This window comes from Notamacropus eugenii, chromosome 1 (assembly GCF_028372415.1).
Source record: "Notamacropus eugenii isolate mMacEug1 chromosome 1, mMacEug1.pri_v2, whole genome shotgun sequence".
In the NCBI taxonomy this organism is placed as follows: domain Eukaryota; kingdom Metazoa; phylum Chordata; class Mammalia; order Diprotodontia; family Macropodidae; genus Notamacropus; species Notamacropus eugenii.
Window position 1 is genome coordinate 552,080,816 of NC_092872.1, and position 144,179 is coordinate 552,224,994.

The 144,179-nt window shown below is 36.4% G+C and overlaps 1 long non-coding RNA gene, 1 other non-coding gene and 1 pseudogene across 2 annotated transcripts; 1 reads left to right on the forward strand and 2 right to left on the reverse strand.

Moving 5' to 3' along the window:
- Positions 1 to 14,155: 14,155 nt before the first annotated feature.
- On the reverse strand, positions 14,156 to 15,199 carry LOC140520378 (triosephosphate isomerase pseudogene; annotated as a pseudogene).
- An 11,544-nt stretch (positions 15,200 to 26,743) lies between these two features.
- LOC140521762 (U6 spliceosomal RNA) lies at positions 26,744 to 26,848 on the forward strand. The gene has a single exon (XR_011973062.1). It is a non-coding gene; the product is annotated as a U6 spliceosomal RNA (small nuclear RNA).
- A 4,029-nt stretch (positions 26,849 to 30,877) lies between these two features.
- On the reverse strand, positions 30,878 to 90,157 carry LOC140520380 (uncharacterized). The gene is made up of 4 exons (XR_011972483.1): positions 90,020 to 90,157; positions 36,991 to 37,032; positions 35,028 to 35,219; positions 30,878 to 33,036 (listed from the first exon to the last, which is right to left on the reverse strand). It is a non-coding gene; the product is annotated as an uncharacterized lncRNA (long non-coding RNA).
- Between the last annotated feature and the right edge of the window lie 54,022 nt (positions 90,158 to 144,179).

A 144,179-nucleotide genomic window follows, 5' to 3' on the forward strand; every position in this document is an offset into this window, starting at 1 on the left:
AATGTACTCTTCCTGGGGAATCAAGTCCATATCAGCTAACACGGACAGTCTTGGCCCAAGGGATTCGAGATAACCCTCATTTATTTGGCCAGGCTTTGCAAAGGGATTTAAGGCACCTGAAACTAGCAGGCAGTAGCTTAATTCAGTATGTGCATGATATTCTTATTTGTAGCCCTGATGAGGTTCAGCCTCTAGGAACTTCCTTGAGCTCCCCTGGAATTTCCTCACTTAACCTGGCTTTTCATACTCAAATTGTGCTCTCTGTTTCTCCTCACAGAATCTGGCCTTTCATACGCAAATTTTATCCCTTGATTGACCTACCTGCTTCCCACCCAAACCCTCCATTGTCTATCTCCTGATAGCCTCCAGGTGTTTCCAGTCTTTGACCCTCCTTGGACTTCTTAAGACCCTTCCTAAACCCCTCCTCCAAGGCCCCTCCCCCCCCATCCCTCCTATACTCTTTTCTGTATTTAAGTCCCACCTTGCCTCCATGAAGGTGCTCAGATGCAATCCAGCTCAGACTCTGTCTAGCTGGATTCTATCTGGCCCCTTGTGAATACAAGCATTACAAATGCTTAGGCTCCTTAAGAGGCAACCCAATTAGGGGAATCCTTAATAAACTTTGTTTTCTTTGGCTTTAAGAAGGCTTGAGTCGAATTCATTCGAGCACGACCCAGACCGTCAGTATTTTGGGGTTCCCCTCACCATTAACCTCATCAGCCCCACCCAGGAGGCTTCTTTGGCTTCTGCCACAGAAGCCCTTAATTTCTTTGGCATTCGAGGATATAGGGTCTCTTGGAACAAAGTCCAGATAGCATGCCAGTCCATAAGGTATCTGGGCCATGAACTCACACCCACCTCTCTCTCTTTAACCTCTGAGAGAAAAAGGACAATCCTGTTTATCCCTGTTCCAGCCACTAAGAAACAAGTTCAAGTGTTTTTAGAAATGACTGGATTTTGTAGACTCTGGATTCCTAATTTTGGTTTTACTGCTAAACCCCTTTATGACCCTACTCAGGGCATTGACTCAGACCAGGCTAAAGTTTTTGAGACTCCGAAAACTAATTTGACCACCACCCCATCACTAGACCTACCCAATCTGGGAAAACCTTTCACTCTGTACATTGACGAAAGGAGAGGACAGGCTCTGGAAGTCTTAACCCATTCCTTAGGACCTGACCCCAGGCCAGTTGGTGTTTTTATTTACTCAAAATATGCTTTCCTTGCTCTACATGCCCATGGAGCAATCTGGAAAGAAAGAGGATATCTGACAGAAAAAAACTCCCCTGTCAGACATGCCCTTCTATGTTTTGGCCTTGCCACAGTCATCTTTAATTCTCTCCAGAGAAATTATCTTTTATGCCAGGGAAATGTTTTTATACTCCTTTTGTATCTGTTTGGTGTGTTTGCCTAACCTCCTTGCCAGGTTTGTCTTTTCCAGAGTGCAAGCCATCAACTTCCAGATGACAGCCTATGCTGTATACCAACTTCCGTCTGAATCCAAGGTCTCCACTCCAGCCCACTGGACCTGGCACCGCCCAGGTTCTAAACCCTTGAACAGGACCCATCAAGGCAGGGACAGCTCTACACCCCTTGCCAGCAGGAAGAAGTTTCAGAAGCTGAGACCTTCGCTCTTTACCCCAAAAGAATTTGGGTTCAATCTGTTTGAGGGGGGAATGAGGGGGTTCAGACTCTGGGAACTTCCTTGAGCTCCCCTGGAATCTCCTCACTTAATCTGACTTTTCATGCTCAAATTGAACTCTCCTTGTATCTCCCCTCAGAACCTGGCTTTTCATACTCAAATCTGTGACCATTGTCTGTTATCTCTTGATTGCCCCACCTGCTTCCCACCTAGGCGTCCCCTAGTCTGATATCTCCTGATAGCCTCCAGCTGTTTCCAGCCTTTGACCCTCCTTGGATTCCCTCATTGGACTTCTCCTCAGGACCCTTTCTAAACCCCTCCTCCCATCACCCTGGACTACCAGACCTCCCCCCCCCCCCAATCCCTCCTATATACTCTTTAATATATTTAAGTTCCATCTTGCCTCCATGAAGGCGCTCAGATTCAATCCAGCTCAGACTGTCTAGCTGAGATTCTATCTGGCCCACTTGTGAAAACAAGTGTCACAAATGCTTAAGCTCCTTAAGAGGCAACCCAAGATGATGAATCTTTAATAAACTTTGTTTTCTTTGGCTTTAAAAAATAAATAAATAAATATAGGTCTGCAACTGCTTTGCAATTTATGTCATAGGTGCTTGGTCATTCATTGCATCCTGGACCATTGTCAGTTGTCTTGACCTTTTTGTCTTGTCACTGAATTTCAATCACTCTGGAAGAGATGGTGAGGCTGATAGCTTTGTGCAACTACTTAAATCCAATTTACATGCAAGTCATCACACTGTGATATCATTTGTCCTCTTTTAAACTGGAGGTCCAACAACGTAGGTATCAGAGGACTCATATTAAGTCAGTCTATCTATCAATTATTCAACAAACAATTATTAAGAACTTACTTTGCCCGGCACTTATTTAAGGTCACAGAACCAATATGTATTAGAGACAGGATTTGAATACAGATCTCCCTAACTCAGAGATAAGCTCTATCTAATATGGAATATTGTCAATATAGGTTCATAAATTAAAAAAAAAAAAGTAAAGAGATGACCTATTCTTTAAGCAATGGAAAATAATCTCAATTTCATTTCTGCTTAAGGAACTCTCAAGTAATTTGAAGAAGAAAGGATAGGCGGGAGAGCTAACTTTTTTTTGAAGATTTGTCACATGATGAAGGTATTAGATTTATGTTGTGTTAGTACCTAAGGAGAGAACTAGGACCAATGGGGTAGAAATTTCAGGGAAGATAAGAATTAGGTTCACTACGAGGAAAGGTTTCTCTAATAACCAGAGCATTTCAAAAGTATAGTGAGCTGCCTCAGGAGATAATGAATTACTTGTAACAAGGAATATTCAAGCAGAGGCTTGACGAAACCCCTGCCAGGAAGATGGTAGATGGGATTGCTACCAAGGCTGGAAAATTTGGCTAGTTGTTCTCTGAGGTCCTGCTTAACTGCAAAATTCAGTTATTAAAACATCTATTGAAGATAGTGTTTTCCCATCCTTTACTGAAGTTTTCCTCTGAAGCTTTTGACTAGAATCATTGGCTTTCAAATCTGGAGGGGACCTTAGACGTCATCTAGGCCAATTCCTTCATTTTAAAGATCTCAAAACTAAAGCACCACAGAGAGTTTAAATGAATTCCCCCAAATAATACAACCATTTATTGGTAGAAAACAACAGAACTAGTTGTGTTTGCATGCCCTTTCTCCCCAACTACATTGCAATCTCTTGGAGGATAGAGAACACATCTCAGTTATTTGTCTGCTTGGAAATATCTTGAAATAGTTTAGCTGTGAAAGTATCTGGATGGTCTACAGCATATGTAGCTTTTAAATAGCTCATAGTGCTTGTGGAATTTTCTTGGCAAAGATACTTAGGTGGTTTGCCATTTCCTTCTTCAGTGGGTTAAAGCAAACAGAGGTTAAGTGACTTGCCCAGGGTCATACAGCTAGTAAGTATCTGAGGCAGAATTTTAACTAGTGTCTTCTGATCCATCTCAAGGCCACATATGGTCCTCTAGGTCTTCAAGTGTGGCCTTTTGACTGAGTCCAAGTTTTACAGAACAAATCCTTTTATTAAGGGGATTTATTCTGTGAAGTTTGGATTCAATCAAAGAGCTACACTTGGGAACTTAGAAGGCTACATGTGGCCTGGAAGATGCAGGTTCCCCGTCCCTGTCCTAGCCATTATGCCACCTACCTGTCTTCATCTTTCAAAAGAGATCTATGCGGATGAAGTTTGCATGAGCAGTCTGTCTTTCGGAAATTCAATTAGCATGTGGATTTAAATTCATTCATTTAAACCAAATTTTCCTTTGTTCATTTGTGCCTGCTTTCCTTCTGATTTTGAAGTTCTGCCTAGATGAATACATAAAGGATTCCAAGTTAAAAAAAAAAATTGTCAGTCCTTTCCATTCCCTCCGAATTATGTTGCATGCCATGGAAAAAGAATGGCCACAGCCCTGCTGATAACAACTCAAACCATTTCAAGGAGATGAAGAAAACATGGTAAGTGACCAATGAGCTATTGAAAAGCCATATGTGCCATAGACCATCTAGACACTGTCATAGCTAAACCATTTCAAGGTTTATTCCAAACAAATGAGATTGATTAAATGACCAGCATTACATAATTGCTGTTGTCATATGCAGCACCATGTCAGACTTGGCAGGGAATCCCTTCAATTCCACAATCTTCAGCTTTTCCAATCTTTGATGAACTTACTGCTGAGGTCACCATTAAGTTGACAATTTAAATAATCAGTTGAGGATGTTCTGAAGAGGCTAGATTCATGACCTTTAAATCTGGAAGGGATCTTATTGATGCTCTGTTTCAATTCCTTCATTTCAGGAAACTGACACCCAGAGAGTGATTTGGCCTAACTCATACAGCCTGTATTGGTAAAAGCAAAGCAAAAAACAAAAATGAACGAGAAAACAAAATGAAAAAATACTGCTCACATTTTTATGGCCATCTCTCCAAACAGGCTGTAACTTCTTGGAGAATAAGAGATATAGCTCACAGTTTTTTGTCCACTGCCTCATTATCTTTTCTCCAGGGTCAATATACATCTAAAGAAAGAGGGGCAGAGCAAAATAAACCAGACTAAATTCAGTTCCATAACAATCACAGAAAGTTCCATCGAAGCGTCACCTTCAAAAATGTAGCAATATTGAGGAAGCATCGGTCCGATTATGAAGGAGAAGCAGGTGTTGGGTTCATAGCTGTTTGCTTTGTTAATCTGAATTTTTTTTCTGAACTGAGTGAACCTCTGATCCACTTCTTGGGGCTGTCACTGCCTGACACTCCCTTGTAGAAGCTTTTCTGTTCCTGTCTGAGCCACTAGCTCCTTCCTCCTGCACACTCCACCCCCTTCCAGGGGTTAGTGTAGTAACTACTTAATTTATAGTTATTGATTGACTGATTCTGTTGTCTGACCCTCAGAATTCATGAATTTCAAGTTCCCTGAGCCTCCCAAGGAACCTGAACTTGACTATCCTTGCTAACTAATAGTAATTGTATCATGATTTCTGAAGTGCTGAAATAAGGTAATAACAGAGAGTGATCACTACCCATTTCAGGGGGAGAGGGCTTTTGAGACAGAGATTTTGGACTTAATAATGACTACATGGATATTGATTCACTTTTTAAAGACCTTGCCCAAGCATTAAAAATCTCAAATATCATTCATAGGATTTATAGCTATTATTATTTTTTATGGATTGAGAAATTTGAGGCATCTATTTTTAAAATAATATTCCAAATATTCTATCACAAATTAAAAAGTGATCAGAGTACATTCCCACTTGCCCACACCTAAATCCTTCCCACCAGCTTTCTCATAATACCAATGGCTTACTACCACATTCATTAGTGACAACATACCTGATGTTTCTGAGGAAAGCTCTCCTTAGAATGTGGTAAACTGAGGCAATTATTGCAAGACTCTTGTTGCTAAGGAAATTAAATGACTTTGGACTCAGAAGAAGGAAGAGGGAGGTGATTCTGGGGACAAGTGTTTAAACGAATCCTGCCAGGCCTAGAGGCCTGAGGGCTACCCGAGTCTTCTTACCTCTATCCCGAGGTCTTCGGTTGGCCAAACCGGATGCTCGTATGAGAGAAAGGACATTCCAGAGTCGAACAAGGGTTGAGCTTTATTTCAGGGTCTAGTTACAAGTGCAGGGGAATTCTTCCTTAGGAGGGAGCGAAGAATCTCCCAAGGAGGCAAAGATCTTACAATAAGAGATTGGAAGTAGAAGTATAAGTGGGGAGAGAGAGAGAGGGGAGAGAAGAAAGAGGGAAAGCGGAGCCTTGTTGTCCTCACCGCTCCGCGCCCCTCTGCCCAAGAGAACTTTCAGGCTTTCCTGATCCTACTTAAACCCTCCAGCAGCATAGTTTGCATCTGAATACCATGCTGTTAGATAACAATAGTGTGCCCAGATCTGGGACAATCTCGAGGGCGGGGAGAGCTCTCTCCCATCAGGTTTCTCACGGGAAGAGGCGGAAATACACGAGATAGCTCGGTTCACCTCGATTCCCAGTTGTTTCCTGGGGGGTCTCGTGAGAACTCTAAGATTTAGAAGTTCCCACCTTTACCCGCCCGAGACTGTCCACCTGGAATTGAGCTTCCATCCCCAACAGAATCCAAGGTGTATAGATAAGCTGTGGCCTTAGAATAATGAGAATAAACTCAGCAACTTGCTTCACAGTAACACATGCACAGCACTATTTCAACCCTGTAATTTACTAGTTGTGTGACTTTGAGCAAGACATTTAACCTCTCTGGATCTCCTTTTTCTCCACCAGTAAAGGAAGAGATCAATGATCCATATGCTGCCTTGTCTGCCTCAAAGCATTTCTGTGATTTCCAATTACGCAATATGAATGAGAACTGTGTAAATTTTAAAAGTGTTATAAAAATGCATTATCAGTCAGGGGTGTGCTAGAACAAGACTCATATTGGCTTGGGTAAGATTCCGTTGGTAAACTTTCAGTGCAAGCCTTTATATCTCAGAAATTGGCAAATAGTAGAAACCATAATACAAATCAATTTATTGTTTAATGGACAGTCTAGATTCTAGACTTAAAAAAATAATGGAGAAAATGCAAATAAAGCAGATTAAATTTAAAGGTATGTATTACATACTTCCCACCCTCCTCCCCCAACTCCTTACCTAAATATTTACTAATAGACTCCTGGTTATCTTTCTCTTTATCTGTCTTTTAGGCAGCACCAACTTGGACTAGATCAGAGGCAGGGAACCTGTGAACTTGAGGCCACATAATGGCCTTCTAAGTCCTTGGGTGAGGCCTTCTGACTGAGTCCAAGTTTTACAGAACATATCCTTTTGTTAAGGAGATTTGTTCTGTGAAGTTTGGGTTCGGTCAAAAAGCCACACTTGAGGGCCTAGAAGGCCATATGTAGCCTTGATGCTGCAGGTTCTCCACCCCTGGACTAGATCTTAAGCTACTTTATTATGGTATTACTTATTTTTAGAGAAGGGAGAAGCAGGAGAGTACATGTGCTACTGACGATGAATATTCAATGAATACTGAGAAAAAACCCAAGGATGCACACACACACACACACACACACACACACACACACACATACACACACACACATACATACACACATACACACACACATACAGACTTTCTTCATCTTGAGCCTTTTTATGTGTGTAAATGTGCATACGGACGTGTGCTTACATATATACATGCATAAATACACATGCATGCAGATACGTATACTCATACATATACATAGTTCTATACACACACTTCTATGCACACAGATGTACATATACATATGTACACACACATATATACATATGCCTTCAAATAGCATCATCCAAATCAGCAACATTTCTGTAACGTTTTACAATTTCACAGGACTTTCCTCAAAGATGCTGTTTGAGGTCCAGAGCAAAGGTGTTGTCATTCTCGCTGTCTGAGGTCTAGAGAAATTCACTGACTTTTCTACAGGCAGATATCTAGAGATAGTAAAGATGTCAAGACCAGCCTCTCAAAGCCTGCTGATCTTAAATCCAGCAGACTTTTCACTAGTGTGAACCTTCTCCCAAATCCATCAATAAAGTACTCAATGGCCTTCTACTTTGTGTTTCATGCAGGGAAAAATATAAAGAAAAGGAAAAATATGAAATAGTTCTTGTTTTCACAAAAGCTTATTGAGGAGATAGCATATGTATGTTCATTCAAAATATGTCCACAATGAATTGAATGTAATTTGGGAGGAGAGAACTAACAATTGTTGGCATCCTTAAGGCCTCATGCAGAAAATGGCCCTGGAGCTTAGCTCTGAAGGAAATTATGGATTCTAAGAGTTGAAGGTGAGCAGGAATGAGCTATGCAAAGGCATGGAGATGGGAAATGCCATGCCATGGGTGAGAACTCCCAAGAAGACCCATTTGGCTGGACAGGAGAGTGTATGAAGTAGAGTAATAATCTTGGAAATATAGATTCTAGACAGGTTGTAACTATTTTTATATGTCAAACAGGAATTTGTGTAATGACTAAGAAAAAAGTGATAATATACTACAGCATCTTTTTCTTTTATGAGGGGGAGGGGGAAGTGGGTTGCAAAATATTTTCATTTGCTTTTAAAACATTTCATTTAAACACACACTGTTCTCACTTGTTTGTCTAATCTCCCTTTTCATGGTTTCCCAAAAACAACTCATTATTTTCAATGTAATTTGTATCATTTTAAAAACTTTATCAGAGCAGTTGCTATGCAAAAAAAATACATAATAAAAATTACCTAGAAGCCTCTAATTACTGCATTAGCCTATAATTATTACATGCAAAAAATACAATGCTATCCAGAACAACAAACCAGGAATAGGGATTTAGCTCAACTTACCAAAAAACTCTGTTAAAATAATGGTATGTGTCTGACTTCCTGCCAAAGGCAGAGCACTGGGAGCAGATGATGGCTGCTCCTTCTTACACCGGTGCCGCTCTGACTAAGGGACTTAATGCAGACCACATGGTGGCCTCAGGATTTTGCCAATACCCACTCAGATTTCTCATTCCTGCTTTCGTGCCGTCACCTTAGAATTTCCCTGTGCACAGAGCTCCCTCTGAAGTCCAGGCCCTAGACCTCCCGAGACGATGGAACCAGGTGGGCTTTCAACAAATCACAGGGACAGAAGGAGCCTTCCAGTTCAAGGAAAGCCCTCTGATCATATTCTCTGTCATTGTGGGCGAGTCACTTAACCATTCAGAGTCCCAAGTGGCTGGATAAGACTATAAGTTATGGATGAGTTTTTTATCTCAGTAGTGGTGGGAATTTTTATATTAGGAGTATCCTACTCTGATAAAAATACCAGTACATGTATTGTTTATATATGGAATGTATGTGTATACACACACACACATATATCAGAGAGATGTGCACACATATACACATATGTGCATGTGCACACATCAAATCACATGGATACATGGTATTGTAATGTTAATTAGACGGACTTGCCCATTAAGGGAAACTTGATTAGGAGAAGCCCACATCTTTTGTTAATTTCTAATGGAGCACTGGTTTTCAAGGGTTGTGATGCCCTCCGTCTCTGATAAGTGTATAAATACTCTGAGGTGAGGTTTTACTTTGGAACTTAGTTTTTGGAAGAAGGTTTGTGTGCCATATGAGACTCTGGGAAGTCGTTGAGGAGCCCCTGGCTTTGAAAGCCCATATGAAAGCCTGGTAGCTATGCATGTATTGCTCATGGATAGACAGCTGGAAGCCCTGTCTGTTGATATTTATTTCTCTGTATTTTCTCTGGAATTCAGGGTGCTGAATTTTCACCTGAACTAAATGAATGAGATATGTGTTTGATTAAAGTGACTGTTGACCTCTCAAAAGTTGCTTTCCTTTTAGAAAAGCAGATCTAAGAACCTGTATATCAGGCCCTCCTATGTAGGTCGGGATCCTTACTGATACAGGTATGTATGTGTGATGACATATAGGAGGTACATCTCTATCTATCTATCTATCTATCTATCTATCTATCTATCTATCTATCTATCTACCTATGTCAATACAAACTTGTTAAGCACATAATATGTACCAAACACTTTAATAGGCTCTCAGAACAAAAAAAGACAAAAGAGAGACTACGTTCCAGATGCATTGGTCAGAGGAGATTTCATCAGTGAGGGATTCCCTATATAGAAATATCTACTCGCAATGTGATTGACAACTCACCTATAAATTGTAATCTTAGTTGCTTGGGGGCAGAGAGATCAGAGGAGTAATTTAGTCATATCGATAATCTATAATGTATGCCAGAAGCAGAATTAAAGCTTAAGTCCAAGACTCCAAGACTAACCCTCCAAATGTTATACCACACTGCCACTAAAATATATTTATCCACAACAAACTCTGTACCTCTTTGCCTCTCTGTTTCTGTCATATGTATCTACATCTAATACATAGATACACACACACACACACACACACATATATATATGTATATATATATGAATGAAATGGAATGTCAGTGACATTAAAAATTATTGAGAAATCTAAAAAAGACTTTTATGGATCAATATAACAGGAGGAAAACAATCAACAACAATAATGATATTAATAACCCAAGTATTTGTTAATTGTTTATTACATGCAGGAACTTAGTGGCTAGAGATGCAAGGAAAAAATGTAAAACAACCACTGCCTTCAAGAAGTTTGCATTGTTGTATCAGAAGAGAATACATCTACATATGGAGGTGGATATATAAACCTCTTTGTCTCTGTCTGTCTCTCTCCATCTTAATCTTTCTGATTCTGTTCCTGTCTCTCAGTGTCCTTGGTTTTATCTCTGTCTCTGTTTCCTACTTTGCCACCAATATTCTGAACTGATGACATAGCCTGTGCCTACTTGCCCCCTAGAATAGGGAAGGTAGAGGGAGATGACATGAAATGTAAGACTGCAGGAATTTTTTTATTATAAAACACGCAGTTAAATTGAGGCAGAATGGTACTTAAAGTTCATCTGCACCTCATCCCTGACATCAGTATTGTTTTGGTAACAGTTTGCTGTCTCCCTATGGCAGTTTGTCTCTAATGCTAGTCTTAATAAGAACAGAGCCTCAGTAATATTCCAGTTTCATGACAAACGAGTTCCTGGTATCTTGAAGTGTGAGCTTGTGTACCTGTTTGACCATCCAAATGAGATCATGGGAATAAGGAAAGTTTTGACAGGGCTCTCTAACCCAGTGATAGTGACTTAACTGCCAACATTTAATTTCTATTTCACATGGAGATGGTAGGTCTTTTGAAAGTCATTAAATTTCTGATTACTATTTTTTAGTCCTTGTTACTGTGTCTAGGATAATGAAGAGAAGGATGAAAGACTCCAGCTTCAAAGTAATCTTTGTAAGGCTTAGATCTTGCACTGGATGTACTATGTTATATGTGATAAATCATTTTACTTTTCCTATGACTTTACCAATCTTATTAAATTGTGTTTAAATCATGACCTCTTGTGTAGGCATAGAAGAGAAGCCTCGCAAAAGAAAGGTGGAGGAAGGGATCTAGTGAGAGAATGATTGAATGTTATTTTTCTGAGGTATGAGTCTACTGGTAGCAATCAAGGAGGAGTGGGGATGGAACTGGGTGACTGACAATTATATTTTCCCTGGACCTCAAATGTTATCAAGATCTTGTTTTATATATGTACATATAAGCAATGCATATATACCTATATATGTAGGTTCAATACATACATGTTAAGAGAGAGGCAACATGCTGTAATAAAAACATTCAAATATTCAGATTCCAAAGACCTTTGTTCATGCTTTGGCTTTATCCCTTACTTAAGTGTATGACCTTGAGAAAGTCACATAAAATTGCTGATGCTCAGTTTCCTTATATTCTCAAAAAATTTTAAGATGGAAGGAAATTTAAGAGATTAACCAGCTCAATTTCCACATTGCATTGCAGACCTTGCAATCCAAAGTAATTTCTCCAAGATGATATAGGAATCAAGCAGTAAGATGGGGATTCAAACCTAGGTACCCTGATTCCAAATCTAGGTCTTTTATCAATATCTGGATTTCTTTTTCCTACTACACACCTATCTTTCTAAATAGAGATGATAATAGATCTTTTGGGAAGAAAGCATTTTGTAAGATATAAAATGATATGGAATGCCAAACTATTAAAATAAATAAAAAGAGGAGATTCTTAAGTTTATGCCAGAGTTCAACAAATTCTGGGAAAGTAAAAAAGAAGTTTTTCACTATATGTCTAACTGTAGGCTGGAGTTTACTCTTAACAACAGAACATCCTCTGCCCTTTTATTTTCTAGGCTGGGTTTCTAGTTCCTTTAAAATTTTCCTCCTGGGTATGATCTAATCTTCAAATTCTCTTTCTGGCTTCTGGTGAGCCCTTTTCTGACAATGGATGTTTGAGTTCTTTAGTCATTTAGTTCAGAAATTGGCATGGTAAAGTGGACAGGAGGTTAGAAATGGTGTAATCAATAGACAAGGGTTTTTGCATTGTTAGTAGATTTCTGTTTCTTGTACCATGCATCCTGATAGTATACCTGATTTTAGTGCTGTACTAAGGGATTGAATGTATGACTCCTAGTTGGTTAGCTTTTTATTCACCAAGTTGTTGTCTTCTGTGTTATATTTGAATTTTACAGTGGCAAGAGGCCTCCCTGCCCATTTGGAAGTTGAATCTTTAAATTAATTTCCTTTATCAGAACATATACAATATCATTAATACATGTTAATTCAGATAGTTTTGTAGGGGGAAAATCACCTTTAGAGTCAGGGAACTTGGTTTGCGGTCTTAGTTCTTGAATAAGGGCAGAATTAATACAGAATTAGTGGCAAATTGTGGACTTTAGTTTCAGATAGGTAGATTGAAAATCTTTTTAACATGTGTCCTGGAAAAAATAAATTTGAGGGATCTCAGTTGGTTTTTTAAAATTTATTTGTTTATTTTTGGTTTTTAACATTCATTTGCACACGATTTTGAGTTACAAATTTTCTCCCTATCTATCCCCTCCCCCACACCAAAACACTGTGCATTCTGATTACCTCTTCCCCCAATGTGCCCATCCTTCTATCACACCCCTCTATTCCCTTATCCCCATCTTCTCTCTTTTCTTGTAGGGCAAGACAGATTTCTATACCCCATTACTTGTATTTCTTATTTTCCATTTGCATGCAAAAATAATTCTCAATATGCATTCCTCAGACTTTGAGTTCCAACTCCTCTCCCTTCCTTTCTCCCCACCCATTTCCACTGAGAAGGCAAAAAATTCAATATAGGCTATACATGTGTAGCTTTGCTAAAGACTTCATAATAGTCATGTTGTGAAAGACTAACTATATTTCACTCCATCCTATCCTACCCCCCGTTTATTCTATTCTCTTTTGACCTTGTCCCTCCCTTCTATTATCCTCCCCATAGCCCACTTATCCCCTTCTCCTCTAATTTCCTATAGTATAAGATAGATTTTATACCAAATTGAATGTGTATGTTATTCCCCCCGTAAGCCAGATGGGATGAGAGTAAGCTTCACTTTTTCCCTCTCACATCCACCCTTTTCCCCTCCATTGATAAAGCTTTTTCTTGCCTCTTTTATGAGAGATAATTTGCCCCATTCCATTTCTCCCTGTCTTCTCCCAATATATTTCTCTCTCACCCCTTAATTTCATTTTTTTAAGATATGATCCCATCCTATTCAATTCACCCTGTGCTCTCTGTCTCTGTGTGTGTGTGTGTAATCCCTCCAACTACTCAGATACTGACAAAAGTTTCAAGAGTTACAAATATTACCTTCTATGTAGGAATGTAAACAGTTCAGCTGTAGTAAGTCCCTTATGATTTCTCTTTCTTGTTTACCTTTTCACGCTTCTCTTGATTCCTGTGTTTGAAAGTCAAATTTTCTATTCAGGTCTGGTCTTTTCATCAAGAATGCTTGAAAGTCCTCTATTTCATTGAACATCCATTTTTTCCCCTGAAGTATGATACTTAGTTTTTCTGGGTAGGAGATACTTGGATTAAATCCTAGTTACTGTGACTTCTGGAGTATCATATTCCAAGCCTTTCTATCCCTTAATGTAGAAGCTGCTAGATCTTGTGTTATCCTGATTGTGTTTCCACAATACTCGAATTGTATCTTTCTGGCTGCTTACAATAATTTCTCCTTGACCTAGGAGCTCTGAAATTTGGCTACAATATTCCTAGGAGTTTTTCTTTTCAGATCTCTTTCAGGAGGTGATTGGTAGATTCTTTCAATATTTATTTTATTTTCTGGTTCTAGAATATCAGGGCAGTTTTTCTTGTTAATTTCAGGATGTCTAGCTTTTTTCATCATGACTTTCAGGTATTCCCATAATTTTTAAATTGTCTCTCCTGGACCTGTTTTCCAGGTCAGCTGTTTTTCCAATGAGATATTTCACATTGTCTTCAATTTTTTCATTCTTCTGGTTTTGTTTTGTAATTTCTTGGTTTCTCATAAATTCATTAGCTTCCATCTGCTCCATTCTAACTTTTTTTTTTTGCTTCCCTCAAATTTACAGTAAATAGGGAAAAGCCTGGTCCACTGGAGGAAGGGCTGAGGAGCTGAGAACTGGGGCACACAATCTACATGGTGGAGGAAGATGTAGCTTGAATTGGAGCATGGGGGGAGGGGAATCAGCATCACAATCACGTGGGAGGGGGAGGGGTAAGCCATTCTTGTTCAGTCTTGTCCCAGCTCTGCATGTAAGGGAGTTGCAGGGCCACACGAAGGGCTCAGTTTTTGGCTTGGATGATGTCCAGGAATTCAGGCTTAAGGGAAGCTCCACCCACCAGGAAGCCATCCACATCAGGCTGGGCTGCCAGATCCTTACAGTTGGCCCCTGTTACAGAGCCTCCATAAATGATCCTAGTAGATTGTGATACAGGTTCTGAGACATGGGTCTTAAGCCAGCATTGAAGCTTGTCATGTACCTCTTGGGCCTGCTGGGGAGTAGCTGTCTTGCCAGTACCAATAGCCCAGACTGGTTCATAGGCTAGGATGACTTTGCACCAGTCCTTCACGTTATCTGCAATGACCTTGGTCTGGTCAAACACAACCTTCTCAGTGATTCCAGCTTCCCTCTCATCCAACTTCTCACCAATACAGGCAAACACTCCTAGGCCTTCTGACAGAGCATGGGCTACCTTCTGCCCAATGAGCTCATCTGACTCCCCAAAGACATGTCTCCTTTCAGAGTGTCCCAGGATCACCCAGCTGGCCCCACAGTCCTTAATCATGGCAGGGCTTATCTCCCCAGTAAATACACCCTTGGCCACTTTGTAGCAGTTCTGAGCAGCTACACCAATTTTTGCATCCAATTTCTGACGAGCAAAGTCAAGGTAGATAGCAGGGACTCCACATACCACTTCGGTGTTGGCGGGCACCTTGGCCCCATTGATGGAGGTGATGAGCTCCCCCAGACACTTCTTGTCCCCATTCATCTTCCAGTTGCCCCCGATGAAGAATTTCCGCGTCGTCATGGCTCATCGGTAATGGGCAGTGACTCCGGAGGAGATTGAAGGTCAGCAGTAGAGCACAAACACCTCCATTCTAACTTTTAAAGAACTATTTTGTTCAGTGAGATTTTCAACCTCCTTTTCCATTTGACTAATTCTCCTTTTTAAAACATTCTTCTCCTCATTGGGTTTTTGGGCCTCTTTTCACATTTGAGTTAGTTTATTTTTAAAGGTTATTTTCTTTAGCAATTTTTTTGGGTCTTCTTTAATAAACTGTTGACTTGTTTTTCAAGATTTTCTTCCTTCACTCTCATTTCTCTTTCCAATTTTTCCTTCACCTCTCTTACTTGATTTTTAAAATCCTTTTTGAGCTCTCCCATGGCTTGAGACCATTGCATATTTATTTTGGAGGTTTTGGATGCAGAAGTGTTGACTTTTATGTCTTTCCCTCATGGTATGCATTGTTCTTCCTCATATGAAAGGATGGAAGAAAATACCTGTTCTCCAAGAATGTAACCTTCTGTTGCCTTACTTTTCCCCCCTTTTTTGGCATTATCCCAGTCAGTTATTTCACTTTTGAGTCTTTTGTCAAAAGGAGGGTATACTCTGGGAACCTGTAAGTTCTCAGTTCCTCCAAGGTAGAACAATCAAGGGAGAGGAATTTACTCCTCTCAAGGCCTTTTCTCTGGTCTGATAGCTACTGCATGCTTTTCTGCCCAGGATATGCAAGTAGAATTCCCTCTCCAGAGCCTCCACCAGCTCCACCAGCCAGTGCTCCTCCTTATCCCAGGACTGCCACTCAGAACTGAGACCCAGATCAGAGGCTCAATTCCCCCAGGATCTTTAGGCCAAGGGCTCCAAAAATGGATGCTGCTGCTGCTGCTGACACTTCCTGCAGCCGGGGCTGGAGAGGACCCTACTCCTTTCTCACCCAGGTGAAAGAGCTTTCTCACTGATCTTTGAAGCTATCTTTGGTGTTTATGGATTGAGTAATCTGGGTACTGCAGCTGCTCTCTGTGATTCAGCCCCCTGAGGCCTGCTCTGTGCCTGTCCCTGCTGTGCTGTGCAGCCAACTCTGTTTGCTCTGAGTCCGGTGTGATAGACCTTTCCTTTCAGCCTTCCAGAGTGCTTTCAGCTGGAAATCTCTTTTACTTTCTCATCTTGTGACTTCTACTGATCTAGAATTTGTTTAGAGTCATTTGTACAGGTATCTTATGGACTGCGGGGGGAGAGCTCCTACAGGTTGTCCTTCTACTTCATTATCTTGGCTCTGCCCCTCCTCAGTTGTTTTTTACTAGAGGTTTTCTAACAGGTTAGATACCACTTATCAGAGATTCTGTATAGTACATTCTTGCTCATGTAGCAGTCAGACTAGGTGACCTCAGAAATCCTTTTCCAAATTTATAATTCAATTTTAAGATACTGTGAGTCATCAACTGAAAACTGAACAGGACTTTGGCTACTATATACTTCAAACTACCTCTTAAATTGGGAGAAAGGGTGCACAGAAAGTCAATGACTTGATCATGGTTACACAGTTGTCACAGAATAACTAAATCACAGGATCTCAAAGTTGGAAGGGATCCCAAAGGACATCCAATGAAAACCACTCCTAAGAAAGAATCCCTTTGACAGCATCCCAGTAAGTGGGCACCCAGATTGTGCTTGAAGATGTCTAATCAACCAGTTATCTCTGATAGTAGATGGCAGAGCTAGGATTTGAAACCAAATTATCAAATATCAGATTAAATCCTCTTTCTGTCCCATCTTTTATAACTAGAACCACCTGAGCCAAGGTCCATTATGTCTCTGAGCCTCCATTTCCTTATTTATAAAATGGGGATATTATTAATAATACCTTTTTCAGTCGTAATTCTAATGGGCATCAAATGAAATTATGTAGGTAAAACACTTTGTAAGCCTGAAAAGAACTTAAACTTGTCCGTTGGTATTATTGTTGATAAGAAAATAAATTAACTACTAATATAAATATTTATGTTTTCAAAAAAATTCTCTTAGTACAAGAATAACCATTGGTATAAGAAGTAATTTAAGCAGGGTCAGCAATTCCTATGTGATGTGATTGTTAGGGCTATCTTCTTCTGTTCCAAATCTCATCCCACCAACCTACTAAGGCATGGTCCTATCCTTTTGGTGTCCATTTACTCCTACCATTTTGAATCACACTGTCTGCTAGGCTGGTATTATTATCATCTTCAATTAACTGTTAGAAATGATATCCCCCATCTATACCTTGTTCTCTTCATTTTGACTCTGTTTTCTTGACTGGTCATTATCAGTTTCTTACTTTTGTTTTAAATTAACTGTGAAGGGAGTAAATTTAAGCTGGTATTGACCTTCAGTTGCTCAGTCTATTAGAAATATTTATTACAGATTATGGAACATTTAGATCCTAACTCTATCACTTATAAATTAATAAGTGACCAAGTAATTGAGAATCATTGATCCTCAGCTTCCTCATCTGTAAAATGAGAGGACTGGAGAAGGTGAATTCTTAAGTCTCTTCTAGCTCTACATCTATGACATGATAAAATAATAAAGTGCCCCACCATTATTAATTGAGGAAACTGAAGATGCTTAGCATGGAAAAGAGAAGATTTTGAGGGAATATTGTAGCTCAAATATTTGACCGGATATTTGCGAAAGAAGGATTGGATTTGCTCTGTTTGACCCCAGAGGACAGAACTAGGAACAGTGAGTTCCTATTTCAATAATGATTAGAATGTGAATAGAAATAGAATTAATGAATAAAAATTATGATTCAACTTGATTGAGGAAAAACATAAACAAAACTTTTGAACAATTAGAGTTATCCAAGGATGAAATGGGTTGCCTTGGGTTATAATGAATTTCTTATCACTGAAGGCTTTTAAAGGTATATGTACATATGTGTGTGTACACACTCACAAACATATATATATATATGTATAATGTGTGTGGTATACATATGTGTATAAAATAGATATACATATGCAACATACATATGTGTCTTTGTGTGTATGTATGTATATGCATGTTTCATATATACATATATGTATATGTATATATGTGCATAAATGTATACATTTGCAGCCAAGTCGATTGAGCACCAAGCCTGAAGTCCTGAGTTCAGATCTGGCTTCTGACACTTCATAGCTGTGTGTTCTGGACAAGTAACTTAACCCTGTTTGCCTCAGTTTCCTCATCTGAAAATGAGCTGGAGAAAGAAATGGCAAACCACTCCAATACCTTTGCCAAAAAAACCCCACAGTCATGAAGAGTCAAACATGACTGAAATGACTGAACAATAAAATACATGTATATAGATAGATATTCATTTACATATTCATGTCTGTCTTTATTATCTGAACCTGTTATTTCATTTGTTTAGAAAACTTCCAGGGAAGAGAGTCTTTCTAACAGTACAGATTAGTACCTGCTCTGCAATTTAGTCTCAGAGACTATTTGAGTCACTGAGAGCTTAAGACTTGCCAAGGGCAGCCAGGCAATGTGTGTCAGAGAAAGTCTTGAATTTAAGTCTTACTGACTCACAGGCTAGTTCTCCATCTACTATAATATTCCATAGAAGGTGACTGATGCTTTCCCAGGGGTTTCTAGTCATGAACTAGTTAGACTAGTTTGTTTCTAAAATTCCTTCCAGTTTAGATTCTGCGGTATGTAAGATCTAGTTTTTCTTTGAAAGCTACGGATGTTGCTCTTTTAAAAAGATATAAATGTATACTCTCAGAAATATTTTAGACAGAAGTAGAGAATGTTAAACCATTTGATTACTCATGCAAAACATTTAAAGTCCTCTCATTTAAAATAATATATTTTTGAATGACTCAGTATGCTCTTTGGTTGAACAAAAACACACCACACATGTTGTTTTCCTAACTTTTCTGGATGTGATAACAAATTGTGGGAGCAGGAGAATGGTACTGAGTAGGTGCCTGGGATGTGGAAGAAGGACAATGGCAATTCTAGAGTCATTTTGTGTTTAGCTGACAATTAGGTGAAAGTGTCCTGATGGGGCAGATTTTCATTTGAAAGGAAGTGAAGCATCAATCTTCAAAACGGGGAAGCTCCTGTTCGTGAAGCCCCTCCAAAAGAGGAGAACTCAAATTAGGAGATGAATTCATTTATTGATTCATATTTGAATCCCCAGAAAAGTCTTCCTCTGCTTCTCTATCATGGTATGATGATTTCCTTTGGAAGAATGAAAACTTCTTGAGGCCAGCAACTATTTATGATTTGTCATTAGGATTCCTAAGCATCTATGCCTGGCACAGGTAAAAATTTAGCAAATGATTGTTGAATTTAGTCAAATTTCAAAGACTCCCCAGGACTAGTAAGCTGGAAAAACTTTGCATATCGTCCTAGTGACAGATTGCATTCCCATCTTCTGATGATCACCCTAGTTAAGTGAGAATAGGTTCCTTATCTGGAGGATGTCCACCAGGGAACCATTCCTGCTCTCTGCCCCGCCCCCCAGGCACAGCAGCTTATACACGCATACACATACAACATGCACACATATATACATATACGTACGTATGTGTACACACATACGTACATATAGAGAGGGCTATAGTTATATAGAGATATAGCTATAGATGTATATCTATATTTTATATATAATAATATATAATATTATCTAGAAAGATATAGGTACACATATATTAAGTATATTATAAAATACTATCAAATATTTTATATATGAACATGTGTATATGTATATATACATGTATATATATACATACACACATATACATATATACATATACTAGTCAGAGGGAGGGAGCCTGCACTTTGAGTGATGAAACTTCTAACCTTTTAAAATATGGAAACATTGAACAGTGATTATAAGTTTTTTTTTACAGAGTCTTCTGTCTCTGGGTATTGATCTTCCCAAGAATCTGAGCTTTTTCTTCATCTTAAATCCATCATTTTGTACAGGATTTCTTTACCTATGCCTTGTGATTCTTATTAAAAATGGCTTTCTGGAAAGGCCTGTCTTCTCTTTCTTCTCAATGGTTCAAGACCTGAGGTTTCTACCAATTTTGAAAACAAAGAGGCTCAGGAGGAGATTAGAAATTAAGGAGAAATCACAGGAATATGTCAAAGTATCTGACAGAGGTCTCCAAAGAGCTGTGGAGAACTTGGCATAGAGCAGATGCTTTAAAAATGCCTGTTGTGCAAACATGACTTGACTGAGAACCAGGTCAGAGAACAGAATTCACAACCCTTGACTAGGCAATCATCGCAAAAGTATCACTGAAGTTTCCAATCAAGAGTTAGTTGTCAGTAAGAATACATCAAGGACTTGTTTTCTTCTGCAAAGTTTCCTCATAATTAGAAGAGTCCAGTCATAGAATAGGCTGCCTTGGTTGATAGATGTCTCCCTCCACTGCAGGAATGTAGAGAGGCTTGGGAAATATCTTTAAGGGATGTTGTAGAGGGCAGTTATATATAAGTTGGTGTGAGGGGGAAGGAGGAAAGTCATTGAATTAGATGACTTCTAGGCTTCCTTCTCTTTTTGACATTTTGTTTCCATATAATACCATGGTAGTCAATCTCAGTAAGAGCTCATTGTTAGACTCAAAATGTGTTTCATAGGTTTCAGATATCATCTAGTTTGTTGTACATCAATTTCATGATGGCATGTTTGCCTGGGTTCTGGATGGTAGACAATGCTCTTGTGCCTTCCCAGTCACCAATGGAGTGAAACAGGACTGTGTGCTTGCTCCCATGCTTTTTAGCAAATGCTTTCAATAAGGATGAACACAGCATCAAGGTCAACTACTGTACTGATGGTAAGTTCTTCAATTTGAAAAGGCTACAAGCCAAGACCAAAGTGGAGGGAGTGTTGGTGCATGATTTTCTGTTTGCAGATGATTGTGCACTCAATGCAGCCTCTGAAGCTGAGATGCAACAAAGTATGGATCAATTCTCTGTGACCTGTGCTAATTTTGGCATAATAATTAATACCAAGAAAACACAGGTGCTCCATCAGCCACCACCACACCATGCATACATGGAACCATTGGTTACAACAAATAGAGAAGTTTTGAATGCTGTGAATAAGTTCACTTACCTTGGTAATGTACTTTCCAGGGATGCACACATTGACAATGAGGTTGATACACACATTGCCAGAGGTAGCTCAGTGTTTGGGAGGCTCAAAGAAAAGTTTGGGAGAGAAGAGGTATTAGACTGATTATTAAACTGAAGGTCTGCAGTGCCATTGTGCTGATCTCATTGTTGTATGCCTGTGAAGCATGGACAGGCTACCAGTGTCATGCCAGGAAGCTGAATCACTTCCATTTGAATTGTCTTAGGAAGATTCTGAGGATCACCTGGCAGGATAAGGGACCAGACGCTGAAGTCCTTGCTTGAGCTGACCTGCCAAGCATTCAAAGTATGATTCAGAAAGCGCAACGCTTAAGCACTGGCCACATTGTTGAAAGGCAAAAAGTACACTTGCCAAAAAGACTATTTTATGGAGAACTGACATGAGGCACGTGATCACAAGGTGGTCAGAGAAAGCAACACAAGGACACTCTCAAGGTCTCTCTTAAGAACTTTAGATTTGACTGTGCAAAATGGGAGACACTGGCACAGGATGACTCAGCATGGTGTACCCACATCAGAATGGGTGCTGTGCTCTATGAGAAAAGCAGAATTGAGACAGCACAAAATAAACGTAGGATGCACAAATTTGGAGTAGCTCACCACAAATATTCACACGGACTATCTGTGTCCAACCTGTGATAGAGCATTCCAAGCTTGTATTGGTCTGATCAGCCACAGTCAGACAGAAATTTCACTTTATCATGGTGATGTCATTTTGGTCCTCTTCAAGAATGAAGGACAACAATCAATTCAATCCTTCCATTTTACAGTCAGAAAAAAGGAAGCCCTTAATGACAGCATATAATGACAGTGTATTAGATTTGGGTATGGAGGAACAGGGTTTCCACAGAACTTCACAATCATAGTACTTCAAAAACCACAAAATTTAAGAGTTAGGAAGGGATCTTAGGGGCTATCTTGTCCAACCTCTGGTTCTTTGAGCATCTAGGTAGAGTAGTGGAAAGAGTGGTAAGTCTGGAGTTAGGATGAACTAAGTTCACATTCAGCTGCAAATCCTTACTAGCTGTGTAACCCTTGGTGAGTCACTTTTCCTTTCTTTTAGCAGTTTCCTTTACCATAAAATGGGAGTAATAAGGGCACCTACCTTGCAGAAATGTTTTGAAGATCAAATGATAAGATATTTGTATAAAAGCCCAGTGCCTGGCATATAGTAGGTACCATTTAAATGTTTATTCTTTTCCTCTTCCCTTTTCTGCTTCCCTTCCTCCAATCCAGGCCTGCTACTTAACACCTGTATGATTTTTCTGGAAGTGACAAGTTCACCCCTGCCTCATATGGTAAGGTAGCCTTACATTTTAGAAAGACTAACCTTGAAAACTACAGGCGTGATCCCATTCCATCATGTCACCTCTAACCTTTTCACCCATTTCACCTTTGGAAATCTGATTCTCTTTTAAAACAGTTGATTATCCATTATTAGTATAAAGTTCAAGCATATGATGACTATTTTTTTATGGCAGACTTACTTTTCTGATCGTATTTCGTCCAGACTACAGCTTGAGGAATTTGCTGGGGACTTACCAGCCTAGTTTCCAGCCATCAAGAGAAAAGTCTAGGGCGGAAGATGAAAGGCCATGACTAATCTACATCCTCCAAGGCAATGTGGCTCCCAGACTCTTGCTTCACTGATCGTGATCCCATTCAAAGATACATAAGTCATGAAGGGACTATGAGTAGCTGACATGGACCAACCCATTCTTTTTATAGATAACTCATATAAAACATTCTTTTTATAGATAAATCACATGAGGCCCACATAAGGGAAGTGACTTGCCCAATCACATGGGCAGTCAAAAACCAATGTAGGATTTGAGCTCAGACTTCCTGATTCCTGGACCAGTGCTTTTTACTCTTTCCCAATGTCACCTCATATAGAAGCCTGCAGGACTACTACAGAACTCACCAATCCATATTTTTTCCTGTCCTTAAATTGTCTACACTCTCCTTTTTAAATCTGAACTTGATCTTTCATTTCATTTAGGATTATTAGGACCTTCAGGATTTTAACCAGAAGGGTACTGATGATTAAGTAATTATATTTATTTGAGACATTACATTTCAATGAGTTTGGCTTGAAACTTCTTTCCTCCAAATATAAATTATGGTCACTGGATCATATAGAATTAGATCTGGAACAAATCTTGGATGTCATTGTTAACCTTCCTTCTCAGATAAAGTATTGACATCCAGAGAAGTTAATGACTTACTTGCTCAAGATCAATAATGTGCTTTGTAACAGAGTTACCTGCACCCAGGGCCTCTGACTCCAAATCTAGTGCTCTTTCCAGTGTCTATCTTCATCAGTTCAAACATGATGGAGCCTTCAGGTGGAGCCTTTTAGCCAAGAAAGGGTTAGACAACCTTTGTATTTGCTTTAGGCACAGCTTACCACACAGCTAAGACATACATGTATATTGGATGGAAAGCTGAGCGGGTACTGCTATAAACACTTTCTGGGGATTATCTACAAGACAGAAAATTAAAAGCACATACTTTGTTATTTAAATGAACTGTGGTTTTATTAACGTCAATAATCCTTGTATTAAGACAGAAAACAATCATCACCTTTGACTCCAAAATGGTGGTGAGCTTCTTCTTTGAGTTTAAATTTGTTGGTTCTTGGAATGACAGATGTATGTTCTATTGACAGGTCCAACTTGGGAGAACATGACTGAGTTTGTACTCTACTGTCCAGGCCCCAAGAACTTGGGGTACTTTATACTGAGGTCATGACTGAAAATCAGGGGATTTTAGGCCTCCATAGAAATTATAGGCCTGTATTTCGATTCTCTCTACACACATGCACACATACATATACACATGTAGATGTCATACATATGCACATACATACAAACACAAAATGATAGAATCATGGGTGTATATGTACATTACACACATCCATATAGATTTATATGCACATATTTGTGTATATACACTTATATAGATGATTCTTTTTTCAGGAGTAATTAAAGAATGTTGCAATTTCTCAAAGCAACATAGCTTTAGTATGCACATATACATACAATGCATTTACATATGTATTTATATATTTATCATGTATTAGATTCTGTTCTATAGTTTGTCTTTGTAATATAGTTTGTCTGTGTGCACATGCACACACATTTCTCAGCACGTATTCTTTTCCATACCCATGTATCTCCCATAAGTTTGTTATGAGATGAAAGGAAGTTCACCCAACACGCAAGAGCCTATCTTAACTACTCTTGACCTTATGAGGACACTACTGGAGTATACAGTCGGTCCCTTGATATTCTCTCACCCTTTTCTTGTAACTAACACAGACATTTTCAATCATTCCTTTGATGATATCCTAATTTGTTGCGTATTGACATCACCAGCACTCTTCTTGACACCACCTTATACTTCTCCATGGTATTCTAGGAAATATTACATTTAGATTATTCAGAGCTTCTAGAGTTTCACTATTTACTGCCAATGTCCTAATATGTGGTACTATAGGATTCTGTGATTAAACGTTTTCCCACTAAAAGTCATAACCGTTCTAAATAAAAGAGAGAAACTTTGAAGACGAATAACAGACTGGATGAATCAAATCATGCAAAAAGTGAGTAATTTACTCTTCTGATCACAGAATATTTGTCTATTCCAAATTTTATATGTAATCAACATTATTGCTTTTTTCCAAGAAGAATTTGTCATCAAAACTAAAATAATTTTCTGAACAAGACAAATAAACAGTGCTGAGAACATCTTGTCACTTCGATATTTATTTTGGTTCCACATAGTCCTGTGGTCAATGGCAGCCTTCAGTGTAGGCTGAATAGGCAATCACCTATGTGAGTAATTTCAAGAGGCCTCTACTTAGCTGCCCATGTAAATATGTATCTATTTTACGCCTGACATTCTATTGTGTTTATTTTGTCCTTTGAGTTTATTGCTTTAGTTACTATGAATATACATCTTCCTGGGAAGAGATTCCTTCAAATCAGCTCATTCATTTATACTTTGCTGTGAATAAGCTTCATATCCTTTCCTCTTAGTTCTTTTGGTACTAATAACAGCTCAGATTAATTGTACACTTGTAGATTTACAAAATATCTTCCTCACAATAGCTTTATGAAATTTAGGTCATGCAAATATTGTCATAATCATATTATAGGTGATGAAACTGAAGCTCACAGAAGTTATTAAGTGACTTCTCCATTTTCACACCATCAGAGGCAGGACTCAAATTCCCATGGATTGTGAATCCTGATCTAGGGAAGTCTCTACTGCAATATACTAGACGAAAGAGAATAGGAGTCCAACAGTCTCCTGAATAAATGGGTTGGGTGCCACTGAAGGAGGAAAAGGGTGATGATTGGATCATAGGATTTTTATTTAGCAGGAATCCTTTATTCCAGTCTCATTTTACAGATTAAGTCACTGAGCCCCAGAAAAGGGAATTTTTACTATTCCCTCCCTGCTTCCCATGATTACCTACTAGCTATTAGCAACTAATTGGTATAGTAGATACAGTGCTCGTCCTGGAGTCAGGAAGACCAGAGTTCAGATTGGCCATATACTAATTGGTAATTAGTCATTAAATCCCTTAAGCCTTGACTGACTCAGTGTCCTTACCTATGAATTGGTGGTGATAATATCACTTACCATGTATTGTTGATATGCTAAAATGAGACATTTATAAATAATTTTGCAAAAGCACTCAATCAATTCTAGCAAATTTTATTTTTGTTATTGTTATTTTTATAGTGGCATAAATAGTGCTAGATGTCTATTCTTCTCTGCTTCCTACTAAAGGATACTTAAAAAAAACCTATAAAAGTTGACTACATGAATGAAAAATTTAAACATAAATATGTATTTATATGTGCTTAAATCTTCTAACATATCTGTGATTTCATTGAATCAGGCAGTCTCTCCAGCAATGTAGATGACAACCCATATGTAACTAGTAAGTATCTTATCCATATACTTATATTCCATAAATTTGTCATAGGGCAATGTACTCTACCAATGTCACCTAGTAGGAGCTTCTCAATAAATACTAAGTGCTTGATTTTGTTTTTCCTGGTGCCATGATGGAGTCATACGATGGATACAATATAATACATACAGTACAGTACAATACAATGCAAAAAAACCACACTTAACTGTTCTACTTTGTAATCAAAATATTTTCAAGGTGACTGATCAGAGTAATGGGTACATTCTGTGTCCATAAAGATAGGTAGTTATGATCTGGGTTATCTGGGTTATGGAGGAGAGAAGGGGTTTGTATGTGGAAGGGGGATGGTGGTGGCAGAGTCACACATCATTTTGTCACTTGGGTTCTATTTTTCTCTTTTAGATTTGAAAGGCCTAAATGACTTTGCATGACTGAGAAATTCCTGGATGTTTTTCATGCATGAAGAATCAAGCATAGTTTAGAAAGCTCTGTTTCTATTTGTTCTCTTAAAATATTCTGAATTTAGTAACCATCAACAAAAGTGCTCTCAGCGGTAGTATATATACTAAAATTGGAATGGTACAGAGAAGATCAGCATGGCCCTTGTGTATGGATGACACACAAATGCATGGCGTTCCATATTTTTGAAGACAGATCTTCATGAAAATAAAATAAAATGTAATTTTAAAAAGCATCAACAAAAGCACATAACCAAATACAGAGATAAGGAAAAAGCATGCATATATGAAACCGCAAATTCCTTCTATTTATGCTTTTGAAAACATATATTTTAGTTGAATAGAATCATTACAAAAAGTCATTTGTTTTCATATCCTCTTTGGAACTCTTCTTATTTTGTGCATTTTTCTGTTATTTAATACTATTTTCATTATTATTTTATCTAATTCTCAGCAATTGCCTTGGAGATTTTAGTCCTCACACCTCTACAATGTCTACCTTAGGGCTCTACCATACTGATTAGAGAGTGTTCCATCTATACCATTATTGAGGGTTTATCCTAGACGTGGTTTATGAATTCACTGCATTCTCCTTGACCATCTTCTTACTAACTGCCTTCCAGCATTTATGTCTCCTTTCCTTCTCTCCTTCTTCCTTTATTCTTTAAAAAAAAAAGGTTTTATTTTTACATCACTGTAGTTATCTCCAGTACCCCTTTCTCTCTCCCTCCCAGAGAGCTATCCTACATAACAATTAGTAATTTTGAAGGAAAAAAAAAACCAGCACAACTGATGGATATATTGGAAAAAATTAGAAAATATGTACTTTGTGTAACAATTGTGTGTGTGTTCGTCCTTTATTGCTGAAGAAGACGATGCTATCAGAGAAATAATGACATGACTTGCACTTGACTTTGTTTTGAGGGAGGAAGGGCTGTGCAGGTCACCAGCCTCACTTCTCCTCCAGAGCCATCTGGATCCAGTGACCAGATATTCATCAGGATGACTGGAGATGGCCCAGGATGAGGTAATTGGGGTTAAGTGACTTGCCCAAGGTCACACAGCTAGTGAGTGTCAAGTGTTTGAGGTGAGATTTGAACTCAGATCTTCCTGACTCCTTCATTGGTGCTCTATCCACTGCATCACCTAGCTGCCCCTTTGTAACAATTGTGGAATTTGTAAGAAGAAGGATATTCTGTGACATTTCTTCAGTAGAGTCATGGTTTATCTTTTTTGGTTTTCTTACAAAAACTTTTAATTTTCTCTTTGGTTATTCTTTCCATTTACATTGTAGCAGTTATTGTTTATATTTTTCTGAATCTGATTTTTTTAATGCTTTCTACTTTACCAACATTGGGTTATTGAGTTCTCTTGTTTCTGATTCTCTCCTGCCTCATGTATTGCATTGATCTATCTCACTATTCTTTAACCAATACCAGATGGTTTTGATGACTCCAAATAGTTTGGTATTTGATATAACATATAGTTTGAGTTCTGGAAGTGCTATTTCCTCTTTATCACTGTATTTTTTCATCATTTACTTTGATCTTTGTCCAAAATGAATTTTGTTATAATTTTATGAAGTTTTATAAAGTATACCCATGATAGTTTGATTGTTTTGGTATTAAATGTGTTAATGTTAGTAGCACTGTCATTTTTTATTGTATGAGTACTGAATATTCTTCTATTTAACTTGTTCTTTATTTCCTTAAGGAGCACTTTGTACCTGAATCTATACATTTCTTTTATGTACTTTCCTATGTCAATCTTCTGATATTTACACATTTTTTTTTTTACTAATTTTGCATTAGTTTTACTTTTCTATTATTACTTCTTGGATTTTGTTATTATTATATTGAAATGTTGTTGATTTTTTAAGGATTATTTCATAACCTGAAATTCTTAGTTGTCTCAGTTTCATTTCTGATTCCTTAGGATTTTCTAAATACACTATCACATTATCAACAAATAACAATAGCTTATCTCTTCTTTGTTTATTTTATGCTTTTGATTTCCTTCTTTCATCTTATTATACTTGCTAATATTTCCAGAACTAGTGAGGAGAGTAGGAACTTTTGTTTCATTCCATATTTATTAGAAAAAATCTAATATATTCCCATTGCATGCGATAACTTGCTTTTATTTTTAGATAGGTTTTAAAAATGATATTAAGTAGAAAAAAGATCTTAGGGTTTTTAGCATAAAAAAGAGTAGTATGATTTGTCAAAGGTTTTGATGGACCTATTGAGATGTTGTCCATCCTTTGTATTTGAGGAGAATCAATGATATCATGATGTTATGGTCAAGATGCAGTGTGTTCATCTGTGGCTGATCAGTCAAGATGTCACCCATCTATTGAGATAATAATTTTTTTGATGTTTGAACTTTTTATATGATTAATTATGTTTATGGTTCCTTTCACCATATTGTAGTTTCCCTGATTATCCATTTTTATTTTTTGGATGTTTATTTTTGCTTTGACAGATAGCATGACTGCAACTTCTCCTTTTTTGGATTCACTTGATAAAATTTTTTTTTTCCATCCCCTCAGCTTTCTTTTGGTTGTATCTTTTTTTTCCCACTGTGTTTCTTCTAAGTCACAGATTGTAGTGTTTTGTTTTCTTATAGTCTGTCACTCTTTTATTTAAAAAAAAAAAAAAGATTGGATTATTCAACCTATTCTCATTTAAAGTTATGAGATATGTTTATATTTTCTCCATTTGTGTCTAATATTATTTTCAGTTTATGATTTTGCCTTCATCTACTATAAATGCAGTACTAACTCCTTCAGTTCCTTTAGCTAATTCTTTTTAAAGTGGTCTTGTTTCTAATGGTTTCCTTGCATTCACCTTCAACCCCCTCCTCCCATTAGTTACCCCTTTCCTTTTGGGGTTTTACTTATTAGTTCATTTTTATTTCCTGTTTTTGTCTGGTTATTTAATTCTTCCTCTCTTTTTTTTCTTAGTCAAGTAGATTATTCCTTTCCTTTCCTCCCCTTCAACCTATCCACTTCATTAGTCCATTTTCCAAAGAGGATATTTCTCATTCTCTTAATTATTCATGCTCCCTGTCTCTCTGCTTGAGTCTCATTCTGTGGTTCATGGTCCCTATACTTACCTAGGCTCAATCTGTTAAATGGAATAAAATATTAGCAAGTATCCATTCTGGGAAATTTCTATGATTCCTGGACTGAACTTGCCCTGGAGATTCCCCTTTTCTATTGGGTCTCATTTTTCAAACTGCGTATTCCTGCAAATGACATCAAGGACACTTTCCTATGGTGGAACTCCTCTCCCTAATGTCTCTGATCATGTAGCCCACCACTGATTTATATCTTCTTCCTAATTAACCTCTTTCCCTATTTGCCATAACATGTACCTCCCAGGGACCATGCTCTTCCACTCTCCAATGTTCCAGCTGTCTTCAGGAGTTCTCACTTCCCCACTCCCACGGTAGTACAAATGATTTTTTCAAGACCACATCATATTCTTTAGCAGAACATCATTCTTCACCTACAGTGGAGCTCTTTCCTACAACTAAACCAAGACCCCTCCTTTTTGTTCTCCCTTTTCAATACTCCCTCCTCCCCACTCATTCTCTTGTAGGTATTTTTTCTTCCTAAGAATCTATAGGAGTCACCTTCCACTCACTGACAATCCTTGATTTGACCGAGGAACACCACAAACTTTCCTCTATGGCTGAGGATATTGTTTTTCATATATACTCTCATTTTGTTATGTAGTCCCTAACCTCTCCACACTTCCCTGAGAAAAGATTGATTTAGCTGTATTTGCCGTGAGGTTCATAATGCCCAGGCCTCTTCATTGTTACCTTTATCCATCTTCTTGTTTGTGTTTAGAAAGAATTGCCTTACTGGTTTCTCTACTGCAACTCTGTTATTGCTGTACTTGGCTGCTATATTCATTCATTCCTCTTTCATTTCTATTGTCTAGGATGTTTGAAAAGCAAATGATCTCTTTAGGCTTGAATTTTTTTTTTTAAAGAATATTTTAAATGGCCCTTTTCCTCTCCTCCCACCTCTTCTCCCCTCCCTCTTCTCCCTTCCCTTCTCCCCTTATTGCCCTTCCCTTCTCCCCTTACTGCCCTTCCCTTTCCTCCCCTCTCTCACTCCTCTCCTATACCCCATCCTTTCCTTTATTCCTTATCCTTCCTCCTTTCCGTGGCCTAGACGATGCAGCGGTGGAAATAGCCAAGGAAGCCACAGAACCACCGAGGTGGACATCATGGGGCTATGCCAGGACAGGTGAGCGGACACACCAGTGAAGACTATAAACTTCTGGAAAACATGAACTGACTAGCTTGAATATCTAGAAATAAATGATATTGCAGTAAACATAAGTAGAAACTGAAAGAACTTAAACCAGAAATATGTAGCACTTCAGTCTTATCTAGACCAGATCACTTTAATTAAAGAGAAAGTAGCAGCTCTTGAGCAGGCAGCCTACAAGTTGGATGCAAATTCAAAGAAACTAGAAGCAAAATATGAGAAGTTAGAGAGACAATGAAAGAATTCTTTAGCACAAAGACTTTAACTACAAGACTTTCATAAGAGCTGAAATGTGTGGGAAGGAGCTTATCTGCTCTGTGCTTCAGTTTCAGGACAGGAAGCTGTGCTGCTGATCAAGGAGAATCTCAGACCCATCTTTGATTGGATGTGTAACTTTGGCCACCCCTTGATGCCTTCCCAAATATGTACCTCTAGAACTTCATCTTACCATGTGCTTCATTATGTGCCCTGGGCCAAGGCTCAGAAATCAGGATCAACCCTGTCCAGAGCAGATACAGATCTCATCTCCCTGTCTCCTTCCTCCCCCCGCCCCCTTCTTTAGGGCTCCATTTTTGACTCTTTGCTCTGAATATGCTTCTCATAGAATGTTTTCAATGCCTCTTTATTATTAAACATCATCTTTTTTCATTTAAGTTCATGTTTGCTGGTTAGGTCACCCTGGACTGCACCCTTAACTTCATGGCTCTTTAGAGCATATTATTCCATTCTTTTGTGTATTTTGGTGCATGAAGAATGGTCTTGTACTATTTGAATTCCCTTTCCTTTGTATTTGAAGATCTTTCTCCTGATCTTGGAATATTTTTTTTCTGAATTTATTTGCTGCAACTAACTAAAATATTAGTTATTGTCCTTCATTCTTGAAGCAAACCAAAATTACATCAGATTTCAATGTGTCTAACTGATTCATCAGACCATTATGAACTCGGAATCCTATACCACAGGTTGAGCACAAATAGTCTGTGTGAACATTTGGGGTGAATACTCTAAATTTGTGCACCCTACATTTCCATTGAGCTGTTTGAATCCTGTTTGCTCATGGAGCACCACACCTTCTCTGATGTGGACACACCATGCTGAGTGGTCCTGGGCCAGTGTCTCCTATGTCACACAATCAATTCCAAAATTCTTAAGAGAGACCTTGAGAGTGTCCTTGTATTGGTTCTTCTGGCCATCACGTGATGTGTAAGTTCTCCATAAAATAGTTGGTTTTTTTCTGTTTTGACAAGCATACTTTTTGCATCAGAGTTGCCTTCTCTGAAACAGCATTTGAATGCTTGGCAGTTTACTTCAAGTAAGGACCTCAGTGTCTGGTACCTTACCCTGCCAGATGATCTTCAGAATCTTCCTAACAGTTCAAATGGAATCTTGGAGTTTACAGCATTGTTTTTGTTTTTTAAGTGATCTATTAATTCTTCCTATTTGTATTTCTTTTCCTGTATTCATAAGTTCTGAGTATTTTTCTTGTATTATTTCTTGTTTTATGGTATCCAGTGTTTGATGTCACACGTTCTTCTGGGAAACCCTATGATCTTTACATTGTCTCTATGCATCCTGTCTTTGATATCAGAATGTTTTGCTTGAATAAAGAGCACATTTTTCTTTTAATTTTCTAGGTTTTTCGTTTCTTCTCGTTTTTCCTTGATTGTCCTTAACTTCTGTGTATTTGCATTCCTAATCAACTGTTCTCTCTTTGGTTTCTTTGATAAGTCTTTCCAGTCATAGATTCAGATTTCCTTTTCATTTTTGCAGTACATGCCATAAATTCTGTCATAATTCTCATTTCTCTTTTAAAATACACATGAAGAGCATGTTGTGGTTCTATATTCTCAAACTCCTCAGTACCCTGTGTCTTATCGAGTATTAGATCACTTTTCTTTTCTTGAAATTTTAAATTCATAAATGCCTGAAGATATTTATTAAATCTGGAGGCCATATTTATTTCTGCTTTTTATATTTTCCCTGTTGATTTATCTGCTTATATTCATTTCAGGTCTCTGAGCTTTCTTCTATCTGAGATGTTCTTTGACCAAGCACCAGAAATCTTCCTTCCATTCTTGCTCTCCAGTTCTGGAGCCAAGAAAAATTAGGAAAAACAGAACAAAACAAACAATTACATAAAGCGTACCCAGAGCATTAGAAAAGTCTAATCTTTTATACAATGTTCCGCATCCATATTCCTCCATTTTTATAACAAAACTGGGTCAAAGGGAGAACTGCCTTTTTTATCTCTTCTTTTTAATCAAGTTTTGTTATTATATTTTCACAGAAATCAATTTTATTTTGTTATTGTTTATTCCATATGTCATGGCTCTGCTTATTTTGCTTTATATCAGTTCACATACATCTTCCTGTATATTTCTATAGCCACTCTATTGATCATTTTAACAGTGATATAACATGCTACTACATTCACGTACCACAACTTGGTTAGCCAATTTCAATTTGCTGATTGTCTATTTTGTTCCCAGGTCTTTGCTACCACACAAAGTAATGTCATGAATACTTCAGTGGGCTTTCTTTTTTTTATTGGTCCTCTTTAGATATATACTCAGTGCTGGTACCCTGGGATCAAAGGATATAGAAGTTTTCATTACTTCCTTATCACAATTCCAAGTGGCTTTCCAGAATGACTAAACCAACTCACAATTCCACTAACAGTACATTTGCATGTTTATGTTTCTAAAAATCTTCAAATATTGACTTTTCCAGGCTTTTGTCATCTTTTCCAATTTGCTGGGGATAACGTGAAATCTTGGAGTTGATTTCATTTACACTTACTTGCTTATCATTTGTGATTGTGAGCAAAATTTTATATGAATGCTGATATTTTACTTTTAAGAATTGCTTTTGATAATTTTATGTCATATATTTATTGTGATTGCTTTTCACCTTTCTGATTTTAATAAATTTTATTCTTTAATAATTTTAATAATAAATTGGTATTTACTAATACCTATTCTTTAATAATAAAGTAATTGTGATTCTTTAATATTTCCTTCTGATTTTAATAATTCAATTTTACTATCTCTAATCTTTAATTATTGTGTATAGGTTTTCCAGGACTATTTGGTTAAACATATTCAATTGTTCTTTTTCCTTCATTTTTATCATTTTAAACTTTGATTTTGATTATTTCATGATATTTTTTCCTTTTTGAATATTAGTATATTCATATCTTAGCTTCTCTACCATCAAATTCAATTAATTAATTTTCCTTTATTTCCTTCCTTCTTAACATAAGCCATCAGAGATATAAAATTGCTTTTCAGAAATGTTTATTCTGCTTCCCTATCACTTACTGTCAAGGACATTACCATCCTCCCAGTCACCAAAGCTCACAACTTAGGTGTCATCTGTGTCTCCTTGCTTTCTCTTACCTTCCCCCACCTAATCAATTACCAGGTGCTGTTGATTCTACCTTAATAAGTCTCTTGCATATATTCCACCTTCTCTCCACTGAGACAATTCTGGTGCAGGTTCTTATCACTTCATGCATGGATCATTGCACTGTCATTGAATATTTTTCAATGACAACATGACTACATGACTATTGGGCCTGTAACCTGTGTTGGTTCCCACTCTTCAAGGGGCATGCAGCCCTGCTAACTCCCACTGTCATTGAGTAGCCTTTCTGGACCACATGCAGAGCTATCTGAGGTCTCCCCAAGCAGAGTGTTCCTCAAACTTTGACTGACAGGCTGGGCCTTGATTTTTTTCTCTTTCTTCACAATTATCTAAAATATTATTTTTCATTTTATAATTAACAAATTTTTGAAATTCCTCATTTTTGACGCTGATTTTTAGAATAAGAAAGAAACTATTAAAACATAACAAAGTGCCCCTCTTCCATATTTTTCTATATTTCAACAGCTACTGTGCCCCCCTCCGAGTATCTTATACCACCTCATTTTATCTCCTGTTTTCTTCTTTACATTAGTATGTAAGTTCATTTAAGGCAGGGACTATTTTTTGTTTTTTTTGTTGGTTTTTATTTGTATTGAAGACGTAACAGAGCAAGTTCATACACAGCAAAAGCTTAATAAATGCTTGTTACCTACCTTCTGATCAGTCTTCTTGCCACAAGTCTCTCTATACTCCAGCATAGACTATCATCCATTCAGCAGTCAAAAAGATCTTCCTCAAGCATATGCCAACTTTTTTCCATGATTGCCACTCTCTCTGTTTCTGTCTATCTTCTATATTTTTTTTCTTTGTGGGTGTGTTTTTTTTCCTTAGTGCTTAGACAGTGCCTGCCATATAATAGGAGTGTGATAAATATTTGTGATTTTAACTCATAAGTTTTCTAGGTTTTACGTATTTTGTCATGATCCTCAATCTGTGAAAAATTATGGAGGAAAGAAAATCGAGTAGAGTGATACTTCAGTCAGTCCTGTAAAAGGAAAATTGAGCACTACTATGATGCATTTTTATGTGGCTTTTCTTACTTGAAGAGTCCTAGTATAGATTGTTCCTTCAGTTCAGTCTATTTTATTCTATAGCAGTTGATACATCTCCCTAGGTTTCTATTATTCTCAATATTTATCATTTTATATAGTATAATTAATATTCTATTACACTTGTAATCTACATTTTATCCAAGTATTTCTCAACTGATGGGCAACCTCTTTATTCTCACCTTTTACTGTCATTTTTTTTCTTATACATCATGCATATTTCCCCTTATTTCCCTTCCTTTCTCCTCCCTCCCAAGAATGTGTATGTGTGCATGTATGTGTGTGTGTGTGTGTGTGTGTGTGTGTGTGTGTGTGTGTGTGTTCTGGGGGAGCACCAATGTAGAACATTACATAGAATGTCAGATTTTTTTGTCTTAATTTTTTTCTTTCCCTTAAAAAATGGTTCTACTATAAATATATTTGTAGTGTATATCTTTAGCATTACTGGTAAATCAAAGATTATATACAGGTATTTTATATTTCTACTATTGTTCCGAAATTTTTCTTTAAAATTGAATGAATCCACATCACCATAAAAATGTGTGTGTATTTATTTTCCCACAGCTTTCCAAACATTTACTATTTTCAGCTTTTGTCTTATTTACCTATCTTATTGAAAAAAGGTAGAGAAAATCTTAGACTCTATTTCTCATGATTAGTGATTTGTGGTGTTCTTTCAAGTGATTTTTCATACTTATCACTTCCTTCTATAATTCTTTCTTATAAATGTGTCCATTAAATGTAAACTTGCTTAAATGGGAAGTAGATTTTTGGGATGCACAAATTTTTTTTTACTTTTTAGTCTATTATTTTTTGTAGAAGTATTTTAAAATTTTCTCTTGAGAAGTTTTGATTTATCTGTTTTTCTGATCTAGTCATCAGGCAAGGTCTGTAGCTATGCTGAGTTACTATGAAAGGCTGGCCAGTGTTTTCAGTGTACCCACCTTCCTAGGAGTTTTATTATTACATCCTTGTCACTTCTGTTTCTCCCTTTAGGTGTAGCTTTTTTCTCCAGGGGCTCTCACCACTATCTTCCCCTCTGGAAGGTTTCATTTGCTTTTGAAACCAGCTTCAACTAAGATGCTGGTGTATTAAAATCTAGAAAACCCCAGATTCCTCACTTTAAAGGTGCACTACAAGAATCAATTGTAAAGAAAGAGGGGATGGGCATAAGCTCCTCCATACAGTCAAAAACACACAAAAATACTTCCAGAAACCCAAAGAGGCTCTTAATGGAATCCAGTAGGGTAAGTGGAAGGCACAGTCAATAAGCAAGCTGGTTCCATAGTAGGAGAACAGCACTGAAGCTAGAACCCAGGGAATTGACACTCTAGCCATAGAAGGAAATAGGTCAACAGGGGTCAGGTGGGTTTATGAGGAAGGGTAGGATTGGTAAGGGGCTAGTTATAAGTAAAACAAATTCCATTGTGGGGGTAGAGCATGAAGGAGGGATTACAAGGGAATCTTGAAAGAACAGGCTTGTATTTGGAACATGAGGATAAGGGAAGACAAAGAGCTAAGTAGAGAGAAACTGAATCAATTATAGATTAACAGTTGAAATATTTACCTAACTTGCCATTCGTGATCATCTTCTTGGCAAAGAGGGAAGCTGGAGAAAAGGGAAAGAAAAAGTACAAGTGGCTAGAAAGGATACACAAATAATAATTATTATGACAAACACAAATGGGATAAACTTATTCACAAAACTGAAGGGAATATATCATAATCAATTAGAAAACAAAAACTACAATATTTTGCTTATAAGAAACTACCCTGAAACTTATAAGTTCATTGAATTAAAATATGTGTAGGGAGCAAACTCTATTACATTTTTATCTGAATTTAAAAAAAAATCAGGGGTAGCAATTATCTCAAAAAAAGATAATAAAGTAGATTTTATTATAGGAAGAGTGAAATTACCATTCTTAAAGATATCACATTGAATCACTGTTATATATATGTATTTATTTCTCTATTAATATTTATGTACATTCTATATATATGTACAAGCATGTACATACACATAGCTGATAACATCTAAACACTTAAGGGAAAAGCTAATTGAGCTGCAGAAAGAAAAAGATAGTAGAACAATAAAAGTAGGCTAACAGTAGCAGGGGAACACTTTGAGACATAAGCAAATCAATAGAATAGTAACCAGCAATGCAATTGAGAACCTGAATAAAATTTTAGAGAAATTAGATGTGATGTCTCTCTGGTTACTGATTACTCACTGGTAAAGAAAGGAATCTACACAATCTCAGCCCGGCATAAGTTCTTTAGAAATTGACCTTGGATTGTGGCATAAAAAATTTTACAAACAAATTCACAAAAGAAGAAATATTAAACATATTAGTTACTGACAAAAATGCAATAAACATTATGTTCAGTGAAGGACCTTTAAAGAAAGAATTTAAAATAGAGACTAAATCACTTCTGAAAGACATGGTGGGTCAAAGAAAATAGAAACAATAGAAAATGAGACAACACGCCAACCCTTGGTGTTGACACTATTTTAAAAAATATATAGTAATTGGATGATCATTTGGCCTGGATTTCCCCACTCTTCTCAAGTAATTAATTAATAAATATTTAGTGAATTCTTTTTCTAGGAAAGCTCTCTACTAGTTGTTGTGGCACTTTATATATTTCCAACAGAATCATATAAGGCATAGTCCCTGACTTAAGCTTATCATCTAATTATATAGACAGGACCTATAACCATGAAAATATAATGGGTAATAATAGTCTACTTTTCTATGGTATTTTACAGATCTTAAAATACATTCCTTACAAAAACTCTGCAAAATAGATACCATTATCATTTATACATTATAAAAGTGGGGTTCATAGAATGCAAGTGACTTGTTTCTGGTCACATGACTAAAAGTATACCAATATAATCCATTTCTGGGCCCCAGGTAGATCTGGCAATAGCCTTCTTGGGTTAAAGGGCCCCTTCAGCTGCAGATAATGCACATGGCTAGGGTTCCATCCTAGTGAGGCCTGTTTGGTCCTTAATAATTATGGGTAGATTGTTTTTCTTAACTCTCTGACTTTTTACACCTCCACCCTAGAGTTCTTAAGAGCATCACTTGCAGCTTAGGTTTAGTTCATTTTAGGTTCTCACCAAATGAGACAAGAAAGTTCTTCAATATCCAAAGCAAATCAGGTGTAAAGCAGCTATTTATTTCTTCCACACAAAATAAATGTTTAAAACATGAACCAAAAAAGTCATGTAGACAAATATTTAAACCTGAAGTGACAATTTAAAACTATTATTCTACTGTCCCACAAAGTTGATTCTTAAAATATCAAAACAAGAGAGATTTTATGATACTGCTGAATTTATGTTTCTAGTTCACCTTGAATTCAGTCCTAGTCAATTCAGGACACATATGTATGTGCATATGAACACATATACACACATTGATCCTACATGTGTAAACATGTGCCATATACATAAATGCTTTTATCTGCATATGTATATCTTATTTACGTGTGTATAGATTCCCATAGCGGTATACAATTCCATCTCTCTATACACATACGTATATAACACATATATATAGATACAGATATAAGTATTTATATATACAGAGAGAATTAGACTGTTTCCCTCTATGTATTTATATATGTATATTTGTAGTATTTATGAATATATATTATAATGTTATATATAATAAAACAATAAATATATATGTTTATTATGTGTGCACACTCATACATAAGCATATTATATATATTCATTCACTTATATTCACGTACATACTTTATATATACATATATGCATACACACATAAATGTGATATATATATGTATATAGATGTGTATGTGTGTGTTTGTGTGTAACCTTATGTAACTTACAGTCTTAGAATATTGCCTGGGGGCACCGAGAGCTTTGGTGACTTGTTCATTTAAGGGTCATCCAGTTAGCATGTCAGAGGCATAACTTCAGCCCATGTCTTGCAGACTGAGAGCACAGCATTCTATTTACTATGCTACATAGCTGCAAAAGAAGAACTATATGTGTAACAAAAAGCTTCTAATATGAATAATAGTCTTCAGGTTTTCTTAACCTCAACTCCACCACAGCATGCACACAGTGAGGAAAATATGATGGTTTTGTCTATAGCCCAGTTGCAGGAGGAGAGATAACAGGAGTTTTAAAATGAAAACTCTGTTTTAGTGGTTCATGTAGGACAAGCAAACTACAGAGCGTGACTTTGAGGTACTCTCTGGACAAATTGCCCATTATTGGAGATAGTCTGCTCAAACTAAATTAGAATTATTACTAATTAAGGATGTGTGAATAAATTTGAATATATTAGTATTTGCTGGTCTCAGTGTTTATTAACTTTATAGTCTTGTTTTAGAAAATTTCATGGCTCTGCAGCAATCTTATTTGGGGGGTTATCTGCTGGAGAAAGAGGTAGCAGAGGAATTAGAAAAGGAAGATGTGCAATTAATTAAAAGGGTATTAGTTCTTGCTCCTAATTAAAATCAAATGAAAATAGGAATTTGACAGGTGTTTGGCCAGAAAGGAAGTATTAAACAGTTTCCAACCTTTGGGGAAAGTGAAATATGAAGGAGGGGGAGAGAAACCCCAAATGCTGTCAAAGGCATTTTGAGGGCATTACCGAATCACTCATGTTTCTAATAGCTCGTATTTCCTTTATGATTTGCAGAACACACAATAACCTTAAGAGTTAGATGGGATAAGTACTGTTATTTCAATATAGTTTCCAGCATCATTTCCCAATATTCCCATTCATATAATTTATGTTCCAGCAAAAATTTACTGCTAACTCTTCCTGAAACTTTGTATTGTACTTCATTTTTTTCTCCTTGCTTGTGCCTTTCTATAGCATCTCCCTTCCACCTGGGACTCACTTCCAACTTCTCCCTTTTAGAAATCTTATCTTCTTCCAAGGCTCAGTTCAGATGTTATCTCCTGTAAGAAGTCTTCCAAGATTAAACTCAGTTGATAATTATTCCTCTATCCTCATATTACTTAGAAAAGTAGCATGGGACCTTGGGAAAAGTTCTTGATTTGAAGTCAAAAGTCCTGGGTTTGAATCATGGTTCTGTTAGTTACTTGATACATGATTTGGGGGAAGTCATTTTATACTTCCGGACTTCCATGCTTATTAGTAGATTGAGTGGGTTGTTTCAGATGATATTTGAGTTCCTTTCCAAGTCTAAATCTTTTCTACTATGACCCCATATTTAGTTATCTTATTATACACTGCCCTCACAGATTATAAGAAACTTGAGGTCACTTAATTATTTGTTGAATTGAATTTTATGGAATAAGAAATTGAGTATAAGATTAATAGTTTATCCTCTAGCATATATTTTTTCATTGTGTCAGGGTTAAGAACTAAATCCAGTTTAGCTTAAATCCAGCCATTCCAGATTTAAGTTCACTGTTCTTTGAATTATATGCCACACTATTTTTTCTTCTTAATTTATTCCATCCACAAAGAATTTCCTTAATAAATCTTCTCATTGAATTTGATTCTACTTACACAGGTTCCAAACACATTTTATATGATTTCCAGAATATAACAGATCAGAGTCATAGGAAAAGTAATCAATGAACACTAGAGGCATACTTCTGATTCTGAGGAAAGAATATGGAATTTAGAGTAAAAAAAATCATGATTCAGCCATTCACCAATGGAGATTCCCTTCTAGTGCAGTGCTTGCCAGTTTCTACATAAGTGCCTTTAAGATAGCTAGAGAGTTTCATAGTCCAAACTCTCTAGTTATCTTAAATATGCATTTGGTAGTTGAGATTCTGATAAGTATCTGTCTGACCCCTGAAGTCTTAGGATTCACAATTTAGGATATACCTCTCCTGCCGTTAGATACATTGTAAAGCCAATACCCACAGCAGCTGCTATAGATATGCATGTGTATTTCCAGGGTAAATTAGCATAATATAAACTCTTTTCCTCAAAGAGGAAACCAAGACATTTATTCAAACACCATAAAGCCAAATCCATCATAGTAACAAAGAAATCTATACACGCTATCAATGCAGGGAGCATGGCCATTGCCAAGCCTTCCCTCTGTCAGACCTCCCCACAAACAAGCTCCCTTAGGCAAAATCACTTCCACTCTCACTCATTAGTGGCTCTGCCTCAGCTCTGCCTCTCTCTCGTCTAGCTCTGCCTCATTTTCTCTCTTCTCTCACTCACAGTGCTGCCCTTTCTGCTCCACCCATTCAGCAAGCTTCTCCCACCATTGGCTTCATGTGACTCAAGCTGTGGGCTAGGTCAAAGCTCAAAGCAGGTCACATGGGTCGATTAAGGTGCAGGGAAGATCTTCAAATTCCCTTATCATTACATACATTCCCCTAAACCTTTGTGAGGTCCTTAGAGAAGGATTTTACACTTCCAAGAATTTCCAAAAAAAATTCTGATATAATAAAGTGCAATTCTCACATGGAAGAGATATTTTGATACATAACAGAGGTTCCTTTCTTCCCAATGGAACATGCTCAATCATTCTATAACTAGCTCTGGTTGACTTATCTTGTGATGAAGAGATGAACTGTTGTTTAGATATATAACTAACATTCAGAAGTCACTAACTAGACTGGATTTAAGTTTTCATTTTGGTCTGATTGTGTTCGTGTAAGAAATCAATGACTAAGCACTCAACGATGAGAGAGACTTTAGACCTCTAGCTCACCACCAGGATTAAGAAGACCGTGAATATATGGCTGTCCCATTGTTTCTCTCTCTGAAGTAGCTTCTCCCTCAGCTTTTAGTGAAAAGAGATTGGAAAAAACTATTACCTTGTGTCCTTTTATAAGTCAATATGTCAAGCCACCAAGAAGTCTAACGGCCCAAGTCCGTGCCAAGTGTAGTCAGCCATCCCATCCCAGAGATTCTAGGAGATCTTATCCAATGATAGTTGAGAAGAAAACTCTTCCCTCATACTTGGAAGTGAACATGGTTGAACCAATGCTTCATGAAAATAATGTTAATACTGAACCTACTTTTTTCCAGGGATCAAGGAGGTATAGGAGAGAATGTGCTTCCAGATGTTGAAAGGATAAATTTGTATATCTGTCCTTGCTATAGCTTAATAGTAAATATTCCTTTATAAAAGCTAATTTATATTAATTGATTAAATATAAATAGTTTGCTAATTTCTAGTATCTAATTGTGGGGAGAACATACTTGAATAGGGGCTTAAACCAATAGCAGTGGAGAAAGGTATCCTTTTTGGTATCATACAAGGGTATCCCTAAAACCCTGAAGGTACATATATCACAGGAGGATTATGACCTAACTATTCCTTGCTTTTCTCAAAGCAACATTCTGTACTTAAATAGGACCATTTTTTTAAATGCTATACAATCACAATTATCCATTTTATCTTCTGTGATGCTCTTTATTTTTTGTTTGAACATAAATACTTCCTCCATCCATGGATATTAAAGGTAGTGTTTTCATTTGTTTGTGATTTGACCTAATTAGGTCATGTATCCATATGGAGCTTATTTTAGAATAAAGTGGAGAAATTGACATAATTTTAATATCTTCCATACTGATACTGCTGTCCATTAAAATATTTGTAACAGTTCTTTTTGTGGGGACAAAACCCTGGAAACTAAGAGGAAATCCATCAACTGGGGAATGGTTGAATAAATTGTGGTACATATTAATATAATAGAATTGTGCTTTAAGAAATGAGGAAATTTATTATTTCAAAGAAACATGGAAAGACTTGTATATAGTAACAGAGTGAAATATGCAGAACCAGAAGAATAATTTATACTATAACATCCTTATTATAAAATTCTACAATTATGAAGACTTGTATAAACTGCTGAAGAGTAAAATTAATAAAACCAGATGAACAATTTGCATAACAACAGTATAAAAATAAATAGCTTTGAAAGCTGTAAAAACTGATCAATTTAATAAACATCCATAATTCCAGAAGACTGATGATGAAGCTTGCTTTCAACTCCTAATTGAGGTAATGGTATAAATGTGCAAAATGAAAATGATACATAATGAGCACCCCAAAAGTCTTAGTGCAATTTTAAACTTTAATAACTCAGAGAAAAACCTCAAAGTCCTTATAACAAATATGCATAGTGAAGCAAAGCATATTTTCTTCATTATTTGTTTCCAATGCACTGTTTTTTGGGACACCCTGTATATTTTTATAGCATATTTATATCTATCTCTCTATCTACCAAGATTATTTTAAGCTACTAAAATTTAAAACTGCATTAAAACTTTTGGAACACCATATATACATTTATATATATTTTTAGATCACATACACGTAAATGTTTTTACATTTAAGCTAAAGGTTAACACTTCTGAAATATTTTGGGACTCCTGGTATATATTTTGGACACAGCCAAAAGTTAATAATTAAAAAAAAATAAAGCTACTTTTTAGTTGTTACATCACACTATGAATTCATATTGGCTTAAAGGTCATTAATATCTCCACATCAGACACTAGGCTATCTAACAAAGCGTTCCCCCATCTTATACTTTTTTTTAATTAATTAATTTATTTTTAGTTTTCAACATTCACTTCCATAAGTTTAAAATTTTTTTTGCCTCCTTCTCTCCCCGCCTCCATCTTATACTTGTGAAGATGAAATTATGATACCAAATGTAAGATATCCAAATATAATTTTTGGATATGTTAAATCATGACCCAGTTTGCACTAACAGTCTCATTAGCTGAGGGCTTTTTGTGTCCTAATTCTACTAACCAGTCAAAATTGTCCTGAGTTTTATATCACCTTCCAATTTATATAAACATGTCATCTACTAATGTGTCTCAGTCACTGACAAATTTTAAACAATATTGGATCAACAAAAGATCTCTGAAACACTATACTGGAGATATCCTTCCAAACTGACATCAAATCATTGGTGACTAGTCTTTGGGTCTGATCATTCAATCGGTTCAAAATCCATCTAATCCTATTATCACCTAAACATTTTTCTAACTTTTCAATAAGAGAGATTTTGTCTTTTCATTGTTTCTCAATGCATTATGAAAATTTCAGTAAGCTATATCAACTACATTCTTCTTATCTACCACTTGAGTAACTGTCAATAAAAGAAAATATAGTCGGTCTGATAGAACCTTTTCTAGTTTAAAGCCGTGTGTACTTTTTGTACTTGAGGGCCTCTTTTTCTAGATATGAACAAGTTGTTTTACTTCTATATTTTAAAATTTCACCAATAATCAGATCAATCTCACTGGCCTACAATCTATAAAAGACTCCCACCCCTTTTAAAAAATGATTATTTGTTTTTTGCCAGATTTTATAGAAGTAGTAGTAGGAGACGTGAAGTAATAAGAATAATTACTAATATTTGTAGGATGCTTTAGGTTTTTCAAAGTATTGTGCTGCAAAAATCTTGCTGCAAAAATCAAACCAAACCAAACCACGGCCAATCAGATCCAACAGCTTTATCTATCCACCATTAGAAACTGTGCTAGCTAAAGAAAGTGACACAAGCTAGCCTTTTCCCCTGGTCATTCTGAGAGACTTGGCACTCCTATAATGGAGCATCATTTACAACCTTGGGCTACTCTGACTGTCACTAAATGTGCAGCAACATCATACACAACTTGGAAGCATGATGAGCTACTTCTTCAACTTCTTTACACTATATCGCACTATGAATTCATATTGGCTTAAAGGTCATTAATACCTCCACATCAGACACTAGGCTATCTAACAAAGCATTCCCCCATCTGGTACTTTTTAAAATTAATTAATTAATTAATTTTTAGCTTTCAACTTTTACAGCTGAGACAGTGAGGTACATTTACAGACATTTCAGATGCTGACTTGAGTGAAGGGGCACGGTGTTTTTGCTCTGTCATATCTCCTGGCATGCAGAAATGAACGCCTGCTTTCCTCAAAGCTTATGCTGCAAAGATGAATTCACCTATGAGAATCTATTTTACACAGATATTTGGCTTATACCAAAAAATGCAGAATGGCATATTTCCTCTAACATGTTATCTATTATAAAGTTACATCTTATTTAGCATGCCATGGGCAACCTATGTAGGGGAGAATTTTTTAAGAGGGATTTAAATGACTTTACCTGAATTCCTAGATAATACATAGAATGTTAGTGCTACTACCATCAGTAGAAAAATCTCTCTCTCTCTCTCTGTCTCTCTCTTTCACACACACACACACACACACACACACACACACACACCCTCACATATATAGTTACTTACCAATCTCCAAGTTGAAAAAACAGTTTCAAGAGTTAAAGAGGAAGTCTTTGCCTATTAATACACATAGACAACTTTTTTTCCTACTTCTATATATACTATATATGAACCAATCTTTCAGAGAGTCAAAATTATGAGGTTGAAATAATTGATAAGTTAAGAAAGTACTACCTCTGATTTCTGGGATCATGTGTAAAGGTAGGATGAGACAGAAGAGGAAAAAGATGAATCCAACATTGTAAACCTTTGTTATTTGTAGGATGGTCCTTCCCTCAGTAGGAAAATAAGAAGTTGGGAGGTTGGCTACTTTAGTAGGAAGATCGATAAGTTCAATTTGGAACATATTGCATTTGAGATGCTGAAGGGACATCAAGGTAGAAAGATCAAGAAGGCAGTTAGAGATATGGGCCAGAAGTTTAGGAAAGACAGTGGATCTATATACATAGATTTAAAGGTAATCTGCACAGAGGTGATATTTGAGCTATGAGAGTGAATGAACTGACCAAGAGAGATTTTGTAAAGAGAAAAGAAGAGGACACAAAAGAGACCCTTGAGTCTACTCATGTTTAGGAGATGAATGCACAATCACCAGAAGAAACTTTAAAGACACATCACAGAGGTAGGAGAGGAACTAAAGATCTCTCTTAACTTCACAGAGTTTAGAATAGGAAAGGACCCTAGAGATCATCTCGATCCTTACTTTTTTGAGTGCAGAGATCCCTTTATACTGTTGAAAAATTTTATGGAACTATATATGATTGTAGTTCTCTATTAGTAATCGTTGATTAAGAAAATAGAAGATAGAAAAAATCAACTGCAAGTAAATTAAAGTCTCCATGTAAATTTATATTTATAGTATTTGTTATATCATAATACCCTGTGAGGCAGCATGTTAGAGTAGATAAAGGGCTAGATTTAAAGACTGGGATTCTCAAGCCCTGTTGAAAATACATATTGGTTGTATGACTGACAAATCACTTCTCATTTCAGTAAATATTCAATTAGGAGTAAGTGGTTGCTCTGAATTGGTAGAAGGTGTTTCACACTGGGGATACCCTACAGAAATGAAATAACAAAAATTATTTGTTCAGAGTTGATGGGGTATAGAATGTTTCATATAAGTTCAGATTCCTTTTCTTATTTCTAACCAACTTTGTTACAGGGAATGATGTTCTGGGAGGCATAGGAAGTGAAATACAAGGGGGGAATTAGGTATTATAGAAATAAAATATACCAGAAGGATTTTAAATTTTAGAGAAATGGCAGCAATGGATCCAATATCTACAGGCATTTAAAAATGAGCAGTATTTATAGATGCATATTTTTTCTCTTTTAATCTTTAAAAGTCATGATATATTGAGTCATTTAATGAACCTGGACCTCTTACAAGGACCACTCTGAAATCGATAGGTTGGGGGCCACTGGTCTTGTCCATTCTCCTAATTTTACATATGAAGAAATTGAGCCACATAGAGGTAAAATGGCTTGCCACAAGTCACACAAGTTTAGTAGTAAATAATAGAGGCTGGAATTTGAACCTGATATACTTAGTTCAATATTCTGTGCTCCTTTCACTATACCATTCCAAGTTTGGGAAAGTTTAGAATTTAACGTAGATTAGTTTGATGATATTTGAATACTCCACCCCCTCCCTATTATCAAAACATTTCCCACGTTGTCTCTGAACTGAAAACTATTGTGATACACAAATCCCCTTTAAATTCAGTAAACATTTTAAAAATTATTTCTGGAAATCTATACAATTCAATTTTCTACCCCTTTTGGAGATAATTAACAAAATGCAAATTTGGTCAATTCAGCTTTACATGTTTTTCATAGCTGTAGTTTGGAAATGTATCCATAATACGTCCTCATTGTACAATAGTCAGCTCAAAAGAGAAAAAAAAAAATATGCATAGCCCCTAAGTCACAAATCATTATTCTCATGGTTTTAGTTTGCTTTCCCTCACTGTTTCTTCCAATCCTGATCGCCCTCCTCCCACAGCTCCAATTTTCATTCCACCTGTGGGCAGAGGAGCAGCAGAAGCATATGGAAATGAATGCCATTTGTATTTCTCACTTTAAGTCCCTCCAAAATTGGAAACTGCTACAATTTCAGATCTTATTTTTTCTGGGCATATAGAATTAGCCATTAGCATATGTACCCATCTTTAATCAAGCAAATCTCCTTCCCTCTTCCTGCTAAGCCTTAAGCTGTGTTCTTTCCTTCTGTACCTGGACACTTGTCTCATTTTCTAATTTTTCCTAATTCCTTTTGTTCCACTGAGTATTATCGGATCCATTCTTCTCAATATGTCTACCATCTCTTCTGCAGAAGAAGGAGAGATATAGTGAGACACTGAAAGTAAGTAGGAATGTATTGGGTAAGGTTGCTTGGTGTTTAAATCCATGGAATGGGAATTGCCATTTTCTTGTTCAAAAACATTCTTCAGCCTGATGTTTAAAACATTATACAATCTGGCTCTAGCTTATTTTCTCAGTGTTATTTTAAATTGTGCTTCTCCCTATATTCTGTGTTTGAACTTACCTAGATTATTGGCAGTTAGCTATGTGGCTCAGTGAATAGATCACTGAGCCTGGAGTCAGGAAGACCTGAGTTCAAATGCAGTCCCTGATATTTATTAGCTGTGTGACCCTGGACAAATCACTAAAACCTTTTTGGCTCAGTTCCCTCATCTATAAAATGAGGAGGAGATGGCAAATCACTCTGGAATCTTTGCCAAGAAAACCACAAATATGGTAACAGAGACTGTAAACAACTCAATAACAAAGATTACTGACAGTTCTGTAAAAATAATGCATTCTATCTCCTGTTTTCTCCCTGCTCTCACTCAGGTTGTCACCCAAGTTTAGAAAGTACAGCCTTCTCATTTCTCTCCCTCAGGATCTTCATTTTCCTTGAAAACCAAGCCAAGGTACACCTTATCCTTGAATTCTCAGTTGTACCAATTGTAAATGCCCTCTACCTCTTCAAATCAGTTTGTAGTTACTTATCTAGAGAAGCTCCTCGTGACCAAAGCCTTTTTTTCCATTTTATGCTTCAGACATTGCACAGAGATTTACACATAGTAGATGCTTAATAAATGCATTTTAAATAATTCTAATATTCATGTCTTAAGGATAATTTTCTATGAACAGGTAATTCTCAATATTAGCATTTTCACCTATCCATTGTTTTTTTTCTTTGACTTGTTGTTTCTCTTCTGATCAAGGTTTTAGATACTATTCCTAAAAGCTGATTAATTCCCTAATAAATAGCCTGTGCATCTAATTAGTCTCCTTCTACCTTTATGCAAGGAAAGAAATGAGTTGAATATACCTGCAAGAATAGATAGGAAGAGCCACTGGTTCTAGTCTTTCCTCTCCAGTTTTGTTACCTGAAGATCTACATTAAGCTGCATGAACCTATGCATATCTTGAGTAAGACTGAAGGTGAAAGGAATACACATTTACCACAACCTAATTTTCAACCTCATCTGAAAGAGTTGCCACTTGGAGAAGCAATGGAGTTCAGAAGACATACGTGAACAAAGGTTCTCTGACTGTAGTTTACCACATTCTGTCTGACTCATAAAAGAGCTGAAACTGGCCTAAGGCTCTGGAATATTTTACAAAATAACTAATGCTAACCCCATAAGCACATTCAGTGGGGAAGAGACCACATTGGAGTTAAATTTAATGAAAAAATCAAGCAAATTGAGTTTGAAAAATGAGGAAGTGACACCACAGTAGAGAAATCACACTAGAAAATCAGATCAATAGCTCTGTGAAAAAGCAACACATAGTAACTTTTGAGGAAAAGAGGTATTCCAAATAGACTGGAGTCCTAGAAGTTTTAGTTATCTGATCTATACATTCCCCGCTACCAAGGATAGTTGGAAGTATATATCTCTGTGAGTGTCTGAATATGGATGGATTTTTATTGTTATTTGCTTTGCTATTCTATTCAATCATGTGTTCTCAAATTCTCAAGTTTTGCTTTTCAAAAAGAGCATTTAAATGAGGAATTTTGAACTGTTTGGGACAGAGGTTGTAGCTTGTACATATCGAGGATTCAGTTCCAGTTTGGAAAGTGGAGGTAAATTTAACCTCCCAAGATCATCCTGCACCAGATGGATTGTTCCTCTTGTTACACAGAGATAGGTAGATGAAGCAGGTATATTAAGTGCTTACTAAGTGCCACACTATGGTAAGCACTGGGGATAAAAATACAAGAAAAGAAGATGGTCCCTACTGTAAAGGAACTTACATGTTAATAGGGAAGACAACACATACAGCAATCTGGAAGCTTACACCTGCATGGGGTAAAATAAGAAATGAATGAGTTGAGAATGAAGTGAGCATGGTTGAGGCTTCTCAAGAACTGGAATTCCTAATCAGTGACTCACCAATCAGGAGAGCAGATCCCAGGATATAGTAATTCCAAGGATTTGGAAAATGCCACTAGATTCAGAATCAGGCCAACTTACTTTAGCATCTCGTTTCTACTACTTACTACTTGTGCGACCTCTGAGAAAAGAATGAACCTCTCTACAGAGTGTTTTTTTTTTTTTAATCTGTAAAATTAGAGAATTGTACTTATTGTTCAATCACTTCAGTTATGTCTGATCCTTTGTGACTCGACTGGGATTTTCTTGGCGTGGATACTGGAGTGGTTTGTCATTCCTTTCTCTAGTTCATTTTACTGATAAATAAATTGAGACAAACAGGGTTAAGTGACTTATCCAGGATTATAAAGTCAGTGCCTGAGGCTAAATTTGAACTCAAGTCTGAATTTGATTTCAGGCCCTGAGGTCTATCTACTATGCCACCTAATTTTCCCAGAGTTGGACTATGTGATTGATGTCTATCATGTCTAATTTTCCTTCTCTCTCTAGATCCTGGGATATTTAAAGCTATCCCCCAGCCTTTCTTATCTTTTTTTTTTTTCTGGAAAGAAAACCATCTGGGTTCGAGAAGTAGAAGAGATAATTCCCAGGATTACTTCATATGCTCTTGTGCATCACCTCAGGCTGTCTCTGCATTGCTCTCTTTAGGAATAAGGGGTTAACGACCCTGTGTACCTTGCTTATAGAAGGGATTTGACAAGTATCGGTGAGATTATTGCATCAAAAATATGTTTTGGGCCATTATACATTTGTGTTCACTACCCAAGTAGCTGCCTCAAAGTAGAATATTTTTATTTTCATATGAAGCAAAACTGCCTCTGTACTGCCCCTCCCCCTATTCCCAATGAGTATAGTCAGCTACCAATGGGGGGGAGGAGGGAGGCGGGGATGGGGAAGTGGGAGAGGAAGAGAAATAAATAATATACCCTCACAGCCTTCTCATTATTATTTCTGGGAAAACATAATAAAGCTACAGCTGGCAGGCACTTATTTTTTTCTTAGTATTTAATAATAGAATTAATTGCTAAGTGGAAAGCTTGTAACCCCCTTTCTGTTGTGCCTTGCCCTCTGCTATCATTATGAATAGATGCAAAAATCAACGCTAATTATAATTCAGAATGTTTGAAGAAATAGATTGAACCATAAAAAAAACCCTACCCCCCATCTCCCCCCAGGTGGCAAAAGTTGTATGTTTAAAATCGGTAAGCATCAGTAGACATAGTGTATTAATAGAGAGCTGAATACTCCTTGAAATTAGGTATTTTTAGTTGTAGACCTTGGCAAGATTTCCTAGTTTAGAAGTAATCATATGGGGAGCTTAGGGGACTTCATGACATTCCAGGGTGTGTGTGGCTAGGTAGGACATAATGATTTGGTTTTTCTATGAAGCTGCTGCTTTCACTTTGAATGAGACAGCATAGAATGGAAGCAAGAGATCTAGCCTGACATGTAGAACACCTGTCTTCTAACCTCTGTTCTGTGACAACACTATGTGACCTTTGGCATGTCATTTCTGCTCTGTGAGCATCAATTTACCAATCTGTAAAAGTTATATTGTAAGAGATGATAGTTTGACATAAAGAACAATGGTCTCAGAGTCAGAAGAGTTGAGTTTTAATGTAAGCTCTGTTATTTAGCCCAAGTTATCTCAGGTTAGTCACTTTTACTCCCTAGACCTCATCCTGACTTTTAAGATTAAGAAGTTGGGCTATATGCGTTGGAATAAAAGAATGAATGATTGAATCAGTAAGGGAGAATTTATTCAACATATATGACCTGTGTAAGTGTATTTCTCTATATATTTTTTAAAAAGCAAGAACTGGCCCTGCTCTCAGGCAGTTCACATTCTCATGAGGGACAATACACATAGGTTTCATCTGCACATCAAATGGAAAGCCTCCAGGTCCTTAGGGTCCATCAGCAGAACAGATGGTAATATATCTTCTTTAATATCAGTTTCACTGATAAAATTATATCAGCTACTGATGTTGAATCATTTGACAGTGTCAAGCTGTTTGGGAGTGAAAAACTTTCCTTCCTTGGTCTTTAGTAGCTGTGGTTGCTAAGGATGCAGGGCTAGCAGAATCCAGTGATACAGTTCCTTGGTTGACTCTCCTAAGGAATTGCCTCCTGGGAGGATGACTGTAGGGGCTTAATTGGAAGCATGACTGGTAATTGAGAAGGAGCTTATGTTATGTCTGTCAGCCTGACCTGACTGCTACTAGCAGTTGTTCAGCAGGTTATTGGTTGTGTTGTTGAGACAGGTGGGTTTCTCGTCACAAGAATTGCTCCTGTGGTCAAGGACTGAAGTAGGGATGGAGGCTGTGAGGTCTAGGCTATTCTAAAAACTCTTGTGTTCAGGATACTTAACTCTCTTCATCAGAGTCTGAGGGAAGGTACTAATAAAGGTGGTGATCAAGAGACTTGGGGTTGTGGTGGTAGGACTAGCCTAATCCCAGTCACTTCCTATCTCTCCTGCAGTATTGCTTGCCAGAGAGAGAGTTCCCATTCCTTGATCATCTTCAGGCAGACAGTGAGTGACTATGTGTCAAATACGTTACAGTAGTTATGGTGCATGGGTTAGACTAGATGGATGCTTAGATCCTTTCCAAATCTATAGAAATAGGATCATCATTTGATTGAAAGTGGTTAACTAAGTATTGGAAGATGCTGACTTCCTGATGCTGTGGAGCCAGGTGCTGCAGGATCTACTATTTTATCCAGGAATTAGATGGAGGTAGAGCTTAAGATGGAGATGTCTGACTGTACTGGTTTTTTAGTGTACCACTTGCCTTGCCTAGGCTGGAAAGAAGTCTGGGTTGCCTAGCAACTGTCCAGATAATTCCAAATCCCCAGATCCTATAACTCTATCCCACTCTAAGAGTTTGAGCCTATTAGGATGGCAGACAGAATAACAATCAAATTATTGCTTTAGGGGTAGCTATACTGGAATAGGTGAGAAAATTATTATGAAGTATGAACTGTGGATTACCCTCATACCCACCCCCAAAATTTGGGGTTCACACGAACTGCAACAGTACTTGGTGAGCTGATGTGAATAGAGTCAGATGAATTTATCTCTTTCTTTATTATCCCCACATTTTCTGGGGGAAATTTTCCAAAATAAAACTCAGATATAGCTCATTTGTAGGTTTCTCCAAATACTGATGTCGCATCCTAAAGTTCTGCAAAGGCATTCATATACAATATGAGCATTAGGCACGGGATATTTTTTCTTTAAACTCAATAAATTATTATTGGTAGCTTCTGTTTTTAGATCATCTACATTTCTCTTGTATTCTCTCTCTACCCCTTTCCCCCATTCTATATAATTAAAGGAGCAGAATCAATCACAAAATTAAACATTCAAAAAATCAGACATCATATGCAATGTTTTATACCCGTGGATCCCCACATCTGCAAAGGAGTGAGGAGATAAGGTGCATTCTCACATTTTTTTCCCTTTTGGGGACAAATTTGGTCTTTATAATTTCACTTATTTTATTTTCAAATTTTTCAATTGTTTTTGTTGTAGTTGTTCATATTTACATTGTTTTAGACATTTTCAAAATTTTCTTCTCTCTGCCTAACTTCACTTTTCATCAATTCATATAGATTTTTCTATGCTTCTGTATAATTCGTAGGTTCGTTGTGACCTAGATATTCCAATTCATTCATGCATCATGATTTGTGTATTCTTTTTCCAACTGATGGATATTAACCTTGTTTCCAATTTCTTCCTACCATGAAAAAAGCTGCCATTAACATTGTGGTGAATATGAAGACTTTGTTTTTGTTAATGACCTCCTTTGGACATATATTTCCTTGTTGTCCTTCATTCTGGAAAAGGACCAAAATGACATCACTGTGCTAAAGTTAAGTTTCAATGTGTCCTACTGTGACTGATCAGACCAATATGAGCTCAGAGTGCTCTACCGCACGGAGGGTGCAAATAGTCCGTGTGGACATTTGGGGTGGATACTCCAAACTTGTGCATCCTGCATTTCCTTTGAGCTGTACCTAGCAATAGAATATGTGAGCTGAAGAATATGAGCATTTTCTTCACCCCATTTGCATAGTTTCAAAATGCTTTTCAGAACATCATTCAAGTTCCCAGCATCAATGCAGAGTTATAGTTTGCCTGTCTTTTTACAACCTTCAAATTTTGACTTTTCCATCTTCTTTTATCTTTTATAAATGAGAAGTGTTTTTATGTATATTTCATATGTTATTAGTGATATAGATCATTCTTTAATATAGTTGTTGACAGTCTATCTTCCTTTTAAGTAGCATTTGTTCATTTTCTTTGACCCCTTACCTACTGGGGAATGATTTTTTAACCATGTTTTTCTATTAGCTGTTTATATAGATATAGATATAGATATAGATATAGATATAGATATAGATATAGATATAAAACCCTCATCAGAGATGATATTTGACACCAAGTTTTGTTTTGTTTTCCAAAAAGACAGAATGCCCTTCTTAACAGTATTCATTTTGTTTGTACAAAAGCTTTTTAATAATATATAATGAAAATTATCTATTCTATCTTGTGCAATTGCTTTTGTCCCTTGTTCTATTAAGAGTTAATTACCTAGCTATAGCTGTGAAAACTGTATCACTTGCTTTTCTTCTATTTTTTTCATTGTATAATCTTTAATATTCAAGTCATGTTGGTATTTTGAATTTATTATGAAATATGGTTTAAGATATTGATTTAAGCCTAATTTCTATTAGATTATTTTTCAGTTCTCTTAGAAATTCTTATGAACCAGGGAATTCTTTCTTAATTCATTTAAGTTTTGGGGGTTATCAAACACTGGTTTATTGATTTCAACCATTTCTGACTTTGTCTTGTGTAGATGTTCCATTGATCTACTTTTCTATTTTTAACCCATATCAAGTATTTTTAATGATTGTTATTGTATAAAATTACTTGAGACCTGGAAATGCAACTACCCCTTTATTACATCTCCCCTCCCCTCTAAATATCCTTGATATTCTAGTTATTTTCTTCCTCCAAATGAATGTTGATATTATTTTATATAACTCTGTAAAGAATATTCCAGCCTGCAGGAAATTAAATCCTAATAATTCATAGGAGCCATGACCTGACATAGAAATATTAAGCACTGACAGAGCATATCAGTCCCCCTTCCCCATAGGGAACTAAACTTAAGGGTTGTCATCAAGGCAACCATTTTTCATTGTAGCGAGTAGCTCTTTCTCGTAGAGTTTTATAGTAAGTTTAATAGCACCAAATGGTTTAAACTCCTACAGAAGCTGAAATGTGGATTGGGGTGGAATGTGGTTGAACAAACTCTTACTATTCAGAAAAGTCTTGTCTAAGTAACTCCCTGCTTTGCTCTCCAAATAAGATACTCTTTGCCACTATATATGTCCTCCCCACCTTTTCTCGAGGAATACACTGCTGCAGAATAATTGAAGTTCATTAGAACTGTACATGATCATGTCTCTCCAACCACTTTTCCCATGTACCTTTGCTATAAATCACAAATATTCTGGAGAGATAGAATGTGGAGGAAGAAATCTCCTTCCTCTTTCCTTGCTGCACACTAGAAAAAAAAATACAAGGGAAAAATCACAGTATATGGACTGAATAATAGGAGAGAGTGAACAATGAGTCCTACCTGACTGTTATGGGTGATGCATATAAATAGCTAAGTCTCATTCAGCCCTACTTGCTGAAATTGAATCATTATGGTACCAATGAAAATACTCCAGTTTATGAGCAGGTGCCAGTCAATGAGTTGCCTTCTAACAATAACTGATGTCCTGTAATCTCATCAGATTGTTAAGAGAATTCCTTAAACTGATCAATAACAATGCTTATCACCCTCCTTATGCTGATATACTCCATAAAATTTTCCTCAGATTAACAACATATTTCTACAACATTTTTACATTTTTAACCAAGCCTCACCTAAATTAATGTCAAAGAGATATGTTAAACTATTTTGTTCACCTATTTAGGTAATGATGCTCTTTTCAACATCAGGCATATTGATAGCCAAGAGATCAAATTACTTGAAGTACCAGAATAATTATTTTTAATACAAAAATCTTCAAGTCCAATCTCACTTACCCAATTCTTCTATTAGATGAAAAGAACAATCTAGATACAGCTCTTAAAAGTCTTTTTAGACCTTCTACCTATTTCAATATTTTTCTGTTTCTCTCTTCCAAACTTCTCCGATTGCAAAATTAAAAACAATGATAGAATATCTAAACTCATTTATCAGTTGTCAGATTTTTTTAGATCTACCTCAAATTAGAGCTTCAAAAAATGGTTGATCCTTCCCCCTTAGAGGATGCCAATGATATTTAAAAAACTTCTTGCTTCCAAATCAGAAAATGGCATAAATCCCTTTCCAATGATCTGCCAACCCCAAACTTCATGTTCCTTTGAAGATTTGGTGTACCACTAGGCACACATAGTAGGTATTAAGCACCTACTATTTGCCAAGAGGAAAGAAGATAAAAACCAGTACCTGATCTTAATACGTACACTGTCTAATAGGGGAGACAACATGCAAAGAACTACATACAGAATATATTGGAAATAATTAAGAGGAGAAGTTAATTCTTTAAGAATAAAGTGGAATTTTATCTTGGACTTAAAGTCAGGAAAGATAGTTGGTGAAAATGAGAGAGCTCCAGGCATGGGGACAACCAGTGAAAACAAATGCATTGTTTGAGAAACAGTAAAGGCAACAGATCACCTTTATCCTATCCAAGCCACTTTCTAATTCTGGGCATAATAAAGTTTCAGATCTTTGTAAAGATGAATTTTAAACTTTTATCACCAGATTTGGGCTCGCTGTGTATATACTTTCCATTTGTAACATTGTCACTATAGAACTAACCCCTACAATGTTTTTTCATGTAAACTTTGTACTTTTGTTGAACTAATTAATGGTGTGAAGTGAGGGTATAGCTTTCCCTAATGCTTATTAAGCAAAGTATTTCCTTATCTTGGTTGGCACAATGGAAACGTGATTGGATTTGGAGGCAGCAGACATAATTTAAAGTTAAACTCTGCTGCTAACTGTCTATTGGATTTTAAACAAGACATTTCCTTTCTCTGAAGTTCTGTTTATTTGTAAAGATGATGTTTTTAGATCACCTCTAAGGTCCTTCCTATTTATTAATCCTATGATTTCATTTAACTCCATCTTCCTTGTACCCTCTAAAAGCAGGATTCCTTTCTCCACTTCCTTTTTCACTAATGGTCATCTGCTATAGAAGTATATGGAAACATTGCCATAAACAGTGATGGTGACCCTCAAGAACAAAATCACCAAATTCAAGTAAGTATGAAATAAATCCGTAAATCAACTTTCATACAAATTTAGTTGAGTGGGACAGAAAAAAATCTTGGACCTCAGGGTCCAATCTTTTCTGAAAAAAACAAAAAAACAAAAAAAACTAGATCCTAGAACACATATCCTATGACTCTGGGAGACCCTTTAGGAGAGAAAATGGGGGAGTGTCAAGTTGGAGAGGAGATAACCTGAGATGAAGTTATTGGAGGGATAAAGCAACTCTCTAGTAGCTTCTCATTTTAATTATTCTTACTTTGTAAGTGCTAAGATCCATTCTTTCTTTCTACTGAATGAGTATGTATGTTGTCAGTGCCCTCTAGAGTTCACAGATGCCTTGACTTCCTTGTCACAACATTTTTTTCTTTTTTAAGACAAGTGCAATGAAAGAGATGAGAAGGGAAGAAGAAAAGGATAAGTACAAGGAGGTATATGTGGTTCTAGGGTTCCAGGAGAACTTCCAATTGGAGTTTAGATCTTAATAAAACGTTTGAAATCAAAATTTTGTTTCTTATTATAGATTTAGAGCTAGAAATAACCTCAAAGGTCATTTATTAGAACCTACTCTTTTTTTTAAGTGAGAAAAATGATGCTCTGTATTATTTCTTCTGAGATCAGAGAGCTATGGAGATGAGGGGTGTAGGGTGTGTTCAAGGAGGACCAGTACCTTTGGAATGATGTCTGCTGAGCTCTTTTCAGGGCTCTTTCCACCTTTGGTGTCCACCTGTTCCAGCTAACTCTCACCTGTGGCTCCAAGAAGCTACAGCACATGCAGTAGTCATATCCCGGTAAACTGTTTCAGCAGATGGGCCAAACCAGGTTGAGGGTAACCAAGGGTTCTCAAACCCATTGGTGAGTTAGGGGAGGTGTCTACCCCAAGTGGGAAGACTTCATCTGGTGGAATGGGCAGATAAGAACAATTTGTTCCAGTAGTCATGAAGGCAGACAAAGCAGGCAATGTGGAGTGCTTAGAGCTTGGTTAGACTCCGAAGATGCCAAGGTCATCCACTGCATCCTGAGCCATTGCCAGCCATCTTGACTCTGTCTTGCCACTGGACTATGATGACTCAGGCAGAGAGAGTGAGGCTGATGACTTCGTTCAACTCTGCTTCACTTAAATCCAAGTTATGCACAAATCAAAAGACATCACCCATACCATTTCACTATGATGCCTCAGAGTCTTGTGGCAACAGGCAAGTGATGAAGCAGCAGGTGTGGATACACTGGGAGCTGTAGTCATGACCCTGCACACAGGCAACCCAGGCCATAGAGTCGTTTCTCACTGGAAGCAGCAGTGGGACTTGGCAACCCCCTAGATATCTGACTGCACTGATCACCTCCTACTGTGAGGAAGGGGGCTAGAAAAGGTGCCCTAAATATTGCCTGCTTACCCAACCCTGGCCTGATTACCAAGGCAGGTGGGGAATCCCACTATGTGGTCAAAACACAAAAAAATATACAAAAACATCTGCAAAGATGATTCCACTCACCATTGGCACATGGACCATGCACACACCAATAGACAACACAAAATCCAGTAGACCTGAAAGAATTGCTCTTATTGCAAGAGAATTCAACAGGTAGTGCATCCAAATAATAGCCCTGAGTGAAACAAGGTTGGCAAATGAAGGCCAGCTTACTGAAGTTGGAGCTGGATACACCTTTTTTCTGGAGTGGGCTCAGTGAAGAGGAGCACCGTGAAGCTGGTGTGGGTTTTGCAATCAAATCTAATCTAATCAGCAAACTGGTAAGCCTGCCAAAAAGAGTGAATGACCAGCTCATGACAATACAATCGCCACTCACAGGAAAATGCCATGCCACCATCATCAGTGCCTACTCTCCTGCTATGACAAATCCTGATGAAGTCAAAGAAAAATTTTATGAAGACCTAGAGATCCTTATCATCAATGTGCCAAAAGAAGACAAACTTATAATACTGGGTGACTTTAACACTAGAGTAGGCTCAGACTACCAGACTTGGCAGGGAGTCCTAGGGAGGAATGAAATTGGAAACAGCAACAATAATGGTCATTTACTACTGAAGAATTGTGCATCACATGACCTCATCACCAACACTGTCTTCTGCTTACCTAAATGCAATAAAACTTCAAGGATGCATCCTCACAGCAAACTCTGGCATCTAATAGATTATGTGACTGTAAGAAGAAGACACAGACAAGATGTGAGAGTGACAAAGGCAATGTGTGGTTCAGAGTGCTGGACTGATCATAGACTTATCCTTTCCAAGCTAAATATTTGCATTCATCAAAAGCATGGGAACAAGCACACAACCCTGTTTCACTCCATTGGTGAATGGGAAGGCACGAGAGCTTTGTCCATTATCCAGAACCCGGGCAAACATGCCATTATGAAATTGACATGCAATATTGATGAACTTCTCCATGCAACCAAATTTTGACATAATTTTCCATAAGCCCTCATGACTAACAGTGTCAAAGGCCTTGGTCAGATCCACAGAGGTGTACAGACCTCTGTTTTGCTCCTGGCATTTCTCCTGTAGCTGTCGGGCAAAGTGCAAGCAAAGCTTAGAGAGATGCAGGATTCCTGGCTCAGTAAGAAGTCAGATGAAATTCAGTTTTATGCTGATAGTAACAATCCAAAGTGCTTTTATGATTCCCTGAAAGCTATTTATGGATCAAAATCTTATGGTCCATCACAACTACTCAGTGCTGATGGAGCCACATTGATTACAGATAAGGACATGATCCTAGAGAGATGGGCTAAACACTTCCATGGTGTTCTCAACAGACCATCATCAATGCTGAAGTCATTGACCGTTTACCTTAGGTTGAAGTCAATCCTTCCTTAACTGAACTTCCAACTGAAGAAGAGGTTTTCCATTAGGCTCCTCTCATGTGGCCAAGCACCTGGTGCTGATTCTATTCCAGCTGAGATTTATGAGGTAGGCGGACCATTGCTCATACAAAAGCTGACTTTAATTTTCCAGGTCATATGGCAAGAAGAGGTTATCCCCCAGAAGTTCAAGGATGCCTCCATTGTCCATCTCTATAAGGGTAAAGGGAACAGATTGTCCTGCAATAATCACAGGGAGATTTCTCTCAGTCGTTGCTGGCAAAATTCTTGCTAGAGTCCTCCTTAATAGGCTGATCCTTCACCTGGAAGATGGGCATATACCTGAGAGCCAGTGTGGCTTCAGAAAGAGCCAAAGAACAGTCAATATGGTGTTTGCTGCCCTCGAAATTTGGTTATCTGGAGAAGTTCATCAATATTGTGGTCAATTTCATGATGGCATGTTTGCCTGCCTTCTAGATAATGGACAAAGCTCTCGTGCCTTCCCAGTCACCAATGGAGTGAAACAGGGCTGTGTGCTTGCTCCCATGCTTTTTAGCATGATGTTTGCAGCCATGTTGACAAATGCTTTCAATGAGAATGAACATGGCATCAAGATCAACTACCGTACTAATGGTAAGTTCTTCCATTTGAAAAAGTTACAAGCTAAGACCAAAGTGGAGGGTGTGTTGGTGCATGATTTTCTGTTTGCAGATGATTGTGCTCTCAATGCAGCCTCTGAAGCTGAGATGCAACAAAGTATGGATCAATTCTCTGCTGCCTGAGATAATTTTGGCCTGATAATTAACACCCAAAAAACACAGGTGCTCTATCAGCCACCACCACACTATCCATACATGGAACCATCAGTTACAACAAATGGAGAAGTTTTGAATGCTGTGGATAAGTTCACTTACCTTGGTAGTGTACTTTCCAGAGATGTACATATTGACAATGAGGTTGATGCATGCATTACCAGAGCTACCTCAGTGTTTGGGAGGCTCCGAAGAAAGGTTTGGGAGAGAGATGAGGTATTAGACTGACTACCAAACTGAAGGTCTACAGAGCCATTGTGCTGACCTCATTGTTATATACTTGTGAAACATGGTGTGTTTACCAATGCCATGCCAGGAAACTGAATTGCTTCCACTTGAACTGTCTTAGGAAGATTCTGAGGAGCACCTGGCATGATAAGGTACCAGACACTGAAGTCCTTGCTTGAGCTGAACTGCCAAGTATTCAAACTATGCTTCAGAAAGCACAACTCTGATGGGCTGGCCACATTGTTCAAATGCCAAATATGCTCTTGCCAAAAAAGACTATTTTATGGAGAACTTGCATGGGGCAGGTGATCACATGGCCAGAAGAAACATTACAAGGACACTCTCAAGGTCTCTCTTAAGAACTTTGGATTTGACTGTGCAATATGAGAGACACCAGCATAGGACCGCTCAGCATGGTGTGCCCACATAAGAAAGGTTCTGTGCTCTTTGAGCAAAGCAGAATTGAGAAAGCACAAAGTAAATGCAGGATGTGCAAATTTGGGATATCCACCCCAAGTATTCACATGGAATATCTGTGCCCAACCTGTGGTAGAGCATTCCGAGCTTGTATTCATTTGATCAGCCACAGTCGAACACACTGAAATTTCACTTTACAATAGTGATATAATTTTGGTGCTCTTCGAAGACAAAGGACAACAACCAATGGAAATGAAGAACTGAGATTTGAATCTAGGTCATGTTACTACAAATCTATACTTTTTTCAACTGTATCAGATCATCTCTGTGAGGTCTTATATCCTTCACAGAAGAGCACCTATCTCTGCTCTTTATTTATTTTTTCTTATACTTGAATAATTCAGAGACCTCTGATTTGGAGCATGTGGTAACTCCCTCATTATTTCTAATAGCATATTAGTATTCCATCACAATCATATACCACAACTTGTTCAGTCATTCCTCAATTGACTGACATACTTGATGCCAGTTCTTTGAGTCAGAAAGAGAACTGCTGTAAACATTTTAAGACATACTGATTCTTTTCCTTTTTCCCTAATTATCTTCACAAATGTACCACATAGTGGTATTGATGGGTCAACGGGTATAGATGGTTTAATAACTCTTTGGGTATAATTCTGGATTATTCTCCAAAATGGTTGGATCAGTTCACAATTCCACCAACAACAAATTAGTGCTTCAATTTTTTTTCCAAACCCTCCAACATTTTTCACTTTCCTCTTCTTTTATTTTAGCCAGTCTGGTAGATGTAAAATATCTCAAGGTTGCTTTAATTTCCATTTTCTAATCAATAATGATTTAGAGTATTTTTTCACATGATTATAAATAGTATGGATTTCTTCTTTGGAAAATTGCCTGTTCATATCTCTTGACTATGTGTCCGTTGGGGAATGACTCATACTCTTATAGATTTGAAAAAAGTTCATTATACATTTTAGTTATGAGAAGTTTTTTCTGATAAACTTTCATAATCCTCCCCAAATTTTCTATTTCCTTTCTGATCTTAGCTACGTTTTATTTGTACAAAACCTTTTTAATGTAATGTCATAAAATTATTCATTTTGCATGTAACTTTGCTCTCTGTCTCATGTTTATTCATAAATTATTCACATATCCAAAAGTCTGATAAGTAAAATGTTCCATATTCTCCTAATCTTCTAAAATCTCATTTTATATCTAGGTCATGCATTCATTTTGACTTTATCTTGCTAAATGTTATAAAATATTACCCTATGCCCAGTTTCTGCCACATTGCTTTCAAGTCTTCCCACCTATTTTTATCAAATAATGAATTCTTATAGAAAAATCTGAAGTCTCTACATTGGTTTTCTAGGTTTTCATAAGTTCCTGTGGCTTAGAATTAAACTAATTTTTTCTTTAAATTTATTTATTTTCAATTTTCAATACTCACTTCCACCAAGTTTTGAATTTCAAATTTTCTCCCCATCTCACCCCCTAACCCACTCAGGACAGCTTGGATTCTGATTACTGTTTCCTCCAATCTGTCCTCCCTTCTATCACCACCCTTACTTTCCTTTCTATTTTCCTGTAGGCAAAGATAGATTTCTATACCCCATTGCCTATATATCATGTTCTCTAACTAAAAGTAAAAACACTTTTTAACATTCACTTTTAATGCTTTGAGTTTCATATTCTTTCCCTTCTCCACTCCCTACCTGCTCTCATTGAGAAAGCAAGAAATTTGTTATGGGTTGTACATGTGTAGTCATAACAGTCATGTTGTGAAAGACTATATTTCCCTCTATCCTGTCCTACCCTCCTCCATTCATTCTATTCTCTCCTTGGACTTGTCCCTCTACAAGAGTACTTGCTTCTGGTTACCCCTTCCTCCAATCTACTGTCCCTTCTATTGTCCCCCGTCTCTTATCCCCTTCCCTGTCCTGCTTGTGGGGTAAGATAGATTTCCATACCCAATCGAATTTGTATGTTATTCCCCTCTGAAGACAAATCCAATGAAAGGAAGGCTCACATATTCCCTCTCACCTTTGCCTTTTTCCCCTCCATTGTAAATCTCTTTTTTACCTCTTGTATGTGAGATGATTGACGACTGCATTCTACCTCTTCCTTTCTCTTTTTCACAGTATATTCCTCTCAATACCTAATTTTATTCTTTAGATATCATCCCTTTGTATTCAGCTCACTCTGTGTGTTCTTGTTCTCTCCTCTCACTCTCTCTATCTCTCTCTCGATGTATATGTGTATATATATATATATATACATACATATATACACACACATATGCACAAATGCATATAGACACATAAATGTATACATATATACATGCATGCATACACACACATATATTCCCTACAACTATTCTAATACTGAGAAAGGCCTCATAAATCACAAATATCATCTTTCCACATAGCAACATAAATAGTTCAACTTGAAGAAGTCCCTTATGATTTTTCTTTTATGTTTACCTTTTCATGGTTCTCTTGGTTTTTGTATTTGAAAGTTATATTTTCTGTTCATGTCTGGTCTTTTCATCAAGAATACTTGAAAGTCCTCTGTTTCATTGAGTGTCCATTTTTCCCTTGAAGTATTATACTCAGTTTTGCTGGGTAAGTGATTCTTGGTTTTTATCTTAGCTCCTATGACCTCTAGAATATCATATTCCAAGCCCTCTCATCCCCTAATGTAGAAGCTGCTAAATTTTGTGTTATTCTGATTCTACTGATTCTGATTCTATACTCCCATTGTTTCTTTCTGCATGCTTGTAATATTTTCTCCTTGACGTGTGAACTCTGGAATTTGGCTGCAATATTCCTAGAAGTTTTCCTTTTGGGGTCTCTCTTTCAGGAAGTGATAGGTAGATTCTTTCCACCTTGGTCTTTCAAGTAGTCCAACAATTTTTAAATTATGTCTCTTGGATCATTTTTCCAGGTCAGTTGGTTTACCAGTAAGATGCTTCACATTGTCTTTTATTTATTAAAAATTCTTTTAGTTGTATTTTATAATTTCTTGATTTCTCATAAAGTCACTAGCTTCCTTCTGCTCCATTTTAATTTTAAAATAATATTTTCTCCAGTGAGCTTTTGTACCTCTTTTTCCATTTGACCCATTCTGCTTTTTAAGGCATTCTTCTCCTTGTTTGCTTTTTGGACTTATTTTGCCATTTGTGTTACTCTGATTCTAAAAGTGTTATTTTTTTCAGCGTTTTTTTTGGATCTCCTTTAGCAAGCTGCTGGCTCATTTTTTCATGATTTCTTACATCACCATCATTTCTCTTCCCAATTTTTCCTCTACTTTTCTTATTTGACTTTCAAAATCCTTTTTGAACTCTTCTAAGGTCTGAGACCAATTCATATTTTTTTTGGATGCTTTGGATGTAGAAGCCTCAACTTTGCTGTCATCTTCCAGTTGTATAACTTGATCTTCCTTGTCACTAATGGCATAAGAAGTAGCTTTTTACTGAGGAAGTAAGAATCTATGGTCTGTTTTTTTCTCCTCTATTTTCTAATCCTCATAGCCAGTCACTTGACCTTTGAGCTTTTTGGTAAGTTGAGGGCTCCAGAGGCAGCCGTTCAGCCAGTTACCTGATTCTTGAGCTACTTGTTAGGTACAAGGCTTCAGAAGCATCTACTTCTTCAACAGTGACTGCCACCACCCTGGAGCTGGCGCAGAGCCTGGGGCTCAGACTAGAGCCAGACCACCCTTCATAGCAAGGTAAGAGACACTTATCACTGACCTTTGAATATGTCTTTATGTCTTTCACTGACCTTTGAATATGTTCTGAGTTGAAAAGTCTGGAAACCAGCAAAACTGTCAGTGATTCAGTCCCCTAAGTGCTGTTCCATCTCTGTTCATACCAGAGCAACCCAGGCTGAACTGTGCTCCACTACTAGCTCTTCCTGTCCACCTTCCAGATTGTCTTAGGCTGGAAATTTTTTGTTGTTTCTACTGCTCTAGAATTTATTTAGAGTCATTTTTTACAGGATTTTGAAGGGTTTGGGAAGAGCTCAAATGGGTCCCTGCTTCTACTCTATCATCTTGGCTCCTAATTTTTTAAAAGATCACTCCAATATGTAACATTCTCAGGGGGAACAGATCTAAATTTACCTCAGTCCATCCCCAGTCTGACACCTGAAACTTTTGCAATTCACTAGGACCTACTGGACTTTATTTCTTTCTGCTCCTCTCTATGAGAAACAAGAGTCTCTACTATAGATGTTGTTGTTGGTTCATTTTTCAGTCATGTCTGACTCTATGATCCCATTTGGAGCTTTTTTTCATATTCCTATATTAGTCTCATGTTTTAAGAAGAATTAGAACTAAAGAAAAAAGAACACAAGAAAGAAGAATTGAGAGAGAGAGAGAGAGACAGAGAGAGAGAGAGAGAGAGAGAGAGAGAGAGAGAGAGAGAGAGAGAGAGAGAGAGAGAGAGAGAGAGAAAATAGTATGCTTCAATTTGAATTCAGACTCCATTGTGCTTTTTCTGAATGTGTACAACATTTTCCATCATGAGTTCTGGAATTGTCTTAGATTATTGCATTGCTGAGCAGGGCTAAGTCTTTGCAAGTTGGTGATTGCACAATGTTGCTGTTACTGTATACAGTGTTCTCCTGGTTCTGTTTACTTCACTCAGGATCAGTTCATATAAGTCTTTTCAGATTTTCCTGAAGTATGGTGGCCAATAATTTTATATGGAACAATAGTATTCCATTACATTCATATATCACAATTTGCTCAGTCATTCCCCAATTGATATGAATACCCTCAATTTCCAATTCTTGACCACCACATAAAGAGCTGCTATAAGTAGTTTTGTACATGTGGGTCCCTTTTCCATTTTTATTATCTCTTTGGGATAGGAACCTAGAAGTGGTATTGTTGGGTCAAAGGCTAGATGCAGTTTTATAGCCCTTTAGGCATAATTCCAAAGAATTGTTGGATAAGTTCACAACTCCACCAACAATGCATTAACATTCCAATGTTTCCACATCTTCTCCAAAATTTATAATTTTCCTGTTTTGTCATGTTAACCAATATGATTGATGTGACACATCAATTGTGTACCTCAGAGTTGCTTTCATTTTGAATTTCAATCAATAGCATCACTAAATCAATAGTGATTTAGAGTATTTTTCATATAACTATTGATAGCATTAATTTTTGTCATCTGAAAACTGCCTGTTCATATCCTTTGACCATTTATTAGTTGGATAATGGCTTATATTCTTATAAATTTGACTTAATTCTCTATATGTTTTAGAAATGAACCCCTTATCAGAGACAATGGCTATAAAAATTATTTCTCAGATTTCTGCTTCCCTTCTAATCTTGGTTGCATTAGCTTTGTACAAAATCTTTTTAATTTAATGAAATCACAATTATCCATTTTGCATTTCACAATGTTCTCTATCTCTTGTTTGGTCATAAATTTCTCCATTCTCCACATATCTGACAAATAAAGTATTCCTTGCTCCCCTAATTCGTTTGTAATATCAGCCTTTATACCTAGATTGTGTACACATTTGGACTTTATTCTTGTGTATGGTGAATTGAATTGCAGTAAATGTGATGGAGTCAGAATGCTATAAAGAGTAAGAAGGCAAGAAAGAGAGAAGGGTCTGGGTTATGGAGGGTTTTAAAAGCCAAATGAGGATTTTAGATATAATTCTAGTAGAAACAGAGAACCACTGGAGTTGATGTAATGAGGGGCAGGGGAGAGGGATCAATTCAAACTTGTGCTTTAAAAGATCAATTTGACAGTTGATTGGACAATGAACTGCAGTAGAAAGAGACTTGAAACAGCTTTTAAATGTCATTGGCAATCTCTCTAGCCTACATTTACATAATATTTTAAGATTTCAAAAGTGCTTTCCATATATTATCTTATTTGATCTTCCCAACAGTACTTCAAAGTGCTGTTATCATCATTGACAGATGAAGGCTTAGAGGATTTAAGTGACTTCCTTAGTAGCCCACTGTTAGTAAGTGTCTTAGTTGTCATTGAATTCAGACCTTCCTGATGCCACCTCCAGTGTTCCATGTGTTGTTCAACTTATAGATGTATGTGTATATTCACATGTGTGTACACATGTACTTACACATGCATATGTATATGTGTGTGTATATATTGTGCATATATGTCTACAGATGCATAGATATAAATGCCTACACATGTGTATGTATAATACATATAATATAAATGTATATATACATGTTTGTATTTTGAGTGTAATATATGCATGCACATTATGCATATAAGCATACAGACACACATACAGTGTTATATGCCAATTAATACTTGTCAAGTCCTCATCAATAAATACAAATCATTTTGAATAAGAAAAAATAATCATCTTTTCCCGGGAAAAATAATTTCTCTTGACACAAATGCAGATATAGTTTGAGAACTTTTGTTGTTTTTCATCTAGAAACCTAACTTGGGCATATAACTCCTATTTCTTATGTGGAATATATCCCATTTTGCTAGCAATAAGGAAACCCTAAAACCATTATAAAGGACACTCACCCAGGAAATGTGACAAGACTTGAGGGGAAAATTCCATTCATCAAAATTCCATCCAAGTCACATGTAGAACTGTAGGTTTGGTCTAATGCCTGGAATAGGGGTAAGTTTTCATTTTGTTTTATTTTGATTTATTTAGCAGGGGGTAGGAGATAAGCGAGAATATAATTAAAGAGTCAAGGACTGAACAGTAAGATGTTGTGGAATGGAAAGTCCTGGGCGAATATTATATGTCCCTTTCCATATCTCTTCAGTGTCCAACATAAGGTCTTATGTAGAGCCATAATTAGAAATTCTTTGACCTGGGGTAGGTTGTAGGGAAAGAAGTTTGAATAGGGCTGAGTGGTAGTAGAGATAACTGGAGAGAGTCTCTGGATGGAGGGTTCAGTAGTGGAGGTGAAGAGATCAATGTAACTGTAGTAGTTACTCTGGAAAACAGCACTTCATGGATCCCATGTACAGGGATATCTCTCTGTATCTGCTTGTGTATTGGGGTAGAGTAGATGGGAAAGAACCCCCATGAAGAGAAAATTTTGGCCAGGGAGTATGGAACTATAGACCTGTGTAGGACTGGGAAGCTGTAGGACCATTGTATGACTGTGATCTCCTTGAGGTGAAAGAATAAAACAATGTAAGTCTCACAGGAATAAAAACAATGCCTCACAGATTGACTCTTTGGCCATCCCAGTTTTTACTCTGGTCTCATAACTGGCCCCAACTTGACATTTTTTTCAGTGAATGAACAAGGATCAGCACCAGGAGCTAGAAGGGGCTTACCGTTTATTTACCCTTTCATTTTACAGTTAAGGTAGTATGAGGTCAAGAGAAGTGAATTAAAGTCATAGAAAAAGTAAGAAGTAAGAAACCAGGTCCAACATGTGTGGCATTATATCACTGAATATTTAATATGAAAGTAGGATAATGCTTTTTATCTTTAGGGGAAAAGTCATTTGTACACATTATTGTTATGTAAACTACATACATTGTCACATTATATAGAAGAAATTCTATTATATATATATATATATTCCCAAGACTTCTCAAAACTAAATATTGAGCCTAAGATGAACTGCCCTCTAAAAGCAGCCCTATTCCTATTTTTATTATTCACAAATATAATAAAAACTTACCCTGATCCAGTACTATATTAGCAAACAATTTAAGGGTATTAGCAATTTTGTTAAACATTGTATTTCTCATAATATGCACACTGAACGTTTTCCCTTGAGAGTAAAGCAGACTCTGAAGTGAGGGCCCATGAATAGCTGAAGTTCTTAGTATCATAGGATCATAAATTCAGACAGAAAGTACTTTAAGTGTAATAATCTCATTTTACAGGTGAGAAAATTAACGCTAGGGGATAGGAAGTGACTTTCCCAGGATCACAAATAGATGGGTGGATAGAAAATAGATGGATAGATAAATTTATAGTAAAAATATATAGATAGATGATAAATTAGCTATTAATCATTTATTAAATATCAACTATTATGCTAAGAGCTGAAAACACTAAAAGAAACACTATAGTTCCTCTCCCCCAAGAATAGAACATTCTAATAGAGGAAGGCAACAGATACACAGCAACTGCAAATAGGGAGGGAGGAAGGTACTGAAAAAGGGAGAGTGGTATGAAGACTAAAGAATATTAAAATGGAGGTCTGAGCCCTGACAAAATCACTTACCAGAGCCTAGAAGGCTGAGGTGCAGATGGTTAGGGAAAAGGTCTGGTGTGAGGAGATTTTGAAAATCTATGAGGTGAGATTTCTTCTTTTAACCTTTAAAAAAAATATATTTCAAATGAATTGCTTTAAAATTATTTGCAATATTTCTCTCTCAGTTCATTTCAGTGGAAGACTTAATAAATTAATAGTTCAATAATGTTATTAATGTGTTTCATAAGTAAAGCGAGTTTGATTTCATGTTTTAGCTTACACTGTACAACTGAAACTTAGAAATTCTAAAATAAGCTGGTTTTTTGTGTTCTTAGACTCATATGGCAATTTAAAATATATTAATACAAAAATTTAAAAATGGACTTTACTTCTCTGATTATTCTTTTTCTATCAGAGCACTGCCAATTTTATTATTCAAAAAATGTATAAGAGCAGCACATTTTTATGATATAGTGTCACTTGAAGTTGATTTTTATCACAAGAATTGCCCCATTGTTGCCCCATTTTACATATTTTTTTTAAAAATGAGACTTAGGGAGATTAAGTGATTTACCTAGAGAACTTCACAGGCCACACAAGCAAAACACAGGTTTGGAATCATATTTTCTCCATTCAAGGTCAGTGTTCTTTCTACAATGAAGATTCCAGGGTCATAATTATTCTAAGTGATCTATACATAGCTTCTCCCTCTGGAATGCTATATAGATCACTTAAAATAATGGTGATAATGATAATAATATCTATATTATTATTATTATGTGTGCTAAATAAATAGCAAGACAACTTGGTATTGGTCACAAGGTCATAAAATCATAGATTTAAAGCTAGGAAGGGATCTTAGGGGCCCTCATGCACCACTCACTCAGTTAAAAGTGTCTGAGGCAGGATCTCAACCCAAGTTTTCCTTTCTCCAAGTCCTCTCATAACAGTTTGTTCATATGCAATATTAAGCTTCATATTTGTTAAAACGTGCTATAAAACATTGCTTGTGTTTTCTATTTCCTGTTTCTTATTAGCGCCTGGATTCTTTTTCAAAGCAACGTTCCAAGCGCAAATTTCATCCTATCACTTATGTTTTCATGATTGACTTTGTTTTTTTAATAGATCAATGACTGTTTCCATTTAGAAACAATAGTTTTAAAGTCAAACCCAAACTTCCACATTGTCCCATGCATTCCTTGGTTGAGAGGCAACCTAGTGTGGCAAAAAAAAGAAAAAAAAAAGATTGGTCAGAAAACTTGTTGGAGTTCTTTTTCTGCTTCCTCCAATTTGCTTTGATTTGGGGCAACTTCAAACTTCAATCTGTGTTTTTCTGAAAAGAGATTAGATTTTGAGCTCCTCTTTAGAATGTAAGTTTTTTGAGGGAAAGGACTGTCTTTTGCCTCTTTTTTTTTTTTTTTATACCCAACACTTACTGCAGTGCTTAGCTTATTTTTGTTGTTACTGTTTTCTTTAGTCATTTTAGTTGTGTCTGACTCTTGGAGACATAATTTGGGATTTCCTTAGCAAAGATGCTAGAATAGTTTGCTTTTTCCTTCTCCAGATAATTTTATAGATGAAGAACCAAGGCAAACAGAGCTAAATGACTTGCCCAGGGTCACACAGCTAGTAAATCTCTGAGGCCTGATTTGAGCTCAGGAAGATGAGCCTTCCTCAATTTAAGCTCAACATTCTTTCTGCTATGCCACCTATTGCCATTTCTTGGCTCATATTAGGGGCTTAATCAATGTTTACTGATTGACTAAAACAACCAGGACTAATAAATATATCTCTCTTATTCTCTCTAACCTTTGTAAAGCAGCTGCCATGAAGATTTTATGATAAGAATGATGATAATGATAGTGATGGAGCTGATGTTGACATCAATAATAATCCCCATGAAAATCCTCCTCTGACATATTGTTACAGTAAAGATATCACTCTGGTCTCTTAAGGGCTATAGTGCTGGAACACAAATTCTGGAAGGTCTTACAAATTGGGAAAAATTTCAACTGTGGGTCTGGCAATAAACTGTATTTCAAACAGGTAAGGACTAGTGCACTAGTCAGTCTAAATTCACCAAAAATAATTATTAAATATTAACTTTTGAACTTCAGAAACTCAAAATTAAAGTCTGCTAAGGCATTGAAGGACTGACGTTTATTTTATCAGAAGGGATACCCATGGTGATCAAATCAATGATCCTTGTAATAGTGATTTAACAGGAATTATAATAGCACCAATCCTTCCTTTCTTATATTAGAGCTTTATGGTTTGAAAAGAGCTTTTTTTTTTTTTTACAACCACCCTGTTATTCAGGTGATACCAAGGGTACAATTTACATTTTCCAGATAAGGAAACTGAGGTTCAGTGAGTTTAAGGGGTTTTTGCCATCAAGCTAAAATTGAACTTAGGTCCCAAGGCACTATTCAGTTTTTTCTACACTTCACCATTGTTTCCAAATGACAACGTTTATAAAAGTACCTTGTAATAATTACTGCATTGATGACACGACAATTATTCAGAAATGCTTTTTTCCATCAGTCTATGTTATTTCCCTTCCCCCCCCCCCCCATGCTTAGGTAGAATGATTATTTTTGTTCCACATGCTGAGTGAATGGAACCTGTGTACAGCAGCACCAGCAATAATAAAAACAAAACTCTAAGATGTAACTGGAGAACAAAGACCTAATTCAGCTTCCTCACTAATTGCAGTTATTGGAATAATGAATTTAGAGATGGATAGAATCTAAGATAGTATGGAGTCCAACTCTCTCATTTTAGAGATGGGGAATATGAGCAACAGAGAGAAGTGATTTGCTCTGGATCACACAAATGAATACTTAAGCAGCTGAGTGAGAGGAGATTTAAACTAAAGTTTTCTGACATCACCTTCATTGTTTTTCTGTTCTCTCTCTCTCTCTCTCTCTCTCTCTCTCTCTCTCTCTCTCTCTCTCTCTCTTCTCTCTCTCACTAATCTGCAGGGCCATGTCCTCTTTCCTATATCTAAAGTACTGGATTCTATTTCTAAGAACAAAATCTTAATAAATGTGTTTGAAATAAAATTGATATTCATCAACTCCCCAAAATCCATGTTTTCCTAGGTGAGGTACATGGGGATGTGTGAATCCTGAGAGGAAGGAGGCTAATTTAGGACATTCTAATAATAATGTCATTATCCTTGAGGCAGAGAGATCTACTGAGAGAACATAGTTGGCACTATAGACTGTGTCTCTTACCTCTAATCATCATAAGCTGGAGTGGGTGGCAGCATTAAGGAAGTGTTAGCACTATCCAAAAGATAGGCTTAAAAGCATTCCTTCTGGAGCCTAGGAAGTTTTCACTTGTTTTTGGCACTGAGTCAAACCAGTGGAGGACTTGGAAATTCTAAGGGTGACTGGCAGCAATGTTTCTACATTGTTCATGATAAGAAGAATGTGTTCACTGCCATGATGATTTCAATGCTAGAGTATAATGAGAGTCAGCATGAAGTAATAAAAAAGTTGAAGGATTTTGGAATCAAAAGATTTGCCTTTAGGTCACAGCTCTGACACTTAATAGTTGCATGGCCATTCATGGATAAACTAGTTAACCTCAGAGCATCATATTTTTCATCTAAAATATGAGGATAGAGATATTTGTACAGTTTATTGGATATTATAAGAAAGCACCTGGATCATTTTAACCACTAGATGTTTACGTGAGTTCTTGTTGCTATATTTGCTTTTGTTCCAAACCTATCATATCATCAGTTTAATGAACTTTCTGTGGGGAAACCCCCTCTATCAATGAACATCATTGTTATCATCCTCCTCCTCCTCCTCCTCCTCCTCATCATCATCATTTATATAGCACTTTAAAGATTTCATAGCTTTTTATAAAGCTATGATCTTCACAGCAAGTCTGGAGGTTAGTTGCTATTATAACATTCATCTTAAAGTTCAGAAAATTGAAGAAGTAAAAAGATAATTGATTTGACCAGGGCCACTTAGCTAGTAAGTGTCTACTACTCTATCCATTGGACCACCTCTTACATCTGCAAGTCTTCGGCAGCTTATGGTCTTAGAAAAAACTGTTGAAAAAGTTGTCACTTTCACAGAATTACATAGCTAGTATATGCAAGAGAGAATACTTGAGCCAAGATCTTCCTGAATTTTAGTCCTGCTTTCTATCTACCATTCCACATTGCCTCCCCTAAATTGCCATTAAAAATGAGAAAATGATTCTTAAAATATGTTCCTTACAGTTATCACAAATAAAATATCATAGCAACATAAGCTTTCATTATTATTATCAAAATAAAATTATGACCCAGGTTAGAATATAAGGAATGCCAGGATTTGAAGATATCAAGATTTAGAATCAATGGATATCTCAGAAGTCATTCAACTGATCCCTGATGCAGTATCTCCTCTTAAGCATCTGCGCTCATCTGGTCTTGGCTTGAAGGATTTATATGACTTTCTACCTGCAAAGGCAGTCTATTCCATTCCTAGAAGAATCTAATGATTTCATTATAATTATTCCTTAATAATTTCCTTATACCAATCCTAAATCTATTTCTCTCTATCTAATCCCTTTTATACATGATTTCTTCATATACTTGGAGGTAGCTATCATATTTGTCATAAAGCATCTTTTCTGTAGTGTTACATATCCCTAGTACTTTCATTTAATCCTCATATGGCATGTTCTCTGGTCCCCTCAGCCTTTTGACCAACTTCCACTGAGCATCATGGTGAAACGGTAGCCTCTCATATTGTAAACCACTTTTATTATTGTGGCTTAAGATGATGTTAGCTTTTTGGGTTGCCATGCTGCAGTGTAGAAGCATATCAAACACTAAAATCCCTATATCCCTTTTAAATGAACAGTTGAGGACCCTCAGAGTACTTAGACTAGCCTCTTGTATGAAAGTTCTGTTAAATTAAAATTCCAGGAATGCTTTCAACCATGAGTGGCATTTTATCCAAAGGATGAGAAATTTAACTCATAAAAAAGTCTAGTTTGAAACTCTTATCTTTAAGGCCAGAATAAGGATATTAGTAACACTGGTGACTTCTCTTTTAAACCCTATTAGTGCTGGATAATATATTTCTCCAATGGTACTTAACATGCTCTAGGCTATGGCAATTCTGGGCAAGAACTTTTATTTGGGACATTTATACTTACATTGGGTTACATTTCCAAATTGTTCATGGAGAACTTTACTGTCTTGATACCCATCAATGGACAGAACTGGAAGGTTCTTGAAATTTTGATTAAAAAAAAACCCAGCAAACATACAAATAAACAACCTCACTACATGCATGCACACACACATACACACTTTGTATACTGAGATATTTTCTCTTTCACATATATTACAAAATCAGAGAGACATTCTTCTGGACACAGTTTCAGACAGCAACACAATTCCATTATATAAAATATTTGACACTTTCATTTCCATTGTGATTGCATGTGATACGGAAACAGTAGTTGGAATTCTAGTTTGGGTCCCATCACTGACTTGGTATTGGACTGGAAATAAGGGTTTGCATGCCAGAAAGATTGGAAATCAGTACATAAGCATTTATGTGCTGTGCTGATATGGAGAGGATGCTAATATAAGGAATAAAACAATCCCTACTTGCAAGGACTTGGTATGATAATAGAAAACAGCTACTTCACTGATGGCTACTAAATCATATCTTTAATATTGTGTTCATCTTTGTGTCCTATCATCTAGAATATAGAGAAGCTGAAACACTTCCAGACGAGGGCCACCAGGATGATGAGAAATGGGAGAGCTCTTTCAAACAAAGAATAGTCAGGAGCAGCCAGGTGGCACAGTGGATAGAACACTGGCCAGGGACTGAGAGACCTGAGTTAAAATCTGACCTTACTAGTGTTTGCCTCTGGACAAGTCACTCAACCCTTATTGCCTAAGTTGGGAAAAATAAATAATAGTTGAATGAATTTGGGGTATTTCACTGAGAGTAGACATTAAAAGGAAGTTGTGTGACAACCATCTTCAAATAATTGAAGAACACTGAGTGGAAAGGGGATTAGATTTTTTTTTGCTGTTTGCCCTCAGAAAGGAGTACTAGACTGAGAGGAAATTGAAGAGTAGTTCACGATAGCTCAATAGAAGGAAACATGCCCTTTAGAGCTGCCTTTAAGTGAGATGGCCTACTTCAGGAGAAAGATAATTTCCTTCTCTCTAGAAGTTTTCAGGAAGATAACAGATTATCACTTGTCAAGGATTTTGTTGAATGGGTTCACAGTTGAATGATTTATAAGGCTTCTTTCAATTCTGAGATTCGACAATTTTTGGATTGCAGAATTTGAGTAGAAGCTCTCTGAGGGTAGGGATTGTTTCATCATTCAGATAAGGAAACTGATGATGAGAGGAGTTACATGGCATGACTACTGTCAAAGTGCTAATAAATATGTGGGGCAGAAACTAATCATTTGTCTCCCTGACTCAAAGCCTAGTCCTCTATTTCTTATGGCATCTAACTTTGCCTTGTGTCTTTTTATCCTCTCTCCCTAACACAGTGTGCGGCATGTAGTAAATACTTAATAAATGATTTCTGGTTGGTTGATTAATTAATGATCAACTGATTTATTAAGATGAAAAATAAGAAGGATAAATGCAAGATTTCACATTTAGCATCAGAAATGTTAACATATGCCAACATTCTATGTGTAGAATATGGATGGCAGTGCAATTAACAGATTACCATTGTTAGATTATTCAACGATGTGATGCGGCACATAAAAGGTTGTTATTTTATGCAACTTTAATAGAGGTAGAATATCCAGTATGAGAGAAGTAATATTCCAATTGATCTCAGAATGAGTTTTCAGTATTGTGTTTATTTCTGCTTACTATATTTTGGATTAAATGGTGACAAGTTAGAAATCAGGGCAACCAGGAGGGCAAGAGGATTCAATATCATGGAATCTTTAGATTGGTCAAAGACATTGACAGTATTTAACCATGACATAAAGTGATAATAATTTTATTCAAATATCTTAAAATTTTTCAAGCATGAGAGCAATAATTCATATCTTCCTGGATGACTATATATATGTATTTATATGATTATAAATTTTTACATACAAATCTCTATAATCAGAATGGTTGGTTACATGAAGGGTAGTGAGCATAAATACCTGTGGCACATCATAAGTGATGGGGAGGATGCAAAAAGGTGCATAAAAGAATTCAAAAACTAGATTTATGAGCAGAGAAGTTGGTGGGCAGGTCAAGTTGCAAGACTGAAGGATAAAAGCATGGATAACCACTATATTATATTGGTACTCTAATGTTGTTGGGAGACTTATGCAAAGTCTCTATATTAGGTGGACTCCCTGTGAAAGATTTATAAGAGCCCATGGGCAAAGGCTGCAGAATAAGGAGATGTAAACCAATTGGATTCCATACCATTACAGTGAATATGCACATGAATGAGAACTCAGGTTGACTGATACAATTAAGTGGCCAGTAGGAGAATCGATAAACATTTTTTGTAGCTCCAGAGAGGAAAATAAGGATCATTGAGTGAATGATATAAAGAAACATTCATGAAGACAAACTTTATAAGGCTTAGAGACATTTCCAAATGGTGAGAATTGTCTTGTGAAGTCCTAAGTTTTGCATCATTGAGCTTTCAAAGCAGAGACTAGATGGTCGCTTATCAAGAATCCAGTGTTAGAGGTTCATCAGCTTGTCAAGACTAGGCCCAAGTGAGCTCCAAATTTCTTTCCAGCATTGAAGATTGTGGTGATTATTAAGCAGTTTTTGTTAAAACAATGAATATCTTCCATTTTTTTTCCATCTTAGGTGATGGAGTCATGATGGCAAACCTCAGAATAATGATTGGGCTGTAAGTTCCTATGGGCAAGAAAAAAAATGCTCAGGATTTCATGAGTGAGGTCCATGATCCAGGGTTGATTCTGAAGAGCTATGGACTAAGTAAAGAGGTGATTTCCCTAAGTCATTCCCAGAATCTCTACTTGGCCTCAAAAGAAGTATTCCTCTGGGAGCCTATGCTGTATGATGAGATACATTAGAATGCTGGCCTTAGAATAAGGAAGACATCTTCCTGAGTTCAAATCTGGCTTCAGATGCTTACTAGCTGTGTGACCCTGAGCAAGTCACTTTACCCTGTTTGCTTAGTTTCTCATCTGTAAATTGGACTTGAGAGGACAATGGCAAACCACTCCAGTATTTTTGCCAAGAAAACCTCAAATGGGGTCACAAGGAATTGGACATTACTGAAATGATACAACAAGAACAAAATAGGCATGCAATGAAGTTAGCTTCTTAATAGAACAAGCTTTTCATTCACTTCCATGAATAACAAGCACTTCTCATGCCCTGTCCCCCAAAAACCACAGACGAAAACAACAACAACAAAAAACCCTAAGAATGTCATTTTACTAGTTTACTAGGTTTTGCTTTGCTTTACTTTTTGAGGTTGTGTTTCCTCTTTCTTATTCAGGTCAGAAGTATAGAATTCTTGAGTTCAAATGATCCAACACTTTTAGACTTCATATATTCACTACCACATTTCACTCAAACAATTATAAAAGCTTAAAAGTTAATGTAATTCAACAAACATTTTATAGACAATGGGAGACATAACAGCATAAAATAAGAGCCTCTGACCAACATTGCTTTTTCCCTTATTCTCTGTGTGATCAGAATCATGCAACTTAAACACTAGGTCTCACTTAACTTGACTGTTAAAGCTATCCTTAAAAGCTGTTTTAAGCTTCAGATCTATGACCCTTGCAGATTGGAAAAATTTGCATTATATTTTGATTGCCAAGGCTCTTCCTAAGCATTCACCTATTCTTTTGGCCAAGAAATAATGTATAATCCTTTACAAAGTTTTTTGTGATCATTTGAAGAGACAAGACCAATCACTAATAACTAATGAAAACATTTACTATATGGTAGGTCCTGTGCTAAGCACATTACACATAGTATATCTTATATGATTCTTACAACATTGGGGGAGGGGATAAGTGCTATTATTATCTCCATTTTGTAGATGAGGAAACTAAGGCAAATAGGTCAAGTATTTTAAGGTTAAGTTTTCCAATATCACCTAGCTAGTAAGTGTCTAAAGTCAAATTTGAATCCAGATCTTCCTAATTTGAGGACCACTGCCATATCAGCTGCATCGCCTAAGTACCTTGGTAAGGATCAGGCAAAGTTTCCTACAGGGTATATAGCATTAACTGAGATTTCAAAGAAGCTAGTGTTTATAAGAAGCAGAGATAAAAGTGGAGTGTATGGTGAAGGGTTCACCCCTTTATACAAAGGATGTGTATAAATTGTCCGTAACAACTTATATAAAGACAAGGAAGGAAGGAATGTAGGATTCAGAGGCCAGCTGATAGGCCAGTTTGTCTATAACAAAGTACATGAGGAGAAATAATGTGCAATAAAAAGGCAAAAGTAGACCTATGGCAAATTGTGAAGGCCTTTAGGTGTCCAGATGACAAGTTTATACTTTTATCTTCCCCTAAACTTAATTGGGATCCCCTCCCATTTATATTATATGCTTCTATCAATTTACAACATGGCTTAGGGGTCTAGATTTAAGTATTCTTTAAATAAAAATAAAATATTAACAAATAGATTCTCTAATTCAATCTCATGATTCCAAGTAATTTCTTAAAAATGTATTGGTATCTTTAGATTTTCCATCTTCATATCTTAATATAACACAACATCACCCCCCTTCCCACCTCTTAGCCCTTCCACTAGTCATTCAAATTCTCTGAGGCAGAGAAATGAAATTGCTGCATCTGAAGGTCTCTCTGGCTTACCTTCCAGCCCTATAATTCCAAGATTTTACAATTCAGACCTGCCAGTGGAGAGAAAGAACGAGAGAGACAGAGACAGAGACAGAGACAGAGAGAGACAGAGATACAGAAAGAGAGAGACAGAGATACAGAGAGAGAGAGAGAGAGAGAGAGAGAGAGAGAGAGAGAGAGAGAGAGAGAGAGAGAGAGAGACTGTTCAGTGAAGTTACTCTCTCTTTCTCTCTCCCTCTCTCTCTCTCTCCATACTATTCCCATTCCGTGAAACATGTCATCAGAGAAGCTGGACCAGTAGGAGACAGCACATTTAGCCAAGAATGATAGTCACTTTTGCCCCACCTGGGAAAGAAAATTTCAGAAAGACTGGCCCTTAGTAATGGTGGCAAGTACTAGTTAAAAATTTTACAAAAATACCAACCTATGAATCAGAGCAGAAAGCTCCACCTGAAGGGAAACTCATAAGGACTCTATAAGAGAAGGACTTAGAATATTCAGGAGTGTGAGGTATTCCTTTTACAATATGTACTATCTAAACTTGTGCCTCACTACATTTGTACTTTAAATTTATTCTTGTTCTCCCCATGAACCTGGGTGAGTATTTGTGGGAAAGGGTACCTCAAACTCTGTGCGTGTGTGTGTGTGTGTGTGTGTGTGTTTGTAGGTGTGGGAAGGTGCAAGTGTTTCAGTAACTATTGTTTTTGTGCTACCATCTTGTAAATACCTTGACTGAGAAGTTAATGTAGTCTGGTTTATTATTAGGTGGAGGTACAATAGTGGAGATTAGTGAAAGTACTAAAAATCTAGCCCCTCAGGGTTTCATCAAAATCCCTGAGAAAGTAATCAGCTACTCCCTGGAAGAAGTCCAATCTGTCCGTGAAAGTGCAAGTTGGGAGACTAGCCCTAGAGGGGTGCTACATTTAAAAGTTCTATAGGAAAAATAGAACCATTGTTAATCACCCTTTGGTATCTATTGGATGAAAGATCAATAGTTTTTTGTTTTTTTAGCAGTCGGGTGCAAAGAGTAAACTAAAATTTGTATTGTTAGAACATATCCCAAAGGCTCAAAATGTGATGGGACTGTGATTTAGGCCATTCTTAAGATTTTCTTTTCTTCTTCAAAAAAATATTTTAAATGATTATCTTTAGAAGGAAGAGTATAGAAAATGACAAACTGAAAGACCTCTTATTTGATTTCTATTTCAGTCCTAATCCCATATCTGATCTGTGTACAAAATGCCACTGAGGTCCAAAACAATGGGGTATAGCTTTCTCTAGGTTGCTTTTCTCTGCCTAGAGCTTTGTGCCATAAATAAAACCAGGTATATATCCAAACATCAGTGTTTGCATTTCACTGTAACTTATTTTCATTTTATCAAACATTATGGAATCATAGCTTGAAGGGACTCTGGAGATCCAGTGCAGTTCCTTCATTGACACAGGACAGTGCTTATGGACTGGCAACATTTAATAGAAGGTGACTCAACATTTATACATTTAAGATGTGTTTACGATGAGACCTGGTTACTCATAGCAAATAGTGAAACTTGTTTAAATGTGATGTTTAAAGTTCTAGGCTTTGACCACCAGACTGTAAAAAAATGCTACACTAGAAAGAAGGAAAATAGTAGAACTGTCTGAAGTAAGCAGTTATGTTATATTAATATGTGTATATGTATATGTGCTTGTATGATTATATGTATTTATCTTTTATATCTTATATTTACCTTTTATCTATCATTATAGAATCTATCATCTATCATTCTCTTATTCATTTATCTACCCATCATTTATTCTTCTCTAAATAAGTTTTATTGATATTTTTTGCTTTTTATATCACCATGGTTTCCTCTAGTATCCTTCCCTCTCTCCCTTCCTGAGAACCATCCAATATAATGAATAACATTTTTAAAGACAAAAATAGAATTAAAATTATTTATAAATGACCAGCACATGGAAAGCAAATATATCTATCATTTATTCCATCTATCTATCTATCTATCTATCTATCTATCTATCTATCTATCTATCTATCTATCTATCTGTTTGTCTGTCTCTATTTCTATCTCTATCTATCTATCTATCTATCTATCTATCTATCCATCTATCATCTATCTATCTGTGATCCAGAGCTCAAGTTACATTGTTCTAGATAACTCGTAATGAAAAACAAAAACCCTCTCCCAATATAGTTCTGCATCTTATTGACTTGAATATTTGCCTGGAATACTGAGGAGATAAATGGCATGCCCAGAGTCATATAGATAATATATATAAGATACAGGTCTTAAGTCCAAGTCTGCCAGAAGTCATGGACATCTATCTGTTATGCCACACTTTCTCTCAAACTATCATCAGAAAAATAAAATGATTAAGATTTAAAAAAGGAAAATCCTTCACCATCATTCATACAATTAGCCTTCACAACAACCCTGTGACTATCTTGTTGTGGACTGTAGATGACCTGTGTGACATAGAGAAACCAGTATAACACTTGAAGGAAGGGGTGGAGGGACTCCCCTGAGCTCTTCCACAAATTCCTTCAGATAGCTTTAAAAAGTGAATCTGAACAAATTTTAGAGTGGCAGAATCCACTAGGAAGCAGGTTGTGGCAGATTTCTAGTCCAAAATAATCCAAGAAAGTTGGTGGGAAATATCCATTATACTGGGCTGGGAAAGTGCAGAGGTCACGGGCTGTACCAGAGCAGACTTGGCCATAGAGGAGTGGGAGCAGCCTAGGCAGACTGAATCACCAGTGGCAGTGCCGATTCCCAAACCTCTTAGCACAGGATGGGAGGCTGATGGAGCTGAGTGAAAGAGAAATGCATGGCCCATTGCAGCATCAGCAGCTAGTCCTGGGACTATCAGCCCATAGAATAAATGTTTGAAAGTCACCTACTTGAACTTCCAGGAGCCAAGATGGCAGAGTAAATTGTGGGCACTCTCACTCTCCCCTTGTTAACTTTGAAAAACCCAGAAAATATTGCCACAGACAAAAATCTTGGAATAGTGGGACCAGCAGAAGAGGTACAGCAGTCTTTTAACCTGGGAGGCTAGGGAGATCAACAGGAAGGTTCCCTCTTGCTGGGGCTGAAGGGGACCAGTGCAAGACTGGAGGTGTCCCAGAAAGACCCACCTCAGCAGACCTGCAGCGCATCCTGAGTCCCAAGGGGGTGGAACTGGTAAGTGCCAACACCAGGACCACAGGCTTACCTTAGCACAGCCAGGGGAATTGGGCAGACACAAGCATAGATGGGGGTCCACCAGCCATTGTACATGCCTCTAGAACAGCCATAGGGGAGAAAGAGACTTCTAGTGTGCAGACCAAACCCTCCCCCATACTTCACACTGTGAGCTTCAGTGTAACCCAGGGAAACACAGAAAGATTTCCCCTGGCTCCAACCAGGTCAGCAATATGTAAGCTTCAGCATTATATAGCTTCTAAGTGACAGAAGCAGAAACCACAGCACACAAAGCCAGCAATCAGGCCCCTAGCTCCTAGCACAAGAAATTTTGTCTACTGGAAGGCCATGATGAAAAAAAAGAGCCTAGACTGAATCTTCCAATAAATCACCAAGGAAAACTGCCCTGAGGTTTTAGAACCAGAGAGCAAAATAGTCATCAAAAGAATCCACCAATCACCTTCTGAAAGAGATCCCAACTTGAAATTGGCAAGGAATATTGTAGCCAAATTCTGGAAATATGAGGTCAAGAAGAAATTACTGTAAGTAGCTAGAAAGAAACAGTTCAAATATTGAGGAACTATAGTCAAGATCACACAGGAACTTGCAGCTTCTACATTAGAAGATCAGAGGGAGTGGAATATAAAATTCTATAAGGCAAAGGAGCTTGGACTACAACTAAGGATCAACTACCTAGAAAAACTGAGAGTAATCTTTCAGGCAAGGAGATGAACATTCAATAAAATAAGGGATTTCCAGACTATCCTGATGAAAAGGCCAGAGCTCAAGGGAAAATTTGATCTTCAAATACAAGACTCAAGAGAGGCATAAAAAGATAAGCAGGAACAAAGAAAAAAAAAAACTTTATTCATTAAGGACAAACTATTTACATCCCTATATGGAAGGATGATACCTGTAAATCTTGAAATCTGTATATTTATTATATGACATTTAAAAGGGATATGAATAGATAGAGGTCGTGGGTAAAAATTAACTGATATAATGATAAAAAAAACTTAATTAAGAGGTACAAAAGGATTATAATGGGAGAAGATGAAAAGAGGAGGCAGAAAAGGGTAAATTACAATACATGGAGAGGCACAAAAGCATATTATAGTAGAGGGATAGAAGAGACTTAGTTCAAGGAGGGAATAGCATACTCAGTTAAATATAAACACCTAACTTGCCTACAGTCAGTAGGAGTAGAAACGGGGAAAAAAGGAAGGGAGTGGATAGAAGGGATGGAAGAAGTAGTAAGGGAAAATGGAAAGAAAAGGGAAGTGAACTGATAGAACGGAGAGAAGGCTGAGGGAGGGGGTGATCAGTGAAGATTTCTTCCCTAGGAAGAAATCTCCAGGGCCAAATAGATGTACAAGAGAATTCTATCAAACATTTAAAGAGAAGTTTATTCCAATATTACAGACTATTTGGGAAAATTTTGTGAAGAAGAGTCCTACCAAATTCTTTTTATAATACAAATATGGTTCTGGTACCTAAACAAGGAAGAGCCAAAACAGAAAAAGAAAATTATAGACCAATTTCCTTAATGAATACAGATGCAAATTAAAAAAAAAGTTTTAGTAAAAAGATAATAGCAATTTGTCAGAAGAATAATATATTTCAATCAAGTAACTTTTATACCAGGAATGCAGGAAAACTATCAGCATAACTAATCATATCAGCAACAAAAATAACAACAAAAATGTTGATTATCTCAATAGATTCAGAAAAAGTTTTTTGCAAAATATAATACCCATAACTATTGAAAACACTGGAGAGCATAGGAATAAATGGAGTCTCCCTTAAAATGTTATGTAGCATCTACCTAAAACCATCAGCAAGCATTATATGTAATGGGGATAAGCTAGACACATTTCCAATAATATCAGGGGTGAAACAAAGATGTCCATTATCACCACTAGTATTCAATATGGTATTAGAAACATTAGCTTTAGCAATAAGAAAAGGAAAAGAAATTGAAGGAATTAGAATAAGCAAAGAAGAAACTGAGTTGTCATTCTTTGCAGATGATATGATGATACACTTAGAGAATCCTAGAGAATGAAGTAAAAACTTATCTGAAATAATATACAATTTTAGCAAAGTTGTAGGGTATAAAATAAACCCACAGAAGTCATCTATATTTCTATATATTACTTACAAAGTCCAACAGCTTGCTGTATTCACTATAAAATATTTGAGATTCTATCTGTCAAAACAAACCCAGGGACTCTATGAACACAATTACAAAACACTTCTCACACAAACAAAATCAGTTCTAAAAATTGGAAAAAGTCAGTTATTCTTACGTAGGTCAAGGTAATATAATAAAGACGACAATTCTACTTAAATTAATTTGCCTATTCAGTGTCATACCAATAAAACTACTAAAAATTATTTTCTAAGCTAGAAAAAAATAATATCAAAATTCATTTGGAATAACAAAATTCCAGAATATCAAGGGAATTAATGAATAGAAATGCTAGGGAAGGTGGCCTAGCCATATGAGACATCAAATTGTACAATAAAACAGTAATTATCAAAACCACTTGGTACTGACTAAGAAATAGAGAGGTAGATAAGTGGAATAGGTTAGGTATATAATACATATTAGTCGAAGATTAAAGCAGTCTACTCTTTGATAAGCCCAAGGATCCCAGCTTCTGGGATAAGAATTTACAGTTTGACAATAACTGCTGGAAAAACCAGAAACAGTGTTGTGGAACCTGGACATAGAACAACATCTGACATCATATACCACAATAAAGCTCAAATGGGTACACAACCTAGGTATATAGGCAGATGTTATAAAAAAAATTAGGAGAATAGTTTAATTGTCAGATTTATGCAGGAATTTATGACCAAGCAAGACATAGAGAACACTGTGAAATGCAAAATGGGTGACTGATTACAAGGTTTTGTACAAACAAAGACAATGCAACTAAGATTAGGAGAGAAGTAGAAAACTGGGAAAGAAATTTTACTAGAGTCTGTGATAAAGGCCTCATTTCCAAAATAAATAGAGAACTAAGTCAAATTTACAAGAAAGAAAGCCATTCTCCAATTGATAAGTGGTTAAAGGATGTGAATGGGCAGTTTTCACAGGAAGAAATTAAAGCCACCTAGTCATATGAAAAAATGCTTTAAATCACTATTGGTTAGAGAGATGCAAATCAAAACAACTCTGAGATACTGCATCACACCTATCAGATTGGCTAACATGAAAAAAAGGAAAATGATACATGTTGGAGAAAACGTGGGAGAGTTGGAACACTAATTCATTGTTGGTGGAGCTGTGAGCTGATCCAATCATTTTGGAGACCAGTTTTAAACTATGCCCAAAGGGCTATAAAAATGTTCATGTTCTTTGACCCAGCCATACCACTTTAAGGGCTGTATCCCAAAGAGATCATACAAATGGAAAAAGGACCCACATGTACAAACATTTATAGCAGATCTTTCTGTCATGGCCAAGAATCGTAAACTGAATGGATGCCCATCGTTTGGGGAATAGTTAAACATGTTGTGGTATATGAATGTAATGGAATACTATTGTGCTATAAGAAATGATGAACAGGCAGACCAGTAAAATCTGTAAAGACTTATATGAACTGATGCTGAATGAAGTGAGCAGAACTATGAGAACATTATACATAGTAAGAACCACAGTGTTTGAGAACTGATTTTGATAGACTTGAATTTCTCAGCATTGCAAGGACCTAAAACTTTTCTAGAGAACTCATGATGCAAAATTCCACCCACATCCACAGAAAGAAGCATGGAGTTGGATTGCAAATGAAACAAGCTCTTTTCTCTTTTGCAATGTTTTGTTTTTCTCATATTTCTCCCATTCATTATAATTCTTCTATTCAACATGACTAATGTGAAAATGTGATTAATAGGAATGTACGTGTAGAGCCCATATAATACTGCATGCCATCTTGGGGAGGGATGTGGGAGGGAAAGGGAGAAAATTCAAACCTTATGGGAGTGAATGTTGAAACTTGAAAACAAATAAATTAATAAATTTGGAGAAAAACAAAAGACTTGGAGTAAGAAATTCTGAGTTCAAATACTGGCTTTATTACCCTGGGCAAGTCATTCAACAAGGGTTAAATGTCAGAAAACTGTGTCTAAAATGTAAAATTATAAGGATGTTGTGGATGATAATAATTATTATAAAAACTAATATATCCATGGAATTTTGAAGCTTATAAAGTACTTTATACATGCATTATCATTTTATCCTCAAAATAACCCTATGACATATATGATATATACATATTATTAATTTCATTTTACATATGGGCAAAATGAGACAGAGAAATTAAGTGTATTTACTTGTAAATATCCAAGTCTGGATTTCATCACCCATTCCTTTTTCAATTTTAAGTACAATATTCTTTCAATTATATGATACTATTACCTACATTATAACATTGTTGAGAAGAAATCACTATATAGTTCTTTAAGCACAGAAACATTTATTATTGTTATTATTATTAATTTTATTTTTGTCCTTAAAATATTTGTGTTCAGTGGAGCTCATATAAAGATGGGACTGGGACAAGTCACTACGCTACTATCCTTTCATGCTTAGTGTTCAAAGAACTATTACTCAAGTTGACAAAATGATTGATTTTTTTTTTGAAATTGAGTAAAAGTAGTTAGGATGTAGGATCATCTTCTGTGACATAGTAGCAGAAAGGATGATCAGTGTAATATGCACCTTATTCCATTGAGACTTGCTTTTAATTTCTACTATTAAGTCTTTAGATTTTTCAAAACTTCATTTCCTGACATTTAGAGCTTGTGGTATTTGATATGGGGAATATCTTTTAAAAAATCATTTTTTATTTTTGTAGATACTATGGTATATAGTTGACTGTGCCTGATAGTTTTATATGTGTCAACGTTTGAATGTTCAAGGCTATTTTGAGGGTTTCTATTTGTATTTCTCTAACTTGCAATCAATTTACATATGAAGAAAAACAAATATCTAGTGTATAATTTTGGCCAATAGATTGTGTCTTTCTTGATATCTGGTAGTTATTCAATTCTTTAAAACTGCAGTAATATGCTACAGTTTCTATGGTTCATTTGCAGAGGCTGTATTGATTAAAACCTCTTTCTCCTCCTCCTCTTCTTCCTTCTTTCTTTATCTTCTAAAGTAATTTTATTATGATCTTAACAAATTTCAAATAAAGTAAACATTACATAGTTATTATGGACAAGGAGTGGGTTTTATATGAAATTGTTAGTTTCTATTCCATATGTTTCTCTTTCCCTTAAAAGTATATAGCAAATTCCATGTTTAACTTTAAAAGATGTTCTGTGTATCTATGACATCTTCTAGCCTTTCTTCTTGTTCTTGTGTGTTTTATGTATGTGTATGAGGAGGTACTACCGCAACTCTTGCTATCCTTTTCACCAGCCCCCTTGTAGTAAAAAAGAAAGAATGAAAAACAAAAACCTTAAAACAAATATGCCTACTAAAACAAAATAAATCTTCAGTTCTTGAGCATTCTCTTCATTTTCATTTCTTTGCCACAATAAAATTAGCTGCTTTAAATGTTTCTGTACAGGTTATGTCTTCTCCCCTTTCTTTGACTTCTTTTGGGGAGCATAGGCTCTAGTTGCAATATTCTGGAGTACAAGGACAGTCACAGTTCAGTAACTTTCCATGAATAAATACAAATTGCTTTCTAGAAGGATTGGACCAATTCAATGTTTCAATAATTTGAAAGATTTAAGAACTTCATCAGTGCAACAATAAGCCATCATTCCAGAGGACCGATGAAAAGTTCTGTCTTCTTCATGAAACAGAAATGATGGACTAACGTGATGAATTAGAAACAGATATTTAGGCAAGGCCAATATGGGAATTTGATTTGCTTGGCTATGTTTATAAGATACAAGAGTGCTTGTTTGCTTGCTTCCTTCCTCCCTTCCATCAGGATACCTGTTGATATTGTTTTTTTTTCACATAAAACACCTGCAAAATCAATATGATTTCTCATCCTAGAATCCTTGTCCTTTAGCATCCTTGACTTTAATCCTACCACAAGCATGGGGATCCTTCTATATAAATTTAAGAGTGTGGGGTATTGAAATTACTAAAGGGCTTGGGTTATTTTAAAAAAAAAAAACTTTCTTGATCATCCTCAAAGATCAAATAATTTTCTTGGTGTGTGGGGGGGAATAAGAACAATAAAGATGGCAGTATCCAGAATTGATTTTTCACTGGGGTAGGGGCATATTTCATTGGGGAATTTTTATAAAGACACTCCCACCACAGAGGCTAATTAACAACTGGCCTATAATTTACTGACTTAGAGAGATTTCTGGTGGCCTTAGGAGGTATGTGACTTGCCCACAGTCACAATAAGTATGTGTCAGATGTAGGTCTTACACTTAGGTCTTCCTAACCATAGACAAGTTCACTCTTCTATCCATTATAGTTTGCTGCCTCTTGGATTAGTGCTTATCCATAAATAGTCAGGATGGGACAGTACAGAACAAGTGAAAGCTTCCACAATGTGTTCCCTAGTGCATCAGCAGCATGGCATATGAGGGAAAAAAGATAGCCTTAGAGTACTGACATCTATATTCAAACCTAGGCTCCCAGTTATTTTCTACTTGAATACTGGCAATTTGCTTAACATCTCAGCTTCAGTTTTCACATTTCTAATACAAGAATGATACTTGCATTACTTATCACTCAGGTAGTTGTGACAAAGAGCTTTTTAGACAGATAAATAGATAGATATATAGATTAAGTAGATAGATAGATGATAGATAGATAGATAGATAGATAGATAGATAGATAGATAGATAGATAGATAGGATATTTATTAAATGCTCATTACCTACCAGGAGCTGTGATAAGACCTGAAATGTTATTGTAAATAAACATGATGGTCCCTGAACTAAAGGACCATACATTTTAATGGGAGAAGACAACTCATAAAAGGGAACTGACAAAGGGGTAAAAAGAGAAAGAGAAGAGACAACTCTGGGACAAGGTTAAAGGTGTGGAAGTGAATTGAGGTCAGAGCAAAGTGAGAATGGGTTAGTTTTCTAAAGAAATGGCTACCTGGGCTAGGGATTCATCAATCAGAAGAGTAGTCCCTGGGGTGAAGGCATTTCCAAGGGGGTTCAAAATCACCGGTGAGGATTTGGAGAAGCCCAGAGATCACATTGAATTAGGAGTGTAAAGCTTAAAGCACTACAGAAATGTGAGTTATCCTTCCCAGCACAACCAACCAAGTCTAATATGGAGCTATTTTAGGAACTGAATTTCTTTTGCATTCCAGAGAAAGGGACTCTGTCAAGAATTGATTAGAAAGCCACATGGAGAAAAACCACAGTTTGGGATTTAGGCCAATCTCCTGTCTCCAGATCCTATCCACTGCTGAACTCTGGAGATATGGAGAATTCAGAGAATTTTCTTGGGGGAAAATAGTAACAACTTCCATTTATCTTGGACGGTTTACCACTGACCTGCTTCAGGGTAGAAGATGATCCCAGAAGAGCTTATGATTCCTTTCCTCCTCTTATGCTAAGAACAACAGAAAATAAGAAAGGAAGGAAAGAAGGAAAGGAAGCAAGAAAGACTGAAGGAAGGAAAGAAGGGAAGGAAGGAATGAAGGAAAAAAGGGAGGGATGCAGGAAGAAAGAAAAAAAGGAAGGAAAGAAAGAGAAAGAAGAGAGGTAAGGAGAAAGAAAGGAAAGAAGGAAGGATAGAAGGAAGGAAGGGAGGGAGGAAGGGAAGGAAGCAGGAAGGAAAGAAAGAGAGAAGGAAGGAAGGGAGAAAGGAAAGAAGGGAGGAAGGAAGGAAAGGAGGGAAAGAAAAAAAAACTGCCAGGAATTTTGGAAATTTCTTTACAATTCTCTCTCATCTCTTGGCTTAATTTAACTTTGTCCTTATTTTATTCTTTTCCATTTTAATCATTTTAAGCATAAAAAGGAGATGATGCCAAGCTCAGTATGGAGGTACCCTAGTTGGTAAATGCTTCTAAACAATGACTTTTAATCAAAATCTAGTTTATTGAATCTTATTTTTCTATTAGTTTTCTAGACAGAAATAGAAAAATGAACCACTAAGGGAAAAGAGTTGCCCAAAAGATTTAAAACAAAACAAAATACACAAAGACAGCTTGGTATAATGAAGAGAAAACTGACCTATATTTCAGGAAGCTCTGAATTCAAATCTTGCCTTTGAGATATAATAGCTGTCTGAGTGGATAATTTACTGAAATTCTCAATGTTTTAGGCAACTCAGGAAGACTAGAAGTTGGGGAGCACTTTCCAAACTTCATTGGTGGAAGGAATTTCTTGCCAGAATCTTCTATCCAGATAAAATCACATCAAACAAATATATCTAAGAATAGGCAGCACATATTAATGGTGACAGTATTGAATTTGGAGTTAAGAGAATGTATCTATGAATCCCAGATCTTCATGTTCTACTGCACTAACCACTCTTATTTTTCCCTGCTTCCTCCTGTGAAAAAAGTCTGCTTAGGGGGAAAAAAGATGTATCAATCATTCCCACTGTAGAGCCAATACCGTTATCCACATTTGTTCATGAAGAAATATTTGCATTTTAAGTGCAATAGCTCATTTACATTAAAAGGATTTCAGCAAACAATATATGGGCAAAATGGCAGAGAGAAGTTCCTTGTGCCAGATGGTGGAGAAGCAGATTTTTAGATGCTTTAGCACCTGTAGGGGCAAACGTGCTTCAATACCAGTTCTATCAATTTTTTGTTTGTTTTTATCCTTCCATAAGCTATTATATCAAACATGAAAATTATTCATATTGCAAAATATTAAATTACTTTTCCACTACTTTTTCTTTATGCTCCTAAAATATTTTGATGCCCAGGATAATAGAATTTAGAGAGGGAAGGAATCTCTTGTAATCTAGTCCAATCCCCTCCTATAAGTGAAAGGGAATTTGGGGGCACTTAACCAACAAGACAAAGGATTAAACATAGTCTCTGATTCTTGCTACCTCTTGAAGCTGTCCAAAATGAAAATTAATGTAGAAGATAAATTTCAACTGTCTCCACTGTCTGGGACACCAGAGGACCTTAGGGATTTAAAAGACTGATGAGCTAAGAGCAGAGACATTTAATCCTTAACTCCTAACCTACTCACTCTGATCCCCCTCCACCACTGCCCATCACGCTCTAGAAAAAATAAATAAATCACAAAATAAATAGGAAATGAACAAGGGAACTAGATTTTGCTAAAAGGAACCATAGACAACAAATGAATATTTATATTAAATGTACATATTGTAAGTACCCTAGCATATAAATTCATATTGAAAAAAAACTAACTGAACTATGAAAACACACAGACAAAAATGTAGCAGTTGCAGGAGATTTGAATATCCCCCTCGAAGTTTTGGACCACTGTAACAGAAAGATAAAGAAAAGAGAAATGTAGAATTGAATATTTAGGGGGAGTAACTAGAGCTAAGAAATTAATTGTATTTTCTAAATGGGACGAGATTCATTTTGGACTTCTGTGGCTTCTCCACCATATCTCCATTACTCTCCTCAGTATTTCTCCCCACTTCTTTTCAGTGATTATTTTGTGTGTTGTTTTCCTCCATTAAGCAGCAAAGTCTTTGAGGACAGGACTTTCTTCTTCCAAATTCATTTCCCCAGTGCTTAACATGGTGAGTGCCATATATTTGATGTTGAATAAATATTTATTGAATAAAGACTATCCACTGCTGAAGATTGCTAAAGACTACTACATATGTCTGTTATACTGCTACATATGTCCCATGCCCACAAGGAAGTTTTACAAAATGAGATTATGAATTACAACACAGAGATACTGTAAACAAATATAAGGTAGAAAGAGCAAATATCTCCTTTATTGACCATAATGTGTGTCATAAGTCCCACTTTCCAAAGTCAGAAGCCTACAATCTAAAGGGATTGGCATTCTAAGTGAAGGCTGATACAACTATGACAAAAGATAAGTTCAAGAGAGAGGTTTAAATGAGAGGCTAAGCTAGGAGGAGTTTGAGCTTGAAGGTCCCTTTAGATGTGGTCAGTGAAAACTGATAACAGAATTGGGCCTTTAAAGAAGAATGAACCTTAGAGATTATGATGTGGAGAAAAAGAGAATTCATTCTTAGCATCTAACAGTCATGGGAATGGAAAAGGTCAGAGGAAGAACAGGGAATAGATAATAGCTCAGTTGGGATAGAACTTAGAGTGAAGGAAAGTACTATGTGATCTGCCTGGACATGATACTTAAAGCTACATTTTCTTTGCTCAGAAAGCAATTGGGAGTCACTGAATATTTTTGGTGGACTGAGAAGATGATCCTTAGGAAGATTATTAAGGTAATGAATAGTATAGTAAATGATCTGAAGACAGAGGGAGTGAGATGAGTTGGGTGGTAAAAATAAATCTTTAATCAAAATGGCCTTAATGTATATCAAAATGGGACAAGAAGGTAGATTATATCTCTTCAATATCTAGCTACATTCCTAAATAGATCAAAATTAAAGGATCTGTGTAATAAGGTCATCAAGAAATTCCTAATCCCTCTTCAGGGGTAGCTAGGTGGCACAGTGGATAGAGTGTTGGGCCTGAAGTCATGAACACTCCTCTTCCCGAGACAAGTATTGGATGTGTGATTCTGGGCAAGTCTCTTAACTCTGTTTGACTCAGTAGTTTTCTTCTGTAAAATGAGCCAGAGAAGGAAATGGCAAGTCACTCCAACATCTTTGCCAAGAAAACCCCAAATGACATAGCAAAGTGTCTGATAGGACTGACTTGACTGAATAGTAATAATTCCTTTTTAACTTAAATCATAGGAAGTTGCCTAAGGTATGTATATAGAGGTTAACTTGGTAAGTATTCTTCAGGTCATCCTGACTCCAAACCTAGTACTCTATCCAATATGATGTGATATTAGCAACATAAAATGAGTCATAATTTTCTATTCTTGGTAGATTTCAAACTGTGTTTTTGGTCAGTTTTCCTCCAACACTTGTACAATTGAGTTCATCATGTTTATAACATTCATGCCTTCTTCTTCTCCCCACACATTACTCCTGACAACCTAGATTAGAATTAGATAGAAGTTCCACTAAGGCAAAGCTTAAGGCCTATCTAAAATGTATATCTTCCCCGGTGCATAGCACAAAAATACAGTATGCAGATGTTGAATTTCTTTCATCAGGTAATCTTTAGCTCTTTGATTCACTTTGTCTATATAGACACAAGTTTTGGTCTTCCAACCCACATCACAGATACCACCTAGTAAACTGCATATGAAAACTGTCACTTGTTTGAGGGAGGGAGGAGGTGAACAAACTTTGTCTATCGACATTATGAGATGAAGAGAGAAGACCTCATTCTTAAGTGCTGTTTCACATGAACCCAGATTGAGTAAACTCAATGTCATCAAGACCACATTTCTAATTTTGGCGGGTGGAGTCTGACAACTTCAGTATATCCCTTACCTGTGTCAGTGAAGGACAAAATATGGTCTCCTCCTGTTTGGTGTCAACAGCTACACAATATAAACTCTTTCACATCAAAAAAACATCACAGCTCTCCTATGACTTTTTCAAAATCACATAATAATCAAGTAAGTGACCTGAAGCTTGACTTCGAGATTTCTAACCTGATATCCAATGACTGCAACAAGGTAAATTAAATCTCTGTCCCCTTGGATGGTTCCCTAAACATAGAATCTGGCGCCACTTCACCATATAGCATTCTGTTGACAGAGCTAAGATTAATAATAGTAAGATTATATAAGAAATGACCTGCTCATAAATTTTAGAAAAAAATATGAATAAATTTTCATGAAATAATGAAAAACAAAATGAACAGAACCCAGAGAACAGTGTATAAAGTAGTAGCATTATTGTTTTAAGAACAATTTGAGGACCTAAGTCATATTAACTATTATAAATACTCAAATTAACTACAAAGGACATACAAAGTAAGATATCTATATCCAGAGAAATAACTGAAAAATAGAAGTATATACAGAATGACTTTAGGTATGTATAGATATCTGTGTCTAATGGTAGCCATCTCTAAGGGCAGGAAGGAGGGAAGAAAAAAATTACTTAACTTTATTATATACTTAAGTTATATGTGATAAATTTGGAGTTTCATGTACAATCATCTTTTTTATTATACTATGCTATGGAAATGCCTGTTTTGTTCCAAAAAAAAAAGTAAATTAACTATAATCTTAAAAAAAGACTGATAATAGTAGCAACAGTACTATTAATAACAATAATAATTTGTTTATATGCTTCTGGTTCTTCAAGGTCCTGCTCAAATACAAACTGTCTGATCCCACAGTCCTTTCTATTCATCTAATGTACTAAGGATATTCTCAATGATGCTATTTATTTACCTAATTGTCTTTTACTATATAGTGTTCCCCTTAAAGTAAATGGGTCTATCTTATTTATCTTTGTATATCTCCCCAGACTGAAGTTTACTGTCTGACATTTTGTAGGCATTGTATTAAACCTTCTCACACCTCTACAGACTCCATAGAAGGTGTTTAACTCATTCCCATTCCATTTGTCCAGCCCTTAATTACACAAGACTCTCCATCATATAGTCTATTATCTAGCCAAATTAGCTTTTTTTACCGTTCCTTATATGAGTCACTCCACCCCTCACCTCTATGTTTTTAATACTGGCTATCTCCCCCATATCTACAATGCATTCTGTTCTCATCTCCTCCTCTTAGAATCTTGAGTATTTTTAAAGACTCCTCTTACATATTACCTTCTGTATCATAGATTTCCTCAGCCCCAATCACTAGTGCCTCCTCCCCATTTCAAACAGTCCACAATTATTTTGAATATGCCTAGAGATGTCCAGTATGTTAAATAGAATATAAGCTCCTCAAGTGCAAAAAGTTGTTTCATATCTTTCACACTTTGTATAATACTTGGCACAAGTAGGTACTTTAAAAATCCTCAGTAATTAGTTAATTGGGACACTGTAATGGTAATTTAAATGGGAAGATTTTTCCCATTCATTAATAAGCCTGTGACCTGCCTGGATCACAAGGAAGTCTGAATCACATGGAGTGTGTGCTGGGAGGAGTTTGTGGAATGGGTGGAACAGGAACAGTGGAACAGGAGGAGGCAGAGCTAGAACAGAGCTGAGAGAAAATTAGTCATGAAACAGTCTGATCTAGGAAGGATGCAGGCAAACAGGCAGCTAGCTAGTGTGAGTAAAGAAACTTGTTTGAGATTTTGTTTAAGAGAGCCTGTTTATGATTTGTTTAATGGAGCTGGTTTGTGGGAAGCCTAGCAGGGCCAAGACTTGGGGATGGTGTTGCCCTCTGCATTGTTGTTGTGAATGGATTTTTGTTACTATGATGGATTTGGCTTTCTGGTGTCTGAATAAATGTTTTGGCTCTGTCTTCTATGAGGAGAGTCTGTTGTATTTCATGATTCAGAATTGTACCGGGATATTCATAGTTGCCGTAGGTGCTATTGCGTTGGTGCTACAGACACCAAGATGCTGTAGTGCATAGAGTTTTAGACTGGACCTGGAGTCAGGAGGATCTGAATTCAAATCTGGCCTCAGACACCTACTAGCTATATAACCCTGGGCAAGTCCCTTAACCTGTTTGCATGGGTTTCCTCATCTATAAAATAAGGATAGTAATAGTGTCTGCTTCCCAAGATTGTAAGGTTCAATGAGACAATAATTTTAAAGCTCTCAGCCTAGTGATTGGTAAATAGTAAGCACTATATAAAAATCAGCTACTATTAATGACACTGAAAATCTGAACTGATGTTTACTGTCTTTATGACGCTGGAATAGTCACTTTCCCTCTATTGGCTTCAGTTTCCTCATTTATAAAAGGAGAAAGTTGAACTATATGATCTCTAAGGATTGAAGGTTGGAAGAAACCTACAATCCTGTGATCTTTGTCACAGATTCTAGCAGATAAATTAATTTAAATATGAATATTTTGAAGCTTTGTTATAGAAATAGATATTTAATGATATGGATTATAACCTGTGATCATACATTCATTTTACATATTCATGAGTGTGTACGTATTCATATATGTGTTCTTTTGTTCTTTAAATTAGACATAAAGAGTGATTTACATTTTCAAAAGATAGATTTCAAACATTCTGGAGGTATGGCCTTAGTCCATGGTCTTTCTCTGTTTCTGATGATGCAAAAGAAATGGAGGCAAAAAGCATTTCTTGCCTCACAGATACAGGATTCTTGGTGATTTCAAAGGGGTTCAATTCACAAGTAGAATACAAGACTCCATGAAAGGGCCAAATAACATGGCAATTTTCATAGTCCATAGCACTCAAGTGTAGTTGATAAATTTCTAGGAACCTAACCCATGAAACAATCATAGCTTATCTTATGTCTAAATGCTTTGATGAAACTTCACAAAGATGTGGAAAAACAAAGGCAAATGAAGGGTTATTTTAGGGGCTGAATAAATTCTTGTGGGATTGGATTAGATTGGTTTAGAAGAATGGGAAGAGAGGTAGAAGAAAACCTAGAAAAATATGGTAAGATAATAAAAAGAAATATCCCCAAAGAGTACAGAGGTCTGGGTTGTAACATTTTAAGTCTAACATTCTAAAATATGAGAATTTGGGAATAAAAATATATGTTACAGTGACATCATTTTCTTGGTAAAATGGAGAAATTTTATATCTCTTATTCTCTGTGAATTTTATATTACTTAAGTGAATATTAAAATGATAAATATGAGGAAGTCAAACAAATTTGGAAGGGATTATAAAAAGGAATGAAAAAGGAAGAAAACAGTATCATAGGACAGAGGTGAAAAAAGAATTTTAAAAATCATGTACATTGACAGCTATACAAAAGGAATATGTATGCATAAATTCAGTAATGAATGGACAGAAAGCAGAAAGTAATAGAGAGATTGCTGTTCATAAGCTTAGTGTTTTGATATATCTTAATCCCTAGTATCTAGCACAATGCATTGCATATAACAAGTGATTAATAAATGCATGTTGATTGATTGTGTTAAAAGTAAAGTGAATAATAAATTACTGTTTGTAATTAATAAAACAGATGCCAATGGACGAATGAATTGAAGAAATGATTTAAAATATAAAAGTAATGACTTTTTTATAGGGCAATAAGGTTTACAAAATATTTTCCTCAGAATAAAATTATGGAACAGTAGTGGAATTCTTTTAAGTGAATTTACCAGATGGGAAAACCGAGGCTTAGAGAAATTAGTTGACTCACTCATGGATCTTCTGCCTCTAAGTCCAGTGCCCTGTTTAAGGTAATTTGACTGTTTTATATTAGTGTATCTCATAGATTCCCTATATCACAATTTCCTTCAGGAATTTTAACTTTTCATTTGATATAAAAGAAGAATCTTAGTTCTCGCCCCCAAAAGTATTTGAGGATTCATGAAAGAGTTCTTTATGGATCTCTGAAAACTACTGACCCCACTAGGGAGCATATATGCAAAGTGATTGAAGAGAAGCATGAAAAATACAGGGAAATTGTTGGATTTCATCATTTCACCTTAGGCATGCAGCAGAAAAAATCAGATTTGCAGGCAACTTCCACCAATGGATACGCAGATTATAGAAAATGAGACAGCACGGTACAGTGAAGAGAACATTGGACTTAGAATTGGGATTCTGGATATAAACTCTACTACTCTATAAGCTTTGTATATCTTCAGTAAACTGTGTGATTCTGAGAAAACTGGATTGCTACTTCTGTATTTCTAAAATGAGAAATTTAGGCTCAGGTGATCTAGTTCTAAATCCTATGATTCAAGGTGTCCAAGTCAATAGGCATAGATATGCTTCTCTAAGGCAGAGTGTAGTAGTAATAGTAGTAGTAGTAGTAGTAGTAGTAGTAGCAGCAGCAGCAGCAGCAGCAGCAGCAGCAGCAGCAGCAGCAGCAGCAGCAGCAGCAGTAGTAGTAGTAGTAGTAGTAGTAGTAGTAAGACTACTATTAGGGTCTAAAGAACTGGTCCATCTTAAGTGCTCTGGTGTTTCCTGGCTATGTGACTACATTAAGTCATTTCATCTCTCTGATTTGCAGTTTGCCCATCCACAAAATATGAAGGAGAATTCTTACCATGAGGAAAGATTTTTGTAAATGATAGGGGAACACGAACTATTGCTACTAAGGAACAAGAAATGACCTTCTTTTTCTCTTGAGTTCTTATCACAGTTCCCTGCACTATTGATTTGATAGCTATAAGAAACCTGGGTTTAGTAGTGGCAGAGGATGAGTGATTATCGGTTATAATTTAGAGGTATGTAGCATTTATTTGTAGCATCATAATATCAACACTATTATCATGAACAATAGTTCACATTTCCATAGTACCTTAGGTTTTCCAAAGTTTTTCCTTCATTGCTACAAAATCTTTAAAGGTACTATAATTATTCTTTTGAAAAATTTGATTTGTTGTTTTTTTTCTTTCTGAGTATCAAGTTTTAGGACAGACCATGATAATCTGAGGAATGTCCAGAGGAGGGCAACCAGTATGATGAAGGTCTTCAAGGTCTCACCATGGGAAGATGAATTGAAGAAACTGAGGCTGTACAGCCTGGGGGAGAAAAAGCTACAAGGATATGTAGTAGATGTTTTGAAATACTCGAAAGGTTTCCATGTGGATTTAATTAAGCTTGTCATTGTTCTTGGAGCAGAATTAAAAGCGATGGGTCAAAGCTGTAACGAGACAAGTATAGGCTTGGTATCAGGAAAAACTTCCTGACATTTAGAACTATCAAAAAAATGTTGTGGGTTTCCTTACAAAGTAGTAGATTCCACTGTGGAGTCATAGGGATGGGGATGAGTCTTCAAAGCAAAGTCCAGAAGACTGTCAGGTATGTTGTGGGAATTCTTTTTCATGTGTGGATTGAACTAGGTGGCTATTGAAGTCCCTTCCATATCTCAAATTCTGTGATGTATAAGATTCTTCCAGGTCCAAATTGAATATTTCAGAGGTGCTTCCGATTCTCCTTGAGCACAACTGGCATAAAATTTTCCTGCTTGACATGTCCTACCTCCAGTCTCTTGAAGATATCTACCATGTACTCCCTGAGTCTGCTCCTTTGCAGCCTAAACATCAGTTTTCCTTCAATCAGTTTTCATATGGCTCCATCTAAAAAATTTCTTTCCTGTCACTGTTGCTCTCCTCTTTCTCCAACTTATCAACATTCTTCCTAAAATTTTGCACCTAGAATTGAACAGAATATTCCAGATTCAGTGGGACAATGGAACATTGCAGTATATCACCACTCTCGTACTACACATTAAGCCTTTTCATTAGTCTAAAGTTCATATCAACTCTCATGGCCCCTCCATCAGACATTTGACTTATATAGAGCCTACTGTTTCTTACCTAGTATGAATATTTTGTCATCTGCACTGCTCTGATCTTTCTTCTCCCCATTACAAACAGTATACTCTAGACTGAAACCTTTAGAGAAAGGGAGAGCTTTTCTACCACCATTCTACTTGAAATATCTGTGATCAGCCAAACTAAAACTTCCTTCTCTGGCTACCACTCCCCTTTATATGTTGTGCCCTTCCATTAGAATGTAAATTCATTTAGGGCAGAGACTATATTCTTAATATATGTGTTATGCATGTATATTATGCATAAATATACATACATTTACATGTGTGTATATGCATGTGGTATGCATGTACAACACAGCATATACACATGCAGAACCATATAAATATGTATGTGTGTGTATATATATATGTATGTGTTTATATATTTTCATGCTTAAATGCGTATATATACATGCATATGTATATGTGTGTATACATACATGTATGTGCATGTGTACATACATATATGTGTTTGTGTGTGTATACACATACATATACACATTCCCAGTATGTAGTATAATGTTTGGTACAGAATAGATGTCTAGTCAATAATTGTTCATTCATTCATTAATTCATTTATGTACTCACTAAAATCCCAGATTATATTTTTCATTTAGTATGTTATTTACTCATTGCTCCTATATCTTATACTTTTGAAAACTTTTTAAAACTCAAATATAAGGCTTCAGATTTATCCTCATTAAATTTCATCTTATTAGACTTGGCACACTATACTAGTCTATAGAGATCTCTTTTTTTTGTATCCTGAAAACTATCCAATATACTCAGATTGGATTTGCATGCCATCTATGCCTTTGTCCAAGGCATTAATAAAAAATGTTAAATAGCACAGGACCGAGCATAGCTCCTCTGCTAAGCATGGAGTTCTCCTTTCAAAAATGACATGGACCCATTTATGATTACTTTGAGATCTAATCATTCAACCAGTTTTGAATTAACTTAATGACAGTACTGTCTAACTCAGATCTTCATATCTTTTTCGCAAGCTAGCATGAAAGGCTTTTATTTTTCTGCTCTTGCTTCTATCATCGCTACCTTTTAAATATATATGTATGTAGGTATGTATATATGTATGTATGTATGTTCCCTGGGCATTTGTACTGCTTCTTGAGGCAATTCATCATTTCGATTTTCACTGAAATTATTTTATTTTGTGCCTTGAGGATTTCATTCTTTAGAACTTCCATCTAACCTTGACCTCCTTGCTGTTTCTCACACAAGACCTGCCATCTCTTGACTTCATACATTCTCACTGGCTATCTGCCAATGTCTGGAGTTGTCTCCCTTTTCGTCTTTGCCTCTTGGCTTCCATGGCTTTCTTAAAATCCCAGCTAACATCCCACCTTTAAAAATAAGCCTTTCCAGATCCCACATTATGCTGGTGCCTCTGTAGATTATCTCCAATTTATACTTAATATCTTATTTGTTTTCATATTATCTTCTCTATCAGACTGTAAGCTCCTTAAAAGCAGGAACTTTTACATGCCTTTTTTGTATCTTCAGAATTCATCATATTGCCAGGTCCATAGAAAGGACTTAGAAACTTTTCATTGATTAACCAAATTTTCTCAATAGAATAACAGTTCATGTTCTCCTACCTATCTAGTTACTGAACCTTTGAAATCTTTTTTTCCCCCTAAACCACAGTGAATTTCAAAGTACAGAAGGGAAGGGAAAGGAAGGGAAGGGAAGGGAAGGAATAAAATGTACTGCCTACTTTGTGCCAGACACTGTGCTAAGTGCTTTTTAAAATAATATTTCATTTGATCTTCTCAACAACCCTGTTATATAGGTACTATTATCATCTTCATTTTACAATTGAGGAAAATTAGGCAGAGGTTAATTGACTATCCAAAGTGACAAAACTAATAAGTATCTGAAGTTGGACACAAAATGGTTATTAATGCTGTTTCTTATATTTAAGCTATTGCTTAGGTGGATAAAATGATTTCTCTTTGTGATGGAGTAAAAATATGGGTTTGTAAGCAGCACCAGATGTTAAATGATTTACCCAGACTTACAAAAGTAGCAAAAGATAGAGCTTGACAAGTCATTTAACCTCTTAGATTTAAGGAATCCTGCAATTTCTGTTTTTATTTATTTTATCTTGAGCTTAGAAATTATTTTATTTTTCATGTTTCCCTCCTATCTGTAGTATTCCTGTGGTGTGCCATGAGTTACACATAGGGAAAACACTATACAAAGCCCTTGGCTGGTAAAATCTTTCCTCAAATTTGTTATGATCATAATATTAACATATAATGAAAGGATTTGTGACTTTAATTGATTTCATGCACACTTGAAGTTTTCCCACTTTAGTGGTCATTGCTATTGCTACAAAAACATTCCACCAGGTAAAGTGTGATATTTTAATTAGTTCCAGTAAATCTAGCCTTCTCAAAGTACGAAAATTCTAAGTAACACCCTTTATCCATTTAGTCAGCATGTTGGTTCAAAGTGGGTCAGCCTGTAACTGTCTACTACCTCAACTATTTGATTCTTAGGAAGTTTTATTGCAATGACCAGAACTAAACTTAACTTAACAGACCTAACTTGATCAGTGTGAACAGCAAAGTCTGATTCTTCAGCATTTAAGGGTTCTTTTCCAGGCTTTTACAATTGCCATATTGGTCTTAAAGCACCCAGGGTCCCTAAATAGCATTTTGTCTGGAATTTCTTACATTAATATTGGCTCCCATATCCCACGTACTTTGAAAGGGTACTTCTTTATTATTTTTTGTCTTGTTCTTCAAATAAGTAATAGTAATAAGAATATTAATAGTAAGTAGTGTTGTCCAACTCTGTGGTGTCATCAGTAATATGACAATAAAGCTTAGAAAGTTGTTGGGAACACTGAGAGATTAAGTAATTTGCCCAGTCCTACCACTTAGTACTTATGTGATCTTGGGTTAGTCACTTAATTTCTGGCTCTCAGTTTTCTCCTATTTAAAACAAAAGGATTGGATACGATCTCTAAGATCTTTTCCACTTGTAAATAGTTTATCAAATGGCATATGTCAGAGGGTTTAAACCTATATGTGTATGAGTGAACATTTGCAGTTTTTGTGTATTTGTATATATAAGTGTATGCATATGTTCATGTGAATATGTGTGTGATATAAGTATAAAATTATTTTTATTACCTTGCCAGGAAACTTAGAATAAATCTCAGTTTTTAAGTAAAAGTCTTTATTATTTATGGCTTCAGTACTTGTTTTGACTCAAATTCAATTTTTCCCACCCCTGGTCTGTCAACTTCAACAGTTCTTGAATTTGTCTCTTGTAATTTGGCTGCTGGTAGCATCCAAAACCTGGATGCTTGATAAAAATCCCAGGCAGGGAAGTTTAAGTACAGTTTAAGTACTTGTCATGGAGCAGGAGTTCACCAGACCTTCCTGAGGGGATGACAACAAAAGTACCACTTGTGACTCAATAAAGACAATTTTAATTAATAGGAAAACATAATCAAGCCCAGGTACTGAATATTGCTCTCTGTGTATCCATGCCAAATCTGTCTGTTCCATTGGCCCAGTGAATGACAATTATCTTCTCCAAGTTAATGAAACAAACACTGGCCGTCTGTGACCACAATGTCCCACAGGTTCACAGTTTGAAGGGGCCCATTATTAGTAATCACATCAAGCTTCTGATGAGCAGCAGCCTCCTTAATTTATGCCCTTGTGACCACGTTTCATCTCTCCTTCAATGAAAAAAAATATTAAAAAAAAATAAAACCTGGCTTCTATTTCAAAGAACATAAGTCTGGGGGTCTAGTAACCAACTAGCCATGTGAACTGAAGGAAATAGTTTCCCTATTCTATGCTTTAGTATACTGTTTTGTCTAATTTGTATGATAGCATTGGCAGTAACTCCCTCTGAAGGATGCTGTGAGGATGGAATATGGTAATATAGGGATGGGGCACAGTGAAACCAAAACTGGACAGGATATAAAGAGATACGGTTTTCAAAAGTCTACTTTTTTTTTTCTTTTTGCCATGTGACTTGATAGAAGTCATTCAATCACAAGGACCTTCAGCTTGATCTTCTATAAAGTGAGGATACTTTCACTGCCCATCTCATGGAGTTAAAGATCAAATGAGATGACATATCAGAATTGTTTTTTAACAGTAAGTCCTGTAGATTTAAGTTAATACACTAGCATCAAACACTTGATTGGGTCTATGATCTAATCCATTTGGAAGTCCCTCCAATGATGCAAAACACAGTCCATTCCTATTTGCTCATTCTGTGACATCCTTGTGCTCCCCAAATGGGATGTACTGAAGGCCTTCCTTGTTTTTCACTGATGTTGTGAAAATTTAAATTGTATATTTATCCCTCATCCTTGTCATACTTCCAACCTACCATTTTAAAAAATGAATTCTTAATGATATCCTTTACTTCCTTGAGTTCCTTATTTGTTTTACATTGCTGCCTTCTCACCCTCCCTATTCACCTTTTCCCTCACCCTTTGTGTAATATTCATATTCACTTATTCAGATGACATTTCTTGTAGTGCAGCCATCCAACAAAGGTAGACTGTGGTATTAAAAAAATAGGCCATTGTTTCTAATAGAAGTTTGGAGTTACTAATGCAACTTTGTAATTTTAAAAATGCAGTCCAGCTTGCCTTTCTCCTCCTATTTGATTTTCTGTCTGACTTGTCCATTTGTACTGAGGGCTACAGAGGGTTAGTCAATTCACTAAACTTGTTAGTTGAGTAAGTTGGAGGGCTATGATAAGCTAGAGAGATGTTTTTTCAACATGGGGATAAGTGGCTTTTGGAATCCTTTAAATCAGGGCACAGAACCAGTACTAATTAGCTCAAATAGAGTTTCTATTAATGACTTTGGAGGCATGCAGAATTTGAATTTAGTAGAGCCTAATTTAGTTGGTCAGCGTTTCTTTGGGCCATTTTAAGTTTTACTTTTTTCAAATTGTTCCTTTCTTCATTTCATTTCAAAGATATTAAAATCATATTTTGTGTAGACAATTGTTATTGACATTTGGGATGATAGAATAATCATATAAAATAGACACAGCTTCTACCTTCCCAAAGTCTACAGAATATTAATGATGGTCATTCTGTCCAACTACAACATATATTCAGTACCTACTATGTGGCAGACACTATGCTAGATGCTGGGTATAGAAATATAGAGAATGTGGGTGAGTATATTCCAAGATAGAATATAATAGTATTCATGAGAATTAAAAAGTTACACCTTGAAATAGAAAACTTATGACTTCTCTTCAAGCTTTGATACTCGGAAATCTTATTAGAGACCAAAGGAATCACAGAATTCCGAGCTAGAAGGTGCTTTTGTAACATAAAATAAGTATATTTTTACAGGGAATATTAGAGTCCAGAAAGTTTAATTTACCTGTTGAAGGTAACATGTGACATATTGGAGCCAGAATTCAAACCAAGCATGTTTTCCTTTTAAAAATCTTAAAATCTCCAGAGACTTGAAATGGGAATTTCATTTTTTTCTCTAAAAGGGCAATTGATAAACTTATTCTTCCTCAACCTAGCTATAAGCCTTAGATGTTGGTCCAAAGTTCAAGTATCTAAGAAACACATAAAATTAGAATTGACGGGAGATATTTATCATCTAGTAATTGACTCGCAGGATGGAAAAAAAATAATCTCCTCTACTCAACAAGTGACCCTTGGGCCTCTACCTTAAAGCTTCCAATAAGAAAGAAGCTGCTGCTTTTTCAAGCAGTTCATTCCAATTTGGGACAGCTCTATCATGAATTTTTCCATCCTTATACCAAGTCTATATTTGCTTCTGCAATTTTCCCCCTTCTTTTCCTATCTTTGCCATCTGGAGTCAAATATAAAACAATTGATTTCTCTTCCTTGTGATAGCTTTTAAATTCTTGAAGACCACCATCCTGTTTTCCCTTCCTGGGTTGCTAAACATTTCCTTTGCCTTCAACTGGGTCTCATGTGATTTGAATGAAGATCCTTCCCCATTTTGGTTACTCTCCTGCATTTCAATATCCTTCCTAAAATGTCACATCCAGAACTCTAATAGTACTTCAGATATGGTCTGCCAGATTCAATGGTCCAGACATGCCTTCAATCCCCTCATTTTGTAGAGTTGAAAATTGAGACTCAGAAATGGGGGAGGACTTACCCAAGATCATACTTCTGATTCATAGCAAAGCTGGGGCTTGAAACCAGGCTTTTTAATCCATTGCTCCTTTCACTAGAGCAAATCTTCCCCCTTTGCCCCATATCACATTTCAGAAGTTTTCTTACCAGACACATTGTCTATTTTGTACAGAAATTATTGTTTCTGAAATATTGATTATGTGTAATGGATTGCAAAAGTAAAAGGACATTTCTTGGAGAAGTCGACTTGCTTTAGAGTGAAGTACTCTCTTCAATTCTAATGATTTTCAGCTATTTTTATGTACAGTAGTTAGTTTCCAGACTGATGATGAGGAGTCTCCCTGGTACAGATGGGAAATGTTTATTATGCTAATAGCGTTCTGGATTGTTAGCAGAGATTATTAGAGAGAGAGAGATGTTAGAAGTGCCTCCAGTGGAATTGAGTAGGTGACAAGGTAAAAAGAAAAGATAAATGACAACGGTAAGTAGGCAGTACATCAGGCTAAAGAAGCCAAGCAGAGGCAAAGAGAATAAAAGAATTTCTTTTCTTGCAAGGAATAATTTCATAAAGGCCCATCTGTATTGTTAAGGTAATAAACCATATAAGAAAGGCATGGACTTCTTCTTCTCTGGGGCATATAGGTGAGCCTGAATTCCTGACGACTATTTTGGTAGAGTACCATAAACTGGAAAGGCTTTGAGTATCAGACTGTCTATCTATTGTCTGAGGACCTACCTGGCTAAGTGTGGAGAAACTTAGTCCCAGAGGGTTGGTTAATCAATTGTTAATGACTTCTTTGTACACAGTTCCTTATAATAGTTACTTGCTAATATGTGGAGAGGCTACATACTGCTATGCCGATGACAGTATAATCGGCAATAAAATCATAGACATTTACTTGGATAGAGTGGTGGGTCTGGAATCAGGAAGACCTGACTTCAAATTTACCCTCAGGCACCAGCTGTACCCTCATTTGTAAGTCACTTAACCTCTGGTTGCCTTAATCAATTGGAAAAGGAAATGGCAAATAACTCCAATATCTTGCCAGCACAACTTCATGGGCAATATGGCCCACAGCATAGGTCATGAAGAGCTGGACACAACTGAGGGACTGAACACTTATAACAACAACATAACCTAGAGAAATGTAGCTGAATGTTGGAAAGAGCTCTAAAGTTGCAGATATCAGGACTCCTTAGCTCTAGTCTGACTGTGCTACGAACTAACTGTGTTATTGAAGGCAGGTTACTTGGCTTCTCTTCCTCAATATATGATGATGCTATTGAACTAAACCAGGATTTCTTACTTTTTTTAATAGCATGGGCCCCTTTACCAGTTCAATATAGTCTATTAATCTCTTTTTTGAGTAATCTTTTTAAAATGAATAAAATAAGACACATATAAAGGAAATCAAGTATATTGAAATGCAGTTATCCATTTTTTTTTGGGGGGGGGGGTGAAACAAATAAGTTTATAGACCTCAGATTAAGATCCCCTGACCTATCCTATCTCTATCTCCTTTCCAACTATAACAGTCATAAGAAAGAAGGAAAACCATTTGGCTAAAAACCCCTAAATTCATATAAGGAGATCAGATGGAAATGAAATAATTACCTGGAGAAAGCCTACCGGGATGTTTGCAAGGAAATCAGAGTACCTGAAGACAAAGAACCCATAGAGAGCATAGGCCCTAAAGTTTAATATTATTAAAATATTTTTAGCCAAAAGTCTGTATCATGTAAGGCCAGCAATGTATTTTTTTTTTTCCTTTTGAGCTTGAGCAACAGTGCTATCTATCATATGAGAATCTTTCATCAGACAAGAAAAGGCAAACACCAGATTCAGGTGTTCTGGCTGCTCCAGCTGTCCTGCTTCTTGTCTCATGCCTTTCTCCAAACAACAGTGTCTGTCCTCTTCAAGACATCAATTTTGATGTCCATGTCAACTGTAGACTGTCTTTTTCAGCTTAGAAACAGGACTTGGTCTGCATTCAAGGTTTGTGTACTAAAGAATGCATTAAGCGTAATTTTGGTATGGGAATTTTATGAACGAACAAAAAACTCATTTTTATGTGGTGTTTAAAAGACTAAAAAAAACCACTCTTTTCACAAAAGTCTAATGAGGGAGATAATATAAGTATTATAATAATTTTATAGATGAGGAACCTGAGGCATGTGGTGATTGAGACACATGCATAGATTCACAAATTTATTGAAGAAGACCAGGATATGAGTCCAGATTTCTCCTAATTCTACATTCCACAATATTTCCATTAGACCAAGATGCTTCTGGTTACCAAGGTCCCAAAACAGAATGATCTTGAATACCAAAATGACATCTTCTCATTGAAATGTATATATGTATGTAAACATACCTTTTGTATTGTATTGATGATGCATTTTTGCTTATTGTTAATGTAATTTTGTTTCTTAATGGGAAGATCTTTCCCATCCACTAATAGGCCCATGAGACCTGCTTACATGGAAGTCACATGGAAGCCTGAGACACAAGTCAAGTCACATGGAGCAGGAAGAGGCAGAGCTAGCTAGAGGTGAGCTGGGAGGAAATTCCTCAGAGAGCAATCAGAGCCGGGAAGGACAGAGAAAGTAGGCAGCTGGGGCAGCAACTAGCTTGAGTGGGAAAGCTTGTTTGTGAATTGTTTAAAGGAGCTGGTTTGTGAGAAGCCTAGCAGGGGGAAGGCTTGGGAATGGTGTTGTCCTCTGAATTGTTATTAGTATAGAATTCTTGGTTACTATGATGCATTTCTTGGTTGGTATGATGGATTTGGCTTTCTGGTCTGAATGAATGCTTTGGTTCAGTCTTCCATGTGGAGAGTCTGTTATATTTTGCAATTCAGAACTGTGCCAGCATATTCATAGCCACCATAGGTGCTGTGAATATCACATTGGTGCTACATGTATGTACACATATACATAAACACATATAAAATGATTGTGATGATTATGAAAATAAAAATACCAGCTGAATCATAGTATTTCATGTTTTAGAAATAATATTATATGTACTATGTAATTCAAACTTCGTAATAATCCTGTGATATACTGGCAGTTTTTATCCTCATATTACACACAGGGAAACAAAAACTAAGAAAGGCTAAATGACCTTCCCTTAAAATATATGAGGGAGGATTTGGAGTCAAGTCTTTCTTACCCAAAGTCCAAAACAACATACTACTTAAGGATATACACATATGTGTGCTATATATGTATGTGTTTGTATGCACAAAATAAAGATCTATTGATTATGAAAGATGCATGCTGTGGCAGTATAAGAGATGATGGTATAAGAAAGGTTGAGATCTAAAGTTTCCTAAACTGAATATAAGGGTAGAGCTTTGGGTGGAGAACAGAAGAGAAGCTTTCCATATTTTCAAATAAGATTTTACATAGTGATGAAGGGTAAAACATCTAGTAAGTATAGATTATACACTAAACCTTCACTTCTTGAAACAAGTTGCTAGAGATGAGCAGACCCAATCCAAATGGAGTCCAGAACATTCAGACTATATACCCCAACCACATATGGGTAAGGAGTGTATCCTACTTTCCCACACATATAGTAACTCATTTTAAATCAAAGAATCTAGGGTTAAGTCCTCAATCTTGCCATTTGTAGTTATTAGCTTGAATAAATCACTCATGTTCTCTCAAGCTCATTTCTCCCATATATGAAATGGGAGTGAGATCTAAAAATGACAAGTAGTATTGTTTGGCTTAAATTTACGTTAAATGAATTGAATATTAAAACTGGCCCATGAAAAGAAAATTAAAATGTTGTCTAAATACAGATAGAGATAGATATCCCCAATACCTAGGACAGATCCTGCTACACAGTAGGAACTTAATAAATGTTTATTGATTAATTTATATAACTTTAAGAGATCTTAGAACCATGAACATAAATTATTAGAACTAGAAGAGACCTTAAAACATGAAATTTGTGATTCAAACATGAGAAAGAATCTTAAGAAGTTATTTAATGGAACCACTTCATTTTACAGAAGAAGAACTAGAGGTTAGGAGAAAGGAAGTGAATTGCGCAATTCCACAGAGTTAGTAAACTGAAGAGAACTTACAAGGAAAAGGAATCTACACTGTCAATTAATCATCATAGTTTCTTTCTGGTTCTTTCCCTCATTAAATGTGTTTTCAGGAAAGTAATGTCCAATCTTTGGTTCCCAGTTTGCTTAGGTAAAGAAAAGTGGAGGGGGATGTACAAAGTGCACTGATATAAGAGTGTGAAACCCTCAGTCACAGCCTTGGCTCTGGCACCAGTCAACAAACATTTATTTATTGAATACTTATTATATGCCAGGTACTGTACTCAATGCTATTTTAAAAAGAAAGATGGACCAACCAATAATGGGACCAGGGACAAATTTCTTCTTTTGGGGCCTCAGTTTTCTCATTTGTAAAATGGAGGGATTGACCTGGTTCATATATTCTCACATTCTATGGCTCTAGGATTTTCAATTGATAGAACTGTATAAAAATATCTTTTATATAAGCATCAAGTAATATTGGAGTAGAAATGCAAATATGTTAACAGAAATTGAATGACTTGTCCAAACTAAATGTCAGAGCAAAATTTTGTAACACATCCACATTTTTCCCTTGCCTTTTTTTGTACATTACACATAACAGAAGAATGCACATGGATTGATGAGTGTGGGGTGAAGAACAGATTGGAGATACATACTCTGCAAACCATAAACTAACTGGTGAATCAAAGGCTATGGGTAGAAAGGGCCACAGTTTGTGAGTGTAGGATAAATAGAAATTCTTTTCCCCAAATACTGACTTCGAATAATGTGAATTCACACACTCAAAAATACAGGCTGATCACAAGGAAGGTGAGGTCCCCTGGGATTTCCTACAACCTGATCAGTATTTCTACAAGGGGCATTTTCCCTCCAGGGGAGATGGTTTGGTCTCAGAAAACAAGGAAGTTGCGTTTTTAGTTTTGAGTTTTTTCCTTAAAATAAAATTTTGATACTACTGAATGCCATCAGTCAGAGTAGAGTTTCATGTCCAAGGATAATGTGCTTCATTGTCTGAATGATTCAGAGGCTGGAAGCTAAATATATATGACCTCTTGTTTGCAAGGCACTTTCTTTTTGGTGGTGGGGATGGGGTTGTCCTTTTGTTTAAGGAAGTGCATGACTAAACAAGAAGGTGAAATAGAGGTCATTTCTTTCTTTCCCCTTTCCCTCTCTCACCATGGCACCTCCTCCCCACCCTCCCCCAAACCCTACCCCTCCCAAATTTGCCAAAAGTTCAGAAAGAGGCTTCATCTCTCATGCTTAATCAGCTGATGAAAAGTGGAGGATGGCCCAGGCTTGTGGCTTCTCTATTTTAGGCAGAAATTGAAATGGGAGTATCATGCTATAAGGTCTAACTTCCTGAAATGTGAAGCTGGCTCCAAAAGGAAGTCAGATGAGACAACTAAGTTCTCCTATCCTGGTATTGTTCCCTTTGGCTTACTGTAACCTCTTCCTTCAGGATAGGTGAGCTCCTGTGACAGATTACTTTGAGAGAATAGCTCAACTCAGATCTAGAGTTGACGGAAGCACACATACATAAACTCATACAATTTATAGTGGAGAGAACATACACAGAATTGGGAAGTAAGAAAACTGGCTTTGAAGTCTAGGTTTCCCAATATTTACTTTCTAGAGTGAACTTAGACAAATCACACACTCCTATTGAGGTCCCAGTCTATACATTTTTCTTAAGTTATGTGCGCAGTACCCATGTAGTTATGTGTATGTTGTCTAATATGAGTTATCTAAATATAGAAGATATGAATACATATCTTTGGAATCTTACCTACTCCTCTCACAGGGAGACTAACTCTTCCTTGGAGGGGAACAGAAGCTGTTATGAGGACACTGTACCCACTTCATAGATGGCTTCAACTAGAATTTTATATATTTGCCCCTCCCCTCAAAAATGTTGGTTTAGAAGAAGTTATTTTTTAATTCAAGCAATTTTTCTTCTCCCTACCATTAAAAAGAGATATCCCAAATTTACATCTTGGCCATTTTCTAGCAAATGCCAATTACATAAAGAACTATCACAAATACCAAACAGCAATTACAATAATTTATCTAAGCATATCACAAATAGAAAGTAGAGGAGTTATGCAGATTAGAAGTGTCTGACCATAGATGAATAAATGAGTTTTCCCATGGGGAGGGAGTTAGCTCAAATTAAGTAGGAAATAGTTCCCAATCTCACACAAGGAGAATTTTCTCAAAATCTATAAGAAGTCAATCTGGAAATCAAGGTCATGTTGAGGTGTCAGCTCTTCAAAATAATTACTCCACCCCTCCCCCCAATCTTTTTTCTCTTTCTCCCCAGATTTCTCCTGAAAGGACCTGGAACTATGCCCTATCTCAGTTCAAGAAAGAAAGATTTTCCTCCCTCAAACATCAGAGGCCCTTAGTATGGTGGATAGAGCACTGAGCCTTACTTAAGTCAGGAAGATGTGAGTTTCAATCCTACCTCAACCATTTACTCACTAAGTGACCTTGGGTGGTCACTTTGACCCCTTTTTACCTCATTTCCTTCAACTGTAAAATAGGAATAATAGTAGCATTATTGTATCATATTAATAGCAATAATCAAGGATCAAATAAGATAATATCTGCAAAATGTCCTGGGACAAGGCATTGAGTTATTCTCCCCACCAATGCAGAGTGTGTTCTCTAAATGCTCTAATGTTAACCAGGCCCAAACAGAGGGTTACATCTGTAAACTTGACTTTGATGTTATCAAAATTTCCTTCCAGATATAAAATCTACAGTTCTATGTTGGATATATATTCTTGGATAAATCATGTGCTCTTCCTATACTTGTCTTCCCACCTACAAAATGGTGAGGTTAGACAGTGTAATTATTAAAATCATTACCAGTTTTACCTTGTTGAGTCTATGAACTAGGATCTCATTTAAAACAAAAGCAAAAACTTGAATGATAACTTTTACTTTCATTAATGTAGAGAACTTCTAACTGTTGCAAAGTCCCTTCACTAACTGAGATCAAGAATTCTTCTCTTATGGTCTTTGAAAGTAACCTGGAGACCTGAAAGATAAAGATATTTAGCTATAGTTACAGTTATATGTTGCAGACACAGGAACCGAACTCAATTTTTTTATACTAAAATTGTTAATTTTTTTCTGATATGCTACAGTTACATTCTTTAATGTAGCTGTACATTTTTATAGAACAGTAAGGTCTATGATGGTCTTCCTACATGACAGCTCTTGAAGTAGGTGTTGAATTATCAGAGTGAACATTTCACAGATGAGAACATTCATGTTAAGGGAAGGCTAAAAGAATGTCCGTAATTTCCCAAATGGTTAAACTGACTAATCATTTGATTCTTAGTAAACACAGTACTTCTTCCTTTCCAACACAATACCTGGCATGAAGAGACATACAATTTTATGCACAGAAAAAAAAACCAAACAAACAAATTGTGCATTAAAAAGTTCTCAGATTTTTAGCAGTTATTTGTATATGGCTCAAACAGATAAAAGGCAATATGGTATAGTATGAAGGCTATGTTACATCTGTGGATCAGCATGATGAGCTCTGCCATTTTCTAATTGTGGAACTTTGGGTGAGCCATTTAATTTTTCTTCGCTGTCTTGATTTCCTCACCTAGAATATGAAGATGATAATACCTACTATCCCTAGTTCAAAAACTGTTGTATAATACATGAAAAAAAATATGCATGTCCATTTTCTATTGCTTACCACAGTGCCTGGCACATAGTAGCTGCTTAATAAATGTATATTCATTGATTTATTGATATTCCAGCCTCAGAAATTCATGAAATCATCTACAAAGACATTAACATTTTAAAAGTAGCATCAGTGGAGGTAGCAACTCCACTGACAAAATCATGAATCCTTGAAGCATTGAAAAAGATAATGTAAACTTCAAGGTACCATGTAAAGGTAAGAATTATTCTTATTTTCATAGTGTTAACATTTTTTAAAATCATGATTGCAGTAACTATTTGTACCTCTAGAAATGATGAGGCAAGGACACTGTCTTTTATTAGCTATCTATTTCATTCAGGTAAAGTTAATCCATGGAGTTACATTGAAGTTAACCTCTCTAGAGATGGCTTCTGATGGTAAGAATGTAATATATAAGAAGAAAGTATATCCAGAAGAAAATGGAGTGGGCTGATTCTCAGGAGCTGTGAGTTCTAATTTTACTTGTATCATAAAATTATTGTAATATGTGGGCTAATTTATTTCTTTACTCTGAGTCTCCATTTGCTCATCTGAAACATGAAAATTTTGCAGCAGATGATCTCTAAGTGCCTCTTTAATACTAAGTCCTATGATGAGAAGGAAAGAAGGCAGGAAGAAGGGGGAAAAATGAATGGAAGGAAGGACAATAAAAGGGGGGAAATTCTATGGGATTGGACTGGATGGCTTCTGAAAATATTTTCCAAAGTAAACATTCTATGGTTCAAGTCAAAGATATGAATTTTTACATGCTCATCAGAAAGTTTTATACACATGCAAACATACATACATGTATGTATATATACATATATGTGCATATATGTATATATACTCATATATATACACACCTATACATATATACATTTTACTCTCTATTATATATATGCATTTGCCAAATTTGAATGATAAGTCAAAGTGGGGATGAGCCATGTCCAAAGTCATAGATGGAGAGCTGAAAATGATCTTAGAGGTAATGTAGCTTAACTGCCCCTACCCATTTTGCAGATGAAGACTTTGAATTCTATAAGGTTCAGATGATCTATTTAAGTTATACAGGTATTGACTGGCAAACCCAAGATTTGAACTAAGACAATAAGCAAAATGCCTCTATGATAAGAAATCCTTGGTCAGACATTTTAGATCGTTTACAAAATAGGTTTTGCTTATGAAAATTTTAGCTCATTTTTGTAGAAAAAAACAATTATATTATCAGCTGTGGTCAGTAAATACCACATACATTATGAGTAATAGGAGGAAGATACAAATAGAGGAGGGAAGTTATGTAATACCCCCCCCCCCCAAATGATAAGAATGAGAAAACAAGGCCATCCTCTTAATTAATCAGTCAGAATACATGCATTAAGTTCTTTTGCTGTGCTAAGCTCTGAGGATGCAGTGATCTACATGGAATAGTCCCTGTCCTCAGGGAGCCTATAATCATCCAGGGGAGACAACATGGATAAATGGAAATATAAATACAAAGCAGTTTGGGGATGTGTGTTACAAATCAGTAAAGGATTCATGTAGAACGTGGTTCTAGAACTGAACATTGAAAAAAAAAAACAGTGTTTCTAAGAAACACAGGTTAGTTGGGAGTGCTTGATAGGCATATAAGCTAACTAGGATGAAACTATGGAGATGGAACATGGAATCAGTGTATGAAAAACTGCTCATCATTTGATGGCACAGTGGATAGTACTCTGTACCTGGAGTCAGAAAGCCTTGAGTTCAAATCTAGCCTCTGACACTAGCTGGATGGCCCTGGAAAATTTATTTAATTTTGGCCTGCTTCAGTTTTCTCATCTGTAAGATGGAAATAATATTAGCACCTATCTCCCAGGGTTGTTGTGACCATCAAGTGTCATGATATTTGTAAAGCATTTTACAAAACTTTAAGCACCATATAAATGTGGTCATTGCTATTATTAGAATACCATCAAAGTATTCATTTAGATATCATTGGAAAAGTTCAATTTTCTAGATCCTGACTATAGATGTAAGATTCCTTTATAATATGGACTTTTTAATCTCTGGCATGGCAGTGACTCAATCACCAGAAGTTTGAATTTGAGGAAGAAGATAATTAGAAGATGATCATTGTATGTGTATGTATGTGCATGTGTTTGTGTGAGCGTGTGTGAGTGAACACCAGGGACAAACATTAAAGCCTCAGGTTTTCCTTGATTTCTGATTGCCAGATCTCTAAAACAGGACTAAGTCAGCCAAAATTCTTATTTCCCAGGTACTAGAGCATGACACCCCAGAAGATTTTATTTCTAGTTAATTTGTTACAGGACAATCGGTATGCCTGTGTCCTCCAATCGGTTAGCAGCGACAGCAGCTGCCCATGGTTGCTTGATTACAGCTGCTTGTTCAACCATGTTGCCTTCTTACTAATCACAATCTCAGAAACCAATTGAACGGGTGTGAGTGCAATTATCATTAGGAAAAACAACAATAATTAAATATAATTAATAAAGACCCCCATTACCAGGGCAAATCCATGCTCTGTGTCTAAGTTGGATGGAGTCCCTAAGTGAGTACACCTCATTACCCAAATGAATTGCTTTCATGAGGCATAACTTTTATGCTACTAATATTGTCTTAATACACTTGATTTTTTCCCCCATTGGTAGCTCTTTGTAGGAATATAGCACTATTTATTATTAAGTAATATCAAGGAGAATTCTGTAAATTTGACTAGTTCAAAATATCGCAATCAATCCTGCCTCCATCATCTGTTACCTCTGTAACCACAAACAAGTCACTTCATCAGTGAGCCTCAGTATCCTCATCTGCCAAGTGGCAATAATAACAATACCTATACTGTTTATGTTAAAGTTATATTATGAGGAAAATATATTGCAAACCTTATAGGGCTAAAATGGTACATGTCTAGATTGTTATTCAAAGATAGCTCATTGACTGTGATGTTAAGTTCTCTTCAATATTGAGAGAGAATATGAGACATCCATATTTTTTCTACTACTTGTAATATTTCTTCCTTCAGCTGTTACAATGATGGTATTCTTTATAAAGGTCAAAAGTTAAAATCTAAGGGGCAGCCAAGATGGCAAAGTAGAATCAGGGACTTGCTACAGTTCTCCTCCCAAACTCAGCCAAATACCTCTAAAAATGACTCTAAACAAATTCAGGAGTTGCAGAACGCACAGAGAGGAGGAGTGAAGCAAATCTCCAGCCAACAATAGACTGGAAAGTTGACAGGAAATGTCTGTTGTGCCAGGCTGGGAACGCAGTGCAGTCTAGCATGGGATGTACCAGCAGATGGGGCCTGACTCCCCTTGGGGGACTGAATCACTGGTATCTGTGGTGGTTTTCAGACTTCTCAACCCCAAAATGCCTAGGACAAATTGGAAGGTCAGTGGAAAAAATTGGTCTGATCTGTGTGAGAGAGAAGAGTGGTGTGGCCCCAGCCCCAGGGTGGTAGAGGGGATAGAGGAGCCCACAGCAGTTGCAGCTGCAGCAGCAGCAGGGGCAGTGTTAGTGACTGTTTTTGGAGTTTTAGGCCCAAAGATTGTGGTGGCATCAAGCAGCTAACAGTACACCACCCCCCCCAACCCCACTGGAGGCAGAGAACTACCTTGAAAAAGAGCTCAAAATTCAAATAACTGGCTGGGGAAATGACCAAATGCCAGAAAAAAAAATCAGACTATAGAATTTTACTTTGGTGACAAGGAAGATCAAAACATGCAACAGGAAGGAGACAACAAAGTCAAAGTTCTTCCACCCAAAGCCTCCAAGAAAAATTTAAATTGGTCTTAGGAAGAGCTCAAAAAAAAATTGAAAATCTAGTAAGAGAAGTAAAGGAAAAATTGAGAAGAGAAACAAGAGTGATGCAAGAAAATCATGAAAAACGAGTTAACTCCTTGCTAAAGGGGACCCAGAAATGCTGAAGAAAAAGTTAAAATCTAGTTTGATACTGAAAGATCACTTATGTGTCTGTTGACTATTTGAATTCTGAAATATATTTTCCTATGGAAATATTAGTATAAATGTGAATAAGGTACAGAAGCCAGTACACAAAAGCTTAATCATTAGCAGCGTAGCTGAAGCATGGGACTGATGCCACCATTTTACATCAGCTTTCATTTAACATTAAGTACAATTTATACTAAATAAAACTTTTTAATAACTCTCTAGTCACAAGTAGATTATGAATAAAACAGAAGGCTGTTCACTATTGTGATCAAGGAGTCCAATCTGAAGAGGACTTACTTGTGTATGGTGAGGTCTCTCAGGTTTTGCTCTTTATGTATGATATTTTATTTCCAGAGCCTCCTGGAAAAGATTTGTGATCACTCAAAGGAGTCAGATCTGATTGTCCACACAGGAAAGAGCAAGTGGAAAAAGAATACCACTTCTCCAGATTACAACATTTATTTGGAAAGTATATAGAATTTGTCAATCAGTTTAATATCTGGGACAGACAGTAGAGACAGCCAGCTAGTTGTTCTCAGAGTTGAACCAGAAGATTAAAAGGATGTTTTCATAGAAACCATACAAGGTTTCTATGAACTGATGCAAAGTGAAACGAGCAAAGCCCATGAACAAATTCATACAATAACAACACTATAAAGACAAATAAATTTAAAGGACTTTAAAACTTTTATCAGTATAATAACACTTACAATTCTAGAGGACTGATGATAAAGCTTATTGCTTATCACTTGACACTGAATTAATTAACTCAGTATGAATAATGTGTCATGTTTAGGGACATGGCCAATATAAATGTATCATTTTGTTTAACTGTGCATGTTTACTGCTAATGCTTTGTTAAAATTTTATTCAAATGGAGAAACTGGAGAGAAACAAAATAGATTTTGGTTAACAAAGTAAAAGATAAAATCAAAGGATGAGCTGGACTGGTTCCAAGAAATTTCAAAAAAACAGAGGCTGAATTTTTCTTTTTTTGAAAAGTCACATTCTTCTGATGGTGTTATCTACCAGAAAACAATAGCATAACAATTTCTGTAAAAAAAATAAAGGTGATTATCACAATGAGTAAATGTGGATGGTGGGTATAATAAGGAGGATATAATATGTAACTAATGAGGAACTTCTAAGCAGGTTAGAGTAAAAATGTCATCTAGGAAAAGAATGGTACAGAGAGAAGGTAGGCTAGTCACACTATGTGGGCAAATGGTAAGGACCTAGTAGAGTCCTTTTTGTGTGTGTTTGTCCTTGGTTGCCAAAAAAAGACCACGCCATTAGAGAAATGATGTCGTGACTTGCACTTAACTTTGTTTTAAGGGAGGGAGGTCCGTGCAAGTCACCAACCTCACTTCTTCTCCAGAGCCATCTGAATCCAGTGACCAGATATTCATCAGGATGACTGGAGATGACCCAGAATGAGGCCATTAGGGTTAAGTGACTTGCCCAAGGTCACACAGCTAGTGAGTGTCAAAGATCTGAGGTGAGATTTGAACTCAGGTCCTCCTGACTCCTGCACTGGTGCTCTTTCCACTGCACTGCTCAGGTGCCCCTTTTTACACTCTAAATCAAGCATCAAGGGAGTGAAACAGAACATAGATAGCCATATTGTTTCATGAGTACCATTATAATATCCAGAGAATACAATCAAGGGTTAAGTGAAATATGTATGAGAGGATATGTACCAGTGCCACCTCACATGGGAAAGCATTCTCATTTGAAATCTGAATTACTGGAAAGAGCTTGCACAATTAGATAACCAACCATTTTAGCAATTACAGCAAGTAAGTATAAAGCCCTATGCTAGGGACTGTGAATACTGTGCTGACTTACAAAAGTATTCAGACTCAGTCCCTGTCCTTAAGAAGTTCAGTAAGCATGGCAGTGTGGGAAGGTGGGAAAAGAACTGTATTTGAAAATGGGAATCATATGGCTTTACAGCTGTACTGTGTGCCTTTAAAAAATATGTATAGTAACTTTTGGGGCAGGATTCCAATTCACAACTCCACCAACACTACATTATTGTGCCTGTTTTCCCACAGTTCCTCCAACATTTGCCATTTTCTTTCTCTTTTTTTGTTCACTTTAAATATCTGATGGGTTTGAGGTGGAAACTCAAAGATGTTTTAATCCACAAGTCTCTTATTATTTGTGATTTGGGGCATTCCCCCTTACCCTCAGGCAATAGATATCTTTAGTTTCTTCCCTTTATAACTACCTGTTCATATCATTAGACTATCGATTGAGGAATGATTCTTATTCTTATGAACTTGAATCAATTTATTACATAGTTTGAAAATGAGACCTTTACCTTGTTCCAAAGATTTTTTCCCCCAGGATTTCCTTATTTATTTATCTATTTTTAGTTTTCAACATTCACTTCCACAAGATTGTGAGTTCCCAATTATTTCCCCATCTCTCCACTTCCCCCCACCTCAAGACAGTCAACATTCTGATTATCTGTTCCCCAAATCTATCCTACCTTCTATCATATCTCCCCCTTCCTTCTTCCCTTGCCCTCTATTTTCTTGTAGGGCAAGATAGATTTCTATACCCCATTGCCTGTATGTCTTATTTCCCAGTTGTATATAAATCAATTTTTAACATTCATTTTTAAAACTTTGAGTTTCAACTTCCCTCCCTTCTTCTCTCCCCACCCACCCCCATTGAGAAGGCAAGAAATTTAATATAGGTTATACATGTGTAGCCATGGAAAACACTTCCACATTCATGTTGTGAAAGACTGACTATGTTTCTCTCTGTCCTATATTGCCTCCCATTTATTCTATATTCTCTCTTTTGACCCTGTCCCTCCTTAAAAATATTTCCTTCTAATTACCCCTCCTCCCATTTGCCCTAACTTCTATCACCACCCCCTCCATTCCTCTCCTTTGTTCTTTCCTGTAGGGGAAGATAGATTTTCATACCCAATTGAATGTGGATGTTATTCTCTCCTTAAGCCAAGTCCAATGAGAATAAGGTTCACTCTTTCCTTCTTCCCTCTTGTCTTCCACTGTAAAAAGCTTTTTCTTGCCTGTTTTAAGTAAGAGATAATTTATCTCATTCGATTTCTCCCTTTCTCCTCCTCCCAATATATTCCCCCCCAATTTTATTTTTTAAATATAATACCTTCATGTTTAACTCATCTATACCCTCTGTTTATATATATATATATATATATATATATATATATGTATATATATATACATATACATATAATATATAATATTCCCTCCAACTATCCTAATACTGAAAAAACTCTCAAGAGTTTCAAATATTATCTTTCAGTGTAGGAATGTAAACAGTTCAACTTTAATAGGTCCCTCATGATTTCTCTTTCCTTTTTACTTCTTCATATTTCTCTTGATTCTTGTATCTGAAAGTCAGATTTTCTATTCATCTCTGACCTTTTTTAGCAAGAATGTTTGAAGGTCTTCTGTATCATTGAATTCTATTTTTTCCCTGAAGCATTATACCCAATTTTGCTGGATAGGTGACTTTTGGTTATAATCTTAGCTCCTTTGACCCCTGGAATATCATATTCCAAACCCTCTGATCCCTTAAGTTAGAAGCTGCTAGATCTTGTGTTATCCTGATTGTTCTTCCACAATACTCCAATTGTTTCTTTCTAGATGCGTGCAATATTTTCTCCTTGACCTGGAAACTCAGAAATTTGGCTACAATATTCCTAGGAGTTTTCCTTTTGGGATCTCTTTCAGGAGATGATCAATATATTCTTTGACTATCTACTTTCCCTCTGATTCTAAAATATCGGGGCATGTTTTCTTTGATAATTTCTTGAAAGATGATGTCTGGAATTGTTTTTATCTTGGTTTTCAGGTAGTCTGATAATCTTTAAATTGTCTCTTCTGCATCTATTTTCCAAATGAGTTATTTTTCCAATGAGATATTTCACATTGTCTTTTATTTTTTTTTCATTCTTTTGGCTTTGTTTTATAATTTCTTGATTTTGCATAAAGTTATTTACTTCCATTTGCTCCATTCTAATTTTGAAGGAATTATTTCCTTTGGTGAGCTTTTGAACCTCTATTTCCATTTGGTCAATTCTGCTTCTTAAGGCATTCCTCTCCTAATTGGCTTTTTGGACCTCTTTTGCTATTTAGGTTAGTGTATTTTTTAAAGTGTTATTTCTTCAGCATTTTTTGGGTCCCTTTTAGCAAGCAGTTGACTCATTTTTCATGATTTTCTTGCATCATTCTCATTTCTCTTCCCAATTTTTGCTCTACTTCTCTTACGTGATTTTCAATTTTTTTTTTTTTTGAGCTCTTCCTTGACCTGAGAACAATTCATATTTTTCTTGGAGCCTTTGGATGAAGGAGCTTTGACTTTGTTGTCTCTTTCTGGTTATACGTTTTGGTCTTCCTTGTCAACAAAGTAAGATTCTATAGTCTAATTTGTTTTTCTGGTTTTTGCTCATTTTCCCAGTCAATTATTTGACTTTTGAGCTCTTTCTCATGGTAGTTGTCTGCTTCCAGTAAGAATCGAGGGGTATACTGTAAGCTGCTCGATTCCTCCGCAATCTGTGGGTCTAGAGCTCCAGAAACAGCCACCATTGCTGTTGCTGCTCCTGCTGAAACTACCTCCTGCCCTGGGGCTGGGGCCAGACATCACTACTCTTTCAAGCAGGTCAGATGACTTTTTTCCACTGACCTTCCAAGTTATCCTCGATGTTTTCAGGTCAAGAAGTCTGAAGACTGCCACAGGTGCTGGTGATTCAGTCCACTGAGGCCTACAGAGGCAGTTCCTGTGCCAGTGAAGCCAATTCTGGACTACACTCTGCTCCCAGCCTTGTGTGATAGTTGCTTTCTATTGACCTTCCAGGCTGTTATGGGCTCAAGATTTGCTTTACACCATCATTCTGTGAGTTCTGCAGCTCTAGAATTTGTTTGGAGTCATTTTTTACAGGTATTTGGGGTCTGGGGGGAAAGCTCAAGCAAGTCCCTCCCTTTACTCTGCCATCTTGAGTCTGCTGATTTTTTTTTTTCCCAGTTGATAAGTTTTTATTCTAACATTAGCTGGACTGAATTTGTATAAAACTTTTAAATTTCATGTAATCAAAATTATTCAGTTTGCCTTCTATGATCCCTTTGTCTGTTGTTTAGTCATGAACTCTCCCACTGTTGATAAAACTGAAGTGTAATCTCTCTTTCTTTCCTTCTCTTTCTGCTTTTCTCATCTTTCTCTCCAGTGATTAGAGGAGGTACAAAGTAGAAAACAAATGAATGCATGAAAATTGAATTTTATATATATCTGTATGTATATAAATATCTGTTTTACATATATACATACACATTTATATATTCACAAAGATGTTTTATCATTTGGTTTTTACTTTCTCCATCTCTAAAAGGAGAGGGCTGATGATTTCTAGCTTTTAGGTCCTCAAGGATCTAATGACTAAATAAAATTTTAGTAATTAACCTGGGGATCTAATCACCATTTTTAACAATGTGTCTATTGCAAAAATAATATAGTACTTGGTGATAAGTGGATAATAGTATTGTCCTTTTCTAGGACCAAGATATTCATTCTTTCATTCAACCAATTTCAAGTGTCTACTATGTCCAACAAATTGTTTTTAAGTGCTAAAGGATATACAATGAAGAATGAGGCTCTGGGGCTATCCTAATGAAGTATATTTTCATTCACACATATACTTATAAAATACCCAGTTCTATCATATATATCATCCATATATTTATATGTATATGTGCATATACATATACACATGAGCACACATACACTATATATGTATATGTAATAGTCTGTTATTTTGGACCTCATCAACATAAATAATTAATTATTGTACATTAAACCTTGAACTTCTACTGTAGTTTTTAAAGTGCATTATACATTTTACAAAATCATTACACATTTATCTTGTTTGCATCTTTTTTGATTTCTTTTGAAACATTTTAATTTAAATGTTTATCCCTTATGATCACAGGATCATAAACATAAAACAGGAAGAGATCTCAATGGATATGTATTCTAATGTCTTCATTCTCCAGATAAGGAATCCAAGACTTAAGGTTAACTGACTTTATCCAAATGTCCACAGGTCATAAGAATTGGGGGCATAATTTGAATACAGATCCTCTGACTCTTTAGTCTCCTTATTCTTTCCACTCTATTCAAAAAACTTCTACCAGCCTTGTCAGGGGTATTAGAGTGGAATTTGATGTGTTTAACTTCATAATTTGGTAATGTTTAAATTTAACAGCATAAAAATCTTGATCTATACCAAGAATTCTTAATATGGTATTTACAGATTCCTAAGGGATCTACAAATAGATTTCAAGAGGTCTGTGAATTTAGTTTGAAGACAGACAGATAGATAGATAGATAGATAGATAGATAGATAGATAGATAGATGATAGGTAGGTAGATAGATAGATAGATAGATAGATAGATAGATAGATAGAAAGAAAGAAAGAAAGAAAGAAAGAAAGAAAGAAAGAAAGAAAGAAAGAAAGAAAGAAAGGAAGGAAGGAAGGAAGGAAGAAAGAAATAGATCTAGATATAAATATAATAAGTTTCCTTTTAAATCCTACATATTTTACTTTTGGGACAGCTAAGTGTTACAGGTGATAGTGTGCCTGACCTGGAATCAAGAAAATTAATCTTTGAGTTGAAATCTGACCTCAGACATTTACTATGTGATCTTGGACAAGGCACTTAGTCCTGTTTGCCTCAGTTTCCTCATCTATAAAATGAGTTGGAGAAAGAAATGGCAAACCATCTTTGCCAAGAAAACCCTATTTGGGTTCACAAAGAGTCAGAAACAACTAAAGTGACTGTACTACAACAACAACAACACTTAAAATATTTAAAAATAATATTCTGAGGAAGGATTTATGACACCCAAAAATCATCCTTTGTCTAGTGGTTGTTTCTCCTTCCCTGTCCCATAGTTCTATTTACCCTGAATGAAAGCAAGGTCTTCATTTTAGAAAATATCTAAGGAAAGAAATGAATTCAAAAGCAGAGAACAACTCAAGTTTCAATGAAGTATAAATGAACAATGACTGAAATGAGCTGGTATTTCTGAAGGAGAAGACAGCTCCCTTTGGCGTATCCCAAAAAAGAAAATAGGCAACATCATCAGAGAGAAAATACCATCAGCCCCTTTGTTTTTCTGTGCTACATGGCTACAATGGGATTACTGAATACAGTTCTCTTCTCACTCTCAGAACATTTATCACCGCCCCGACTAATTTCTTGCTAAGTAATTGCTATTAATAATCCTCCTCTCTTGCCTTTTCCTTGTAAGAAAACTGGGAACATTTTTTCTGTTTTAGTGATATCTGGATATGTTGCTTTCTAACAATTCTTTTTCATCTATGGTCAAGAATTTAACCTAATCTATTATGATATAATCATCCATCCAACCATCCAATAAATATTTATTAAGTACCTACTATGACACCAACATAGAGAATTATGTGGTACTATATAATTATATGGGAATGGAATAAACACACACAGAGATAGACAAGCCTATGAGATCTGAGGGAAAAAGCTGCAACTAACGTGGGTATTCAGAGAAGGCTTCATGGAAGAAGTTATAATTAAATAAGACTAGAAATTCAAAAGTAAAACAGAGAGGACTCAAACCAAGCATGGAAAAGATCTGAAGTCACTGTTTGTTTTTTTAATACTTTCCAACAATTTCTTAGGCACTTTATTTGTTTGAAGCAAAAATGGATCAAAAGTCTGTAGGCATAGAGACATACTATCATTACACTAGCATTCTAAAACTTTATCATATCTTGCAATATTTTTTTCAGAAAACAAAACAAAGCAAAACATCAAAAAGGTCATACAATTAAACACTAGAAATTCAGGAACATTGAACATTCAAACAAGACTGGGTGAAAATGACCTCTGCATACTCTCTAAAAGAGAGAATTTGCTGAACAAAGTTATACTATAAATAGGTTTCCAGGGGAAAATATTAAAATTTCTAAAGAAAATAATTGTTTCAAGTGTCACTGATTTGTTATAAGATAGGTGTAGCTTCCAGTTTTATAGGAGAGTTTAGAAAGCCTTTTTCTCATAACAGTCTTGTGAGATGGGTGGCATCAGTTTATTGTAGCAATTTTGTAGATGAAGAAACTGAGTATCATTGAAGTGAATGAACTTGTTCACAATCGTATAGCTAGTAAGTGTAGGAACCAGGATTTCATCTCTAGATGACTGATTCTACGTCTATATATAAATGATTTTTGTGCTAATTGCAAACCATCAGAAAAGGTTTCCTAAGGATTTTTAGGCAATGCTTGACTTACTTTCAGTTATCCTACATTTTTAAATAATAAAACTATATTTTATAAAAAAATCTATACTTCAGAATTTTCACTAGTTATGACTGACATATCTTTCTTATCTTCACATAGATCCCTTACCATGTTTTTTGAAATTTGTGTATGTTCAAAGAAATTGTATCTGGTAAAAAAAAAAAAAAAAAGAATTGCAGAATGCTATAACACAGGGTAGTTCCTGATTGTGGAAACTCTAGACTACTAGACAAAGGAGTCTGAAATTTGCTAAAAAAGTAATAGAGAAAAATTTTTGAGCTGAGGAGAGACATATCTGAGAAAATCGTCCTACCCCTCCTGTTTTTGTCAGTTCACTTACACCATTTTACCTCTCTATGGAGATGAGAGGAAATTTAAACAGTGACTTACAATTAAGAATTCTGAGATTAGATTGAGAAAATTTGAGTAAGCAATAGAATAGTTGGATTGTACCCTGCCTTCTGATATTTAAAGTGATTAGCCATCTTGTCTATTTTACTGTTGAAGGGTCAGCTAAAATTTAATAGATTATAGCCTAGGTTAGAGTCAGTGCCAACTCACTTTGAAAATGTTAGTTTGCTCAATGATTTCTTCTTGCGTGTTTCAAGTCTTTACTGTTCCCTTTTACCATTCCATAAGTAACACACTCCCCCTGTCTCTCCACCAAGCACTCCTTTCTCTGGCCCTATCATGTAACATGCAGTCTTTTTTTAGACTTTAAGGTAAAAGTTAAGCAATTTATGATAAATATATAGATGTAAAAATGTGGAAACTCAATTAGGTAGAGAAGTGGGCGGAGGTGTTATGTTGATATGCTAGTGGTGCCATGCAGATGTGAGAAAGGGAGCTTGTGTGGGTGAGTATCAGGATGTGGGAGGGGTGTGACTTAGTAAAAGATGTCAAAGGGTCATAGCCCCATCCCAGAAGAAATTTTGTACTTCAGCCTGAAAAACTGACTTGTTTTAGGCTAATTCAACATGGAGTTCTTGATAAAAGGTGCCCTTAAAACATGGTTAATTTCCAGCTCTATGGCATACTACTTATGTGACTTTGGACTATTGGCTTGACCTTGCTAAGCCAGAATATCTTCATCTATAAAATAAAGACAATTAGGTTTGATCTCTATATCTTCAAAAAAGTTGTTATAAGGAAAACAGTTTGCCATTCTTAATGATCTATCAACATATGATCTATAGAGCTCGGATCTGATTATATCATTCATCTTCTCCAGAAGCTTCAGTGGCCCTCCATTACTTTATAGAGAAAAAACAAACAAACTTCTCACTTGTTTTACATTTAAAACTTTTCATTCTTTTCATTCTTTCAAGAAATACTACCAGCTACTCCCTCACATGCAGTCTACATTTCATCCAAATTTGATTTACTTGCTATTCCTTGTGTGTGACATTATATTCCCTGCCTCAGTGCCTTTGCAAAGGCTGCTTCTCAATGACTAGAATGCAGTTCTTCCTAATATCTGCCTCCCGGAAACCTTATTTCCCTTGAGGAGCTAAATAAAAGAAAGGTTGAGTTCCAAAGCCACTGACTTTAAAGTGCCTTTCCTGATTCCCTTTAGTTGTTACTCTCCCCTGCCTTCAATTTACTTTGCATTTATTTCACATACATCTTTCACTCAAAATCCTATATGCCCCAAACATCTGGAGGGAAAGGACTCTCTCACTTTTGTATTTATATTCCTATGCCCAGCAGGGATTTGTATGTGGGAAGCAATTAATGGGAAACTTAGTATTTGAATGATTACAGAAGCGTGTTTAGCTCTATGAGCACAAATTCCCACACTTATTGTTGAAGGGGACTACACTCAATTCTACTGAGGCAAAAGGGGACATAATATGGCCATAAAAGCCCTGAGTGACTCCCAAACCAACTTAAAATGTAATTGGAAAATATATTACCAAAAAAAGTGCAATAGAACATAGATGATACCACAATTTAAAAGTAAGTCAATATGTAGACTGTAAGGATCCTTATGTATAGATCAGTGGCCCTGCCTCTATTTACCTTTGATACCACTGATGTAGTAGACAGGGCATAGGACTGGTAGTAAGACAATATAGGCAACATTTACTTCAAACTACCATGATGACTTTGGGCAAGTGACTTCTCCTCTCTGGGCTAATTGATCCTTCAGATTCTTTCTAGCTTTATGTTTTAGAATCTAGAAGAGTACTACCAAGTTACTGCCATATCTATTGCCTTTTTTGTGGGGCAAACTTGCTTAATTAAAGGGGAAGGTCATTTGTCAATTAGATATTATGTGTAGTATATATTGGTTACAAAATTAAATTCCATTTCACAAGAAATGATTAAATGCCTATTACGTACATATGTTCAGTGTGGCATAGTAGACAGAAAGCTGGCCTCAGAGCCAGGGACATCTGCAGTTCAGTCTTGATTCTAATGCACATAGGCTGAGCAACCCCAGGAAAGTCACTTAACCTCTAAGTGCTCTAAGCAATGTTCTAAAACTCTTCAGTTGTCAATGAGATACTGGCAATGATAGTGGACATTTTGTCATCTGGGAGTTCCTTATAGCAATGAAATGACAAGTCCTGCCCTTTCCTCTCTAACCAAAGTACTGGGAATAAATATAATAAGTAGTCCATGCCATAAGAAACTTAGTCATCCTATTGGACCCTACTGATGGGGAAAAGGGAAGAGGTAAAATGCGTAGAAGAAAATTCAAAATATATACACAGTAAAATAAAAGAATCTGGAAGGAAGGGTACTAAGAACTAGGGGAATCAAGAATCAGGGAAGACATTGGGAGATATTTGAGTAAACTTTGTAAAAGGCTAATTATTATAAGACATGGAGGGACAGAGGGATATAGGGGAAAGTCTATGCAATGGTAAGGAGAAAGAATGCCCAGTATAAGGAATAGCATGTTGGCCAACTGGATAGGAATGTAGAGTGTATGATGGAGAGCAACGCGAATGGATTTTGTCTTCAATTTATCTACTTTCTAATATGTTTTAAAATGTCATAAAAATTTTCCATTTTAGCTAAAAAACTTATGACAGTGAGGAGGGTTTGCTGAAACTCAAAGTTTAGAGAAGGAACTGAAGGAAAAAGGCCTGAAAGAAATAAAATTGCTAGAACATTTGCAGTAGTATGTCATATTGGAAAGAATAACAAACTTGAAAGTATGAGATGTGTGTTTGATTCTGAGTACAACTACTGCTTTTCCCACCATGGGCCCTGGGGCAAATTACTTTGCCTCTTTGAACCTCAGTATTTTCATCTGCAAAGTGGGGATGATACTAACTACATGTCGTACACAATTCACAGGGATATTAGAGAGACAATATCATATACCTATAAGTAATATTATTTAAACTGGAATATCAGTGATCATAGGTTGTAGAATTAGTCAACACACAGGCATCTTCAAATCAAACACCCTTGTTTTACAGATGAAAAAATATTAACAACTGAATCCCACTGAAGGGAAGTGGCTTCTTCTGGGTCACCAGACACCTGGAGGAAGCATAAAATTCAGAATCAAACCTAAAACAGTGAAACTGGGATTCAAACTCATGTCTTCTACCTCTCATTTTAGTGTATATTCTCTTACTCCACACTAATCTGTCATCCAGAAAATAATTCTCTGATGAAAACCAGCTCATGCCATTCCTTGAATTGGAGAAGAGAATAGACAGAATTCAAGAGAATTTAGTGTGGAAGATTTAAGAGTAAAACAGACTCCTGTAGGGTAGCTTAGCTACATGTCAGTGTTCACTGTCCTCTTCCCTCCTAGGTAAGGCTTCTATGAGAATTATCCTCAGTATGAGTGTTGGGGGAGAGTTGCCAGGTTGGTCATCACTGCTGGTAAATACCAAGTTAAAAGATATTGAACACTAACTGAACATCCCTTGTCTTTTGAAGATGTAAGACAGTGTGGTTTAGTGGCATTACCACTTACTTGCTATATGACAGCTCTCTGGACTTTAGTTTCTTCTGCAGAATAAGGATGTTGGACTAGATGATGTCTAAATAGCCTTCTAGCCTAACAGTGCTATCCTAGCTTCAGAGTACACACTCACAGAAGTCTCTGTTTGGCAGTGAATTTTACTTGGACATGTTTTTTGTTTGTTTGTTTTGGTTTGGTTTAGTTTTAGATTTATATGTTTAGATGTCCTGATCACTATGGCCAGAAAATACACACTCCCTGAAGGGGAAAAAAAAAGCCTATAACATGACTTCACTTTTTTCCCTCTCTTAAAGTGCCTTTCAATCTATGTTTCATGGTTTCTTTTTCAATGTAGTTGTTTCAAATCTTTCAAATTTTTCTCATTACAGATTAAGGAGCAGGTAAGTGAGATAGACTAGTGGGCCAGGCCACCAATTAAGTATCTCTTCTGTGAGAGCAGCACAAAAAAAAAAAAATAGCACAGAAAATATGTTGCCTTCTAGCATAGCAATCCTTAAATTTTAGGTTCTTTGAATATCTCCCTATAGCAATTATTATTCATTTCCACAAATTAAAATCCAACGATAATTTATTATGGCTCTTCTAAGGGTAAAGTGTTTGCCAGACATTAAGGATACAAGGATAAAATGAAACAGTCTCTACCTAAACAGGAGGACTGTGAGTGTAGAACATTGAATGCACTACCAGGCTGGGTACATGAGCTGGTTAATATGCTGATGTTCTTCCCCCTCCCTCCCATGATTCTTCAGGAGATGACTCTCTGGATTGGGAAGAAAGTAGAGATAAAAATGGAAATAAAGATAATGTAAAGACAAATGATAGCAATTTTAAAAGCCCAAGTGATAAAGGAATGATAAAGGAATTTGAAGATCTTCCCTGCCCCTTAATAGGTCCATGTGACCTGCTTTGACCTCTAGCCTAGCCTACTGCTTGAGTCACATGGAATCCTTGGTTGGAGGAGCTTGTTGAAAGAGTGGAGCAGGAAGGGTACAACAGGGAGAGTGAGACATAGCTGAGAGAGTTAGCAGGCAGAGCAGAGCAGAGCAGAGCAGCTAGTATGAGTAAGAGAGGGAGTGATTTTGTCTAAGGGAGCTTGTTTGGGGAGAGACTTAACAGAGGAAAGGCTTGAGTATGATCATGCTCCCTACATGGATGATGTATATAGATTTCCTTGTTACTATGAAGGATTTGGCTTCTGGTGTTTGAATTAATGTCTTCATTTTGTCTTTGAGGAAGAGAGTTTATATTTTGTGAATTTACCCTGCACATATATATCCATAGCAGCTGCTGTGAGTGTCACATTGGCATCACACCTTTCAAAGTTGCTTATCTTTATAAAGTTACTGCTACTGAATAAATTATTCTCCTGGTTCAATGTTTTTTTTTGTACATATGGGTCATTTTCCTCTTTATTTGATTGTTTTGGGACTATAGAGATTGAACCATAGAATCATAGCATCTTCTTTTACCTAGTTCAATATTTTAAGTGGCAAAGTAATACTTTATTTCTACCCCTTCCAAAGGTGTCAAGACATATTCATGCTACCTCCACAATGTCTCTCCCATCCCTTTCCTTCTCTGTACTCATCCTAGAGTTGTTAGAGTTCAGGTTCACACCTCTGCATATCCTCCTAATTGATTTCCATGCTTCGAGTATTTACTCTCTCCCCGTCAACCTACATATAACTACCAAACATATTCTGAAAGCACAGGTTGGATAGTGTTATTTTCTTTCTGAATATACATCAATGATGCTCTTTTGCCTCAAGATAAAATATAAAGTCCTCTATTTGCCATGTAAATCTCTTCATAGTTTAATTTAAACCTTACTTTCCAGGATGATTACATATAACTTTCTTTTATACACTCTGTATTCCAGATAAACTGGCCTACTCAGTATCCTTAGTAAACAAACATTCCATCTCCTATCATGATACCTTAAAGGCTATTGTTTGTGCCTGGATTACATTTCCTCTTTGCCTTCTCCTCTTTGAATCTCCAGGTGCCCTTCAAAACTCAGCTCAAGTGCCATGAGGTCCTACATCAGATCTCATCACAGTCCCCAAGTTGATAGTGTTTCCCCTTTGAAATTCTCAGTCTTATGTGTCTATAGACTACATAAATGTATGCATCCAAATACACATTGTTCTTTGTTTTCTTTTATGTGCATATGCCATTTCCTACAAATGGAATGCATGGTACGTGAGGGGAGGGCCTCTTTTGTTTTTCTCTTGTATCCCCAGTACCTAACTCAGTAAAGGTGTTCCAATATATATTTATGAACATATATTCCAAATGCTTCTTTCGTGATTGTGTTGGGCAGAGATTATCTATGCAACTGATTGACAGGATGAAGCCATGTCATTCCCATTTGCATTTGGGATCTTATATGACCTCTTTTATAGTGTCAGTCTGACATTTATCCCGGCTCCCTAGCTCCCACAAAACAAGAATTCTTGCAGTAAAAATGAAAAAGATTAAGTGCTACCAACACAGTATCCAGGGTGTGTTTGGGTGTGTGTGTGTGTGTGTAGGTATGTATGCATTCACGTATGCATGTACATATAAGCATATGGGCATGTGTATATATGCACATACGCATGCACACATATATGTATATGCATATGTATATATATACGCATACACAACCACACAGATATACATGGACATGCATATACATATACTACACAATACACATAGACATGTATGCATTCATATATATATACATATACATATATACGTATAAAATCCTGTTAATCAATTGCAGAGATTCACCTTTATTGGCCTTAGTTCTCTTACCTATAAATTACTAATAATAACACATATTCTATGTGTTTACTGCCATAGTTACTTTTTGGAAAATATTTGGAAAATATTAGGATAATTAGGAAATACATGATTATTCTATTGAAATCTGTTTAGAGCATCCTTGTTGGTCATCATTTTAGCTTTAACAGTTGTTTGAGGGTAAGGAAGCATAAAGGTGACTACTCACCATTATCACTCAGGTGATATTCCTTTTCCTAAATCCCTTGAATTAAATATATATCTTTTTGTTAAAAAAGGAACAACTTTCAGAGCTGATTGCATCAACATAAGGTACAATACAAAGAGGACTTTTAGCTCTAGGATCTAGAACTGTAAGGAATCTTAAACATCTGAGGAAATGAAAACCTAGAGATCTTTGCTTGCTTTGGTCACATATATAACATGCATAACCAGGGCTAGCTGGATGATATGTTGGATAGAACACTAGGCCAGATTATTTTTGAGCTACTAAATTACCTTACTGATTTATCATATCAATTAATTTCTTTATGATTTTCTAAGTGAACCATAATTTCATCTAGAAATACAAGAATTCTGTTTCTTCTTTTACTGGTTTGTATTTTATTTTGTTATTTCGCTTCATCTAATTACCTAGCATTTGTAAGACTGTCAAATAATAGTAAAGAAAGATGTTTTACTTACTTAAGCTCTATTCCATACCTGAGTAAGATTTTAGTATGTCTGCACTATAAATAATACCAGGTATTTGTTTTAGAAATAAATGTTATCATATAAAATATGATTTATAATGCTAATTAAACACTTAGAAATTTGTGCACTGTGCTAAATGTTGGGGATACAAATAGAAACAGAATAGTTAGTTCATGGCAGCTGGAAAAGAGAAATATGAATTCAACTTAGTTATAGTGTTTTGTTTTCTGGATGTATCATATATTCTAGCAAGAATTTAATTTATTTATTTTGCATTACTATGTATCATTGAAATATAGTTCTCTTTCTCTGCTTTGGGTATTTGAGCAATGTTTGTTTTATTAAAAAATGTTTTCAGGAGAGCACTTTGTGTCTGTTTTTGAAAATAGTTTTTGTCTTAGAGGTAGTAATTATTCTTTAAGTGTTTAATGAAATTCGTTTGAAAATTCATCTAGCTTTGGAGATTTTTCTTTCCTTTAGCAGTTCATTTATAAGTCATTTTCTGATTTTCTGATTTTGACTTGTTTGAGATTTCTATTTCTTGTTTTGATAATTGAGGTATTGTATATTCTTCATTCACTTCCATTGAATTATGAGTTTACCTTGTCCATTACTGTATATATTAGTTTAGTGCTAATAGAACAGGGAAAATGATCATATAAGAAATTCCATTCAAAGCAAAAAATATATATATATATAATATCTGGAAACTAATCTACCAAGACTCTTGCAAGATTTATATAAATGTAATTACAAAGCACTCCACATGGAAATAAAAGGAGACAAATAAGTGTAGTGATTGGGGATGTACACCAAGTAGCATATGGTACATTCCTTTATGATCTCAATATTAGAATTAATTCCACACCAGCAGATGTAGCTTCTATGTGATGTTTTCATGTAAACGCTACCTTGAAATGTAGTGGTTGGCATGGCCAAATCAAAACAATACCCATTTCTGAAAAGCCAATGTAATATCCTAATAAAATGGAACCCTTATGATCTGGCAATTCATATTTACTGATCCTGAATAATAGCCTGTATAGCTCAGGCAGTTTCTCTACTGACTCATCTTCTATGGCTAAGTTAAAGAATGGTCCAATCTGTATTCCATGTAGTTAGCTGAGCAGTTTGATCAACTTGGGGAGGTGAACAAATAAGGTCTTCACCATCAAATCGTTAAGTGGATAATCACAGCCAGTTGGCTGAGAACATCAGCACTCATACTGTTCATCTAAGATAGCCTTGTAGTTTTCAGTAAAATGTTCAGAGTGAAGCAGTCAGCATGATAGTGCATTTAAGCTTGTATTTTGGAAAAAGAATAGATGGAAGATCAGCACCCAGTGCAAAGGCAGTTGTAGAAGTCCCTGACCCCATATCTCATTTGTTTAAGATATCTATTTTTTGCTTTGATAATTGGAGTATTTTACATTTTTTATTCACTTCATTCATTTCATTTTCATTCACACACACACACACACACACACTATACACAATGTATAAATTGTATATATTTGTAAATCTTTTAGAATTCCGTCTCCCAGCTCTGTCTGTTTGCACAAATAGTCTGTCATGTCCTAAATGCAGTCTTTCTTCATCACTTTCTTGTAGAATGCATAGAATCATAGAATTTCAGAGTTGGAAGAAACTTCAGTAACCATCTTGTCCCACCTATACATGCTAAGCATCCTTACTCTAATACAATGTACCTGACAGGTGGACATCTGATCTCTACTTGAAGACCTCCAGGAAGAAGGAAACTCTTATTCTTGAGTCAGTACATGCCATTTTTGGACAACTCTAATTATTAGGGAGTTTTTCCTAACATCTTACCTAATTTGCCTCTTTGCAATTTCTCCCCATTATTTCTGGTTCTGGGACCAAATGACACAAGTCTATTATCTGTGCCATAAAATTGTACTTCATATAATTAGAGAATATATCGTGAGTTTTCTCTTTTCAAGGAAAAATACATGCCTTTAAATCAGCAGTTCTCATATCTCTTTGTCTCAAGACTTGCTTATCCTCTTAAAAATGATGGAAGCTCCCAAAGAAATTTTGTTTTTGTGGATAATGTCTACTGATATGTGCCATATTAGAGAGTCAAACTGATAACATTTTAAAATATTTATTAATTTACTTAGAATGACAACAACAAATCTTTCATGTGTTAATATGACCTCGTGAAGAATGTGGAATCCAGCAGTCTGCAAAGTATTATTCACCTACCCATGGACCAGTCCTCAAGACCCTTCAGGGATCTACAAAATCAAAACTATTTTATAATAATACAATGATACCATTTGCTTATTGAAATATTCCTCCATTTTTCAACTGCATATTTGTATGAGGCCAGATTTTCTTCATGTACTTCAACCAAAACAACATTGTTGTTGAATGAAGAAGATTTGACTAGTACTAGAGAGTTTTGCAAAAATTTCTAAAACACTGCCATCCTCATTTTTGTGTGCTGGAAAATAAAGCTATTTTCACAAAAGTTCTCAAAATTACCGCATAGAATTTTAGTCCATGGACTGCTGCATCCTCTTCCTCTGAACATTTTCAAAGCCACTTTTCCAAAATCCAGTTTGCATGCCAGATAATCCCTTCATTTCTTCTACTTTGGTACAAACTTTAGGAGGGAGTGGTCACTTTCCCCTGGGGTTCTTATCATCTCTACCTGAACAACCAATTCTTTCCTGTTAGTAAGAATCAGACTCAGAATATGATGCCCCTTTTATTGCTTTCTCTATCTTTTGGAGGATGAAATTTAACTAAGGAAAGTCAAATTATTAGATGCTCTGCTTTTAGCAGAGAGAGAACTCCAGGTTTTCAGAACACTGTGTTAGTACCACATCTCTATGCCAAGTTTCCAAGCCTATAAACTCTTTTCCAAATTCCTCATCTAGTTCCATCTTCAGATTCCATCTAGTTCCATCTACAGGTGGTCTGTAATATACTTCAAAGATTAAAAGCACAACAACAACAACATGCTTTTAAATTTGATCTCAGTAATTACAATTTTCTACACTAATTTCTTTAGTCTAGACAACAAAACATGAGGCCTGGAAATGTTGTTATGTAACCTAAAGGGAGACAGAATAGAAATTTCTACCTTTTCTCTCCTTATCCTTCTCCAAGGGAGAATTTAATTCCTTCCAGGAGGGAAGGTGGGAAGTTTGGAGCAAAGACCACCACTCTGATCTCCTTGGGAAGAGGAAGGGTTGGCCAAGAGTTATATCTATCTGCCCATTTAAATATTATTTGTCTAGGGGTTATTATCAAATTCAAACTGACTTCCCATTGCTGTATTATTATTAGGGGAGTGAGGAAGGAGGATCTCAAGCTTTATGTCCAAGTATTAACTCCCTTCCTACCATATGCCTGTTCCATGCAAAGAGCAAAGAAACTCATGTATCCAAATCATAGCAAAATATAAATTAGAGAAGGAATACATAGGAGAATATATACCAGACAATACAGAATGAAGGAACTCTGCTATTGGAAATGGGAATTCAGCTCAACCAGGAGTCCCAGTTATCACTCAAGAGATAGTTCTCTTAAACATCTAGAGTAACAAACTGGCAACAGGGACATGATGGAGACTGCATGTGCCTGTCATGTTTTGCCAAAATCCTTTTCCTTCATTAATCTGAAGTGAATTTGTCCTCCTCCATTTTCCCTCTTGATGCTAGAAGGTTGAAGCACTCAAATTGTGAAACTTAAAGAATTCTGAAAGGAACTGAAGAAACCTGCAGCTCTCCCAGTCCCAACCAACTCCTCCCCAGCTTTTGAAAGGACAGACCATTCATTTTCAACAATAAGGAGAGAGTATCATAACAACTGGGCTGTAGGACAGGAATTAGGGTTATGCAAATAAAAGATCTCTTGTCCTAAGGAGGTTACATTCTATCAAAAGTCATATCAGATCTTTTGTAGGTGATTTATATGTGTTAAAGCAGCTCAGAGGAGAAAGAGATCAATATTATTTTGGATGGTCAAGGAAGACTTCACAGAGTAAATGAATTGTAGTATTTAGGCTTAGAAGGAACTTCTAATCCAACTCCCTTTTGTAGAGGAGGAAACTGGGAATTTGAAGGGAAGCAATTTACTCAAGGTCATATAAGTAGTATGGGTAGAGCTGGGACTTGAACTGAGGGCTCCCCATTACAAATCCATTCTTCCTTCTACCTTTCCCCCCTTTCTATAAAGCACTAAAATATTTCAAGGACAATAAAAATCATTGACAGAGAGTACATTACTAAGAATCCTTAATAAATGGAGTTCGGTAGACTAGAGTAATAACTGATCAATTGGTTACTTTAGGCAAGACTTTAGATGTCATTTACCTTCTTTCCAAGCAATTCTTCAGTTCATGGGTTTCAGCTTTATGATTAGTGAAAGGTGGGATGATGGAGGAGAAATATTGTCTCACTTTTGGGTAAATTAATTTCCTGGTTGCATACTTGATGATTATGTTACTTGAACTGCTATTATAAAAACGTGATAGCAACCAACATGAATTCTTTGTTTATTAAATGCAAAAGACAAAAGCCCTTAAAGGGACAGGAGACACTTTTTCCTCATTGAATCTGGAGAGAGAGAGAGAGAGAGAGAGAGAGAGAGAGAGAGAGAGAGAGAGAGAGAGAGAGAGAGAAGAGAAGAGAAGAGAAGAGAAGAGAAGAGAAGAGAAGAGAAGAGAAGAGAAGAGAAGAGAAGAGAAGAGAGAGAGAGAAGAGAGAGGTAAACTAATACAGAGAGACAGAAACAAAGAAATAGATACTCAGTAGAGATAATAACAATTATTCAAACTCTTTATTCATAAAGGACTTTCTTCCTTTATGAATCTAGTGTGAGAAAAAAAAATTGGGCTATCCAATTTTAGCCTAAGAGTATATTAGAGCAGCCAGCTCCACAGCACACAAGTACCTAGCTGTCAACCTAGGCTAGAAGGAAGTAGAATGATTTGGGCATTCATTAGCTTTAGCAAGGCATTAGCTTTCTGTCTGTCAGTATTTGAACCAGAGGACTCTGATCACCCATGCATCAGCTTTAGCAAGGGCAAAATTAATTTTTGTTTTAGTGTTTCTGGGCTCCTGGACTAACTCAATCCCTGCACTGGCTACAAATACATTTTTCATCTATTAATCTGTGCGCTTGCTGTTTCCATTCTATAGAATGGAAGCTCTTTGATGAAAAGGGTGTTTTATTTTTACTTTTCTAACTTTAGTCCCTAGCTTGGAAACTTGGTACATAATAAGTACTTAATAAATTCTTGTTGGATTGATTTAGAAAATGGTACTTGAGTTGGAACTTAAAAAGGGATGGATGTACCTAATGCAGATGAAGTTGATATTCCATTTTAGGACTGGGTAACTAAGTGACCAAAGGCAAATATGTGAGATCAGGCAAAAAGAAAATGACACATGAGAAATACTTTAATTTTTATGGAAGGAGATTTGCACGAGCCAAGAAGTTCATCAGTAGATTGTACTAGGATTGCAAAAGTCCTTAAAGGTATTTTTCATAGCCACTAAAAGAGTTTAGTTGGAAAAAGATGAAGCCCTGCACAAATGCCATTGGGGTAGAACTTGACAGAACACATCATGGAATCCTAGGATTCAGAACCAGAAGGGACCTTAGAAATGATTTAGTGCAAGGCTTCTTAACCTGGATCCCATAAATTTTGTTGTTCTGATAATTGCATTTCAATGTTTTTAGTTTCCTTTGTAGTCTTATGTATTTTATTTTATGAAGTTAAAATATTATTTCATCTGAGTACAAAAGGAGTACATAACACAAAAAAGAGTTAAGTATCCCTAATTTAATATAATGTTCCCATCTCCCTCCTTTGGCATAGGAAGAAACTGAAACCCATAGGATTGAGACAGAGCTGTGCAATATCTGAACCCTTATATTGTAGTTATTCCTTCTTATAATCGCCAATTCCTTCAAAGCCTAGGAAATCTATCTGTCATTCTTCCTTGTAGTTGGGCTGTTTTAATGGCATACGTGTCTGACACTGACCACTAGAGAGATGAGCTAGTTCTGCACCAGTTGGCACAGGTGTGTACCAACAACTTCTCTAGAGGGGTTTGATTGACCTCAAAAGGCAGAACTTATGCCTAGTCAGCTGCACAGCACAAACCATCTGTCTCAGATGTTCTAGTAGTTTGCTTCAGTCAGGGATTATTAACCTTGAATCTCAGAGCCTTTCTCCCCCTACTTCCCCTAGTGGTTTTTCCTCTGATGCCTTAGCAAAGCTCATCAGTATTACTTCTGAATGTCTCAATCTACAGTCCTGGAGTCCCCTGTCACAGGAAACATTTTCTGGTCCCTCTGTTATCTACCCTGACTGCCTCTTCAAGAGGGATTATAAATTGACCACTAGATTGCTTTCTGTTTGGTTTGACTGCACATCTCATCTTTAGCCAGATCTCATAAGACAAAATTTTATATCTCATATGTAATATACATATATATGTATACATATACATATATATATACATTACATTTAGGTTAAAGAAAACTTCAGAAGTACAGAATCAGTCTATCAAAAAGGATTCATTTAGCACTTATTCTGTACCAGATACTCTTCTAGGTCCTGGAAGTACTGTGGACAGTGGGCATTTGAACTTTGGGGCTAGGAGCATTGCTATTCCAAAAGCTCTTTAGTTCAACATTCTGGACTGATTCCATCAGGGTCTGAGGGAGCTTAGTGATCAAGGTAGTGGTGGTGGAAATTTGACTTGGCTGGCACATTTGGCTTCCTGCAGCCCTCTTTAGTGCCTTAAGACATCAGCTAGGCTGATTTGCCTACCCTGTGAGTAGCAATTGGTTGGCATTTGGTGGGGATGGTTATTCCCTTTTCCACAGGAGTTGCTTCCCTGGATGATGGCTATAAGAGCTAGTCTAGAAGCAGAATCAGTGGACTAGGAGATGCTATTATTACCAGAGCTCTAATATACAGCCTCCTGTTGGTGGTAATTGGTCAATAGTTGTTACTGGTGGAAATAACGTCTCCAGAATTATTTCTCCTTTCAGTGGAGGCTATGGGTGTTGGGCTGGAAACATCTAGTAGTTTAGGGAGCAGTGCCATTCCCAACCCATGGTGAAGAACCTGGGACCTCGAGGTCACATGTGGCCTTCTAGGTCTTCAAGTATAGTCTTTTGTGTCTAAGTTTTATAGAATTAGTCCTTTCATTAAGGGGATTTGTTCTGTGTAGCTTAGATTCAGTCAAAGGGCCACACTTGAGGACCTAGAGGGCCACATGTAGCCTCCAGGCTCCAGGTTCTGAACCTTGGGTTCATTATACTGGCTCTATCTCCATCAGTATCTGAAGAGAGATGACTCTCAAGGTGGTGGTGGTGGTTTGATTTGCCTAGCGCATGCTGCCTCCTCTCTCTCCCTCAGGGTACATTCTTACTTCTTTTCTTGGACAAAAGAGAAATCAAATTATCAATAATCAAATGATCCTGGGGCCATTTTAAAAGCATGACCCTCAGTGCTTTGAAATGACTATATTCTATAAATGTGGTGGGAAGAGGTTTCTGAATTGGGTTTACTTAGTGTATAATTATGATAATTACTTGGGTTCAAAATGCCCACTTTTGTAAGTAAAAGCAGTATTGTAGAACAGATGTAAGTTTTTTTAAAGAGGAATCTTCTGGAAATAGAATCAACCCACCAAATCAATGGTATTCTATTTTAAATATGTTTTGTACTTTAGAGTAAGAACATATTCCAAATTCACATTAGCTGGAGCCCTGCATGGTTATGGGAGTTGGACTGGAGGTAGAGAGGAGGGTTTAAGAGACAGAAGAGGGAAAAAGAACTCTCCCAGGGAGCTTTGTTTTCATGTTACTATGAAATTACTAACAGTGCATCTGATTGGTGCTCTATGCTTTCCTCTGACCAGTTGTTCTTTTGGTTTGATGCCTATAGCCGCTAGAAACCAAACTGTTGTAAGCTGCCATGTGCTATGATGTGGAGCAGGAAAGAAGCATCCTTATTCACAATGGAATAGAAGGTAGATAATACAGACTGTCAGCTGAGGCTGAGGAAAAAGCTAGTCAGGAAAAGGGTTCTGTTTATGGTTGTGTTTAAAAGGTTTGGTATACACATACCTCTTCAAATACAGTCATGGAATTAAAATTTCATATTATTTTACTTTTTTAGTGGGGGAAGGGATGTGGGGACCTGGAACCAATCTAACTTTAGAGAAGAGAAAATTAAGGCACGGAGAAAGCAAATCCATATAGTAAATATTTACAAAATAAAGTCAAGGTAATTTTTCTACTGCACAAAGGAGGCTGCAAAGGAACAAAATAAACACCAAGTGCTAAGAGATGTCAAAGGAAAAGAAGATTATTTCCCATAGTGGGGAGGCTTTTCAAGAGGAATGAGGCCCTTAATGGTATAACCAATCATTCAATAGAAAAGCATTAAATGAGTATCTACTATATACCAGGCTCTATACTAAGCATTGCAGATACAAAGATAACTATGAAGCAGTAAAAGGGCTTACATTTTCTTGGGGGATACAGCACATTCACACAAAAATACATAGAATATTTTTGCAAAATAAATGCTGTGTGTACCCAGAAAGACCTTATATAGGAAACATCACTTCAGTTGAGTTTTGAAGGGAAGTAAGGACTCCAAAAGGGAGAATTAAGGAGGAAATGCTCAGAGGACAGACTGTGCAAATGTGTGTAGATAGAAGATGGAATGTTGTGGTGAAAAACAACAAAAATGTTCATTTGTCTGGGCTGAAGAGTATTTGTTGGACCGTAAGGCATGATAAGCCTGGAGAGGCAGACAGTAGTTGTGTTGTAAAGTACTTTAAATATCAAAGAGAGAGGTTTGTATTTGAATCTTGGGGCAAGAGGTCTTCTTAACCTTACTGAGTTGGGGAGCTGGGGTGGCATAACATAATTAGAAGTGTGTTCCAAGAATAACCACTCTGGCAGTTACATGGTGTTTAGATGGGAGAGGACAAACACTTGAACTAGGGAGACCAGTTAGAAGCCTATTGCAGTAGTCAAAGCGAAGGATGAACGTGTGACCTACAGTGACAAATAATGCAGGCAAATAAACTTTGAAAAGTTAAAGAAAGGTACACATTTATATAATACCATGTATTTATTAAGAATATAATGAAAGCTTTATAAATTCATATATACATCTGAAATGCCAGTATTTCCAGGAGTAGATAATGGGAAAATGCCACTCTGGAAAAATATAAAATAGGTGGCAAAGCCTAGAGGTGGGAAAGCAATGCAAATATTCAAAGGATGGCAAGTTTGTATAGTTCAGTTTGGGTGAGCACAGAATATTTTGAAGCAAACATAAGATATTGTCTTATAACGTTAATGTTCTTCATTGTTTTCAGTCATATTCAACTCTTTATGACCCCATTTGATACTTGATTAGTTTGTCATTTCCTTTTCCAGTTCATTTTACTGATAAGGAAACTGAGATAAACAGGATAAAGTGACTTATCCAGGGTCATACAGCTAGTGACTCTATCAGGTTCTACTGGAGCTCAAGAAAATAAGTCTTCCTGACTTTAGGCCTGGCACTATATCAGGTGTGCTACCTAGCTGGTCCATATAAAGATAATACCTACTGCATAGAAGTAACGTACTTCTGCTTTGAGCTAAGGGGATTGATTGTACATTATTTCTTAGAATTGGTATAACAAGGAAGTTTCTGGGCAGAGATGATATTTTATCCTGTGCATTTGGGAGTAATATTTGACAGTAGTATGAAAGGTAGATTAGCTAGATAAGATATAAGAAGAAGAAACAAGTTACCACAATAAGGTACACTGTGAATTAATTCAGCTTAAGACATTTAATTAGTACCTATTTAAAGGTAAAGACTGTGAATGGCTGTTTGTGTTGGTTAGCCTGTATAAACCTCACTTGTCAAAGTTGATCATTCTGTTCACTCTCCAGTGTGCTCCATTTCCCTTTCCTGCTTTCCAGCTCCTTTTTATGTATTTTCTTTCCCCATTAGAATGTAAACCCCACAGTACCTGAAATATACCTTCTCTGTCTCCTCTTCCTTTGTCTCTCTCTCTCTTTCCTCTCCTCTTTTCTCCTTCTCTTCCTCCTCCTCTTCTTTTTCTTATTGTTCTTGTTCTCTTTTTCCTCCCCCTCCCTCGTCTCTCTGTCTCTGTCTCGCA